This window comes from Indicator indicator, chromosome 17 (assembly GCF_027791375.1).
Source record: "Indicator indicator isolate 239-I01 chromosome 17, UM_Iind_1.1, whole genome shotgun sequence".
NCBI lineage: Eukaryota > Metazoa > Chordata > Aves > Piciformes > Indicatoridae > Indicator > Indicator indicator.
This window is the reverse complement of record NC_072026.1, coordinates 20,211,375-20,335,061: the sequence shown is the minus strand read 5'-3', so window position 1 is coordinate 20,335,061 and position 123,687 is coordinate 20,211,375. Positions and strand designations below refer to the sequence as shown.

At 45.7% G+C, this 123,687-nt stretch overlaps 5 protein-coding genes across 9 annotated transcripts; all 5 read left to right on the top strand.

The window, feature by feature from the left end:
- Nucleotides 1-3,916: 3,916 nt before the first annotated feature.
- Nucleotides 3,917-10,481, top strand: ITGB1BP2 (integrin subunit beta 1 binding protein 2). Of its 2 annotated transcripts, XM_054388550.1 has the most exons (11): nucleotides 3,917-3,984; nucleotides 4,191-4,240; nucleotides 4,333-4,389; nucleotides 4,949-5,094; nucleotides 5,233-5,345; nucleotides 5,606-5,664; nucleotides 6,535-6,605; nucleotides 6,856-6,958; nucleotides 8,256-8,375; nucleotides 8,831-8,893; nucleotides 10,147-10,481. In XM_054388550.1, the coding sequence occupies exons 1-11, from the start codon at nucleotides 3,921-3,923 to the stop codon at nucleotides 10,393-10,395; spliced, it is 1,095 nt and encodes a 364-aa protein (XP_054244525.1). In that variant the 5' UTR covers nucleotides 3,917-3,920; the 3' UTR covers nucleotides 10,396-10,481. The 2 variants fall into 2 exon arrangements, with proteins under 2 accessions (XP_054244525.1, XP_054244526.1); XM_054388551.1 differs by lacking the exon at nucleotides 8,256-8,375.
- A 4,176-nt stretch (nucleotides 10,482-14,657) lies between these two features.
- On the top strand, nucleotides 14,658-21,296 carry RHOG (ras homolog family member G). 2 transcript variants are annotated; one of them, XM_054388799.1, is made up of 2 exons: nucleotides 14,658-14,669; nucleotides 20,516-21,296. In XM_054388799.1, the coding sequence occupies exons 1-2, from the start codon at nucleotides 14,658-14,660 to the stop codon at nucleotides 21,083-21,085; spliced, it is 582 nt and encodes a 193-aa protein (XP_054244774.1). In that variant the 3' UTR covers nucleotides 21,086-21,296. The 2 variants fall into 2 exon arrangements, with proteins under 2 accessions (XP_054244774.1, XP_054244773.1); XM_054388798.1 differs by lacking the exon at nucleotides 14,658-14,669 and adding an exon at nucleotides 19,432-19,553 and having other exon boundaries at nucleotides 20,491-21,296.
- Nucleotides 21,297-25,393: 4,097 nt separating this feature from the next.
- On the top strand, nucleotides 25,394-59,286 carry TAF1 (TATA-box binding protein associated factor 1). The gene is given in 38 exon segments (XM_054388743.1): nucleotides 25,394-25,519; nucleotides 25,718-25,835; nucleotides 26,386-26,502; nucleotides 27,403-27,522; nucleotides 27,959-28,200; nucleotides 31,438-31,656; nucleotides 32,065-32,313; nucleotides 32,488-32,665; nucleotides 34,834-35,025; nucleotides 36,062-36,189; nucleotides 36,331-36,438; nucleotides 37,229-37,402; nucleotides 37,492-37,665; nucleotides 37,749-37,853; nucleotides 39,212-39,412; nucleotides 41,004-41,145; nucleotides 42,174-42,304; nucleotides 42,797-42,877; nucleotides 43,257-43,406; nucleotides 43,568-43,687; nucleotides 43,841-44,016; nucleotides 44,679-44,866; nucleotides 46,174-46,387; nucleotides 46,637-46,802; nucleotides 46,966-47,177; nucleotides 47,418-47,526; nucleotides 47,716-47,814; nucleotides 48,477-48,654; nucleotides 50,066-50,133; nucleotides 50,529-50,651; nucleotides 51,531-51,623; nucleotides 51,699-51,783; nucleotides 52,293-52,360; nucleotides 52,435-52,551; nucleotides 54,017-54,142; nucleotides 56,151-56,301; nucleotides 56,958-57,135; nucleotides 58,160-59,286. Coding segments are annotated over 38 exon segments (5,643 nt in total). The 3' UTR covers nucleotides 58,377-59,286.
- Nucleotides 59,287-61,161: 1,875 nt separating this feature from the next.
- OGT (O-linked N-acetylglucosamine (GlcNAc) transferase) lies at nucleotides 61,162-86,116 on the top strand. 3 transcript variants are annotated; one of them, XM_054388765.1, is made up of 22 exons: nucleotides 61,162-61,366; nucleotides 64,917-65,067; nucleotides 66,122-66,365; nucleotides 67,767-67,835; nucleotides 70,725-70,841; nucleotides 72,245-72,324; nucleotides 73,605-73,800; nucleotides 74,017-74,157; nucleotides 74,364-74,464; nucleotides 74,635-74,788; nucleotides 74,886-74,987; nucleotides 75,241-75,420; nucleotides 76,604-76,762; nucleotides 78,195-78,284; nucleotides 79,906-80,031; nucleotides 80,725-80,895; nucleotides 80,994-81,110; nucleotides 81,187-81,354; nucleotides 83,114-83,266; nucleotides 83,968-84,220; nucleotides 84,396-84,519; nucleotides 85,106-86,116. In XM_054388765.1, the coding sequence occupies exons 1-22, from the start codon at nucleotides 61,330-61,332 to the stop codon at nucleotides 85,278-85,280; spliced, it is 3,108 nt and encodes a 1,035-aa protein (XP_054244740.1). In that variant the 5' UTR covers nucleotides 61,162-61,329; the 3' UTR covers nucleotides 85,281-86,116. The 3 variants fall into 3 exon arrangements, with proteins under 3 accessions (XP_054244740.1, XP_054244739.1, XP_054244741.1); XM_054388764.1 differs by having other exon boundaries at nucleotides 64,887-65,067; XM_054388766.1 differs by lacking the exons at nucleotides 61,162-61,366; nucleotides 64,917-65,067; nucleotides 66,122-66,365; nucleotides 67,767-67,835 and adding an exon at nucleotides 69,226-69,578.
- Nucleotides 86,117-86,756: 640 nt separating this feature from the next.
- Nucleotides 86,757-108,561, top strand: GCNA (germ cell nuclear acidic peptidase). Its single transcript, XM_054388576.1, has 7 exons — nucleotides 86,757-87,082; nucleotides 94,089-94,162; nucleotides 94,383-94,436; nucleotides 102,040-102,146; nucleotides 103,828-103,966; nucleotides 106,335-106,539; nucleotides 108,309-108,561. The coding sequence occupies exons 1-7, from the start codon at nucleotides 86,757-86,759 to the stop codon at nucleotides 108,559-108,561; spliced, it is 1,158 nt and encodes a 385-aa protein (XP_054244551.1).
- The last annotated feature ends 15,126 nt before the right edge of the window (nucleotides 108,562-123,687 follow it).

The window sequence follows — 123,687 nt, the reverse complement described above, 5'->3', positions numbered from 1 at the left end:
TAGCCAGCATGCAGAAGGGAATGCTGCATGGTGGGCTTGTTTACACTTGCCCCTGCTCAAGAACACATTAAGTTGGGTTTGAGTATAATTTGGTCCTTTTTTCCCTACCTTCTTCATGTTCTGTTAAGCTTTATTTTTAATTCTCAACCCATTCCTTGCAAACTCTTTGAGAGGTGTGGGTTACAACTGCCCCTGCTTGGCCACCTTGCGAGGTGGCTCCTGCCTTACTTGCATCTCCCCGCCCCAGAAGCAGGCTGGACTCAGCAATGGAGTCCTGTGGCACAACTGCAGGCAGGAGCTTCAGCTTCAGAGCAGATGCTGTGTGATGGGTGTACAGTCCAGCATGCTCTTTGCCATCACCTGAACCTCGTCTTCTCTTACTCACCATTTTTAAAGCAGCAGCTGTAGCAGGGCTGATGGCTCACTCAGTGGTTTCCCTGGAACTCCTCTCTGTTTCATGGTGGGTGTCATGCCTGTCTCCCAGGCTGCACTTCATCGCCTTGTCCTCCACGGACAGCCTCCTCGTGGGCCAGGAGCAGTGGACACCCCAACTGACTATATGTCTGTGGTGGTAGGCCATGACACATGGCCCAAATCCAGACAGGCCTTAAGATGTCTAGACAGATGTCTCCCCTCCTTCCCGCCACAAAAACAGGGCAACACAGGAAAAGGAACAAAGGGGACAGGACCTTGCCTGTCTGGTAAACAAGATGCCCATCTGGGTCAGAGCACGTAAGCTGCCCCAGATACGAGGTCCTGGCCTCTGCCTTTTATGGTCATAACCCAGCAGAATGCTTTTCTATTGGGCAGCTACCTGTTAGCTTTAGTGCCCATTGGACCAAGTGACCTCTGGCATTTTGTGTATATACAAGTGGCTACAGAACCTGGGGGCTTGCTCAGATCCACCTTGCTCAGATCCACGTTGCTCACATCCGCCTCACTCAAATCTGCCGTGCTCGCAGATCTGCCTTGCTCAAGCCCTGCTCACATCTGCTGAAGCCTCTCCTCACTTCAAGCCTTGTCTTCTCCAGTGTCCTGCCTTGCTTCCAGTGTCTGGTCCAGAGCCCTGGGATAAAGCCTTAGCCTCCAACTGGATTACAAACTGACAGTTTCTGGAGCCTGTCAGTAGAGCGAGCACACTAGGGACCATCTCCAAATTCCCACTCTAATCCTCATGAGTAAGCCCTGGCCTGCTCATATTTTCCTAAGGGTTATTGGTTGGCCCTTGGTTTATAAGTGGGTGAAGCTATTTGTGTCATAGCTTTTTCCAGTCTCTGAACTCTCTAAATCGTGTCAAAATTGCCATTAAGCATCCTGGAAGAATTCACGACTGAATAGAACCTGTAAATAATTCTATTAGTTTTGTACATACTTTTGGGGTGGGGTTTCTGGGAAAATAAAAATAACTACATTTTATAATTCCTGCCTCGTTAATTTAACCCAAAACTAATACAATGTCACTGTCCTGTGTCCCAGGAGGTTCTGTCTTCCAAGCCACCTTGTTCTCTGCAGACATTTGCAGCAGTGCTGCAAAGGTGGGAGTGCAGAGCTGTGCTGCTGCATGCTCTCGGCTGCCTGCTGCTGCTCTTTAGGTACTGAGAGGGATCTGCTCAGCTGCAGTCCCCCTCAGCTACCTGCTGGTCCCTCTGGGATCAGTCCCAGTATAGGGGTCAGTGTGTCAGTGTGAGCTGAAATTCCGGCCCCACCGACAATAACCAGGCTAGCTCAGTCTGGAAGCAAATGAAAGCTGTATTTACAAAGCAGAATCTACAATCTACGATGAAATGCAATGAATATGAACAAATATACAAAATTCACAACATTTACAAATATATGCAATCAACAGAAAAGCACAACCAAGCTCCCTTCGCTTTCCCCCAAAGGGGACCCTTCCCAAAGGGGCCTCTCTCTCTCCCAGCTCTCTTCCCCCCCAGACCCCCCTGGACAAAAAGCAGAGTTAGTTAAGCAGAAAGTTGTTAACTTAGCTGCCAAGGTCAGTGTGTGTTATCTTCAGCCAGAAGAGAAGAAGAAACAGCAGCCAGACAGCCCAGCAACTGCCCCCACTGCAGAACGCAGAATGTGCAGAGTGCCCACTTTGTTTTGGGTAATAGTTCTTAAACATTTCTATCTATCCAATGGAAGTGTTTAGAACAATCAGTATTTTGCTTTCTTACACCCAATAGTGACTTATTTACACTCTTTCGCTTTCTCTGTTTGAACTTTGCAAAGAAAAATTAAGAAAGACAGTTTCAAACCATCACAGTCAGCCACAGCACCCTTTTGGTGTTTCCTCCGAGGCGTGTGAGGTAACCTGAGCTCCAGCTGCTCGGCTGGTGTGGATGGTGATAGCTGCATCTTTGCTGACAGTTTATGCAAAGGACAAGGAGATCTGAAACCATGTAGCACTGCTCAGCCCCTGGGACCATAAATGCTTCTGACACAGGGCTCTGCCCAGCTTTCCAGGTCCCAGGTAATCCCTCCAGCCTAAGCAGAAGCTCTGAATGCCAGCAGTGTTTTTTTTTTTTACCCACCTTTGGGATCATTGGGTCATTTATTAAGTCTTGAGGCACTGAAGTCCTTCAATAGAGGTATCAGCTTGAAACCAAGTGCCTCATGCTGGTGTGACAGTTCCCTCGTGCTCTCATGTTTTCCTCCTAGCTTGTGGCTTGAATGTAGGGATATACACAGGCTGCCCAGGTCCAAGGAGGCCTAGTGGTGATACATGTCCTTCCCTCCTTAGCATCATCTTTGCTAAGGAGATGACAAGGAAAAGCCCAGCACTGCTGGCTGGGGTGTCTCAAGGTGTGGTGGATGTTAGAAATGAGTTGAAAGTGGAGCAGGAGGGCAGAGCGAAATAGTCAAGAGTCATCTCCCTGGTGAGCTCCAGGATTCTGGCAAGGGTTCATCCTCACTCTGGACTTTGGAGATCCCCTTGGGTGGTAGCAGATCTCACAGGCTGCTGTAGGGTGTTAAACCAGCTTAAATGTTGTGGGACAAAGATGGGGTTACATCATCTATGGCACACTCCGTGGGTTTCCCTCCTGAGCACACTCCCTGGGCAGCTGCTGCCTGCAGGACCTGCCCTTTGGATTGTCTGGTAGTGCCAGCCAGGGTCTGAGCAGAAAGGCTTTTCAAAAGCTGTGTGCTCTGGCAGGTTGGGGCAGCACCCAGGAAACAGCTGTCTCTGCAAACAGGAACAGAAAGAGAATAATCCTTGCGTTAGCTGCCTGTAAGAACTAAGCAAAACCTCTGACCTCAAGAAAGCTTCCTGTTTCCAGAAGAAAACCCCTGGGTTCCAGAATGGGAGTTCAAGCAAATCCCTCCTGGTTACAAGAGGGACCATTTGACATTTTATGCTCTTCTGGCTCCACACACTGCTTCGCTCCCTGTGCCTCTGGGCGATAGTTGTGCCTTTTGGGGCTGGGGGAGGTCAGCACAGGTTTTGCCCTGGAACTCTGGGAAGTGTCTTCCCTTCTTATATAGGAAACTTTCATCTGCTTTTATAAATGCTGCAGGAGCTGAGAACAGTTGTTCCAGAGGAGCTGCAGGGTGTCCCAAGCCAAGCCTGAGCACTGGGGCGGCACCAATGCCTCCATGCTGGGTGCTGGTGGGATGGCAGGCACTGTGAGGCCCTCTGCTCACCCCAGGTGTGGAGCCACCCTGCAGTGCCCATTCCCTCTGCCAGGAGCAGGGGTAGGGCAGAAATGCCTCTGGAGATAACGTGGGTACTGGGTCCCAGCTGCTGTATCCATCTTTAGCCTGCTCTCCAATTACAGCCTCCGGCTGCCTCCAAAAATAGGCAAAGCCACCGTCGGCGCCAGGGCTGGACGGGAAGCAGCGGCAGCGGCGGCGGCGATCCCGGGCAGGGGCGATGGGGTTTGGGTGGAAGGGGTGAAGGACGTTGTGAGTGCGCCGGGGCCATGGCGTCGCTGTGCTGCAACAAGGGCTGCGGGCAGAGGTTTGATCCTCAGCACAACACCAAGGGTAAGGGGGCTGCTCCGCCTCGCCCTGGGCTGAGTGAGACCCACGGCACCTCCCCAGCCTGCGGCCTCGGTCGCCACGCTGCAGCCTGAGCTGCCGAGCAGGGCTGAGCCCAGCGCAGGCAGCCTGCACGGCAGCAGCTGGTTTAGGATCTGCCAGGCCTCAGGATTGCTCCTTCTAAAAGGTTCTGCTTCATGTTCCCTCTCCAGATTCCTGCCTGTATCACCCGGGTGTCCCCATCTTTCATGATGCCCTAAAGGTGAGTAGGGCAGGAGCTGGGTCTGCAGAGAGAGACCTTGTGCCCAGCAGGGCTGCCCACAGCTGACCAGTTTGTTATCTGCTGGTGCCCAGGGCTGGTCTTGTTGCAAGAAGCGCACAACAGACTTCTCTGAATTTCTCTCCATCAAGGTGAGTGACTCGCCATTCCAAATGCACCCACTGCTGCTCCGTCCTCTCCTCCTTGCCCCTGTCCTGTCTCATCCCCATCCCTGCCAAGGCTGCCCTTTGGACTGTTGGCACAGGATTTTCTATATGCTTCCAAGAAGCCTGCAAGCAAAGGTGCTGCTCCCAAAGCCTGGGGCCAGGGCTCCCAGAGAATGATATTAGAGGGGGCTGAGGTTCTCCACCAGGATCCTATGGGAAGAACACAAAAGCCCCCAGCATTAGCACAGTTGTGAATATCCGAGTGCAGGGAGTGCAGCAGCAGAGGCCCAGGATGTGAAGAGACTCTTGCTGCCCTTCAGCTGCTGGGCTGGGGTGCAGCAGAGCTGAGACCTCTTTGCCATGGCCCCAGTGAGGCTGTCTTGTCTCTGGAAATCTCTGTAGACACAGCCCCTGCCCTAGTGCAGGGTCAGAGCCCATCCCTGCAGGATATGGAGCCACCAGGGCATGGAAACTCGCAGGGTTTGGAAGCAGCTACCAGATTAGGGAGGGGAAAGCAGGCACCAGGTTTGCCTCTGCTGCTCAGGGATGTACAAAGGGGTTTCATAGCAAGGAGAAGCCTCCTGAGCCTTCCAGCCAAGAGATCGCAGATGAGCAGAAGGCCAAGGCAGTGAAGGAGCTCATAGTCCAAGGACCAAAATCAGCTGAGAAGATGCAGCGGGAAAGACCAAGGTGAGCGGGGCTCAGCTAGCAGTGTCCCCCTGCTGTGCTGCTTCTGCATGCCTCCTGCCCTGATGCTTCCTCAGCAGAGGTAAAGACACCTTAATTGCACCAAAACTCCACTTGGCCTTTGCTGCTGATGTTTCCCAGCTCTGATGAGCCAAGACAGCTGCTGCCAATCAAAGTGTCCAGGTCTCTGGAGCAGGCACTGGAGAAACTGAACCTGTCCTCCAAGGCCGAAGCACCTGAAGGTGGCTGCGCAGGTAGTGAGAGCTGGTGGATGGCAGGGTGGGTTGCACAGGGCCAGTTCAGCTTGGGGTTTGCAGGGCACAGGGCAGGGGGTGCTGCCGGCTCAGCCACCTGCAGACCCAGAGCTGCCACTTGGAGGGGCATTGCAATGGGCTGTGCTGCAGGGCTGTGTGTGCCATGCTGGGGAGCTGGCGGTGGAGCTGCAGGGAGGGATTGGGGCAGGCGCACACAGCACATGCACATGCCCTGGTGTGAGGCTGTGTTGCCTTCCCAGGGGAGGCAGTTGCCCAGGTGAGAGCTGGCACCACCTGCACCAACGCAGCCTGCAAGGCGGTGAGTAACTGGCAGGGTCTCATCTTTGCACTGTCTGCACCACTTGGCTGACGGGGGGGCTCATTTCCCAGCTGCCACCAAGTGTGGAGCAGGGTGCCAGGTGGGGTGAGAGGTAGCAGTGCCCATCAGGTCAATAATGCATGCAGTCCTTGGAGTGGTTGCCTCTGTCATCTCCCAGTCACACTCCTGCAAGAAGCTTCCAGATTCCCGAACTGGGGGTACAGCATTTCCCTGCTGCTCATTGCAATGTACTATAGCACACGTGACAGAGATGGGCATGTGGGTGAAATGCCTATGGAATGATTCCCACTTGCACTGATAGATGCAGGACAACTTTTCTACCTTGCCTCAAGGCCACCTTGTGTAGAGCTATCTGCCTGCCTCCAGGTGTGTGCCTGAGGGAGTAAGCTGCATGAGGGTCAGCAACCTGTGAAAGCAGCAGAGAGGGGAGCAAGTAAGGGAGCAAAAAGTGGATAAGGACATGACTGACATACTCTGGGAAGGAGGGAAAAGGACAGGATGGCTGAACAGCCCTTTGCACCTCAAAGTGAGTTTCTGTGGTGCCCAAACTTGCCTGCTGTCCCAATGCTGCCCAGCCCTGGGCTGGCACCAGGCTGTGTTTCGGAGACTGCATATGGGTCCTGCTGAGGCCAGGTGGGCTGCCCTGATGGCAGGGAGCAAGGACCAGGCTGCTGGCTGGGCATAGTCCCAGAGTAAGTCCTCACAGATGCTGGACCCAGTGGAAGGGTGACATTGGGCATTGTGTTGTCCCTATGAAGGGATGGGCACTGATGGGTGGGTGCCTGGCTGTGCCATGCTGTGCGGCACTGGAGTCACAGCCCAAAGTTTCCTCTGCTGCTTACTCTGCAGATGTACCAGGGCCCTGAGAGCAACATGGAAGTTTGTAATTTCCATCCTGGTGTTCCTGTCTTCCATGAGGGGTAAGGAACAGCCCTTTACTGGGTTGCATACTGACGCTGATGGGGGCTGAAAGTGTTGCATCACAAGGTTGTGTGGCCTCAGCGGCATGGCTGGTGCAGTCATGGGTGACACTCCCCTGGGTGACAGGTGGGCGGGGGGGGGGGGGAGGTGCTGCCTATGAGCCCTTCTTCCCCACCACTTTGAAGCATTCTGTGGTCCCCTCTCCTGCTCCTGTGGGCAGTCTCTGCTCAGGTCACCTGCTCTCCCCAGGATGAAGTACTGGAGCTGCTGTGGAATCAAGACGACAGACTTCAGTGCCTTCCTGGAGCAGCCGGGCTGCAGCAGCGGGACACACTGCTGGAAGGCGAAGGGGGTAAGGGGGCTCTTGGCAGGTGTGACTTGTGTGAGGAAAGTGCCATTACTGGCACCTGAGGAGCACTGCTTCCCTTGCTCTGCATTCATGTGAGTCTGTGCATTTAATTCTCTCAGTTTTCATAACTGCCAACAGACGACTGTGTGGTATTGAACACTTAATCTTCACCCATCTGATGGTTAAAATGCTGCTCCTGCAGCCACAACCTGTGTCAGATGTCACACCCCACGGGCAGGTGTGCAATAGGAAGCAAACGAGGCAAGACCTGTCCCCAGGCATGGCTGCAGGCTCTTACACAGGGGCAGACAGTTGAGCACAGGAAAAAAATGGAGAAAAGGCCCAAAAATTTTGACAGAGGAGTGCAGATAACTCAATTTGGTTTCAATGGAACTTTTGCTCGGCAATTGCTTCCCAGGAGGGCCCTCACCTACACGGAACCATGGTATTGTGGCAGGGCAACGGGGAAGAAATCCCAGTTCCTAATACTGAGTGTGTTTCGTCAGGAAAGCTCTTGGCTGGAAACAGGCTTGAGCTGGCAAAAGTGGCCCAGGATATCCCTGAAAGTGCATCATGGTCCCCTCAATCTGCACTGCTCTGAGCAACCCTCTCTGAGCCCAGACTGTTCTTTGTCCTGGAGCAGAAAACATTTAGTGGATGTAAAGGAGGTTGCAGTGAATGAAGTGTGATGTTGTGATGTAGATACTTTGTGCTCATGCCTGTGCTGGGATTCCTCCTGGGGCATTTTGTTTGGTTGGCAGTACTAAGGGCTGCAGGGGATCTGTCTCCTGCTGTTGCTCTGAAAGGCCTGGTGAGGCCACAGCTGCCTGTAGCACTGATCAGGTGGGAGTCTTGTGGGGGAAAGGTGAAACGTGGCCAGTTGCAGCTCATCTGTCTCCCAAATTTAGCCTGGTGGCATGACCCACATCCAGCAACTGTCCCTGCGCTGCCCTCCAGACCAAGTTTCCAACTGTACCAGTGCCTGTCTGTGAGCTTGGGCACAGCAAGGTGACTCAGGAACAAGAAAGGGATATGTCTGGTCTTAACACGTCTCTAGAGCAATCCCAAGATGCCCCATGTTGCATGAGACAGCCTGGCAGGGGCTGGCCATCTTTGCAGGAACCACTTCCCCTCAAAAACCTGCACAAAAGGCAGAGACTGATCTTGCTTAGCTGATGCCACCCTCCGCTGGCACTCTGAAGAAGATGTGCAAAGCAGCATGCTCAGGCACAGACCTCCCTGCTGTGTGGGGTGTGCTAGGGCTGTATGCAGTGCAGTGATGGGTTCCTCTCCCTGGCAGGACCAGAAGGTGGTGTCATGCCGGCAGGACTGGCACCAAACTAGCAGCCAGGTGGTGGTTACTGTCTATGCCAAGAATCCCCTGCCCGCTCTGAGCAGTGTGAAAGCCAACAGCACTGTGGTGAGTGGGGCTGGCAGAGCTGGGCTGGGAGTGCATGCTTCCATGGCACCTGATTTAGAAGAGCCAACAGCCTGGAGATGGCTGAGTGCCTGGCACTCTTTGGTGGCCTGTTTGGTCTGTTGCTGTAGCAGGAGTTGGCACTGCTGACCCACAGTCCCTGGGAGCCTGGCCACTTTGCTGCTGCTGTAGCAGTGTCTGCCTGGCCAGTCTGGTTCAGTGGCTTTCAGCCTCAGCAGGTGTCTTTGCAGGGATTAAATCCCTCAGCTGGTGGCAGAGGCGAACCTGGCATGCTCCAAAGGAGGGAAGGGCTCCCAGGTGCTGAGGGGATCACCAGACTGTTAGTGGAAGCAGGACTTGGGATGCATTACAGTGCTGGAAGATATCTACGCTTCCTGGGGGAAGAGCTCTGGCAGTGCCATGGTACCTGTTCAGGTAATTGTCTGTGGATCTTTCAGCTTGAGGTTCACATCACCTGTGAAGGAAATAAGATTTTCCAGGCAGAACTGGATCTCTGGGGGGTAAGATCCTGTTTACTTCAATCCCTATTCCAGTATGCATGGGGCTGGGCTGCAGCAGTGCAAGGCAGCCTGTGCTCTGGGAGAATCATCTGCAGCCCAAGATACAGGCTCCTGGGAGGGAAAATTGCTCTCTGCATGGTCAGGATTCTCTGACTTTTGGAAAAGCAGCAAATGGTTGTTGCTGCAATTTCTGCACACCACTTCCTGTGCATGGAGCATGAGAAAGACTTTGACAAGATTATTGCATGGGAACACCATGGCCCTCCCAGACGCCATCTTGTCCCTGGCTGGCATGTGTGAAACCCCAGCCACTTCACAGTCCCTGCCTCGCTGTGATTCATTGCCAGCTCTTGAAGCTTTGGGTCCACCATGGCACAGCAGAGAGCTTAGTTTATCTCCAGGGTTCCAGTTTTCTATAGCAGCAAAGGCTGAGGGGAAACTAGGTTTTTATCTGTTGATCCCATAGTGGTAGCATCCCCTGAGAGCCATGCCAGGAGTGTGCCTGGGCTCAGTGCCTATCTAACTGCTCTGTACTATCTGAGGCATCCTAAACTACTCTCTGCCACAGTGCTGACTTGCTCTTGTTGAGGTTGTCTAGGAGCCAGGTCACTCAGCACCATTTAGAGCCACTTCTGCTGGGAAATGCCTTACAGACTGTGAGAGAGCTCTTTCACAGGCTGCTGGTGGCTGGACCAATCAGTCCTGGACTAAAAGCAGAGCTGTATGTCAGTGCCAGCTCTGTAAAGCGTTCTGGGTTTGGTTCTAGACTGCCCCAGGTCCTTGTCCTAGCAGATCCCAGTCTCCCCCTGCAATTCTGCTGTGTCTTCAAGCAGGTAGCAGTGTGAGGGCAGAGACTCGTTGATTTCCCAGCTGCTTGCTGGCTGTGAGGAGCAGTGACCCTCAGCAATTTGCATGTGCATTTCTTGCCTTCTTTTCCCACGTGTCCAGCCTGTGCCTGCAGGTAGCAGAGCGCTGCTCAGCGTGGGCATGCCTGCTTTGGGCAGGGTGCTGTGCCACAGCCCTGCATGTGGATGCACCTAGCTGAACCCTCCAGAACTCTGCACCAGTGCAGCCCTGCTGCTTAGCTGTGATACTGTGAAGCTTATCTGGAACCTGCTCTGCTTCCTGGCACACAAGGGGAGATTTCTCCTCTCTGCTCCTCTGGCAGGGCTCTGCAGTAAGAATGGACATGTGCTACCTGCCGCACTCCCCCTCCTCCCCCCCCAGTTCATTGTACGTTTCCCTCTCTTTAGGTCATCAAAACAGAGAAGAGCTTTGTGAGCATGGTTCCTAGCAAGGTGGAGATCGTGCTTTGCAAAGCCAGCCCTGGCTCATGGGCCAGGCTGGAGCTACTCCAGAACAGGTTGCACTCCTGTGGTAAGCAGAAAGAAGCTACCAATGCAGAAGAGCTCTGGGCAGCACAGGAAGAGGACTCAGATGACAGCTTGAGCTGGTCAGAGGAGGAAGATGAGGAGCTGGAGATGGAAACACCAAGCGGCTGAGAGTCCAGAGGAACAGCCCCAGACCAGAGTGGTATGCAGGCTGCAGCACGCCCTCTTCCCTGGGCAGGAATGGCAAGCAATAAAAACCCAGAGCAAAGCTGATACTCTGAAATTTATGATGGGCGCTTGAGAAATGTCAGTGGGTTGAACCCTGCTGTCTCTCTTGATCCCGGGCAGGACAAGGGGAAGATACCCTTGTATGCACCTCCAGCAGCCTGTCCCCGAGCCCAGGTCTCCTTGAGGCCAGCACATTCTGCCTGACCCTAGGGGGTGCAGAGCCCTGGTGCTGCAGAGGGAGCTGAGCTTAGTCCACCCTCCCATCTCGCTCCCTCCGTGCTGAGCCAGGGGATTTGGGCCCGGGAGCTGCTAAGAGAGGTGACAGCTGTAGGCGTGAGGGAAATGGCCGCGCCGCCTGCAGCGCCAGCAGGAACCTGAAACTGCCTGGGTGCAAGAGGCCGATACCCATCGATGAGCCGCGGGGGATCCCCGAGAGCAGTGTGGCTGTGGGATCCTCTCAGCGCTGGGAAGGTGGGCGGAGGGCGACACGCGCCGTTGCCAATGCGCTAAAACGTTCGGATATTGGACCCCGGCATGCGGAGGAGGCACGGCCTGGACCCTATCTCCGTCCCGCCGACCTCTGCGCTGGGAAGGGTCACGCAGCCCCCCGTGGGCCGACCGTGGGTGGCACGGCAGAGGGCGCGTGCGCGCTGCGCGTGCGCGCGGCGACAGGAGAGGCAGTGGCGGGGTGCGGCCAAGCGCGGGCATCGCTGCAGGCTCCGCTGCCGCCGCCACGGGAGTAGCGGCCGCCGGCGGCGCGGGAGGTGAGTGCGGCGCTGGAGGGCGGTGTCCCGGGCTCCCCGCGGGCGGTGGTGCGGCCCATGGCGTGTCCTGAGGGGCCGTAATGTAAGCGGAGGTGCGGGGGCCGGGGGCGCGGCCTGCGCGGGCTCCGGGCACCCCGCGTATCTATGGGGGCTTCACAGCGTTGCTGCCGGGCGGAGGCTCGGGTCCGGCGTCGCTCTGTGGAAGAAGATCCTCCGCCTCCGGCCACCCTCCCTGTGAGTGGGGCGGCGGCCCGGGGCCGGTGCCGGCCTTGGCAGTTTCAGCAGCCGCGGCTTCCTTCCCGCGGGGGCTGTTCGCGCGCTGCTCTCGGCTTCTCGGCAGCTGCTCCGCGGAGGAAGCAGCCCGGCTCCGGAGGAGGAGAGGACGCGCTCGGTAGACGCGCGGTGATCCGCGCCCAGCCGCAGTGTTTCCGAGTTTCCGGAGGCTGCGGGAGGTGGCCTGTGGGTCCCGCTTCTGCGCTCAGCAGGCTTTGTGGAGCGGGATGTGCGCCTCGAGGGGAACGAGGATGTTGGAGGCATAGGGGAAAGGGAATGTGTTGAAGCAAGCTTGTCTCTGTTGCCATTCCTCGCTCGGCGGTGGGCAGGGAGCTGGAATTGCCCCCGTAGACAGGTCCTGCTCCTCCGCAGGGTCTGCGGGTCAGGCTGGGCTGTTCTAAAGTCAGGCTGATACTAACCCATATTAACCGTGGCTCACCGTGACGAATTTAAGGCGACCTCTGTTCCCAGCAGATATAATAAAAGGTCGACATGTGATGAGTTAGCCTTTTCTAAAGGTCTCTCTTCAGTGCTGAGAGTGACTTTTACAAGGATACGTAAGATCTGCTTTTGATCGTTTGCTGTTTGTTCTGCTCTCTAAAACCTACCAAATCGTTGGTTCTGGAAAAGTAGAGCAAGGTAATGACCTAAAATAGGAGTGCTGAGGGACTTCAGAAGTCGCAGGAGTTGTCTCATTCAGCAGCTGCTGTGGAGCTCTTTCATAAGACCAGTTCTCTTCCTGAGTCCTATAAAACATCAATGTTTGTAACATCCTGTCCTGAAGAATTCTTAGCTTAACCTCAAACCTTAAGAAGAAATGCTACCTTTGCTTGTTCTGAAGCTTCTTTAGACTTAATTTGCTGTTTCTGCTCTTTTTTTTTAAGAGCATCTGAGTACTCAATTTCTTTACTCCTTTGCTCTTTATGAACACTTGTGATTCCCATTGTATTTCCTCTAAGTTGTAAAAAAAGTTTTGAAGCCTTTTGTTCTCAAAGTGTCCCCTGTGCTGCCAGCATGTATAAAATACAGAGCAGGAGGCCTCTGCTTGGCCAGTTTTCCAGTGTTCAGCTGCAGACACATTTTCCTATGGGGAACTTATGCTTAGGAGACATTTTTGGCATTTTAGCTTACTATTTCCATAAAGATGATGCTTTAAAATGTATTTAAAAGGTTCTCCTCTACTCTACTCTGCCCTGGTGAGGCCACATGTGGAATATTGTGTCCAGTTCTGCACCCCTCAGTTCAAGAAGGACCTCAGGGAACTGCTTGAAAGTGTCCAGTGCAGAGCCACCAAGATGCTGCAGGCAGTGGAACATCTCCCTGTGAGGCCAGGCTGAGTGAGCTGGAGCTTGGAGCAGAGGAGCCTGAGGGCTGCCGTCATTGCTGGGGATAAAGATGTGCAAGGCAGTGTGGGAAGGATGGAGCCAGGCTCTGCTCAGGGATGGCCAAGGACAGCACAAGGGGCACTGGAGGCAAGCTGGAGCAGAGGAGGTGCCACAGGAACAGGAGAGAAAACTCTCCCTGTGAGGGTGCTGGAGCTGTGGAGCAGGCTGCCCAGAGAGGTTGTGGAGTCTCCTTTTCTGGTGACATTCCAAACCCACCTGGATATGTTCTTGTGTGACCCTGCTCTGGCAGGGGGTTGGACTGGATGAACTTTGGAGGTCCCTTCCAACCCCTAACGTTCTGTGGTTCTGTGATCTTGGGGAACAATGAAATATGTGGTTTGCAATTTGTAGGAGGAAACTGAATGACCAGTTTGATTTACTTATATGATGAAGCTGTGATTTTTTTCTTTTCTTCAGTCCAATGTGTTTTCACACAATTCTGTATAAAATGCCTTTAAAAGAAGTGTTTTGGTGTTTCTGTTGTGGTTTTTTTTTTTAACTTTTTCGTGTTTAACTGTGGAAGACTGAGAGACTTTGCCACTTGTAACTGCCATGCTTGATGCAAATAAGACTTATCAATGTTGCTACACAGTAGCACACAAACCATGGTACAGTATACACTGGGTGCAGGCTTTAACTCCTGTTTAAATTATAACAAAACTATTTAAAGATGCTTTTGAAAACTGCTATTGATTGACCAAATGCCTTTTTTCTTTTTTTTTTTTTTTTTTTTTCCTACCCTCCAGTGAAATTTGGGGGTGGAGGAAGAGAGATCCAAGAGAACAAAAAGCGTGGATATTTTTCTTGAGGCAGAAGCTTAGCCTTTCCTGGTATATACATTGTCCTTCAAATGCAACAGTGACTTTGCTTTGCTACAACTTTCCTTAAAGTGTTCAGAATGCCAATGAATGCCAGGTGATAAAACATGGTAGGAAGACAGGCTGAGTTGTGGGGTTTGGTGTTTTTTTTTTTTTTTTTCATCTCAAATAGGAACCACTGAATTTATCATTCATCCTGTGCTGTGCTTTAATGCTTCTTCACAGCACTTCATGTCTGATGTACTGGGGTTTTGTTGATTTTTTTTTTTTTTTTTTTTTTTTTTTTTAGCTGACTGTAATGAGTAAGGCCTCACCAGAGTCTTTAAAAGGTAGGAAGGACACATGCGGTTCACTTTATGAACTGACTCCCAGGACCTCTACAAATTGCTTGTATCACCCAGGAGGGATGTGGTGGATCTGGGCAAAGAACCTGCAGTCCCTACCCCTAGTCCTACACCTTTACTGCACACACCCTCAAAGCATGCCAAGGTTGCTTGTGTTGAAATAAATTGTGAAGGGTCCTCATCTTGATGAATGCATACTTCTGCTTGTGGTTTCAGGAGGAAATTAAAGTTTAATGCTGTGGAGCTTTTGATTATGGCAGGATAAATGTTGCATTTCGTATATTGGGGATTCAGATATCCACTGAAGTGTTAGAGTTTTTTAAATTATTGTATGGTGATGCAGCTGCCCTTGGTGTACTTGGTTATTTCACGGTTATGCAGCTGTTTCATGAGCTTGATTCTAATGCTTTTTGGAAATGTTTGTTTTCCAATGAACATAATATTGGATGAATAGACTTGAAAGTCATTGATATTTGATTACTTGATATAATTGCTCTTCTATGGAATTTGGAGTAGGAGTCTTTGTAGTAAGATGCACTGAGATTTGTGTGATTGAGGTGCCCAAACACCTCATGCAGACCACTTCATCTTCACTCTGGTTCCCTAAGAAGTGCTAGTGACATGGTAAAGCTTGTATATGTTTCATCTCTGCAAACAAAGAAAAAAAAAATCTTTAAATCGATAAACTAATTTCAGCTTAATTTAACAAGGGTGAAAGTTTTAAAAGGTAATCTGGAAGGTTTTTGGTGGTTTCTTTTATTTCTTGGAAGGGATCTTTTGTGCCATAAAGAAGAAGGTCTTTCTAGTATTCAGACTGAGGGAACCACCAGTGAGAATTCCACTTGTGTGAGACATCAGTAGTATGTGCATGGGAGCTGAACTCCCCAGGCAGAGCCCTGCAGATAGCAAGCTTCCTCCATCCTGCTGTTCATGTGGAGCTCTGTGTGGTGGACTGCACAGTTCCTGCTGTGCTGCTGAACTCTGGCTTGGCTTGGTGGTTTTTTAAAATTTATTTTCTCTTCCTCCCTTCTGCGCCACTCAAACTGTTGCTGTGTTTTATTTCTTTTGCAGGTAAATGGCAAGACAGAAAGCAGTGTGAAAACTGTGAAAGCCACTGAGAAGTCCAAGTAGGTCATTCATAGCTGAAGGGTGTTAGGGATGAGATCTCCTATTTAATTTTTTACTCTTTCTTGGGCTGTATTCTAAAAGTCTGGCACTTGTCTGCTCATTGGCACTTGCCTAAAACAATGGCAAGTAAACAGAGCTGCTCTGGAATAGTAACACAGTCGAGATTAAACTGCTGAGAGCCCTTTTCTCTGCCGTGTCAGCTCTGGTGGCTAAGCTTCTGTCACCCCTTTGCTTGGGGGAGGGTAACAGGGTGTACTTGCACCTGCCTGATCCCCCCAGTGCCTGGCTTCGTGTGTCAGGTGGCCGGAGTGAGCTGCTTCTGACATGTTTTTTGTTACCCAAAGATGAGCAATCAAGTAATTTAGATTTCTGAACTTCTGCTTGCTTCTGATAAGGGTGTATCAAACGTCTGAGCCTGCAGAACAGGGTGGGATTGATCAAAGGGAGTGGTGGCTGAGCATAACAACACACCTCAGTGCAGCTGGCCCCAGCTGAACTCCCAGTATATTTTCTGCACTTTCTTGGCCCAAAAATGGGGCCAAACTGGAAAGAGAAAAAAACTGTGAAAATGAACTTAATGAAGAGCAATATCAAAGCTGAAATCCACCTAATAAAGATGCATCTGTTGTTAATAGAGCAATGGCAGAGATGTAGCCTGCTAAGATGTAGTTTCTTTGCCAGGAATTTGCAGGAGGAATAAAAAGTGTAAATGTAGAAAGCCCCGGAATAATTCAGGTTCACGTTTCTCCTGTTTTCTGCCTTCTCAAGCAATATTAAAGGCAAGATCTAGAAATTTTTTTCCCACAAAATATTTTGATGCAACATGAAGTTATTCTAGCATTTCACTTAGGACAGCTTTGTGGGGAAGGGAGATAGAATCCTCAGCAAATACCCAGCTAGGCTATAGGAGAGCAACCTGTCCATGTCCATAATACAGACAATAATGTGATTAGCTCAGAGCGGGAGCAGCTCTCCAGATGATGTCTCTACACGTCGGTGGAAGTCTTGCACATTCCAAAGCAAGTGCCGATGGTGAGGGCAGACTTCGCAGCATCTCCTGAGAAGGAAACCAGCCCAATCAGGATTGCCAGTTTTCACATCCAAAAGCACTGCTGCACAAGATAGAAATAGTTCTCATCTATGTATTTTTGCACAACGTTTTGTTGTGGGGCAGTTGGGTTGAGTTTCTTTTTAAATTCTTTGCAGGTACTTTCATTATGCTGTAACTTCTAGAACTCTTCATGTTCTTCCACCTTAACTCTAATGAAGGTCTCTGACAGGACTAAGTAACTCATTTTACTCTCACTACTTTGGACTTTCCATTCACTCCTTTCCTTTGCAGAGTAACCTTTAAACTTGGCTTTGAAGCTCACACCCAGCTTTCTGTTTCTGCATTCTAAGCCTGTGAAATGTTGATGTGTTGATCTGCATTTTCCTCTTAGTCAGTTCTTGTTATCTCCTGTGTGTGGATTTTTTTCTCCCTAAAATTTTCCCACAAAATTCTTTTGAAGCTCACCAAAATTCCCCCCCAAACCCCTGATTTTCCTGCTGTTGGTAATATTTGTTGCTAATTGTGTTTTCAGAGTATGTTGGGGTTTTTTTGCCTTTTTATTTGGATTTTTTTCCAGCATATGTTCAAATAACATGCAGTGCGAAGTTCAAGGATGCCTGAGAAATAAAAATAATCTTCCATGCAAATACAACCCCCAGATCCTTGCTATCTTATAGGATTTTTATTGCTATGTAAATTGTTTACAAGACTTGATAAATTCTGCACAAAGTGATATGTGGGTTTAGTAGAAAAGGCCTGACAGGGGTAATCATGTTTGCTTGGATGTGGCTTCAGTTAAAAAGCCTTTGTCTTCCATATGTAAACCTGTAACCCAACTACATCTGCTTGTGCAGTGGAGTGCAGGAGCTTCTTGCTACTCTTCTCTAATTAATTAATCCAAATGTGTTTCAGTACTCAGTCTTGTGTATGCTGCTGCATTTGTTTGGGCTTTTTCTGCGTTCCATACACCACATGCGGTCCTTTCACCTCAGACAGCCCTCTCTGAAAGAGCCCTGCAGAGAAGCATACTAGAAAGCCTGCAAGCTCTTTCATTGTGTTTGTGTAGTTCATAAGCTCATGCTCTGGCATGTTTGTGTGGAGTTATTGCCTGCTTGAAATGTTACTCTTCTGAAATCCAAAACTCAGGTAATTGAAGATATTAGCGCTGTGACAGAGTGCTGTGGATAGCAGTGCCTGGTGTTTGCAGGTAGGGATGGAATTCTGGGATACCTGTGAAAAGGTCCAGACAGGAATGTAGGTTTTAATCTGTGTTTTGATGAGAGCTGTTGCTGAATCTTTGCAATTTATTTTTTTCAGAAATTAGGAACTGGGCATGTAACAGGATTTGTGTATCTCATTCTTCATGAGAATTGTGTTGTTGCAGTTGAGGTTTTCTTGCCTGTATTCAAATGAATTAGTTCTGTCATCTCTGTGATATCACTCGTTAACTAATCAAAATAATGATCTGTTTCATAGTTCATTTGGAAAACACCTTTTGCTCTGGAATTGTTGGTTACCACTGAAGTTTCTGGCACAGCATCTTCTGATACTGTAGTAGTTTGAAGTAAATGCAAAATAAGCTTTAAAGCTTGCTCTCTGTACTGCAGTCAGTGACAGTCTGGCAGCAACAGCAGTGTCTTGTGTTTGCCCCTGTGATGCTACCTTGGGCTTGGCTGTGCCAGCAGAGTTGATTGTGGTACAACTTAGCAAGCTGGATGAAACAGCTCCTCACTCTTTCTCAGTGTGTGGTCACTGCTGAGGAGGTAGCACGATATCTGGGAAGGTGGGACACAGGATTTGGAAACCTCAGGAGGCTGCTGGAGAGCATGGCAGTGTCTTAGAGCAGGTGGTGATCTGCCCCAGAGGGAGAGCAGCAGAAGGGATTAGGGTTGTTGCATCTTCAGTTAGAAGGTATGGTATTGAAATTCATCTGCTCTCCTGTCACTCTTCACTTGCAGCACTTAGGCCCCTTGTGGTCAGAAATACTATGGTTGTGTTTTATGTTCAACCCCTACTAATTATAAAATGCTAAAAAGGTTTAATTTGTAATGTTTTAAGTAATTTTGTATGAAAAGAGATTTCAACTTTGGGTTTCCAAAATTGAAGAAATATTTCTAAGTCTCTATCTTGGTATTTTGACAGAACTTTTTTTTCTTTTAATTCTCTAGCCCTGTTAAATTAAAATCTTGGGGCAGCTGTTCTGGGATATCTGCAGTCCTGCTGTCAGCTCTTGCTTCTCAGTGCTGTTCTTCACTTCACCAGTTACCTTTACAATGTGCAGCTGCAGCCACATCTCTCTTCACATTTGACTGCAGTATGAGGAAAATCACATGTATTTTTTTTTTTCCAAAGCTCAAAAAGTCTTTTCCAGATTTCATTTCAGGTGATTCACCTTGTTTTAGAAATGTTATTTCTGCAATTTAAAAAAAGATAAACTACTTCTGCATCTTCTTCCTGCTTCTTTCCTCCAAATTATTCCCCTTCAATGTCCTGCTGGGCTTTTCTAGAGCATTATTTTTTCACTGCTTCCCACCAGTGATTGGTTTTCAGTGGTATGTGTTCCTACACTGATGCTTCCTCAAGCACTGTATGTTGTAGTGACTGCAGGTGGTATAACTTGAGTTGTGCCAAAGCTTCAGATAGTCAGTTTTCACTTCATGCAGAAGAATTAGGTGCTTCCAGTGGGAAAACAGCAGTATGTGGGTAGGGGTAAATATTATGTCAAATGGAACAAAGCTGAGACTTAAATGGTAATGAGTGCTCAAACAGAGCCTTTTGAAAAGGGCTAGTAGTGATAGCATGAGAGGGAATGGATTGAAACTTGAGCAGGGCAGATTTAGACTGGAGATTCTTTCCAGTGAGGGTGGTCAGACACTGGCACCGGTTGCCCAGGGAGGCTGTGGATGCCTCCTCTCTGGAGGTGTTCAAGGCCAGGCTGGATGAGGCCTTGAGCAACCTGGGCTGGTGGGAGGTGTCCCTGCCCATGGCAGGGGGTTGGAACTGGATGATCTTTAAGGTCCCTTCTAACCTGACCAATTCTGTGAATCTGAATCTTGCAGAGGAAGTTGGAGGGCCTTATAGCTTTATTGAAGTACTTCACTGTTGCTCATTCTCATGTGTTCTCGCTGCTGTTTTGATGGTGTTGGCACTGTGACCTTTTGGAACGTGCAATCTAGTTCCTCCCACTATTTGTTTCTTCTGTTTGAAGCAGTGTATTTGCTGCTGGTTGCAAGTTGCGGATTCCTGATAGTACCCTAAAGGCATTTGGGTGAGAAGGTGGATGGACACAAGTTTCTTCTTGTTCGGGCTGGCAGTGGAAGCTCCAGCGTAAAACAAAGGTACAACAAATAACTGCTTGTAGTTGCTCCATGCTGTTTTCAAAGTGCCTGCTGTGCTGTTGTGATGGAAGTTTAGAATTCATTGAGTTTTTATGTCCATTTGATTATCAAACCCACTCATCCACACATCAGGAAAAGTATAGAGAAGCTTTTAAGTGTCAAATGTAACAATTCCCCAGCCTGCCCTGGAAGGATGCTGGATGGTCTTTTGCAATATCTGTTTTAGTTATGCTTACAGTATATGCTTGCTTTATTGTAGCTCAAGCCTATTAAGGTCTACTTGTTCTGTCACTGATTAGTGAGAATAATCTGTTCTTGGCTTCTGTAGAAAAATTCTTTCTGTATTCTAATCTGGGCACTGTGGCTAGTTATATTGCAAAGGGCAGCTTTTCTTGTGTGTGCTGCTCTCTGTGTGTCCTGTAAATAATGCACTTTCTCAACTCATCTCAAGTAGAGTAGATTACAGTAAACAGCAGCAGTACAGCTCAGCAATGTGGATTTTGGTTTATTATATAATTTTTGGACTTTTTATTGTGGTAAACTTTTTAGGCAATAGGCTCTGTAGAGAAGAAATGTGAATCTTGGAGGATGTGTGTGAACCTCCAACTCACAGTATCTTGTTACTGGCTCTGAGGTTCTATTTGCAGGTACCTCTAAGGACTTATCCCTTTGCCTCTGGGAAGTTGTATGGTAGTAAGGCAAGACTGAGAATTTGGCTGATTTCTACTTACATGGTTGGAAAGTAGCCAGTTGTTACTGAGCTCTCAACTCCTATCTGCATTTCACTATTGTCTTTCTAGCCTGTGAGTTCTTCATAATGGCTTCCTGAGCATGTCTGGCTGTGGTAAGAACTGCTAGCAGTGGTGACACTTGCTGAAGCCTGTGTTTCAGATGGCTGTAACTGCTTGTCCTAACGTTTTTGTTTTGCTTTCTGCAGGACTGTTTCTGGGTAAACAATGCAGACTATCAAGTGCGTAGTTGTTGGAGATGGTGCTGTGGGGAAAACTTGCCTTCTCATCAGCTATACCACCAATGCCTTCCCAGAAGAGTACATCCCTACTGTATTTGACAACTACAGTGCCCAAATGACTGTTGATGGCCGAACAGTTAGCCTGAATCTGTGGGATACTGCGGGCCAGGAGGAGTACGACCGCTTGCGCACGCTCTCCTACCCTCAAACCAATGTCTTCGTCATTTGTTTCTCCATTGGTAGCCCCTCTTCCTATGCAAATGTGAGGCACAAATGGCATCCTGAAGTTTCTCACCATTGTCCAAATGTTCCCATTCTTTTAGTGGGCACCAAGAGAGACTTGAGAAATGACCTGGAAACAGTTAAAAAGTTGAAAGAGCAAAGCTTGGCTCCCACTACCCCCCAGCAGGGGACTTCTCTGGCTAAACAAATTGGAGCAGTCAAATATTTGGAGTGCTCAGCATTGAATCAGGAGGGTGTTCGAGAGGTGTTTGCTGAAGCTGTGCGTGCAGTTCTGTATCCTGTGACAAAGAAGAACACAAGAAAATGTGTCTTACTCTAATTGTCTTGGGTGATGGATGTTCAAAGTTGAATATTGACTAGTGTCTTGGAGGGCTCCTGAATGAGTTAAATTGAAAATTTGCATCTTGCACTAACAGCTCTAAGCAGAAATGGTTTATGCAATGAGTATTCTTGCAGTCTTACTGCTTCAGGGAAACAGAACTTTTTGGGTTTTGTTTTTTTCCTTCCTTTTTTTTTCTTTCCCCAGCTGAGAGGTCAAATATCTACTTTATTTCCTAAGTTCCAGTCTCCAGCTTCTCCAGGGATTGTCCTTATTTCTTGGAGCAAAATAAAACGGACTTCTTTGAAGCCAGACTCCCTTACTAGATAGCCATCAGTTACTAGATTTGCCGAAAAGCACAAATTCTGATAACTTTGCTTTAAGCTTAGCTGCTGCTTTTCCCATCCCTTATTTACTGTCTGTTTTACAAACACAAAAGTGGTTGTCCATTTGTTTTAATTTGCCAATTTAATGCTTGAAAACAATTTGTTTACATGCAAAAATGCGTGAAATATTACTGAGGTTCACCTTAGAGTGAAGTGTGATCATTTATATGAAGAGTTAGCATAAGACATGTTTAATGCAATGAGCAAGACCCAGGGAACACCTACAATAAATTTATTAATGGAAGCAGGACCTAATTCCTCCTAATATAAGGAATTTCGCATAATGATGAATCACTCCAGTGAGTGATTTTTTGAATTGGGGAGGTGGAAGAGTAGTTTAGATGCAAGTCTTCCATAATCTTCTAAACAGAGTTTTTGTTTCACTCTCCAGACAAACTTTGCACCCTGCGAATAAAGTGAACAGTTACCTCCTCGCGCTGACTGAGGTAGTTGGGACAACACTTTGCATACTGAGATTTTTTTCAGTGTGTTCCCCTCTGATGAATCCCAGAGACTTGATAGCAGCCTGTTTGCTCTTGAGTTAACTGTTTGACTGCTTAATGTTCCTGGGGCCACCGAGATTTTTATGTCAAATTCCTTTTGTTGTTTTTCTGAGAGAACACTGACAGAAAATTTGGAGGTTCTATTTATTGTTTCTTTCTGGCAACTCGATGGTTTCAGTTACATTTGCAATGGTTAGACAGTCACTGGATAGGTTTACCAGGGCAGTTTTTTCCTCTCTACTAGGTGATCAGTTATTATAAACTCCTTTTTCACTGAAGTTCTATTTATGTACTTTTTAACTTTCGTTAGCAGCTCCGTGGCAGCTGGCTTTTGTTTTCAGGATGTGCACTGTTCATTATGTGTGATTCTGGGACCAGCTGAAGAGTGGGTGCATGACTCTTCCTTTAGACTTAACCTTGTAGCTTGGTTTTATAAAAGCAGCATGCTTCAAAGATACTTTGTGTGAAACCAATGGTGCTGAACTGAGCTTTGTTGTCTGAAGTTGACAGTGCTGTCTTTGTCCGGATGCAGGCTCAATTGGTAATTCAGAACTTGTTTTCTTGAGTGCAAAACTGCCACTGGTGTATACCCTGGGCAGAAGAAAAGCCTCATTTTAGCAAGATAACAGAAAACGTATAATCAAGGATATTAGGGATTTTGTGTTAATTTGACCTTGCAAAAATACCAGATGCATACAAAGGTTGGTATTTGTGCCCTGACTCCCCTCTGAAGACGTTGGTGCCTTCCTTCACTGATGCGGACATGAACTGCAGTTCTTGCGTATCTGAGGTGTTGTGCTCATGCTGGCAGTGGCTTTAGCAAACTGCCGTCTATGGATGCTGAACTGCAGTTGATCCAGATACCAGTGTATGTGCTAGTGAAGCAGCACAGAGCTCCAGGCAGTGCCTGGCTGCAGGTGACACCAGCATGCCTGCTGTGCACAATGTTTGCAGGAGCCTTCGAGACTGCCTCTTTTTCTTCACCAAGTGCCAATGCCTGCAATGTATTTGCGTCTTTTGCACTCAGAAGAAATGCTGTTCCAGATGTGGCTCCTGCCATGCTGCTCTGCAGGCTTGGCAGGGTGTAGGAGTATTTCATTGAGGTAACCTCTACTTGCCACATTCTGCCTCTAGCGTGGCCTTGACTTGGCAGGAAGCAATTAATTCTGTGCCTTGTAACTCAAGATTATTTTAGGTAAATTTCTGTAATTGAGCAAATAGAATTTATCATGTTTAAAATGTATTTATTTAAGCCAGTGCACACAGGGTTTGCTTAGTGCTGGTCAGGCCTAAATCAACTGTCTAGTTACCCTGGTGCAAGCCCATAACCTTTGCTTCATTCAGAGATGTATTTTAAAAAAGTTTGTAATATGTTTAATCTGCTTTTAAAAATAGACTTTTAATTTCAACAACAGACACCTCTTTTTATTTTTATTTTTTATTTTTTGCTACATGTTTTCAGTTCTGTACTGGAGCTACTACTGTTTTGTAAGGTTCTTACTTTTTTACGTGCTGTTATCTTTTAGTACTGCATCTTTTGTGATTATTCCTAACTGGATAACAATGATTTTTTGGAGATGAAATCCTGTGATCAAGTGTTATTGCACACACACCCTCTTTCCCCCCCCCCCCCCGTTCTCTAGGCTTACAGATCAGTGATAACTGGAAGAGAATTTGGTGAGATAAAATTCAACTACTTAATCAATTTATTTGAACTGATTACATTATTGATTACATTATGTTAGAACACTTTATCCTCATCTAGAGTACTAGATGGATTGCACAACAGTACTGAGGAGAGTAACGTGATAGTAATGAAAATGATCAGAAAGTGAACTTTGAACACCATCAAAACCTTCTTACTGACTTTGGAGTACCTCATTTATAGTCATGTAGATGACTTTTATTTCTGTCACTTCTGTGCCAGGAGCAAAAGTCCTGCCAGCTGGTTTCCTCCAGCCTCTGTTTTTCATGAGAATGAGCGTCAGGAGCACATAGAGCTAATAAGCTTTTCCATTCAGTGATCAGTTTGATCTACCTTTCCCTCTCTAATTCCTGTGCATTCTATTGTAAGTAGTCCAGGTCTACAATCCATTCCATTCCTTCCACTTTTCTTTTTTTTCTGTGGACAGGTAACAAATGTGGACTTCACGCAGTCCCATAGCTGGATTTTTGTCATTTTTTCAGGAGATCAGAAAATTGGGTTAAGCTGTGTGGTTTTCCTGAATTGTGCAAGATTCCTCAGCTTTTTACTGAGTAGAAATGTCTTAATTCACAGAATAGACTCTCTCTGAGGAGGGTCTCTATGAAAAGACACTTCTGAAATACTTGTGGTGGGTTTTTTGGTGGTGGTTGTTTGTGGGGTTTTTTTGTTTGTTTGTTTGTTTTGTTTTGTTAATGTACGGAAGCCATTCACAGAGAGCTGAGCAGCTCAAGAATTCTGTGTTCTGAGGGTGTTAGGAGGCATGCTTAGCTGTGTAAGTCCTTTCTCCAGTTTAGAGCTGTAGCTGTCTCTATGAAATTTAAACTCGAAGAGCCTCACCGTGCTTTGTCTCTTGAGTGCTAAACCTTGCTCTGTAGAAACCTCAGTGCTGCTTTGGCTGATCATGAAGAGTGGATGGACTTCCCGGGGTGGGGGGGCGGTCCTTGCTGCCTTGGTGTGCTGTAAGGATGCCCCTGTCAGCAGTGGGAGCCCAAGACTCTGAAGTGTGGTACTGATACATACACTGGCAACTTGATTTTATACTATTAAAAATTTGTATTACAGCTAACAACTTTAAAGTTTGTTTTTTTTTTTTTTATGCGGAATTGAGTTCTAATAAACCTTTGCTCACTTCTCTGGTTCTCTCCTTACCTCGCCCCCTGTAACACCTGCTCCAGACATGGCTCTTTGTGGCCGGCTGGACCCCGCTGACTTCCCGGTGGCTACCGGTGCCGTGCAGCACCTTGGTGCCAGCGCCTTGATGCCAGCACCCAGCAGCGACCCCATCGCTCACAGTGTGCTGGCTTCCAGCTGCTCTTCAGTTCCCTGCACCTGCTTATAGTCTGAGGGGCTTATTTTGGGCAGGAATCTTCCAGCTGGGAAGTGTGGGTTTGAACGTGGTTTAGCCTAGGACCCTATTTTCCAGCCCAAAGCTGACTGCACTGTTTAGTGGCATTTTACCCACCCTTGTCTAGGATGTCTCAGCTCCCGAGGACAGCTCAGCAGAAGCCGTTTTCCCGTTGTTCTGAAAACAAACTGTTTTCCCAGTTTGTCCTCTTAAAGAACGGCTTAACCCCGAACACGCGGTGTTCCGTGAGGGTGGTAGCGGTTTGTGGGCGAGGGCCGGCGCCTGGCGCTTCCCCGGGACGGGCCTGCGGGGGGCGCTGTTAACGGCCGCTCCCTCGGGCCGCGCATTCGCTTCCGGGGCGGTGGCGCCATGTCGGACTCGGAGAGCGAGGAGGAAGCCGATGGCGGCAGCGCCGAGCCCTTCTCCCTGGCAGGGTTCCTCTTCGGTAACATCAATGAGGCGGGGCAGCTGGAGGGGGACAGCGTCCTCGACAAGGTAGGGCGATGTCGTTCCGGGGAGACGCCTTTTCGGCGCAGCGGCGCGGGCTGAGAGAGGGGAGAATGGAGCCGAGGTTTCGGCGGCGGGGCTCTGTGCGGGCCGGGGAGGAGGTGTCGATGGGCCAGGCTCCACAGCGGGACTGAGCCGGCGGTTACGGGGCCCGGCCCGGCTGGAACGTGGCTCTGGTCTCCCCAGGAATCCAAGAAGCACTTGGCCGGTTTGGGTGTACTGGGGCTGGGCAACCTGATCACCGAGATCACAGCCAGCGAGGAGGACGGCCCGGAGGCCGATGGAGCCCATCTGGACGAGGAAGGTCAGGCACGGGGCTGCCTGCGGTTAAATACCAGAGGGGGCTGCGGCATCGGCGCTCTTTCCGGGGAGGAAGAAATGTACCCAGGTCAAGGAATATCGTGAGGCTATCTGATCAGAGGTCCTCTGGCAAAGGCCTTGTGTTGTCCTTGTCAGAGTGAATCTCCAGTTATCCCCGGGTCACTTTTGCAACTGTTTCTTTAGTCTGTCTTTTCTGCTGTGTTAAAGAAGACTATTTAGTGTGTAATATTATTATGTCTCTTTTTATTTCTGAGCTTGTTGAACAGTTTCACTAAGTAAGTGAAAGGTGTTCCTGCTGCTAAAGTTGGCTAGTTACCAATCTTTGGGGGAAATTCAGAGTTCTTCGAGCTTTTGGTGGAATGAGGGGGGAAAATACTCCGATGGGAGATGTTAATCAGATGTTTTTGTTCATTTAAGAAAAGGAAGTATAGGAGAGGATTCACATGTACATAGTGAAGGTACATAGTGAAGTCTGAAGTCAGTAATGTGTGTTATGATAAAGTCTCGTATGACTGGATTTCTTTTTTCCCTAGGCTGGGTTAAGAGCACAGAAGATGCTGTTGATTATTCAGATATTAATGAAGTGGCAGAAGATGAGAGCCGTAGATACAAGCAGGCAATGGGCAGCCTGCAGCCTGTTCGAAGACCAGGTAGTGTTACAGCTCTAACTGGAAGAGGTATTTTGGGACAGTTGGCCTTGACAGTGTCTTACATGGGTGACACTGTGATTTTTCATTCCTTGCCTCAAGAACTGTAGCCTCTGTGAAACTGCTCGCTGGATGAGGCCACTGCATGATATCTTCCTTTTTCTTAAGGAACTCTACAACAGACAGGAGAAAGCAGGGTCTTCCTTCTGCTCTGTGATCCTCTACAGAGAATACTCAATACCTCATATTTCTTTAACCTGTGTTCTTAGGAAGAGGTCTTATGTAGAAGGCCTTATGCTTCTCAGAGACAGGGTCCTGATTCCTTAGAGGGTTGCTTCAGTCTTAATATTTCTCTCCTGTTTTACCCTTTTTTTCTAAAATGGCTTTCTGCAGAAGGCACTTCAGTTCTTTTGTTGGTTCTTGGGATCTCTGTCTGGCCTAGAACTGATTTTCAAAACCAGAGAGCTGTTCTGTCTCAGCTGTTTCTGTCTCTCATAGTGTAAATGGCAGAAGTTTGCATCTTAAAGCTGCCTTACACTTAACCTTCCTGTTGGTGTATTGTGGTAAGTAGGATGTAAAGGCTTTTAAACCATGTTTTTCGGACTTTTTAAATAGCTCAGCAAATGAACAAGGAGAGGTGATAGTATATTTAGATATGTTCCAAGTGCTTCAGCCATCTTTCTCTCAGTTTGCCTTTTTTCCCTCCTTCCCACTCTTTCTTAAATTTCAGTCTTGCAAATGAGTTTGCAGGAAGCTGAATTTGTAAGAGTTCTGCGAATAGCTACAAAATGAGAATGATGTCCTTACTAAAGTTGGGACAGGTATGAGATAGCATAAACGGAAGGGGTGCCTGATTCCTTTTTCCTGCCTGCTAATGTGCAGTCATGTCTCCTGCCTGGTTAGATGAAGATGAGGATGACTATGATGCCGACTGTGAAGATATTGATTCCAAGCTGATGCCACCGCCACCGCCACCTCCTGTACCTGGAAAGAAAGAAGATGAAAAAGATGCAGCAGCTACTGGTGAGTGAGGACTTCCTTCTGCACTCTGGCCACATGAGTGCCTGCAGGAGGCAAGCACTGCTGTGTAGCAGTTCCTTGTGTCGAGCACCACGCATTGTCAAAATGTGGTCAGCAGACTGCATCTAAAGGTGGGTCTTTGCCCTGTGTGCAATGTTATAGGGTTGTCTGAAATCCAGGATGAAATGTTCTGTTTCCAGTGATTGTTAAAGTACTGACAATGAAACTGCTTTTTTATCTCATCCTCTCAGTTGTGGCTGGGAAATTCATCTGGAACCCTTAGGATAAAATGAAAGGTTAAACCCAAATGGTACTCACTGCACCAGCAGAGGCTTAATTGTTGCATACCTTGGTATAAACAGTAGATATGGCATTGTGGGGTTGTGCTAGGAGTCAGGGAGGAAACCTGTTTGTTTATAAGGTGCTTGTTCTGTTGTAGTATCTGAAGATGGAGACGGTATCATTTTGCCCTCCATCATTGCTCCTTCCTCTGCTGCCTCCGACAAGGTGGATTTCAGCAGCAGCTCTGATTCTGAGTCAGAGATGGGACCTCAAGAAGCCAGGCAGGCAGAATCCAAGGAAGGCAAACTCACACTTCCTCTTGCAGGAATCATGCAGCGAGATGCTACCAAACAGCTGCCATGTGTTACAGAGCTCTTCCCGGAGTTTCGACCAGGCAAGGTATTGTAAAAGCTGTGTGGAAATGACAGAAACTCTATCATGTAAGCCCTCTAAGTATGAATCTTGTAGTGTTAAAGGTATGTAACAAATTAATCACATAGATCTTGCTCACCTCAATACTCTTTTAATTTCTGTGTGCTGCTGTTTCCTGACTGCTTAATGAGTAATATTTTTCTGCCATTTGCAAGAGCCTCCTTAAAAAGCAGCAGCATATAAATCAAGGTGTGAAGTAAAGGTACTGTAAGACTGTGGCACAGGCCTGTTGATTCTTTCCTGAAATAGCAGAGAATACTTTGCCAGGTGATAAAAATCCATGATGCTAATCTGTATTTTGGCTTTCCCGGCAAATGCTTGTTCTAGCTTTCATGGTGTGCTGAACTCGAAGTGTTTTTCCTGAAACAGTTTATGATCTGTATCCTATACTTAAGACTCCCTCAGATGTGCTCTGAGGGTGTGTCAGAAATGGTTGGCTCAGTAACAAACTGGGTGGAAGAATCATTGTTTTTACACTGTGTTCATGAAACCCTCCCAAATAGCAAATGCAGTTAGGATATTTTAGTAATTATTTTGGAAGTTCTAAAGCTTCAAGAGGTGTGGGAAGGGAATGAGAATAAGGATGAACTTATAGTTACCAAACAGGGGGTTGTAAGCCTGGATAGCTTGGTTTTAGTGTGTGTCCATCATAGGCTTTATGTAAGGAGGTGAGTAATTTGCATAATTAAATGTCATGTTTTAATGATTTAGCTAACACCTGTCTGTTAGGAGTCTAGATGAGGCTCTAGCATAGAAGTTTGCCTTCTGGATGCTCTTCTAGCTTTTCCAAATTTGATGTTTCCTGTGTTCCTGTATTTTATATAAGTTGGTGTGTTTGTTTCTTTGGTGCTGAAGATGTAATGTCGGAGACTGGTTCAGTGTTGAGTGTGCCCAGGGGGTGCAGAAGTCAGTGCAAGCTGTTAATGTGAGAACACTTTTCAGAATGAATTCATGAGCACTAGAGCTGAGAGAGCCTGAAGTCATGTCAATTTGGGTAGGAGGAGTAGCTGATGTCTGAGAATGTGCAGCATTTGAGCTAGTCTGGCTCTTGGTGAAGCCTCCTACAATAGCATATGGAGAAGGATGGCTCTGTGGTTTGTTAAACCGTCAGCAGCTTGACTATGAGACCTTGGTCCTTGGTGGCCAAAGAGTTCGGAAGTAATCTGAGGGAACTGTGGAAGAAAGATAAGGTGGATGTGGGCAGAGCAGTCGAATAAACACATCTGTCTTTGGGGCATCATGTAACAGATTAACATTACTAGGATGTCTTTAAAAAAAAAAAAATCTCTGGATCTAATTCCTGCTTCCTAAACCTGTCAGTGAATTTGGGAATAATGTTTTCCATCTTTATAAAGTGCTCTGAAGAAAAAATTATCAGTGCTTAAAACCCAGCAGTCATAATTGTAGGAGAAATAGAAGAGAAAGGTTGGCATTTCCTGAGTGCTGGCTTTGGAGGTGCGCAGTTTGCGTGCAGGGGAGCTGCGTGTGACGGCAGTACCAATGAGTGTGGTATATCTGCCCCAGGGCAGGCTGTTCTTTTCATCTGGTTGCTGAAGACATTTCTGCTTTATATATTTTCTAGCTTTGTCTCTTCTGCTAGTAATTTTATCAATGCTTCCTCAATCTCTGTGTTTTTTTGAAGGTTGTGGATTGTTCCAAATGGAAATTATTTCCATGTGGCATTTTACCACATGCTCAATATGTAAAAGCAACCTTTCTTCCCTCTTTGGAATTTCTTTGTGTCTGAAATTAAGAATAAATCCTTTTGGGAACAAAGGATTCATCAAACAGATGGGTCAGAAGCTTTTAAAGTATAACCAAGAGATGGCTGATTGCATCAAGGATTGGGACTGTAGTACAAGCCCAGCTTCTGAGTTTCAGAGTTCTGTCTTTCAATACTGCTTTTCATGACTGCTTTTCAAACCCTCAGCGAGTTTGTAGATGATACCAAGCTGAGTGTTGCAGTTGATGTAAGAGAGGGATGGGTTGTGATCCAGAGGGACCTGGACAGGCTGGAGAATTGGGTTGAGGAAAATCTCGTCACAGGGTGTTAGGGCTTGGAAGGGATCTCGAGAGATCTTTGAGTCCAACCCCCCCTGCCAGAGCAGGACCATAGACCACAACCTCTCTGGGGAGCCTGTACTGGTGCAATAAAGTTCTTCCTCATGTTGGGGTGGAATTTCCTGTGCTGTAGTTTATATTCATTGCACCTTGTCCTTTCACAGGGCACAGGTGAGCAGATGCTGTCCCTGCCTTCCTGACACCCATCCCTCAGATATTTGTAGACATTGATTAGATTCCTTCTCAGTCTTCTCTTTTCCAGACTAAACACTCCCAAGGCTCTCAAGCCTTTCCCCATAAGGCATGAGGTTCAATAAGGTAAAGTGCAAGGCCCTGCACCTGGGTCAGGGCAACACTTGACATCAGTCCATGCTGGGGGTGATGAGGTTGAAAGCAGCCCTGCAGAGAAGGGCTTGGGTGTGCTCGTGGGGAAGAAGCTGGACAGGAGCCAGGAATGGGCACTGGTAGCACAGAAGGCCAAGGGCAGCCTGGGCTGCATCCAAAGCAGTGTGGCCACAGATAGAGAAAGGGAATCCTGCCCCTCTGCTCTGGGAAGACCTCACCTGCAGTGCTTTGTTCAACTCTGAGATCCCCAATACAAGAGGGACATGGACCTGCTGGAGTGGGTCCAGAGTAGGGCCACAAGGACAATCAGAGGACTGGAGAACCTCTGCTATGGGGAGAGGCTGGGAGAGTTGGGGCTGTTCAGCCTGGAGAAGAGAAAGCTCCAGGCAGACCTTAGAGCTGCATTTCAGTATCTGCAGGGGACCTCCAGGCAGGCTGGGGAGGGACTGTTCAGAAGGGGCTGTGGGGATAGGATGAGGGACAATGGTTTGAACCTGGAGCAGGGCAGATGTAGGTTGGACACCAGGAAGAAGTTGTGCACAGTGAGGGTGGTGAGACACTGGAACAAGCTACCAGGGATGTGGTTGAGGCTCCATCCTCGGAGACATTCAAGCTTAGCCTGGATGTGTCCCTGTGCAGCCTGCTCTAATTGGAGGTGTCCCTGCTGCCTACAGGGGGTTGGACAAGATGACCTTGAAGGGTCCCTTCCAATCTGGTGCCTTCTGTGATTCTGTGAAAGACAGAGAAGCGTCCCACGGTGCTTTTTTTGTTTGACCCTCCTGGTCTCTCCTGGTGTAGGTGCTGCGCTTCCTGCGTCTCTTTGGCCCTGGGAAGAACGTCCCATCTGTGTGGCGCAGTGCCCGGAGGAAGCGCAAGAAGAAGCATCGGGAGCTGGCACAAGAAGTGCAGATACAGGAGGGTGAAGTTGTAGCTGAGAGTGGAATGGAAGGAAAATCTCCTTGGGAATATGAGTTTGCTGCTCCACCCCCTCCCGAGCAGTGTCTGTCCGATGATGAGGTGGGACATCTGAGAGGGTCGCAGCTAGCACTGGGGTAGGAGTGGATTGGACAGCAACTTTTAGAGTAAGGAGCTTTTCCTCCAAGATGAAATAGTAGGCTGGCTTGTGTTCCAGCTGTCCGTCAGGTACTAGGCAATGACTTGCGGGGATTGCTTCTTACTGAGAAGGCTGCATCTGTGGTACAGGACCCCTAGGAGAGCTTATCCTCTTTGTATCAAGAAGAATTCTCTGTGTTGTTGGAAGTCTAATTGCAGAACATTCTTAAGACACCCAGTAAGTACAGAGAAGCACTTCTCAGAAATACTTTCTCCTCCAAATATAAGGTGGGAAGCTTGGAAAGAAGAAGGCTCTTACTGCCGTTTAGCTACACCCTGGGTGTAAACATTCTCTACTTTGCTGTGCTTCAGATCACCATGATGGCACCTGTGGAGTCCAAGTTTTCCCAGTCAGCTGGTGACCCTGATAAAGTGACAGACACAAAGCCCAAGGTGGCAGAATGGCGCTATGGCCCCGCACAGCTCTGGTATGATATGCTGGGCATCCCTGAGGATGGCAGTGGGTTTGATTATGGATTCAAGCTAAAAGAGAAGGAGCAGGAGGTTCAAGGACACAGAGATGAAGGGGTAAGAAAGGAACTGTGGGAAGTGCGGAGATGCGTGTGGCTCTAGATTGTTGCACAGTGAGAGCTCAGTGGTGGGCTGGTGTGTGATTGTACATCGTGCAAAATGAGACTTTTTATTTTCCTCCTTCAGTTTGAAAGTATAAAGTCAGGGCAGGTCTTTTAGACAAGTGTTCTCTCCTCCCAGGATGCAGGGTTGATGGATGAGAAGGATGATCTCCTGGCTGATGAGCATTTCCTTATGGTGACACAGCTGCAATGGGAGGATGACGTTATCTGGAATGGAGAGGATGTCAAGCACAAAGGGACTAAGACACAACGGGCAAGTTTGGCAGGCTGGCTGCCATCCAGCATGACCAGAAATGCCACTGCATACAACGCTCAGCAAGGTAATCAGTGGTCTGATACTAATTGCGCTTGCTGTAGCTGAGCTCTTGTCTCCAGAGCATAGTTCTTCTGCCAGGGAATGTTTTTTGGCAAAATCACAGCTCTGCTCAGAATTCTTTGGTTGACTTTCTTCTTGTCATCATACCAGATCCTAGATCCATCTGCATTAGTATCAAGCAGTGCTACACTTAAGATGTTCTCCCTTTATAGGCCAATGGAATTTTCCTTACATGTTTTTGTTTAATTGGAAGAACCATTTGAAAAATTTCTGAAGTTTCTCCTTAACTAATAATGGTGGTGTGGTTTTTACACAGAGGAAGGGACAATTCTGAGAAGCCTCAGACTTCTCTTCAACACAGATGCATTTTAAATTTAAATTGCTTGTGTAGAAGGAATGTTTATCTTTTCTTGGTTGTATCATACCCTGCTTCTACAAGGAAAGACGAATGGGGGTGTTGGAACTTTACTGGGTTCTAGTGTCAGCCCTTTACTGATGCAGCTGTGAGTACAAGACAAGGAGTTCATCAATTCATAGAATGGTTTGGGTTGGAAGGGACCTTAAAGATCATCCACTTACAACCCTCTGTCATGGGCAGGGACACCTCCCACCAGCCCAGGTTGTTCAAGGCCTCATCCAGCCTGGTCTTGAACACTTCCAGGGAGGGGACATCCACAGCCTCCCTGGGCAACCTGTTCCAGAGTCCTGCCACCCTTACTGGAAATATTTCTCTCTAATCTCCAGTCTAAATCTGCCCTCCTCAAGCTTCAATCCATTCCCTCTCATCCTATCACTACAAGCCCTTGTCAAAAGTCCCTTCCAGGCTTTCTTGTAGCCCCCTCAGGTATTGGAAGGCTGCTCTAAGGTCTTCCTGGAGCCTTCTCTTCTCCAGGTTGAACAGACCCAACTCTCTCAGCCTGTCCCCGTAGGAGAGGTGCTCCAGCATTCTGATCATCTTCATGGCCTCCTCTGGATCCTTTACAACAGCTCCATGTCCCTCTTGTGTTGAGGGCATCAGAGCTGGACACAGTGTTCTAGGTGGCATCTCCCAAGAGCAAACTAGAAAGGAACGATCACCTCCCTTGACCTGCTGGTCACACTTCTTTTGGTGCAGCGCAGGACAAGGTTGTCTTCTGGGCTGTCAGCACAGGGTAGGTGAATTGGGGAGATAGCTATCTAAAAATTTCATTTCAGCACCATTATACCTGAGGTGTCCAGGCCTGGGCTTGCTTTGTGTGAGTCCCATCATAGACTACAGTAAGATGTTAACTTGGTTGGCCTGCTCACATGTGATAGCTCTTAAGCCTTCTAGAAGCATTAACTCAAGTGACATGTGAGCATGGTGAGTTGATCTGCCCTGGGACAAGCTGCCTCCACAGAAGGCTTCCTTGAGATCTGTTTGGCCATCCTTTATGGCAGTTTGCTGTAACAGGAAGCTGCCAGCGGACAGACCAACTGTCAGTGGGAACTGCTCGAGGCCTCTTTTATAGGGACCACACAAAACTGTACCTTAGGCACTGACATGCAGCATGTGCAAAGCAAAGCACAACCATGAGGAGGCAGCAGACCCCAGCAGTGAGCTGTGTGTCAGCAGGTTTTGGTGAGCTTTATCTGCACTAATGACTCTGTGATGGAAGCATTAGGCCTGGCCTGGTTCAGGCTGAAATCACTCTCTGTGCAACCCCCAACTTCTGATCTAAGGCAGCGCAGTGCTCCCTGATCCTTCCCCTCAAGCTGACCTTAGTTCTGCTTTCCTTTTCTCCAGGTTTAAACCGCAGTGGCTCTTTGCTCAACCCACCAATTCCACTAGCACAGAAACCAAATGTGGCAGGAGTCCTGGGTATGGCAAAGGGCAAAGAAAAGCAGCCCCCTGAGCAGCAAGGTAATGGAAATGTCAGTCTTTGGCCTATGAACAGGGGTGTGACACATGTTTCTGTGCAGACTTGTGGTCTGTGTCATAGTAGGGTCCTTGATTGACAATGAGGAGTCTCTAAGTGTTGGTAACATTGACACTTAGGGCTCTCTTTCCTCTTTGCCTCCCAGATGACTTTTCTTTTGCATTTTAGAGTTGCACCTCAGAATGCCCTGAAAGAAGGGGAAGGGTGAGGGAATAAGATGTGGGGATGATCTCTAAAATTGTTTTCTGCCACGGCAGCATGTAACACTCTTAAGGATTCTAACTTACGGTCGTTGCAGTTTCCCTGGATGAAGACAAGCCCTGGTACTCCATTTTCCCAATTGATAATGAGGAGTTAGTGTACGGCCGTTGGGAAGACAACATCATCTGGGATGATCAGGCAATGGAAACCTACTTGGATCCCCCTGTCTTAACACTTGATCCAAATGATGAGAACATAATTCTAGGTATGTTTATGGCATCCAGAAATTTGACTTAAATGGGAATAGACAAGTAGAAACAGAAGCAGGGATTTACAGTCACACTGTGATGGAAATAAATGGACTGGAGAGATTTTTGGTCTTATTTGGACCATGCAAATCATGACTTTCTCTTAGATTTGTGTGGAGCCCGTATGTCATTTAAGGATGGGTGCATCTTGCTGCACTTCTCTGTGGCATGGACTGCATTTCCTTCCTCTGGAACTGGATCACTTCTAAGAATTTCTGTACATCTTTCTGTTTTGCTGTTAGCCAGCAACCTTGAAAGCCACTCTTAATTGGAGCAGGGTTCCAGCAGGGGCAGCCTCACAGTACTGTCTTTCTGAGTGAAATGTGCCACAGAACTGCAGCTGTTTGTGTGAACAGTGATAAAGGTGAACCTGTTATTACTTTATTTAGAGTGACATGTGCATGAGGTTGATGTAGTGTTTACCAGACACATGTCACTAGGCCCTGCTTCTTGGATGAAATCCATGCTACACCAGTTACTAAGTTTTAAAAGTTATACTGTTTGCCTGGAATTTTTGTAGGAATCCCTTTTTGGTTCAGATCCATCTTTGGATCCAGACTTCTTTCATGTTGTATATATGTGGTGAAGAAGGAGAATGATTAATACATGTAGTTGGGTAGCAATATCAGCACTCCTGTGACCTGGACTCAACTCTTTGGAACAGCTTTGGCAGAGCAGATGCTATTTCTTGCACTTTCATTGATCAAATTATTAGTAACCTTTGTGTTGAGCAGTGGATACCCCAAGGAATCCCCAAAATCATCGTTCACCTGCTGCACAAGAAGGCGAGGTAGCGATTTTATCTGTTGTTGAGCTTGTTTCATGTCAACCTGAATGGAGGAAAAAGGAGGAGGAGTGTCGGGGTAGGCCTCTAGAAACTGAACAAAAAAGGGTGCAATATGTAGGCCAAGCTACAGCTCAGGAGGAGGCTGCAGTGCAGGAAAGCAAACCCTATGAGAAGCGCCCCTACAGCATCATTGCTTTTGTGTTCAGAAATTCCTGATGAAAAGGAGGAAATGACTTTGAACTCTCCATCCAAGGAGAACAAGAAAGAATCTTCTATAAAGAAGAGTCGAATCCTGTTGGGAAAAACAGGTGTCATCAAGGAAGAGCCACAGCAGGTGAGCATAAACTTTAGCACCACGCAGGTTGGGAATGATGTGGAATGAGTGATTTATTTATTTATTTATTTATTGGTTGGTTGGTTGATTGATTGATTGATTGATTGATTGACACCTCTCTCATGTTTAAAATTGAATTAGAACATGTCTCAGCCAGAGGTGAAGGATCCCTGGAACCTCTCCAATGATGAGTTTTACTACCCCAAACAGCAGGGACTTCGAGGAACCTTTGGAGGAAACATCATTCAGGTAGTCACAGTAGTGCTGGCCACAGAGTGAGGGATAGAGTATCTCGGCAGGGGTTTTCTAGCTGTGATTTAAAATCTGTACAAAAGCAGTATTTGGATGAGAGCAGGCCAGATAAGTGCTCCTAGGAGAGACTTGTCATGTTAAAATGATTAGAAAGGAGTTTGAACTAATTCATCCTGAATGTCCCTCTAAGGTTTATGTGCTAGATCTTGCTGTATCATACTTGCTATGGTTTTGTTTGGGTTCTCTTTCTCTAGTACTCTTTGTGAAGCAGTAGTGGGAGGGGGAAAAGTGGTGGAGACAGTCAGGAGGTGAGTACTTCGGGTACTAGTGTGTGTTTTAATCTGAACGTTCTGAAAATAATTTAGATAATGATTAATTTGAGCTACTGCTTAGTAGCCCTATGTGAAGATGATATATTTTCTCTTTCAGTGATCTGTTCTAAAACGTACCTGTTTTCAGCCTCTCTCTGTTGTGTGAAGAATGTATGTACTTCTAAATGTACAGGGATAATGGCTTTGCACATTCCTAGTTAATAAAAATATCCTGTCTTTAGGTACTATTTGAAGTAGTCAAATTGAAAGTCCTCTCTGTACAGAAGAAAGATCTGTTTATGTCACTAAGCGCTTTGTGTCAAAAGGCAGCCAAATGAGTTTCCATGGGCCAGTGTTACTGATAGCAGACCTAGAGAAATGTTGCTAGCCTCTATGAGGGTTAGCGGGGTAGGAGGACGATCTCGAGTTTGAGATGATGGGTGTCATTCTTAACAGACATTTTCTCCCTGTTTTAGCACTCAATCCCAGCAGTGGAACTTCGCCAGCCCTTCTTTCCCACCCATATGGGTCCTATGAAGCTCCGACAATTCCATCGTCCCCCCTTGAAGAAATATTCCTTTGGTGCCCTGTCCCAGCCAGGGCCCCATGCTGTGCAACCTCTGCTGAAGCACATAAAGAAGAAAGCCAAGGTGCAGTTCTTGCTCTCTGCTGTGTTTCGTCTTGCCCAGCAGATGTGTTTCTGTGACATGCTGCTAACACTGCGTTTTCCCTGACACAGATGAGAGAGCAGGAGCGTCAGGCTTCTGGTGGGGGTGAGATGTTCTTTATGCGCACACCACAGGACCTAACTGGCAAGGATGGGGATCTCATCCTTGCTGAGTACAGTGAGGAAAATGCCCCTTTAATGATGCAGGTTGGCATGGCAACAAAGATTAAAAATTACTACAAAAGGGTGAGTATGTGTTTTTGCTGTTGGACCCACGTTGTCTTCTGCCTTTTACTGGATGCTCACTGCACCTTCATTGCATGTTGCAGAAACCTGGCAAAGATCCTGGAGCTCCAGACTGTAAATATGGAGAGACTGTTTATTGTCACACTTCTCCTTTTCTGGGTTCTCTGCACCCAGGCCAGTTATTGCAGGTGAGAAAAGCATGTGTAAGAAGATAGAAGAGTTGAATGTAGAATAATAGGCAGAATGTTTCATGCCCTGTTTATTGAATCACAAGTAACACTCAGCTTCCAAAAAGCAGGATTCCAGTGCATTTCCAGTTTAAGTATTTGTTTACTGACAATTTCAGTTCTTGGCTTTTTTAAAAAAGTATTTTTTAATTGTTTTTGTTTTTAATTTTTTAATTGTAATTTAATGAGAGCAATTGCAGGAAGTGCATCTTTGCTGTTTTGCTTTGTGATGGCATTAGAAGTACTCCTAGAGAGGACAGAGTAGAAGGCCAAAGCTGCTTGAATATTGAGGCACTCATAAATGGGTGTTGGAGGGGATAGAAAACATGGATTTATCATGGCCCAGGATGTGTGAGCAAAACCTTATGTGTACTCCATGTGCACTGCTGGTTAGTCTGCTGGGTGCCAGTTGCTGGGCAGCTGTATACCTGCGCTTTTGTGAGCCTTTCTCTGCTGATGAAATATGTAGAGTTGAGATGTGGAAAGGAATTAAATATGTTGCCAGAACCACCTGGTTACAAAATCCGTGAAAAATGTAAATACAGATGGATTTCAGTTAATGCTGACTGCTCTTGCTGCAGCAATAATTCTGTCCATGCTGTACCACAGGAGAAAAGTAAGGTGAAGGCTGATATTGGACATCATCACAGAACTGAGAGTGCTAATTGCTCAAGCCTAAGGAGACTACCTAATGGATAAAACAGGACTTAAAGTGAGGACAGGGCCATCTGAGGGAAAGCTTTGTGATGTGTATGAGGCTAATGTGGGGGAACAGGATTGGGAAAGGCTCGTGGAAGCCCTATGGGTAGAGAAAATTTTCCTCTATAAAAGGTTATTTTTCCAGTTCCATTCTATGTAGTGCCTCCTTGGTGTTAGTTTAAACCTTCCTACCTTTAAATGCTGAACTCTGCTGCTCTTTATCTTCAGGGTTATCTTACAGTTTCCTTTCCTGAGCAAAGTCTTCAGTCGTTGCTTCTGTTGCCTTCTCCATACCCAAACTGACCTGGGCTGGTTTCTGTGATTATATTTTTCTTCTGCTTATGTTCTTTATGTCCCTTTTTAAAGTACCTTTTTCAAGGTCAGTTCAAACAGCCCTTTGAACTCTCTCTGCATTTAATCTGGATTTTCTTACACTTTTGTGCTGCATCCTTGGTTATTCTCTGCATAAACAAGTGATGTCCTGACTGCATATTTATGTCTGTTGTGATATAAGTGATGGTTGGAATTAACTGAGGTTTTATGATCTTTGTTGTAGATTGAGTTACAGAAAATTTGACCAAAACCTGACTTTCAAACTTTGGTTTTGTTTCTTTCATTAGGCATTTGAAAACAACCTGTTTCGGGCCCCAATCTACTTACATAAGATGCCTGAAACGGATTTCCTGATCATCCGGACGCGGCAGGGCTATTATGTTCGGGAGCTAGTGGACATTTTTGTTGTTGGTCAGGAGTGCCCACTTTATGAAGTCCCTGGGCCCAACTCTAAACGAGCCAACACCCACATCAGAGATTTTCTGCAGGTATGTGAGAAAAGACAGTTTGAGGATCTGAGGTGTCTTTGGCCTCATAGAGTTGTGGAATCATCCAGGCCAGTAAGGCCCTCCGAGATCATCCAGTCCAGCCCTTTCACCCACTCCACCAAGTCTGACACTCCAGCATGTACCCAAGCACCAGATCTAGATGGCTTTTAGACATGTCCAGGGATGGCCATTCACCCACCTCCCTGGGCAGCTGTGCCAGTGCCTCACAACCCTTTCTGTGACAAACATTTTCCTAATTTCCAGCCTAAACCTCCCCTGGTGCAGCTTGAGGCTGTTCCCTCTTGTTCAATCATTAGTCACTTGTGAGCAGTGACCAGTGCCTACCTGGTGGACAGCCTTGGTTTGAGAAACCTGCTCTGGCTGCCTTCTCTTTTTCTCTTCTTTTTTGTTTGTTTGTTTTGTTTGTTGTGATGTGAGAGCACTGTAAGAGTTGGGTGTTAACCATGCAGACCATTTTGGTTGTCATTTAACCAATGATTTACAATACGCTGCTTCTGCTTATTTGCACCCATCTGATAAGTATAAGATAGAGGCTTTTTATTAGCTGAAAGAAAATGCTGTAAGGTGATGTGGAAGTAGAAGAAATTGGAATGAACTTTGAACTGATTATGCTGTGTAAAATGAGTTACAGGGGTTTTACTAAGAAACAGTTAAGGGATCTCACCACAGTCCTGTCATATAGCACAGAATTTGAGTTGCTTCAGAAGTCTCTGTTGATTTCCTAGATTTTGAGGCAATTAAGCTTTGGGCCTGTCAGTGACCATTCAAATAAATGTCCCCAGACTGAGATTTTGGAGAAAATTTCTAGCAGTTTACTGTCAGTTTAATTCAAAATTATAACTCAAAAGGTATTTGCAGAGCAAGAAGATCCTTGCTATTCTCAGAGTTCAACTTTCTGTACCCAAGTATGAACATTCCTCAGACAAACTCCAAAGACATTATTTTTTTTCTCCCATCTTGCTCTCAGAAAAGGTTCAACCTCATTAACTACCTGAAGGGAGGTCGGAGTGAGGAGAGGGCACCCTCTTCTCCTTGGCATCAAGCAATAGGACCAGATGAAATGGTTCCAAGCTGCACCAGGGAAGGCTCAGGCTGGATCTCAGGAAATATTTCTGGCCTGGAAGGGATCTCAGACATTAGAACAGGCTGCCCAGGGCAGTGCTGGAGTCACCACCACTGGGGCTGTTTAAGCAGCTATGGACTTAGTGCTTAGGGACATGATTTAGTTTTGACCTTGCAGTGCTGGTTGAGGGTTGGACTGGATGAGCTTGGAGGTCTCTTCCAACTGGAAGTATTCTGTGACTCTGTGAACCTGAAGCAGACACTTGGCTTGGAAAACTGTACTAATTAATTCTGTAAAACCTAATGGGTTTAAGTGGTCTAGTGAAGATGTTCCCTGCCCATGACAGGGAGGTTGGAACTAGATGATCGTTAAGGTCCCGTCTAACCCAAACTATTGTATGAATAAGTCAGAAAACTGAAGTAGTCACTGGAAGCAGCATTGTCTGTGTTGTCTTTGCAAGTCTGTCATTTTCTTCCTTCAGCCATCACAACCGAGTCTATTCTGCAGGTCTTTATTTATCGCCTCTTCTGGAAGAGCAGAGACCGCCCTCGCAGGATCCGCATGGAGGACATCAAGAAGGCCTTTCCCTCGCACTCAGAGAGCAGCATCCGGAAGCGGCTAAAGCTCTGTGCTGATTTCAAACGCACAGGTACTGACAGACTTTCTCTGGAGTTAACCATTCTTTGCTGCTCTTGGAAGTTCAGAGAAGGAGGAAGGAATACCTCCTCCTGATAAACTGTTTATTGAGGTGAGGAAGTGAGAGGTGGATTAAATGCTTTTGGGATGTAGTCTGTACATTGAATGGACGTGAATGTCATAGAATCATGGAATGGCTCTGGTTGGAAGGGACCTCAGATCATCAACTCCCTGCCATTGGGTAGGGATGCCTTTCAGTGAGGCTTGGTTGCTCAAGGCCTCATCCAACTTGGCCTTGAAAATCTCAAGGCAGGAGGTATCCACAACCTCTCTGGGCAACCTATTCTAGAGTCTCACCACCCTCCTGCTGAAGAACTTCTTCCTCAGCTCCAGTCTAACCCTGCTCTCCCTCAGCTTTAAACCATTCCCCCTTGTCCTGTCTTCAGACACCCTTAGGAAAAGTCCCTCTGCAGCTTTCTTGTAGGATCCCTTCAGGTATTGGAAGGCAGCTCTGAGGTCCTATATAATTATATATATATATATATATATATATATATAAGAATTTGCTGATATAGAGTCATAGAATGGTTTGGGTTGGAAGGGACCTCCAAAGCTCATCCAGTCCAACCTCCCTGCAGTCAGCAGGGACATCCTTCACTAGAGCAGGTTGCCCAGAGCCCTGTCAGGCCTTACCTTGAGTATCTCCAAGTTTGGGGCCTCAACTACCTCCCTGGGCAACCTGTTGCAGCACCCATGGTGCAGAACTCGTTCCTAACATCCAATCTTAGTCTGTTCTTTCCTCATTCCAAACCGTTGCTCCTCATCCTATCACTGCAGGCCTTTGCAGACAGTCCCTCTCCAACAGGAGCTGAGTTGGGGGTTGTTGATTCAGACAAGTGCAGAATGAAAAAACCCTGTCACTTGTGCTGCTTTAAGTGCCATGTATTTGTCATTCTCACTTCTTTTGCCAGCAAAGAAAGATTATGGTGGCATCCAATATTTGTAGAAAACTACCTTGTGTTTGATCTGTGCATGTTTCAGGGATGGACTCCAACTGGTGGGTTTTAAAGCCAGACTTCAGACTGCCAACAGAGGAGGAGATCAGAGCAATGGTGTCCCCAGAGCAGTGCTGTGCTTACTACAGCATGATTGCGGCTGAGCAGCGGTTGAAGGTGAATGCTCCCCGTAGGCTGTAGGGCAGGCTTCTGACAAGTAGCACCATGAAGGGTGAGGCTAGGCAGCACCTCTTGCCTCAGGTAACATGGTGAGATTTCTTCTGCATGAAATCTTAAAGAAAGAAACATTATCTTCTTTCCACCTGTTACTTAGATATTGAGTTAGCTGTGCTTAAAGATAGCAAAGGGAAGGTAGGAGAGAGGACTTACGGTTCTGCTTGGAGCTTCATGGCAGCAGGTAATCAGTGTGTGGCTGAGAGAGAGCTAGGTCATTTTGTCAAAGTTAGCTGGAGTGCTTGGCTCTGGAATTTGTCACAGTCCTGCTCAGTCTGATGTCTGTTATACTGTGGGTCACAGTGAATCTTGCAGACACCTCTGTGGAAGTATGCTTGTTCAGCATGACAGCTCTTCACAGGAGATTCTTAATATGCTTCTGGTCTCTCTTCAGTAACCTTTTCATGACCTGAAGTTCTCATTTTCTTTCTGCAGGATGCAGGCTATGGGGAGAAATCCTTCTTTGCACCAGAAGAGGAGAATGAAGAGGATTTCCAGATGAAGATTGATGATGAGGTACTGTCAGAGTGATGGATGAACTTCCTAGTTTATAAATCTGCATGGCAGGAGGAAAATACGGTCTTTATATGTAAAGGACATTTAAAGTAGGGTTCAGCAGATTGAGTGTTGTTGTGACGTTGCTGGTAGTTCTGCTGCCACCCTTATACCTGGTTTTTGGGGATCCTTCTTGCCAGACCCATTAAGGACTAGCATTTTTGCCTTAAATGCCTTTTATGAGTTATCTATCACTTCTTCATTGAGGTTTTATCAGAGAGGCTGAAGGATCAGTCAATTGAAAAGCAATCAGTATGACTGGAAGAATCAAAAGTCAGAAGCTGGAGTTGTCCTGACTGTAGCAGCGTTGGTGAAAGCCTGGTTAATTTCTTGCTGGCAGGTGCGCACAGCTCCATGGAACACCACACGAGCCTTCATTGCTGCTATGAAAGGCAAGTGCCTCCTAGAAGTGACAGGTGTAGCAGATCCTACTGGTTGTGGTGAAGGATTTTCTTACGTGAAGATTCCAAACAAACCAACTCAGCAAAAGGTATAGTTCCCAAGGTTGGGCTGGACATAGAACAGTAACTGGAAAGTCATGTGGGAGAAATTTAGTAAATAGCAGGCATTGGAAAAAGAAAATATCAGAAGACAAGTCTAGGAAAGACTATTGTGTCATGTCTTTAATGGGCCACATCTTCATCTGTACAGGATGATAAAGAACCTCAGCCAGTGAAGAAGACAGTAACTGGGACAGATGCTGATCTGCGCCGCCTATCTCTCAAAAATGCCAAACAGCTTCTGCGTAAATTTGGAGTGCCTGAAGAAGAGGTGAGCAGGAACCTGGAGCAGGTTGCAGAGTCCCCTTCAGTAATGGTGGAAGGGACATATAGGTTTCTGCTCTGACCTGGTGTGGAAATCCACAGTCAGCTACCTCAGCTGCACATCTTTAAAGCTGTTTCTAGTCTGTCTCCCTCTTTGCAGATAAAGAAGCTGTCCCGGTGGGAGGTGATTGATGTGGTGCGGACGATGTCTACTGAGCAGGCACGCTCAGGGGAGGGTCCCATGAGCAAATTCGCTCGTGGCTCTCGGTTTTCTGTAGCAGAACACCAGGAGAGATACAAAGAAGAGTGTCAGCGCATCTTTGATTTACAAAACAAGTAAGTTCTTATCTGATGTTTACAGCCTGGAACTCCACGCTCTCCCCACCTTAAGATTCCAGCCCTATTTAAGCCTGGGGCCCATGGGTAGGCAGTGATACAGATGTGGATTCAACTGCTTGTGCCCACAGAATGCAGGTCTGAGAAAGAAGGCTTTGGCTATTAATACAAACATGGGTGAGCCTTAGTGTCCTGGTGTTGTAGATCTTTTGGAAAATTTGGAATGAGTTGCATGGTCTGCCATGTATAATGGCATGAGGTGTTTCTCTGGCACTTTGTCATCTTCTTGAGTAGCAGCTACCAATTCTGTGCCCTGTTCTTTAGAACTGCCTGAAGAATGCATGTGTTGTCCTTTGTTCTGATCCAAGACCTGAGAGCAGAGAAGGGAGTACAGTACTGTTGATGAAGAAGAGATCAACTTGTTAGACAAGACTGGCTTGGAACTATTAATCTTTTGGACATGAGAGTTATAGGAGGACTCAGAAGGGAATATATTGTGCCTTTTCTTGTCCTAGTAATTTCCAATATTAAAAATGATGCAAAGGTTTGAAAATTACCTTTAAGTTTCTGGGAAGGCAGCAGGCTTGATTTTTTTTTTTTTTTCTTTTGGTGGGGAGAGAAGGACGCAAGGACTAAGACTTTCATGTCATCTCCTGTTCCAGGGTTCTGGAATCCACTGAGATCCTGTCAACAGACACGGATAGCAGCTCAGCTGAAGACAGTGACTTTGAAGAGATGGGAAAGAATATTGAGAACATGTTACAGAACAAGAAAACTAGTTCTCAGCTGTCTCGGGAGAGAGAAGAGCAGGAACGAAAGGAATTGCAAAGGATGCTTCTGGGAGAAGACAGTGGCAATGACAAAGAGAAGGGCAAAAAGGACAGGAGAGACAAAAAGGGGCTGTGTAAGTAACTTCAACCACCAGAATGTACCTGGGAGGGGATGCAGAGCTCTTGTGTGCTGCTGTGTGCCTCTCAGAGAAGAGTGTGTTCCTTAAAAGGAGGAAGGAATCTACATGTGCTGCTTCCTTCTGCTGAACAGTTACTAGCTGAAAATGTGTGTAAGGTGTTTTCCTTGCACCATAGCTTTGCTTATTTGGGCCTATAAACTTACTGGTATTTCTTTAGATATGCTCTTTTGGGTTTGGGTTTGTTGTTTGTTTTTGAGGGGGGATGTTTTTGAGCAGCTTTCTCAAGATGTGTTCACAAATGGTCCCTGCAGCCAGCTTAGGGTGCTCAGACTGCATCTTGTGTTTAAACCCAGCTATGGCTGCGAAACAGGCAGAGAATTTGGGTGGATAACAGTGTCTGCCATACTGTATGCTGTAGCAGTGTGTTTCGGAGGTAGTTGGGCAGGTTCCAGCTCTGGATCCCCTGGACACCTGTTAATTTTCAGTGCATTCCAACAGAGGACTCAACATGTCCCTGGCTGGCAGGTGAAAGCGTTTCACTTGTCAATGAAATTCTGTGTGATGTTGCTTATGACCACCATTGTTAGTTGTTGTATATCTATGAGCAAAGTTGAGCTCTGCTGCATCTGGGTCAGCATTATTGTTGCTGTTGGAAACACAGACTGAGAATAAATCACTAATTAAGAAAAACCCTGGAATAATACAGTAAGGGATAATGAGGAAGATTTGCTCATGATTGTTGCTTTATGAAAATACACCCAATGTTGTTTTAAACAAAATCTCTCAACCAAAATTATAGATGGTGCTGGAAAGCTTTTGTGGTCGTATAAGACACTGGACATAAAAGTCCAGTGGCTGTATCACTAACTGGAGAACTGGATGATTGTTGATTTTTTCGGTTTCTGCCTGATCTCCATCCTTAGGATCAAACCCACTCAAGCTATAAGCAGTGTGCTGGGCCATGCTGCAGTTGCCTGACAGGTTGCACTTAGGCACCTGCAGGCCCATGGTGACTGTGGCTGTTTCTTCTGGCTTTATAATCCATGTGGATAACTCAGTAGTTTAGCCTTGGTTTTAGGCTGATACTGTGTCATGGTAAGAGAACACGAATGAATGAAACCCCCCAGACTTGTACTGCTTAGTTTGGCTGAATGGGGAAGTTTTTAAGCCAAGAATGTTCTGTATTCAAGCAGTGATGTTTCTATAGTGTGGAAAAAGTACAAAGTAAAGCAACCACTCTCCTGCAGCATCAGCCTCTGGCATCTCAGCAAACTCTCACAAAGATGATGACACTGCCTCTGTCACCAGTCTTAATTCCTCTGCCACCGGCCGCCGCCTCAAAATCTACCGCACATTCCGAGACGAGGATGGGAAGGAGTACGTCAGGTGTGAGACTGTCCGCAAGCCGGCTGTCATCGACGCCTACTGCCGCATACGGACCACCAAGGACGAGGAGTTCATGTGAGACCTGTGTGGTGCTTTCCTTTGTCTTTTTTTTTTTTTTTAATCTTTAACTTTACCTGTAGGCAGTATGAAGAAATGTAGAATTTGGTGTGAAAGTCCAGCATAGTTGTGTAGAGAGGGTGTTTGGAGGGTGTTCTGAATGTTGTTCAGTGAGTGAGCTGGCAGAAGAGTACTTGGTGAATCATCAACTCAGCAGAAAAAGACCTGTGTTTTGTTTTGTTTGGCGTCTGTTTTCCGTTTGCCTAGACGGAAGTTTGCTCTGTTTGACGAACAGCACCGTGAGGAGATGCGGAAGGAACGGCGCCGGATCCAAGAACAACTGCGGCGGTTAAAGAGGAACCAAGAGAAGGAGAAACTCAAGGGCCCTCCAGAAAAGAAACCCAAGAAAATGAAAGAGCGTCCAGACTTAAAAGTAAGCACATTCATATGTGAAGTGTGCTAACAGGTCCTGGGAGGGCAGAGGTTTTCTGTTCTAGCAGTGTTCTAGATGTCTGACTAAGGGATTCCACTGATACTTTGCCTCTGAGCTAGGAGCTTCTGTATGGATTCTCATCTATTGTCTTGTATTTTTGCAGCTAAAATGTGGAGCATGTGGTGCAATTGGCCATATGAGGACTAATAAGTTCTGTCCTCTTTACTACCAAACCAATGCCCCACCTTCTAATCCTGTTGCAATGACAGAGGAGCAGGAGGAAGAGCTGGAAAAAACAGTCATTCACAATGACAACGAAGAACTCATCAAAGTAGAAGGAACAAAAATTGTCCTGGGCAAACAACTGATTGAGAGGTATGGGAAAAAGCAGAGATACCAAAGGAAAAAACAAGTTAGAGCTTAGTGGAAAGTACTCAGTATGTGTATTAATCATGAAGGTGAAATGGCAGGGCATTCCACAGACCACTAGTACCAGATTTTGAGTGTGTAGTTGGTATTATGACAGATGGGACCAGCACCAGTTCTGGGGAAAAAAATGGTCTGGATTCACAAAAAGGCTGGAGAACCCATGAACCTTTTTGTTTTTTCCCCTAGTGCGGATGAGGTTCGCAGGAAGTCGCTAGTTCTGAAGTTTCCTAAGCAGCAGCTCCCTCCAAAGAAGAAGAGGCGAGTGGGGACAACTGTTCACTGTGACTACCTGAATGTGAGTGCAGGTGTCCCTGAGCTGATGGCAGCATCCTAGTTCTGTTTGTACCAACTGGCCAGTTGCTTTACTAGTCCTGTGAGTCCTCCATGTGCCCAGGGAATTAATGAGCCAAATTGCTTAGGATTTCTGGGGTAAATATTCTGCATCTTGGAACTGCCTCAATTTTTCTGCTTCTGATTTCTTTAGCGTCCTCATAAATCTATCCATCGGCGGCGAACAGATCCCATGGTGACGTTGTCATCCATCTTAGAGGGCATCATCAATGACATAAGGGATCTTCCTAATGTAAGTGGAAGCTGTGAGACCACAAACATGTCTTAGGTCAAACTAGGTTGTGCATTGTAGACACCAAAATCAGGCCAGTGTTTGCTCAGATGAGTGCTGTGCCAGTTGTCTGCCCTGATGTGGAATACTTTTATGTGTGTCATTGGAGAAAATTTGGTACTTTGCTGTTTCTGAATGAACTTACCAGAAACTTGCAAAATCAAAAGATTAGATGGAAGATTTGATTTAAAATGAGAATTTAAAATTCAGTTTATTGGCTTTTTGCTGCATAACTGCAAAAGTGGCCTTTAATATAAATCCATCTGAAGGGCTGTGGGAGAGGCCTCTGCCCTGCAAGGGATGTGCAGGGGCAGGTGGAAATGGTGGGGACCATGGGCACCTGTGTTGGGCCAGCGCTGGGGCTACGACCAGGGCATCATCCAGGCACCAAATACCATCTGAGAATTGAGAGATATTTCTTCTCCTCATGTTGTTAAGGAACATGTTGTAGAAGAAAGTGATAGCCACTGTGGGACTGAGTTTATCCTGTTCTCCTTGGTGTAGTTAAAGAATTGATCGTGTGAACATTTTCTATGGTAGTGCCTGTTCAGATGCAGAGGTTACAGTGAGGTTAACTGTGCCAGTACTGTGTTAAGCATTTCTTTTCTCTTTTTCATCCTCAGACATACCCCTTCCATACCCCTGTAAATCCCAAAGTTGTCAAAGATTATTACAAGATTATCACTCGGCCCATGGATTTGCAGACCTTGCGTGAAAATGTCCGCAAGCGGCAGTACCCCTCCCGAGAAGAGTTCAGAGAGCATCTGGAGCTCATTGTTAAGAACAGTGCCACATACAATGGTAGGCTGCTTACCATGCAGGGAAGCTTCCTCCACTGATGTGTTGTACATGGATGAGGTGTGGAGCTTTTAGAACTAATGAATGCAGTGGGAGAGCAGATTAAACTCGCTGTCAGATGGCAAACATAAACGGACGTTTCTCCACATATATCTGACAGACCATTAATGAGCTAATTCATAAATGAGAAAGCGGTGGACTCTAGCATTATCAGTAACTAAATGATTGTATTGTAGTACCTGAAATTCAGGGTGTTGGAGCACCCTCTGCAACAAGGACAGGCTGAGGGAACTGGGGTTGTTTAGCCTGGAGAGAGAAGAGAAGGCTCTGGGCAGACCAGTACAAACAGGAATAGTTCGCACCCTTTGAAGTCATTGCCTTGGAGCATGCAGCTTTTAGTACAGTTTGCATATTTTGGTTCTTAGTCGCAATAAATTTTTCCCTATTTGGGAAGGTCAGAAGGATTAAAAAAAAATTAATAAAATAAGTTCTGCAATAGAGCCTGTATCTGCCGGTGAGAAGTGCTGACTGAGCAACTTCAGGTCAGCTCTATTCTGACCACTGCTAGAAAGGTCTTATTCGCAGAATGTCTCAGGTTGGAAGGGACCTCAGAGCTCATCTACTCCAACCTCACTGCTATGCGCAGGGACACCTCTCAACTAGATTCAGCTGCTCAAGGCCTCATCCAACCTGGCCTTGAATAGCCCCTGGGCAAAGGCAGCCACAACCTCCCTGGGCAGCCTGTTCCAGAGTCTCGTCACCCTTATACTGAAGAACGTTTTCCTCGGATCCAGTCTAAACCTCCTTTCCTTCATTAACCCCTTGATAGACAGAAGAATCTCCCAGCTGCCCCTGAGTAACTCTGAGCTGTGCAACATTCAGGGTGACACTGACAGGTTTTGTGCCTTTACTGCTCCCTTTATTATTCTTATGGCTCTTTATATCCTAATAAATGAGATATTTTTCATAGTTCTTCTGCAAATACCTGTGGCTGAAGAATTGTGGGATTATTTTAAGCTGTGATTTTCCAAATATTCCTTAAATGTCCGTTTTACCTTCCTTATCAGTTCTGCTGCGCTGACTGTTTTTAGTCAAGAAAACAAAAATTTCATCACCTCAGCTCCAAATGTTTTGCCAGTAGGGCCAGGCTTCCACAGGCACTGCTGCTTTCCCATAGGGTTTCCCAACCTTGACAGAATGTATACCAGAAGTGTGAGTATTTGCTACAAGTAATCTTATCCCATGTAAAATCCATACTGAACTGTGTGTCTTCAGGATATACTTGAGGATATACTTCCAGCAGTGCTAGAAATAGCATCACTGATGCCTTAGGAGTAAGCAGGAAGCCACACTGCCATGATTTACCTTTTTAATCAGGCTGGAGTATCTGACTAGATTCGTTGCATGTTTGCAGGGCCAAAGCACTCACTGACGCAGATATCTCAGTCCATGCTGGACCTGTGTGATGAAAAGCTAAAAGAGGCAAGTCTTGTGAATGAGCTGTAATCAGAATGGAGGCGGGGAGGGGGGGATGAGCAGTGGTGGTTAAAGAGTCTGAGGATAAAGGGCATAAGTAGACAAAACACAAGGCTTTAAGGGGAGTAGAAGAATAAGGAAACTCCTGCGTACAGCCTGGGTTGTATTTGAATGTTTATGATTTTAAACAGTTCACATTGGAGTCTTTATCAAAAACAGGTGTTCATTTGTCACTCAAGTTACTTTATCATGTATGCAGACTGATAGCTAGGCTATTATTCCCCCTTACACACAATTATCTTCATAAAATGGTGAGTGGGAGTCTCTTTGTGACAGAGTATTCTGATATTAACAGTTACTAATCTTGGGCCAGCCACTGATGTTCCTTGCTTTTCTTGCAGAAAGAAGATAAACTGGCTCGATTAGAAAAAGCAATTAATCCTCTCCTGGATGATGATGATCAAGTAGCATTTTCCTTCATTTTGGATAACATTGTCACTCAAAAGATGATGGCAGTTGCAGATGTATGTAGCTTGAGTAGAGAGTATGTGTGTGACGTGCAGAACATGCTGGTGATGGTGCTGTTATCCCATGGCTGTGTATTTACATTGTGGTTGTTAGTGCACTGCAACAGACAACCCCAAACAAAACAACCTCCCTCTCCCCAGCAAAAACAAACAAACGGCTAAACCCAAGAGCGCTCTGTCACAGAGGTGGGCTGTGATTTTCTTACTGGCATAGACACTCCTGTGCTCATCCCCTTCACTAGCACAAAGGTCCAGAAGGTCCTGCTGATCTCACTCCGGTGTAGTATCTGTGTCAGCCTCCCTTTAGTATGCTTTTTATGAAGCATGGTTACTCCAAAGCATACACTTCTGCACTTGCTTTGATAGCTCTGGAAGCATGCTGGAAAGCTACGGTTCTCAGGTGCAAATGAAGCACAAGCTGGTTTCTAGTTGCTCGGGTTTACCAAGCATTGCAGTAGCCTCTGATCATCTTCCTGGCCTCCTCTGGACCCTTTCCAGCAGTTCAGTGTCCTTGTGCTGGGGGCACCAGAGCATTGCAGGTGAGGTCTCATCAGAGCAGAGCAGAAGCAGAGAATGCCTTCAGTGTCATGTATAGTATTGTATTCAGTGTACTGTGTCTGAATGGGGTAAGGAACAACCTGTCCTGGTTAGACTGAAGAAGAGAGAGCTTAATGTCTCAAAAATCCAAATGGTAGATCTTTTTTTCCATGTCCCTCCTGAAGCTAAAATACTGGATCCAAGATGCCTTGTCACAAATACTCTTACATTTTGAGTATTGGAGAATTGCTTTATGAGATTTGTAGCTCAAACAGTAAAATGTTGTACACAGAAGTTTTCTAAACTTGTGTTTGTTTTTTTATTTTTTGTTCCATTCAGTCTTGGCCATTTCATCATCCAGTTAACAAAAAGTTTGTTCCTGACTACTACAAGGTGATCACTAATCCCATGGATCTGGAGACTATCCGCAAGGTGCGTAGCTTGAACTGAGCAGCCACTTGAGAAATGTTCAGAGTTGATGACTTACTGGCTGACAATCTCTTCCAGAATATCTCCAAACACAAATACCAGAACAGAGAGGCTTTCCTGGATGATGTTAACCTCATCCTTGCCAACAGCATTAAGTACAATGGTAGGTGGTGCAAGTAAGGCTTCAGCTGCCTCCTGTGCTTAAGTGACTGCATTTGTGCTCTTCTGTAGTAATGTCAAAGCCTGAAGTTGTGAATCCTGAACTTGATTATTGCTTTGCTTTTCTTTCCTGTGAAAGAAAAGATGCTTTAAACAGCGACATTTTCATTGTCACATGGTGCTTTATATAACATCTTGTGTAGTTGCATCTGGAGAGGGTTTTCTACTTGTTCAGTACACATCTGTGCTTCACTGATTTGTTTCTGGGAAATTCCTTGAGCCTCACAGGTTACAGCCTTACTGCCTCCTAAATAATGTTTTTAATGCTGGAACAAACTGGCTGCTCTTTGTTAGCTGAATATAAAACCTGCTTTATGTTTCTCCTTAGATTGGAAGGTGTTAGGATTTAGGTGTCTGTGTCATGAGAGCTGTGTAACCAAACCCAGTCTCTGTCTCATCAGCTGGAAGTGAGCAAATGTCAAAATGCATAAAAAGGTTTGTTTCTTACTACAGGGCCAGAGAGTCAGTACACAAAAACAGCCCAGGAGATTGTAAACATCTGTTACCAAACTCTGGCTGAGGTATGTGGACAGCTGTATAGTTTTGTATGTTTCAGTTTTCTGTTCTGCAACTTAGCAAATGTCTCTGTCTGTAGTACGACGAGCACCTCACTCAACTTGAGAGAGACATCTCTACAGCTAAGGAAGCAGCACTGGAGGAGGCAGATCTGGAAAGTCTTGATCCTATGACCCCTGGTCCCTACACTCCACAGGCAAGTGACTAAGCAAAGCTTTCACTTCCTTCTAGTTTCAGTCTTCTGGATGTTTCATCTTGAGGTGCTGTCTGCAGTTTTTTAGTAGAGTCAGGTGATTTGCTAACAGCTGTTTTCTAATGATAAATATGGGAAGTGGTTATAATGCTTCAGAGTGAAGTATCTAAGAAAAAGAAGGTAATTTTCCAAGCAACTTGCAAAACTAGTCTCAAGATGAGTTGTGTACAGTCAGGTAAGAAGGCAATTTTCCAAGCAACTTGCAAAACTGGTCTCAAGATGAGTTGTGTACAGTCAGGTACAACTGAATGTTGGTGGGAAATTGAAATACTCTGCAAGTGTAGCAGTTAGAAACCGTCAGAAGCAAACAATGAGAAGGTGAGGAGAACAAGAAAAAACAGCAATGCTGTAATGCTGAGGAGCCAGAAAGCTGTTTGGTGGAGATACTGTTGAAGAGGCTTATTGCTATGAGCAAAGAAACTGCCTGATGTGGTCAGTGAAGTGTGACTAATATTTATCTCCCCCTAAGAGTCATCAGGACTTAGACTTGGGATATAAAAAGCAAATACAGCAAGTAGAGAGCTGTCTGTGGTTTACATGTCTGTTTACGTTCTTAGTAAGCCTACTTTGCCTAATGTAAATTATATTGTTGCTGCTCTTACACACTTGAAGGATTGTCATGATGTATAAACTGTGTATTTATCAAAGTGCTACTACATTAACTCTTCAGAAGTCAAATGGCATGCAAACTGCAGATTGGCTTTTAGAACACCATATCCACTCCCCCCTCTTTGTTGCCTTTGTCAGCTTTAGGGTATCTTGAGACAGTGATTTACATAGAATTGATTGAAAGTTGAAGCTTTGCTACTTCACATGTGTTAGGCTCTTCCCAGTTCTGATAGCAGCATTTGTGGTTGCAACATCATTTCCAGCTTAGGAATGGAAATTAAAAGGGCGGTGCTGAGTCGAACCAAAGGTTGATATAATCGAATGTTCTGTCTCTGCAGGGACCAGAAGTAAGTGGATGCAAACATACAGTGATCCTTACACTGAAGCCTCTTTGCTTCTGGCAACTGGCTGTTCAGGCACCTTAAACTGGTCTTGCATCTGAACCACAGTATTTATGAGCTGTAGAAAGACTTTATAACTCTGCCTAATCCTTTTTGAGCTCATTTCCAATGTTAGCCTCTGTAGGATTGCACTGCACAGAAATGCTGACTTCTCTTTTCAGATCTGCTCTTTGGCAAACTTCAAACCTGAAGTGATGAGCCACTGAATTTTGCCACATTTGTTCTTTAGGAATCAATAGCTCATTTGGATTAAGCAGTGTTTAATGATGTAAACACCATGGCAAAAAAAAGCATTTTGCATTGAATCCTGAAATCCCAGTCTTGCCTGTCAAGATACTGTTCTAGTCTCAGTTCAGTGCCTGAGAATGCTGTGTCTCCTGTTTCCACATATACTTTAGCCACCTGATTTGTATGACACCAACACTTCCCTCAGTATGTCACATGATGCTTCAATCTATCAAGATGAGAGCAATTTGTCTGCTATGGACACTCCCATCACTACCCCAGAGAAGAGAGGAACTCAGGTCAGAATCCTCCATTTTTTCATGTGGTTGGAGAGTTGAGTTGTATGAGCAAATTACTGACAGGAGGCAATTCTTTGTAGGAAACAGGTGACAAAGATCAGCAAGCTTCAGGAGCAGAGAAGGGAATCCTTTGCAAAAGTTGTGCAATTTCCTTCATTTTGACTGCTCTGAGGAAAAATGGAAAATATCAGGAGCACTGGGAATTAAGGCTGCAAAACAAAGGATAGAGAATCAAAAGCTGCAAAAGAATCTGCCTAAGGCCAGATATTTGTTTGCTTCGTTACTTCTGGGAGTAGAAACCTGGTGACTCATGCTACAAAGCACTAATGTGCAATCCATTGTTGGTTCTGAATAGGGAAATGGTGAAGTATATTCTGCAGATTTGGAAGATCATGGAATCACAGAATGGTAGGGATTAGAAGGGACCTCAAAGGATCATTGAGTCCACCTTGCCTGCCAGAGCAGGATCACCCAGGTCAGGTCACACAGGAACACATCCAGGTGGGTTTGGAATGTCACCAGAGAAGGAGGCTCCACAACCTCTCTGGGCAGCCTGCTCCAGGGCTCCAGCAGCCTCACGGTGACAAAGTTTTCCCTTCTGTTCCCATGGCACCTCCTCTGCTTCAGCTTGCCCCCAGTGCCCCTTGTGCTGTCCTTGGACATCCCTGAGCAGAGCCTGGCTCCTTCCTCCTGACATTGCCCTGCACATCTTTACCAACATGAGTGAAGCCAATATGATAATTAGATTATTTATAGGGTTATCCAGTGACAATTAGAAGTGGTACAAACAATTAGGAAGAGATGGTTTCCACTGGAGGTACCTTGTAGTTGTAAAAGGAAAAAAAAAACAACAAAGTAGAGAGGTTAAAGGTATTAAATCAATATAAATGAAGCTGTTACAGTAACCATGAACTATTTTTTCTTAGTCTTTATTCTGTATTAACAACAACAAAAAATTGTTGGAAGAGAGGGAATAGCAGAAAGAAATGCAGTAATATGACCATGAAAGTTAACTACCAGGAACATGAAGATGAGGAGGGCCATGAGACAGGAAGATCAGTGAGAGCTCTTTCTGAGCAGTCTAGACAAACAGATTGATTATGAATAGTTTTGTGCCTCTCTGTAGCTTTGAGAATGCCTTCTAGATTTAGAAGTTTTCAACTTTGAATTTATAGAGACAAAACCTGTGTGTCTTCTCTACGTTAGACTCATGGTGACTGAGGGAAGAATAGGAGAGGGATGGGCAGAAGATTTGTTGAAAACTGCCTGCTTTTAAAATATTTAGTGCAAATAAGCAGTATCTAGTGGTATTTCCCAGGAATATCCAGGTAAATAGAGAACTCTGCTGCTGTAAGGCTGCAGCCTCCCTTTTCAAGAATGAGCACATCAGATTAAAAGTGTCTGTAGACTGTGTGCTCCCTGATCTTGGAATAACGACAGAAAGAATCCTTGCTCTGATATACAAATATTTCTCTTTTTGTGGTTTCCCCTGTGTACTCCTGCACTCATCTTTCTGGTGCAGATGGCAGTGTAGCCTTTGGTTTATGCCAGTGGTGCCTTGGTGCTGCTGTGTATGGGTGGATACAGCTGTGTACTGCCTGGTGTTTGCTAATGATGGAATTGCTGTTTGTGTTCCCCATTCAGATGCGCCAGGGGCGAGGTAGGCTGGGCGAGGAAGACTCTGACGTAGATATTGAAGGGTTTGATGAGGAGGATGATGGGAAACCTAAGACTCCAGCCCCAGTGAGTGTATTTACAGAAATCACAGTCACAGTTTCCTGTGTCGAGTTGCTTACTTGTGGTAGAAGTCCCCATAGTGTAGGGGTTGTCTGCTCTGTCTGCCACCCTGAAAGACAGCAATAGGCAGACTCAAATGTAGTTGGAAAATGTCACATTACAAAAGGAGTACTTTGGAATGAAGAGTGATAATGAAAGGGCATCTGCTAGAAATGGCAGCAGGGGTTTGTGTGTTGTTTGATCTTCACTAGTCCTGTTCTCTATGACCTAGGAAGTTGAAGATGCAGATGGTGATCTTGCTGATGAAGAAGAGGGATCAGCACAGCAGCCCCAGGCCAGTGTCCTCTATGAAGATTTGCTCATGTCAGATGGAGAGGATGATGATGATGGGAGTGAAGAAGAGGGAGATAATCCTTTCTCATGTAAGTGTCTTTTTTTATTAAAGGTCGAATAAGAACTGTTTGTTCACAAAGCAGCTGATCTGCTCATCTTCCATGACAAAAATGTCCAGTAGAGAGCACAGAGCATAACTAGGATGGTCTGGTAGTCAAAAGAGGAAGAAAGGCCAAAGAGCAAGATGAGAAAGCCAGATGAACATAAACGGAACTGAAAACAGTGTGGAACGGGAGTGATCTAAGTACAAACTTGAAAGAAAGCAGAGTTAACACAAGAACTGGTCAATTTTATTTCAGAAAGTGAAACTGCAAGTGATTCTGAGAAGGTTTGGGCTAGGATGTGCTGTACAGAGCCAGGAATTGGCAGTTTAGTAGAAGCACAACATTTATTTTGATGTGAAATGGTGTATTCAGTGTTACCAAGAACTGGGAGGGGTGTCTGGAGATTCTTAAGATCCTTTCCTTATTTGTCTGCAAAACCTTGCCATGCAGAAAATCTTACAGTGTTTGGTAGTAGTGACTTCTGGAAACGAGTAGGTGGGAAGAAGGGGGAGTTATTCAGAGAAAACGAGCAAATAAGGCCTTTTTCAGGCTCTTGGATGACAGTCAGTATTGCAGCCTGCAAGCAACGGCAGTAGGTCTGTGGCTGGTGATTTGTGACCAGATGTTGGTTTCTTACACAGCTATACAACTGAGTGAGAGTGGCAGTGACTCAGATGTGGAACCCAGTGCAGTGAGACCTAAACAACCTCATATTCTGCAAGAGAACACACGGATGGGCATGGACAATGAAGAAAGCATGATGTCTTATGAAGGGGATGGTGGGGAGACATCCCATGTTATGGAGGACAGCAATATTAGGTAATTAGAGCTGAGAACCTTGGTAAAATAATTCTTCAAAACAAAAGGCCTTCTTTTAATGGATATATGAAGTGTTTATCATAAAAAAAATAAGCTGAAGACTATCTCGTGATTTTTCTTTTATTTTTTCACTGGTTTTGGTGTTGAACCCATAGTTACTGTAATTGCAATTTACTTCTTACTGAGAGAAATTTAGTCTTGCTGTTAGATTTTCAGTAACAAAAGCGTTAGTTAAATGAAAAAGAAAAAAAAAGTTCTTTCTTGTAGGTTAGATTATTTCCTGTACCCAGTGGTTTTTGAAGGCAGGACGAATAAAGACTTGTATAGGTTGTCTCTGAAACCACAAGCATGATTTAGCTGATGGAGTTTTATTTGGGTTTTTCTCTCCAAGAGTAAGAATTTCCTTAGTTAAGTCCAAAAGAATAGGAATATGCACATTCTGTATTTTGGAAGGAGTTCCATTATTATGTAATGGCAAGTACAGCAGTATCACCTTTATTTTTTTCTGTTCATCTGAAAGAATACTGACCTCCTCTCTTTCCTCTGGCCATCCTGCAAGGTATTCGCATTAGATTCTCTGATCTTTTTCTTCTCATGCATTCCAGTCCCTTAATGCTATTACTGACATTTGTCTAATAAATTACTGTACATGTAGCCGTGCAGGGTCAGGCAAATAGTTGGTTCAGGCCAGTACGTTGACAATAGTCAGCAGAAAATGCTGGAGAAGATGCTTAGAATGAGCTGTCACCCTCTTTCAGTCTGCAGCAAAGGTTGTAGATGGAAGTGGTGATCTGTTTTTCCTCCCTATCAGAGTGGGGTGATGATGCTAGCAGACAGTTGCTTCATCAGAACTGTTCCTATGTTTTAAAAAGTTTGCTATAGTTGGAATTGAAGTGCACAGTGGTTCCAGGTGTTCCACAAGGACTTCAAGCCAGAGAACTTACACAGGAGTTAAATCCAAAGTTGTTGGTATCAGTAGCTGATTTGAAATGATGGTATAGTAAGAGTATCTTCTTTCTTCTAGTTATGGCAGCTATGAAGAGCCAGACCCAAAATCCAACACGAGAGATACGAGTTTCAGCAGCATTGGAGGATATGAGATCTCGGAAGAGGAGGAGGAGGAAGAACAGCAGCGTTGTGGACCAAGTGTGTTAAGTCAGGTCCATCTGTCGGAGGATGAGGAAGACAGTGAGGACTTCCATTCCATTGCAGGAGACAGTGACCTGGACTCAGATGAATAAACCTGCTTTTGTGAGGTCGTGATCGTCCTGGGCTGCTCCAAGATCCGTGAACTTCTTTTGTCCTGTTTTGGTATAAGGAGCAGTGTAGTGTGGACTGCTAACAAGAAAGAGTTTAGATTTTGTGTGTTTTCTTTATATATAGTATTTTAATTGGTTGTAAAACATGTTTCGTGACTGAGTAGATGGTGACAAATAAGCTTTAGACAAGCATGTCCTGCTAAGTTTTGGTTTATTGTAGCCTGTACCAGTTCCAGAATCCAGATGAAGATTTTTAAGGTTTGTTCTTCAGTCTATATTTATACACTGATTGCTCTAAATGCTGGCGTGATGGATACAGCACATCTGTCAGGAAAGAAATACTTGCTTGGAACAAAATGTTGATCAACAACTATAAAACGATTTTCACTTCATCAAGAGAAGGTTTCTCTCTGTGACCACTGCAAGAACATGGTGTCTGAAGTTTTACCCTTGACTGGTTTTGATAGTAACTTTGAATACTTAAGTAAACAGCTGCCTATATATATTTTTAAATTGCAATTAGTCCCAGAAATCAGAATTTGGTAATTGGAATCTTCAGGAAGGCTCACTGTTGGAAGGAGATTAATTTTGAGTCCCCTGGCAGGCATGTGCAGACCCTGGGGTTGCAGTTCTGCTGCCTCTATTACTGAAAACAGCTAGTGCCCTCCCCAGCACTGGTTAGAGATTTGTGTTCATGGCTGGGCACACAGGGCATCACTCCAGCTGTGGGAGCTCTTCCAGAGAACATAGGTCAGCATGCCAGGCATAGTCACTAAATGTCTGGCAGTGATTAACATATTCATCATGCTAATGTATGCAAATGTCTCACTCCTACCCTCTGGTGAATTTTGGGGAGGGGGCTTCAAGAAGAATTCCCCTGACTTCCTTCCCTTCTGATGCTCACTCTATTCACTAGTTGATGCCAAGGTTCAAGTATGCTCAGAGAGGTGTGGCCTCATTAGTGAGAGTCTTAATTGTTTAGCGTCTTTCTCATCTTCAGGAAAGCTGCTGACTTCACAGTTTATCACCTTTCTTTTGTAAGGAAAATTGGTCCCTTACTAGAGGTTCATATTCACAACAGAGACAAGAGGAGTCCTGTAAAATTTTATTTGAATAAAAGGAAAGTTCATGGGATACTAATCCCTATAGAATCTCTCAAATTGCTGGAAGGCACAGCTTCCCTTTTATCCTAAAACCCGGATGCAGATTTCCCTCTCCCTTTTCCCATTGGCTGAGGTATTTGGAATTTACAGCCTTCCCGATCCACCTGCTGCATGTCCCCCTTTACCTGTGCCCCCCCTGTGTGATGCATTGTATGAGCATCATTTAAATTGGGCTCTTATCTGGGCACGGAAGTTCTTATCCAGCTGCCTATTAAGCCTGCATGCTGTCCTAACAGTTGAGCAACTCAGGCTGTGTTCAGTTTGTTATCCGGGCAGGACAGTCTCTTGCTGATTTACAGCATGATCCCTGGTGAGACATCAGCAGAGGAGGCTCTTTGTGATTTACATGTAACGGAAATAAAGCTGGACTGTGGATAGTCGTAGTCTGGTCCAGAGTTGCTGGAGAGCAGCCAGGCAGAAAGGGACCTGGGGGTACTGGTTGACAGCTGCTGATCATGAGCCAGCAGTGTGCCCAGGTGGATCAGAAATAGTGTGGCCAGCAGGAGCAGGGAAGTCATTCTGCCCTGTGCTCAGCACTGGTTAGGCCACACTTTGAGTACTGTGCCCAGTTCTGGGCTCCTCAATTTAATAAGGACATTGAGAGACTTGAACGTGTCCAGAGAAGGACAACGAGGCTGGGGAGAGGTCTCATGCACAAACCCTAGGAGGAGAGGTTGAGGGAGCTGGGGTTGTTTAGCCTGGAGGAGGCTCAGGGGAGACCTCATTGCTCTCTACAACTATCTGAAGGAAGGTTGTAGCCAGGTGGTGGTTGGTCTCTTCTCCCAGGCAATCAGCACCAGAACAAGAGAACAGAGTCTTAAGCTGCGCCAGGGGAAGTTTAGGCTTGAGGTAAGGAGAAAGTTCGTTACAGAAAGAGTAATTGGCCATGGAATGTACTGCCCAGGGAGGTGGTGGAGTCACTGTCACTGGAGGTGTTCAAAAAAAGCTTGGATGTGGTACTTGGAGCCATGGTTTAGTTGTCAGGAGGTGTTAGGTGATAGGTTGGACTTGATGATCTTTGAGGTCTTTTCCAACCTGGTTGCTTCTGTGATATCAACTTCCTCTAGCCACCTCTTCATTTCTATAGACACCTTCCACGTCAATCCTATCACCTTCCACGATTCATTAATGATCTCCCCATCTGAGGCCTACAGAGATGGTCTCTTTCTTCATCTGCGTTCTCCGTTAAAGAAACAAAGGCTAATAAAGCAGCCACTTTTACGGAACGGTCTCACCTGAGGCGATGTAAATGAACCTCGAGGAGGTCGGAACCCGCGCTACTTTCACGGCCGCTGGGCGCAGTGCTGTGGCCCCGAGCTTCCGTTCGTTCCCCCAACGGCGCCGCGCCGCTACGACGCGGATGGAGCCACGGGCACCATGAACGGGGAAACCCGAGCTGCACATGCGCAGTACCGCTGCGTTTGTCCCAGCAGGGTCACGCGACGACAAAGATCGATCTGCGCTTGGCGAGCCGCCTCCGTGGGGAGGCCTGGCTCGGCGGAAGGCGATTAGCAGAAGTTCCGGTACGGCTTCTTCCGCCGCACAGTGGCTTCATAAGGGACCGCAAGCTAGCTCCGCCTGCACTACTTGCGGGGGGAGCCAGTTCCGGCAGCAGCCATTCGGCAGTTTGCTGCCACCGCCATTTCGGGAGCCGTTGCCTTAGCGCGCTAGGATTGTGGGCATCTCGGTCCTGCACCAGCCGCTGTGTGGGCCCCTCCGCACCCGCGGTCCATTCGCTGTCTCCGCCAGAGCCTTACTGTCCCGCTTTCCCGATGGCGACCTCCGTGGGGAACGTGGCTGACAGCACAGGTATTGTGGCCTGCCGCGCGGGACGGGCGCGCCAGGGGCCAGCAGCTCCGCGATAGCTGGGCCCTGTCCTCGCTCGGAGCCGTTCGGCTGCCTGTGCCCCCGGGATACGTCTGGCTTGTCCCGCGTACAGCGCTCCCTGTTCGCTGGGCCCGCTCCTGGCGGAACTTTCCAGAAGCGGCGGCCTGGGCAAGGCGGTGGCTCCCGTTACGGCCTTCACTGCCTGCGCCTCGGGGTGGGCTCGGGCCTGTCCCACGGTGGCCTCCCGTCGGCGCTGCCCGGCCGGGGCCGGCGGGCCGGTGCTGAAGGAGCGTGGCGCGATTTGTTTTTAGTTGCACAAGTGCATTTGTGCAGACGACGAACTAGTATAACCTGACTCAGAACCTAGGTTGACTGGTCCAGAATCTCCTGCTACACCCTTTAAGAGCAGGTCTTTTGGAGAGTAAGACAGCGTGTTTTGGCTGAGAAAGAGTCTGTTTTATGTTTAGTTTATAGATCCAGAGCTCGAGGGACAGGCTAGAGAAGAAGACAAATCTATGTTCTCTGTAGAACAAGAAAAAGAGGTATTCTGCTTAATGAAAGGGTGAAAGTACAACACAGCTTTATCCTCCAGAGTTTTGAGGGCTTCTGTAACCAGAGTCACAAAACGGTATGAAAAGCTGAAACGATGTCTGGGGGGAAAAAAAAAGGTTCTGTGGAGAAAGGTGGGGTAGCAGTGCAGAATGTAAAGGGAAATGGTGATACAGAAGTGGAGATGGAGAGCTGCAGTATGGTATTTCGTTGTGTCTCAGCTAGAGCTGCGTATCTAGTGCTGCAGCTTTGATCTGTAGAGGTGAAAATAACGTGTATGCTAGGGGAAGAGTCTGGTGGTCGCCACCCGCACCTCCCAGACAGAAATGAGCCTGGATTTTATTTAAAGTAGGGTTGAGCACGTGTGTATGCTAAGTGCTTAGGATGTTATTCCTGGGGAAGAAAAGTAGCCTCGAGTATGTTAGTGATATTTCGTGATGATTTTTATTTTGCTTGCGTTGTGTGGAAGTCTCAAGAGATGTTGCTGTCATAGCATGCACGAGGCTTTTCCAAGGTTATAGTCAAAGCAGGTAGCACAAGTTAATTTAGGTCCCTAAGTTCATGTATGTCAGACTTTGATAAGGAATTCTTCTGATGAGGACGCTTCACTGTGATTGTTTTCTTTGGAAGTGGATTCAGCTACTGATGGCTGCATCTTTGAATTGTAGAACTTCTTTTCCAGCCAACTTTCTATTGGAATTTTAACTCCTTTTGATTTTTGTGATGTAGCTGTAACCTTTCTGCTTTTCAGTGAACTCAAGGATCGTTGTTAAAATACTCGTTTGGCGGTGGGTGACTGGCTGTTTTATGCTCAGTGGTTTGCTTTGTCTCTTCTGGGAGGCGGTTTGTTTTGTAAGACGACTTGATAAATGAAAGAGTATGTCAGCATATCACCGTTATGTTTGTTGCAAGTTGTTTTTGTTAGCAATTTTTATTCCCAGAAGTTAAATACAGTATTTTTACATACCACCTTCTCTCTTACCCTGAGAACTTCAGTTTCACATTTTGCTTAAATAGGCAAAATGTAGCTTTGAGATAAAGATTGGAAACTTCATGAGAATTTGTCTTAAACTTTCGGCATTGTTATATTCGAAGAAGAACTGACTCAGTTGAGTCCATGAGGCATGCTCCTTCCACTGCACAGTTTCCCTCTCTCTATATTCAGCAGAACTTGAAAGTACACCGACTGCCCGAGGGGGCATACCTGTGAGGCTGCTGACGGCAGGAGGGAGTGAGAAGCAGTGTCTTGGTACTGCAGTACCGCTATTGCTATCAGCACCTTGGGCTTCCAGAAATGGTGCCGTCATTCTCATGCAAAAAACAGCTTTATCTCTTTATCTCCAGTAGTTTTAACCAGCTGGTGCATTCCATTTCTTCCTTAGTCACGGTTTGGAAAGTGTAAAGCCAAGCTTTTAGAAAACAGGAATATAATCTGGATTAAGATAGTTGGCTAGTAATTGGTCAAGTATCTGAACACGAGTAAGCTTTGCTAGTTCGTTTAGAAGTTTTTAGCACTGATAGAGACAATCTAGAAAACCAGATACAGTCAGTGTGTGGTGTTTGCAGTCTTTCCTTCAAAACCTGCTAGTGTTAAAAGGTCAGTTTGAAAACAATTTAAATAATTGACACCCATCTCAATTCTGGAAAATAAACCTTAGGTAACTCTGTACCTGATCTCTTTTTGATTATTTTACTATCTATCTAAAGTTCTCCCATGTGAATTAAAAAGTCTGTGAGTTTTTGCAGTGCCTAACTGCAGAGATAGATGTACTTAGATATTGAGGTGCTTCCTTGCTTTGGGAAGGATGGATCTGCTTCATTTACATTCAGAATTTTAAAACTCTCTAGGTCAGGGTGGGAAGTGTTTCATTAATGGAACTAAGTGACTGCAGGCCACTGGAAATGCTGTACTTCTGGAGGAAAAAAAAAAGAGATACTTGCAGAAATCAAACCTTTCAGTAGTAAGAGTCAGTGGTACGAAGGCAAGATTCAAAGGGAGCACTTCTCTAGGATTCTATGAATGGTTGGGTTTTCCAAGCTGCACTTATCTATATTGTAATACAGAGCTGTGCATTGTAAATTTTATTTACTTTCCACACTTAAGGCTGTTTTGTCTAAAGCAGGTGGTGTTTTATGGGAGTATTTTGTTTTTCCACAGTTGTATCTTAGCTGCTAAAACCTAAAAGTGTTCTGTCACTCCTTTTCCAGCTGAGCCTCCAGAAGCAGTAACTCCTTTCCTGTAACCTGTGGTTCCTTCTGTAGGCCAGTTGCATGATCACTGAAGTGTGCTTCTGTCTCATTGGATGTTGTTTCAAGGCAATTTTTGTTTTTATTAAGGGCATGAAGGATTATAGAGGATGCGAGGAATCTTACACATTGCCTTTGGTGGTTTGTTTGGTTTTGGTTTAGTTTTAAGGGCTTTCGTTACTGGCCCAGCAAAACTTTTTTCTGTTCAAATCCTGTACAGTCTTTGTCTACTGTACTTTGTTTCCCTGTTAAGTTTTTAGAACTTGTTTTTAAAACTGCAAAACGTAAGATTTACAGTCTTGGGAGAGAATGAGGAGAGCAATTTCTGTGTTAGCAGCATTTTTGCTGTTGTGAACCAAAGTGCAATATCATGTCAGGAATATCTTTATATTTTGGGGATAATTGGGAATTATTTACTTAGAAATGCAGTAATTGCAGTCTACATGATTCCTGTTGTTAGCTGTTGAACTCTTGGACTTTTACAGATGGTGTTAGGAGCACCCTAGTAACAGGTTAGGACGTGAAGATAGGAGAGTTCAGACTGCCATGTGCTCTAGTGTTTTACATAATTTCAAACATTTTCATTGTGCAGTTGTGTGCACTTCTTCACATTGTGTTTTTTGGTGTGTTTGTTTTTTTTTTTTTTTTTTGTTCCCATTATCTAACTTTTTGTTTCCCCCCCTTAAATGTTTTGGTGATTCTCCAGAACCAACGAAACGTATGCTTTCCTTCCAAGGGTTAGCGGAGTTGGCTCATCGTGAGTATCAAGCAGGAGACTTCGAAGCAGCAGAGAGACACTGCATGCAACTTTGGAGACAAGAGCCTGATAACACTGGTGTGCTGTTGTTGTTATCATCCATTCATTTCCAGTGTCGCAGATTGGACAGGTAGGAGACTTGAGGTGTTCTGTCGAGATTTCTTTCCAGTTTATGCCTCTAACGGAGCTGAGCATAGTTGACCAAAGTTCTGCTTTAACATGGCCTTTTTTTTTAATTGCTGAATGCAAATGCCATCTGACTCCATGACAGCAGTAAGGACTGGTCAAAACCAATATTCTTCCTTTTAGAATTTTGTTGGAGTAAGAGAAATCCCAATTGGAATCAGTAGCTCTACACTGAGCAACAGCTCTTGCTGTCATTCTCATGCTATGCTGTACATAGTAATATTGGAGTGTCAGCCACACTTGAGTGTGCTGTGGGTGTTTACCTGTGTAAACACAGGCTTTTGTTTATTCCACTTGCAATGTGGAGGTTTGTTGGGTTGTTTGTTTTTTTCCAAGTTTCAAGACTGACTGTTTGCTGTGAAGTGGAATGATCGGTTCAGGATTTTTGTCATCTGAAAGTTGGCTGCATTCTTTCTGATTCCCTATTCCAAATCTTGTTTTCTGTGCCTCAAGCATTTTGAGCTTTACCTGCTTTAGCTGTAGATTTGCATGTGCTGATGAAGGAAGTAAGAACTTCTGATTGCAATTCATTTTATATAGGTTTTTGAATGAATTTGTAATAATGGTTCAGACATGGGGAAAATAAAATGAGGGAGGATGCTGTGGGCATATCCCCATAAGATAAAACAGAATTTTGCATCTAGTATTTCAGCTGTTTCCTGAGGGGAACGTTGCTTAAAGCATACACATGTTAGAAGAGGCTTCAAAGGATTTCTGTTGTGCTTTCTCCAAGTTCAGGCTTGGTGAAGTGATTTGAACCCTACTGATGGTAAATGAGTTGTCTGTCTGCGGTAGAATCTAAAATAGCAACATGTGAGATAATAGTTCAAGCTAGAAGAAACTAAACATACAAGACAGCTCTTGTAAGTCTAGATTTATTGGCTGTATGTTCAGCTCACTTAAGCATGCACATGAAATAACTGGGTAAACAGGCAAACACTCAGCCTCAAGGGTGGGGTGTTTTGGTTTTTTTTCCTGACTTGCCTAACTTTCTTCAGGTCTGCACACTTCAGCACTTTGGCAATTAAACAGAACCCACTGCTGGCCGAAGCCTACTCAAATCTAGGCAATGTGTACAAGGAACGTGGACAGCTGCAAGAAGCAATTGAACATTACAGACACGCGTTGCGCCTCAAACCAGATTTCATTGATGGATATATTAATTTGGCTGCTGCACTGGTAGCTGCAGGTGATATGGAAGGAGCAGTACAGGCATATGTGTCTGCCCTTCAGTACAACCCTGTAAGTAACACTTCATTTTATACAACTCCATACTTTATTACTGTCCCAGGACACAAATGGTTTCAGAGGCTTGAGCAAGTGATAACTCTTCCTTCTAACCTGTACAGCAAAAAGTTAATGACCTTGCACTAAACCATTACATTAAGAACCTTTGGAAGTCACACAAAGTTTTTCTTGCAGTACAGTAAGGTCTACTTGTCATTTGAGATAATAGAAAAACAAGGAATTTTGGTTGGATTTGATTTGTTTTTGATCAAAGTCAGAAGTTTCATGTTTATTTTTGTGTGCTTTAAGACAGTAGTATTACAGTGAGAGAATCACTGCTCAGGCTTGACTGTGAGATGTATAAATTGACTCTTGGAGAGTAGATAAGATGTTTGGATTTTTGATTGTAACCGTTCTGAATCGACGTTTTTAGTAAACAGCCTATCAGATGCCCATTTCTTTTGCATCCTATTCAGATATTTCCTTTAGTACTGCTCAGCTTAATAAAGGTGTCTTGCTGTTTGGTCGTCTGCTTTGTCAAAAATTCAAAGGCGTTGGTCTGGTGTGCCTGTGTTCTTTTCCCTTGGGAAAAGCAAATGCAAACCTAGTCCAGCAGGAGCTCAGTGTCTTGTTTAACTGTGTTCTTCAGCCTATGGGAAGCTTTCTGAATTAGGCTCAGTGATCATAGAATCACAGAATCAACCAGATTGGAAGAGACCTCTCAAGATCATCCAGTCCAACTGATCACCCAGCCCTAAGCAATCAACTAGACCATGGCACTAAGTGACTAGTGGAGTTTGTGCACTGATGAGATACACTGAGGTGGTGTTTTCTTATAGGAGTTCACTTCTGTGCAGGTCAGAAACTTCTTTTGCTAGCACTGACAAAAGTGTCCCCCTTCTTTGATCTGTACTGGTAGATAATACACTTGCAGCCTGTGCTGTGGTTACAAATGAAAGAACAAGAACATGTGGCAGAGCTGCATAAAATGGACAAATCGGTGGGAACAATACAGAGTGATTCTTCTGTGTCTAATCTAGTTAAAAGCTGTGAGAGCAGTGGTGAAGCTTAAGAATACAGATCATGCTTAAAAAAAAAAGTCTTCAAATATGTTTGGCAAAAGAACTTAATGTTCTTGAGGAGGGGCATTTAGTTTTGATTTTTTTTTTTTATTTCTCTATAGTAGGGAACTGTATGAAATACTGCTTTCTACTTTATTGTTGTATTATTACAGTACTAAAACCAGGACGGTTATGCTTTGAATGTAGTGTTAGGTCAAGAAAAAATAATGTGATGTAATTATTAGGAATTTAAAATGAGCTGTAGATGACTGGGGCATTCGTTTCTAAGTTCTCTGTTGAACATCTTTAGGGCATCTGAAGTCGTGAAGCTGATAGTGTGACTTCAATTTTTCAGGACTTGTACTGTGTTCGTAGTGACCTGGGGAACCTGCTCAAAGCCCTGGGTCGCTTGGAAGAAGCCAAGGTAGGTGTTGGGTAGCATACATGTAAACGTCAGTGTTTTGAAAAGTTGAACTTTGCACCAAGTCTTCAAATCTGCGTTGATCTACAGACAGTCTGAGAAACTGCTGAAAACTGAAGGCACTGACACACCCCAGAGTAGTTGCAGGGCAAGATGTGGCATGTCCATGTTTAAAAGTTGGTTTAAGTCAAGAAACGGGACCTTTCCAAGCCTTTCTGCTGAACTAGACTATCTGATACCATTCTGAAGTATCGGGCAGGGGCTCCATCATGCTGTTATCTGGAAATAAGTAAAAGTCCTTCAAACCTGAGGCTTGCCTGCTGGTGCCAAGCAGAGAGCCTGTGGTTAGCTCGAGATCCCTGTACGATGCAGGTGCTATTGAAAACGCTGCTCTTCTAAAGTCCTTTGTGGCTTGTAAGTGGAGAAGAAACTTATCCAAATGTTATCTTGTAAATATTGGCTTTTAAAGACTTTTATTCTTTTAACTTTTCCCTTCCCTTGATAGTGGAAGAAAGGCTAGTAAATGATCGATAGCTGCAGTGTGCGAACCCCCCAATTATCTGTTCTTCATGTCTTCCCTTCCCCTCCCCCAAAATAAAGAAATCAGAAGGACAAAGCTGGTTTGTTTGGGAAATGAACTGATCGAAAGAAAACTTGCTGTAGTGGAAAGGTGGCTTCTAGCAGTCTTATGTTTCCTAAACTGAGAATTCAAGCACCAAGATGAGATTAAAATTCTTGGCATGTTAAAACTCAGATTGCACAAAGAAATTGTCTTGTTACAAGCCACCTTACGCGTCCGCGCTGCAGGGGTGAGGAGTGTGGAGCAGTCAACCCCCTGGGCTCCGTGTGTGTCGCTCCAAGCCCCACGCGCATGCTAACCAGTGGAGTGTATGAGCAGCGTAGCTGTCTGTTTGGCTGCAGCACCATTCGGGGAGGGGCAGTGGGAGCGCAGCTTCAAACTTCATTCTTGTTTGGATTTCTCTTCACAACTTGGATGTGCATGCCATCCTAGGGCAGCCTGATTGATTCGGTCAGATCCAGGTTGAAAATATTTGCAGTATCATTTAGATTTTGAAGTAATTTGGTTCTCAGCCCACCAAGCGGACAGCTAACATGAACTGCACTTCACTGCAGCTTTAGTGTGACTGGTATAGGCCAAGACACTGCGCCTGCCTTAGGTTGCTGACTTCTTTGTTTCAGAGCTCTGGAGACACCTAGTTTGAAAGTGTTATTCTGTTTTGTGAGAACTTAATAAAGGAGGAAAAACGATCTTGAGTAAATTGCAATGTGTTTCTTTGGTTATCAGTCCATTTGAAAGATCAAGCCAGCAGATTCCTTACGGTTTGAACTAAAATTTAATTTCTTTGTAGATCTTTCAGAGCCTTTCTTCCAAAAAAAAAAAAAAAAAAGCCCCTGCTGTATGCAATTGCCCTGATTAACCCTCTCCTGTCTGCATGTCTCCCTTGTTACAGACAGATTGTCCTCATGCGTATGTGTTAAGACATATCCAAAAAATGCAATTGCTTTGTTGAACTCTTACTAATGATCTTGTTTTATTTTCTCTCTTGTTTTTGGTTTTTCACCACTGATATTGTATTTAGAAGGTTTCAGGTGGGTGAAACCTCCTATTCCATGCGTAAGGTGCCTCGCTGAAGGGAGCTCGAGGCCTGGATCTAGGGCAGACACACACCTCCTCCTCCTCTTCCAGCAAGGAACGCACCGAAAAGTCACATGATGAGAAATATGGTAACGGGTTTGTAACTGCCACAGCAAAACCATTTGCCTCCATGCCTGAATCTTCTGTCTTGTGGCTTCAGAAACAGCTTAAAGTATTTAATTACAAGCAAGTAATGTAAGAATGTTTTATACTAGTAGCCACAAATTCTTTCAAAGAAATAAAGTAAAAGTAAATTAATATAAAAAAAAATAATTGGAGATAGTTAATAGTAAAAGCTTCTAACTCTTCTGGTTGTTCATTTTTTCCTTTTTTCTTCTTTGTTTGGATTGCAGCGTTCTGCTCTTCTGATGATGCGCTGTGATCCTGCAGTAGCGCAAAGGCTGCGCAGCGGTAACGCGCATTGCGTGCGAAAACAGCCCTCGTGAACGGTCGGCTAGATGATTAATCTCTGATTGGGGGACTGCCCAAGCTCCAGGCTGTAGCCTTTTGTATGAAACCGGGTTGCAACATGTTTAGAGTCCAGACATCAAACTGAATGCGCAAATTTCTGTATGGGCCTGTCTGGTAGATTAATGATTCTGGTTGGCCGTTCACTGGACCTAGGGGTGATCAGGACATAGCAAAGCAGTTGGCAGCGATAGCGTGGCGCCGTGCTCGTTAGGATGCGCAGCGACTTCTTGCGCTTGCATTACAGGGACCTAAACCTTTGTGCAATCCTGTCATTTGAGGTTTGGGAGCTGCAGATAACTGAAGGTGTTGGAGAAAAAAGATGTGTCACCTGGCTTGACAAGGACAATTCAAACCCAAGAACGGTTTCATGTTTTTCTAATTTTTTTTAAAAGTAATTTCTATCTGCTCTTGAATATTTCAGTTTATAGTCTCATTTTACAGCAAAGTTGGTTTTACCCAGTGATATTTTGGATTTCCTGCACTTTAAGGGGGCGTGATCTCTGTGGTGACCTGGTGTCCAAAGTCATGCTAACTGGTTACCAGCATAACTGAACAATGGTGGGCTTGCACCTGGGTTTTGGTTTGCGCTGGCGCAGGATCAACAACAGTTTGCAGCGCATTAGTTTTGGCGCAAGCTAGCCTATACTGCAGGGTCACTTTTGGCTGGTTAGAGAAGGCATACTAACAATTGTTTTTTCTCATTTTTTTTTTCTTTTTACAAATATACCCCCTCCCTTGTATCTCTCTTCTTTAACTGTTCCAAGGCCTGTTACTTAAAAGCAATTGAGACTCAACCAAACTTTGCAGTGGCTTGGAGTAATCTTGGCTGTGTTTTCAATGCCCAAGGAGAGATTTGGCTTGCAATTCATCACTTCGAAAAGGTAACTAAGCCAGTCAGCTTCACCCCAGGGCTTTATGTGCAGTCCTCTGCTTACAGCTGATAGAAATGTTTTGATCAGCAGAGACTTTCTTGTGCTCCTGGTAGTTAATATTCTACGTTAATCATTTTTTAGCTTTCTGATCTCTCAGACTGCCTGTATGCCACTAGAGAGATGTTTAGAATTGCCCTAGGGACTTCACACACATGTCAAATACAAGAAAGTTCATTAGGTTGTTTTTTAGAGGTCTTTTCTGGAGTTTCTTTTCTTTTAATCGACTTTGATGGGATTAATGATTTTTATGTTTCATGTGCGAGGGAGAGGCAACTTTCTGCTTAAAATAATTTTTCATTGTGATTTTGTTTCAGGTATTACTGTCCTTTGAGTAACTGAGGAGAACAATTTTAAGTGATGCACTAATTCTTCTCCAGGATTATTATTCACCACTGTTGTTTCAGACTTCTCTAGATTGGTGTCATTAACTAGTTGTCTGATACCTTCTAGTTTGTATGTAGTTAGTATCTGAATTCAGTTTGTACTCCTTGCTGAAGTTTTTAAGGTGACCTGAAACGGGATTTAGGATGTGGTGGACAGTTTGAGTTAAGATTTACAAAAATAATTTTAACTACTCACGATTCTGTTTGGATCTGTGCCTCATTACTGATATGAAGTATTTTAGTTTGGAAATAACAGTTTCTATGGGAAAGACTGAAGGAGTGTGGCCTGACAGATACTCATTTGTAGCTTATTACTGCATCTTCATCACCCTTATTGGTTCTTAAGGTTCTTCAGTGTTTTAATAGTTTCGAAGGGAGTGAGAATGTTTTCTTTTAGTTAAATGGTGACTGAACTTTCCCTACATGTTTGCTGTATTTGGTTTTTATCTCTCACTTGTGGAACTGTTTCTGTGGGCTGCTAAAGTTTTAAGCTGCTGTCTTGTTTTACAGTAGGTAAAGCATATGGATCAGCTACTTTAGGATTTTCTCCCCTATAAACAAGTGAAAGGCAGCATAGCATGAGTAGGCAGCAGTGTTAAGTATGATCAGTGTTTAACACTTCATTCTGAAGTGTTTACAAGTGACTAGGTAAGCAAGTGAATACATCTGAGCATAGTGTATGCTGTTCTGCAGATGAGTAACTTTGATGCTCTCTTACTGATTTATATAACTTACATTTTCTTTCCTCATTAGGTTACTGATGTCTTAGATGCTTACAGATTGGGTTGGTCAAATTAAAAAAAAAAAAAAACAAAACCAAAAAACCCAACCAACCATCCACCAAACAACAACAGAAAAAATCCTTCCCCTTCCCCCAACGAAAAAAAAGCCAACAACAAAACAAATAGGGTTCATAGAGAATGTTTTTTGTGTTAATGCTCAAAACTGTTACTTAAAAAATATTTTCAGGCTGTAACACTTGACCCAAATTTTTTGGATGCTTACATCAATCTGGGAAATGTCCTGAAGGAGGCAAGGATATTTGACAGGTAAGCAGATCAGTACTGTCACTTTTTATGTCCTGTCAGGTGTATTAAGATACAGATTGGGTTGCCAGTGTAAAAATCTTTGTGCAGTATAGCAAAGACATCTGCTGGAAGCTAAGTAAGGAAGTGGCTTTAAAATGCTTGTAGATCAGATTGCTGGAATTAAGAAAAAAAAAATCCAGAAAACAACAACAGTAAACTTGAGGAATGTGCTCCTTGATACTACTTTGTTCTAATGAATAAAATGTTGAAAGTGAGACTTTCTGAAGGTATTGATGAAAATATGTTTGAAAATAAGGCTGGAGAGAATGAAGGTAAGATGTAGAAGAAAGTCATGAACCCTTGAGTGATGGAATGAGCTAAGCACCTTACTGTGTGTTTGCTATTTGTTATGTGTTGTCATCATGTTACTTCATGGGGTTGCAGTACTTCTCTCTTGCTGAACTAACTTTGAGACTTCTGATACATGAATCTATTTCTGGAAGAAGATCCAGGCTGTGGTGTTTATAAGCAGTGTACCATGTTGCATCTGTTAATTATAATTTCTGGTGGCTCTAGTTTGTGGCTCCAAGTTTAATGATGGTTTGCAGGGAACAGGTTAATTAACTGCTTGCATTGTGCACAGTGATTCATGCTTTAGCCATGGATCAATGGGCTGAACAGAGGTTAGATTTTTACACCACTTCTTTGAGAGTTTACTCGCTGTGCATACTGTTGTCATTGGTCTGGAAATCCGGTTTGAATACCTGAGTCATGTAGAATGCTGTAGGAGCATAGAATGAGAGAGCTCATTGTTGGACAGTGCAGTTTGAAGAGTGAAGCATTATATATTTTTAGGTTAGAATAAAGACATGCAATACTATGATACTGTTTGTGTTTTTGCAATTGGATAATTAAACTGGAAAAACGTGGAGCAAAGGTCTTGTGCTTATCCTAGTGATGAAGAATGTTTAAAAAATAGTTGAAAGCTTCTCTTTTTCTCTAGACTTACAGCAGTGGGTGGGAGGAAAACATTGCTGTTTTACTAAGTATTTCTTGTCTGATAGTCATTACAGAATTCAGCATAACTTTAAAATAATGCAGATGAAAATGCTTCATCCCTTGACTGGGCTTTCAATTCAGACAGTGCTCTTTTGTGTTCTCTGGAACGTCTTACAGGACAGATACCTCTGTGTTTTAATACATATTACTTGGTCTGTTTTTTAATGTAGGATCTTTTATGAGCAAGGTAAATGTAATTGCTGCCTTGTGGATGATCGTTTACTTTCTTTGTCTTGTTACAGAGCCGTAGCAGCTTACCTACGAGCCTTGAGTTTGAGTCCCAATCATGCAGTTGTGCATGGCAACCTTGCCTGTGTCTATTACGAGCAAGGACTGATAGACCTAGCAATAGACACCTACAGGAGGGCTATTGAACTGCAACCCCACTTCCCGGATGCCTACTGTAACTTGGCCAACGCCTTGAAGGAGAAAGGCAGTGTAAGGAGTGCTTTCCTTCTGAACATGTTTAAAAGGACAGTGAATGGTCATTTTAGACAGCAGGTGATGCCAGCTTTATGAAGATGGCATGTTAGTCTTAGTCACAAGGAAGTGTAATTTAGGGCGGTCTGCTTAACGTAATAGTATAGTGACTTCTTATAAACAGTACTGTTACAAGAAATATTCCCATATTAGCAGTATTCCTCTTTTTCCAAGGTGGTAGAAGCAGAAGAATGCTACAACACAGCTCTTCGACTTTGTCCCACTCATGCAGACTCTCTCAACAACCTAGCAAACATCAAGCGGGAGCAGGGGAACATTGAAGAAGCCGTCCGCCTGTATCGGAAGGCTCTTGAGGTATGGTTGGCTGTGGAGAGGGAGAGCTGGGGAGTTCATGTTGGGAGTGTGCGCTGTGCCAGGGAGGTTTTTTCTCTTTGGGTGTAAGTGCAGGAACATCTACTTGGAGAGTTGAGTCTTGTTAAAAGAAAAGTAATAAATGCACAAGTGTTTTTGTGATGCAGTCTACTTGGGGCATTTGAGAGACAGGTGCTACTTCGTTTCAGGTGTTCCCAGAGTTTGCTGCTGCCCATTCCAATTTAGCAAGTGTTCTGCAGCAGCAAGGGAAATTGCAGGAAGCTCTGATGCATTACAAAGAGGCTATCAGGTAAATGAACATGCCCTGTAATAATCCCAGCATTTTGTAATGGGAGGGTGGCCTACATTTGTTCAGAATGTTAATTCAGATAGCTGCTTTGCAAACCAGGAAGTCTGGTATGGGTATGATTTCTCATTGGAGGGAAGAACTTTCTGACTAATGTTGCCTGTATTTCTTAGAATCAGCCCCACATTTGCAGATGCTTATTCCAATATGGGAAATACTTTGAAGGAGATGCAGGATGTTCAAGGAGCTCTGCAGTGCTACACCCGTGCCATTCAGATAAACCCAGCTTTTGCTGATGCACACAGCAACCTGGCCTCTATTCACAAGGTAGCACATGCGAGTAACTGACTCAGTGTGGTGGGGCACCATGAGTACTTGCCCTGAGTATGTTTTTATCTGCTGACACACTTCCGTGTCTTTGCAGGATTCAGGGAATATACCAGAAGCCATTGCCTCTTACCGCACTGCTCTGAAACTGAAACCTGATTTCCCAGATGCCTACTGCAACTTGGCCCACTGTTTGCAGGTGAGCGGGAAGATGCTTTGATTTTAACTCTTAAAATCCTCCGAGCTTGATCACCTTAACTGATCACTAATTTGAATGTTAAGGAGCAGGCTTAAGTCTTGAATTGAAAGATAAGGTTATATAGTCATCAGCAGAAATTACTGAAGATCTCACTTCCATTTTTTGGAAGAAACATTGCTCCACTTGTGAAATGTCTGATCCAGATCAAAGGATGCTGCTGACCTAATCCTTGTTTAATTTTATTTTTTTCCAGATTGTCTGTGACTGGACAGACTATGATGAAAGAATGAAGAAGCTGGTTAGCATTGTAGCTGATCAGCTGGAGAAAAACAGGCTGCCTTCTGTCCATCCACATCATAGCATGCTCTATCCCCTTACTCACAGTTTTAGGAAGGCTATTGCAGAGAGGCACGGAAATCTGTGTTTGGACAAGGTGGGACAACTATGGTTCAAGTAGTTTGTGGTTTTGTCTATGCCTACTGAAAATGTACTAGTCAGTAGTTATTGTTAGGCTCTTGTAAGGTTTGCGAGTCTGCCCTGTAGAGAGGACATACTGTTACTTACCTAGTTTTGTGGAGTAGATGCATGGGGCATTTTGGAAAAACAGAGTAAATTATTCTTTCATGACAGTAAAAGAGATCTAGGCGTCTGTGTGATAGTATTTCCCAGAATTGGACCCTTTCCAGCATCTGTAGTGCTTGGAACCTGACCTTGCCACTAGTGAATCCCTTGCTAATGAGCAAGCTCTGTTTGATTCGCTCTGGGGTTTACTAATGCCCTTGCTATAGTGGAGATGTCAGCAGGTGTGACACATTGCAGGAGGAAGTATTTACTTTGATTCTGTGTTGGAGTGCTTTGTTTACAGTAGAGTAGATTCTTCAAAACTAGATTCTCTTGCTATAATTACTTAATTGTGACTGCAGAGCACTTCAAGTTGCCAAGAGTGCAGTTGCAGTTGGTGGTGAATTCTTTAACTAAAATTTGATGCTACTTCTTTTCCTCTTCAGCCAGAGCCCTAGCTGTTTGGTGTTTGTGAATGCTGAGATGGGCTGCTTGAGCACCTTCCAGGTGTAATTGGAAATACGCTGTTAGCCAGTGGATGGTTCTGGTTAGCTAATGGAAAGGGCTCAGAGTTAGCTCGATAGCCTTATAATTCTGTCTCTGGTGACTAGCAGCTGATGTCTGTGGAGGATTGGTGTGCATAAGAACAGAAAGCATGCTGGGGTGCTTCCCAGGATGCTGCTCTGGTCACAAGTGGCCTGTAGTTTGAGAACTTGCTGGTCATAGTGGTGTGTTACTAGTATACTTAATAAACAGGAGCGGAAGGAAATGGTGACACAGCAGAAACACTTGATAGGAGCAGTGATGTCAATTTTTGTCTGGCTGGATATAGGTGCGTGAGGGCTTGTAACAGTTTGTGGACATTGCACCTGGCTCTCATGGAAGGTGTATAATGCAGGTTTGAAACAGCAGGTGCCCATAGACCACTTCCTGGATATGGGCTAAGGCTAATTCTACAAACTCACCTGACTGACTTTTTTTTTTTTCTGTTGCTCCATTCAGCGTTTGGTTTTGATTTCTGAGTTTGTAAGGAGTGGATTATGTTTTCTTGACAGATCAATGTTCTTCATAAGCCACCATATGAGCATCCCAAGGATTTGAAGGCCAGTGAAGGTCGACTTCGTATTGGCTATGTGAGCTCTGATTTTGGAAACCATCCAACCTCACATCTAATGCAGTCAATCCCAGGCATGCATAACCCAGAAAAGTTTGAGGTAAAAACATAAACGGCATTTTTAAAGCTTTAGATAGGTGGCTTTTTGTCTTGGTCCAGGGAAGGTCAAATTTTGGGTTTGAGGCTTTTTGTTTGGTTGGGTTTTGGTTTTTATTAATTCATTAGCAGGCTTTTTTAAATGCTTTGAAGAGTTCTCCAGCACTGAGTCATCTTCCTTTACCAGTGTTATCAGTATGAAGTATTATTTGGAAGGTAGGTGAATTAGATATCTGTCCTCATAATTACTGTGGGAAAACTTTTTTCAAGCTTCAGCTGCTGTGGTTTTAGTAGATGTTTCAGCATCAAGTTGTCCCTACCTGCTGACATCTTGATTTACAGATAGGTATCTCTGTTTTGTTCACTCTGCTGTTGTTTTCACACATGCTTTTCTCTGGATACCTTTATCACAAAAATAAGCTTCAGATCGGTCTGGCTGCTGCATTTCACAAGGCAATGATACACTAACTCATTGCAGAGTGAGCATGTACAGTGTAGCAGTAGTGAAGACAGTCAGCTCTGTTGATCTGGGTTGTCATGGTAGGGGACTGAGGCTGTAAATAGCACAGATTCTCAGTTATGTGGCTTGCCCCATGACTGTTTAAATTGCCTTGCTTTTGCACTCCTGTTTTCCAAGATATGAGAGTTTGCATATCTTGGTAAAGGATTTTATGTCTTCCCTTCCTGAAAAAGGTGCTTTATTAAGGTGCTTTTTTTGTTTTGTTTGTTTGGTTTGGGTGGGTTTTTTCTCCTATCTTCTTGCTTCTTCCTGGTCATGAACTCTTTGTAGTCTCTAATCCTCACAGAGAATCTGCATGCTTGAATTGTTAACAGAACCGTGACTATGAAGCAGATTTCTTAAAATGAAGCAGATCAGTGCTCTGAGTACAGTGTGGGGAGAGTGTACCATTTAACCTTGAATCGGCTCAAGGCAAAGGGCAGGCTTCCTTGTTCTAGATTTAGAAAGCTCTACAGAGCTTAACTAAGTGAAAGCTATCTGGTCTGCTAAAACCACGCTTTTGTCCTGCAGGATAATAAATTCTCTGCATATTGGTCCTATCTGTTCTGTATGTGCTAGCTTAGCTACAGATGTCTGTTCTGTAACCTGTCAACTTTCAGTTTCTCAGATACATTTGTAGTTTCTTAATTGGAGGGAACTAGTCACTGTTTTAAAGAATCTAAGAAGCTTCCCTGAGTTTGTCTGTTCAACCCAAGTTATAATTCTGAATCGCACTAATTACAAATTCAGGGTTTTATTTTTATTTCTTCCTCAACTCCTAAATTCCACCCAAATAAAATAAATATTATATCATTTGTATGAAGCTAGGTGTGTTTTGCTCATGTAATTTAAAATTGCAATACCATATGTTTTATAGCAAAACTATTTCATTGTCAAGTTGTTGCAGGTACTAAATGCTTGATGCCCCATGTTGCAGGTATTCTGCTATGCCCTGAGTCCTGATGATGGTACAAACTTCCGTGTGAAAGTGATGGCTGAAGCAAATAATTTCGTTGACTTATCTCAGGTGAGCTTTTTTGGTGCAGTGACTTCTTAGCAAACTTAAATGAAGAAAGGGATCAGCCTCTCGTTTGAGGGTTTTAGTTATAATAATTTCTTGATTTAGGCTGATGTTAGTCTTGAAAATTGTGGGGTTTGTAGGTACATTTCGGTTAGGCCTTACCTGTGTGAACCTTTCATGCAGGAAGGCTGCTCTGCAGCTGGCCTGACCTATGTCAGGTTAGGTGACAAATAAAATTTGCATGTTTTGTGTTGTTCAGAGCCTGCTCTCGTATGTAAAAATGCTAAGCTGATGTCAGCAGAGCTGTTCTTTGAGATGGATTTTGCAAAGCTGATCTTCTGAAAGGTTCTTTTAGAATAGTGAGCTTCAGTTACAGTTGGGGAAGGCCATCCATCCCCTGCTTTTGCAGTTGTGCATTTAGAATGCTGTGAGCAGTACATAGTAAAACAGGACAGTGGTTTCATAACTGTTGTTGCACTCAGCTATGTAGGACAAATTCTTTCTTTTGCCCAGGTTTGATAGAATGAATTTTCTGATTTTGTAATTTCTGAGGCATCAAGCTTGTATCTTTGGGTGATAGTACAAATCTTGAGAGATTTGTATAGAAGGAGCAAACAGGTAGAAACAGTATGCTGTGATTTATTGCATTAGCAGTGAAACTAAGATGGGAACGAGGTCGTTATCTGCTTGGAGATAAAACTGCTTATGTGCATGTGTTTACCCTGCTATGAAGTGTGAACTAGACTTCCCTTTTTTACTAAAGTGATGAACTTCCATGGTGCAGATTAATTGCAGAATAAGTCAGCTGTAGTAGTAGATGTGAAGAGTTAATTGGCTTACTCTTGATCTTAGTTTGAAGTAATTTCTCTGTACTGTCCTAATGTTAGTTTAGGAGTCCCCTGTGTGCCTTACAGGAGCTGTTGTCATTAATTAGCCTCACAGGAGTGATGCTGGTGGTGCTGTTACGATTCGTGTAGCCTCAGTTTCTAGCCTTTGTTTTTTTGTTTTATTGCTACTGAACTTGAGACATCTATGAAATGCTTTCTTGTAACTAGTTGTCAGTAATGAGAGCAGTAATTAGCTCCAGGAGGAGTGTAACACTGTTGAAAATTGTTTAGCTTTTGTCATTAGACAGGAGAAGACACATTGTAATTACTGGGACTTTGCTGTTCTTGAAAGTCACTAATGCCTCATGTGAAGGTCTGCTCTTTGAATTTGATTTAACCAAGAGCTGAAGCAGTTTGTGTTGCTTGAAGTTTCTTCTGTCATGTTAGTCATACTTTTCTGCATGAAGTGCTGAACTTAGCAGTGTTAGGTACTGCTTTGGCACATTCAAATCAGAGTAGTAACCTTGAAGTACCACAGATACAATCTTTTGTCAGCAGCTGCTTCAGCCATGTCCACCAAACATGTTTGTCCTGGCTTTAACAGAGGTTTTGTTCATTGAGTGATACTGACTTAAACCTCTGTAAAACCAGCAGTGGTAATGTAATTGAAGTCTCACCTGAATTAAATTACACATTTGTACGTTGGTACACTGACTAACTACAGGTACTAGTAAAAGACTGGAAAAAAAAAAAAACCAACAAAAAAACTCCACTTTCCTCTCTGTTTATTTGCTGTTCAGATACCATGCAATGGCAAAGCAGCAGACCGCATCCATCAGGATGGGATACACATCCTCATTAACATGAATGGTTACACCAAAGGAGCCAGAAATGAATTATTTGCCCTGAGACCAGCACCCCTCCAGGTAACTAAAGATAGAGGCTACTGTATTTCCAAAAAACTGCATGTGAATGTGAAGTTTCTTTTGCTCTTCTGGTGGAGTTGAAGGAACATTGGAGTCTTACGCTGATCAGTAAGCAAGAGACCTGTTAGGGCTTAGTGCGTATGAGACACACAGGATCCTTCTTTCGAGCAGTGCTGAGCTTTTGTGCTTTATGGGCAGTGTCTGTCCTGAAAGACAACTCCTTAATTCTCTGAGGTTCCTGAACACCTCTGCTTTCTTGTATTGGTGAAACAAAGGGTATTTGAAGCAGTTGTGGAAACGAATTCTTCTGGTTTAAGTTCTTGAAGCTTGGTGAAACTCTGTTAAAGGAATTCAGAACTAGAGTTGTGTTTTTTGACTAAATTTTGGAAATGCCTATGGAACAAGAATTGGAGAAACCTGAATCAGACTCACTGCAGGATACAGAAATCTCAGCTCAGAAGCTGTCATCAGTGATGGCTGTAACTGCGTGTAGTTGGATACTTTGGCCTTTTGCTTGAGGGATCAATTTATAAAGATCCTTGAACCTGGTCAGTAGTGACTGTTTGGGGTTAGATAAAAACCAAGAAGGAACTCAAATCTGTAGGTGGAAAAACATAGCTTAAAATATGTTGTTTAACTTACTTTATTTTTGCCATGCACCTGGGACTAGAGTCTTGCTTTCTTGTTTTTCAGGCAATGTGGCTAGGGTATCCTGGAACCAGTGGGGCATTGTTCATGGATTATATCATCACAGATAAAGAAACTTCCCCAGTTGAGGTGGCTGAGCAGTATTCAGAGAAATTAGCTTACATGCCAAACACTTTCTTCATTGGAGACCATGCAAACATGTTTCCCCACCTGAAGGTATGTGGGAGGGTAGGGCGAGAGAAGGAGGTGTTCTATGAAGTGGCACTGAGTATAGCCAGGGATCTTGTAACTTTTATAAAACTTCTTTTTAACAGAAAAAAGCAGTCATTGATTTCAAGTCCAATGGACATATTTATGATAACAGAATTGTTCTGAATGGCATTGACTTGAAGGCTTTCCTTGACAGCCTCCCTGATGTCAAGATCGTTAAGGTAAGAGCTGCTCTTTGGTGTGCGTGGTCCCGGGGCTTGCAACCTGTGCCCTGTCTGATGCTGTGATTTATTGCAGATGAAGTGTCCTGACACCTGTGAGAATGCAGATGGTAATGCTGCTCTCAGCATGCCAGTCATCCCCATGAACACCATTGCAGAAGCTGTCATAGAGATGATCAATCGTGGGCAAATCCAGATAACAATCAATGGATTCAACATCAGTAATGGATTAGCAACTACTCAGGTGAGGCACTTCAAGATGCTGTTCTCTCTTTTTTTTTCTTTTTGTTGCTGTATGTTTTCGTATGACAATGAGGAAAAGCCTCTAAGCAGATGTCTGCCTTCTGTCATGTTGGGTTGTTTAGTTCTCATTCTGAAGCAGACTTGCGGATATGTTACAAGCCACAGATACTGGAAGATAACCTTCTCCTATCAGGAGGTTTCTAAAGTCCAAAGAAATTGAATCTTGTTGCATAAATATGATACTTGGTTGTTCAGAATTTGAAGGCAAGGTTTGCTCATTGCCTGCAGGGCATCTGTGAGCTGTTCTACAGATTCATGGATTGCATCAGATTGGAAGGAACCTCGATGGTCATCTTGTCCAAACCCTCTGCAGTCTGCAGGAACACCTCCAACTGTGTGTGGGGCCACATAGAGTCTGATCTTTAATCTCTCCAAGGATGGGGCTTCAACCACATCCCTGGGCAACCTGTTCTAGTGTTTTACCACCCTCATTGTGCAGAACTTCCTCCTGATGTCCAAGTGAAATCTCCTTTACTCCAGTTTCAAACCATTGCCCCTCATCCACTTACCACAGGCCCTTCTGAAGAGCCCTTGCCCAGCCTTCCTGTAGGTTGCCTTCAGATACCGAAACGTTGCTTTAAGTAGTCTCCCCAGAACCTTCTCTTTTCCAGGCTGAACAGTCCTAATTCTTTCAGCCTGTCCCCACAGGAGGAGTGCTTCAGCCCTCTAATCATCTTTGTGGCCTCCTGGACTCACTCCAGCAGGTCTGTGTCCCTATTGTGTTAGGGGCCCCAGAACTGGCAGAGCACAGGGGCAGAATGCCCTCTCTCCGTATGGGTCTGGCTGTGGTGCTTTTGATGCAGCCCATGCTTCTGTGCTGCCAGTGCCCATTGCTGGCACCTGTCCAGCTTCTCCCCCACAAGCACCCCCAACTCTTTTTCTGCAGGGTTGCTCTCAATCTCATCACCTCACAAGCTGGATTGATACTGAGGGTTGCGCTGAACCAGGTGTGGATGTGGGCCCTTGCACTTTGCCTGTTACCCAGTTTCACTTGCGTTAAAAAAAAAAAAAAAAGGATAATACAGGCAGAGTTATTCTACTGTCTCTCAAAAATGTTTATTTATCTCCTTACCTCTTTGTGAACTGTTCATTATACCACCACTTTTTGAAAGTTAAGAATTCTTTAGTTTGATTTTCAGCATTTTCCCTTATTTCCTTCTCAGCTGGTTCCTTACAGGCTTTCAATTACATGGTAGTCTCTATCTTTAGTCTTGACTACCTCCTCTGTGCTTACTGCCTTTTAGCATTAGCTGCCCATGCTCCCCTCTACCCCTCCACCCCTCCACAAAAAAACTCCAGAACAACACACATCCCAAACCACACACACACACACAAAAAAAAAACCCTTTTTTTCTGAATACCTCTTTTATTCTTCCTGAAGTCTTCCTTTCAGTTTTGGTGTCAAAGAAATTAATTGACTTCAAGGATGGGGGGGAGTCCACATGTAGCACCTCTTTATGTGATTCTTCTTCCCAATATTCCAGTTACTTGGAAGTTCAGGGAGATCCACAACCACATATCAGTTCAGCTCTTGTTTTGGTTGTGAGTAGACCGCTTTGTGTAATAAAACCAAAAATGTGCTCTCAGTAATTGAAGGTGTTAAAAGATGTTGCAGTGTGCCTCAGGATGGTTCTGCAGGGCATTTTCTTGGTTGCTGCAGTTTCAGTGTTACCTGAGCTGCCTTTTTTTTTACTGTTTAGATTAACAACAAAGCAGCAACTGGTGAAGAAGTCCCACGAACTATAATTGTTACTACACGTTCTCAGTACGGCTTACCAGAGGATGCTGTTGTGTACTGTAACTTCAATCAGCTATATAAGATTGATCCCTCCACTTTGCAGATGTGGGCTAATGTGAGTATCTGTGTGTCACATGAAGAATAAGGTCAGACTTCTGGCATGTAAGTGAAACTTAGCAGAAACTTCAAGCAAGTTAAAACTGTGCCTATTCTTCTGGGAAACACTGATCCTGAGCTGTGTGAATCCTTACCATGCTTGTGTTGCAGGACTTGGTGTTAATAGAATGTAGAAGTTTTTAGATCGATTTCAAATCAATCTGTTTCTAGCCAGTGAAAAGTCATGTCTTGGACAGCTTAAGTATGTTGATGTCTTCCCTAGTCTGCACAATAAAGTCATAACTGGCCTTGGGAATTGATATGTCTACATATCAATGATGTAGACAGTGAATGTCTACATCAAGGACCAGTTTATAGTTTATTGCTGATTGTCACATGAGGGGTTGTTTTTTTTAAATATTCCGTAGTATGGGCCCATAAATGAGACGCTAAGATCTTGGAATTGCGCTCTCAACTTCTGCTCTATGAGCTGTTGCTCAGAGTTGCTGTCTCTTTCAGCGGGATTACATATGCAATCCTAGTTATTCCACTCAAAAGGGTGATTTTTTTTTTTTTTTCTGTCTTGCTCCATAACTTAGAAGATTGAAGTATTGAATGCTTATGCTTTCTGCTTCATTTTGGTATGTGGTAATTTTTTTGTTAGGAATAGGAAGTGTTTCTGACAGAACTTTCTATATTTGCTTCTTTTTTTGGTAACAGATTCTAAAAAGAGTTCCCAACAGTGTGCTGTGGCTGCTGCGCTTCCCAGCTGTAGGAGAACCCAATATTCAGCAATATGCTCAAAACCTGGGTCTTGCCCAAAACAGAATCATCTTTTCTCCTGTTGCACCCAAAGAAGAACATGTGAGAAGAGGGCAATTGGCTGATGTTTGTCTAGACACTCCGCTTTGCAATGGGCACACAACTGGGATGGATGTACTTTGGGCTGGGACTCCAATGGTCACTATGCCAGGTAATGCAGTGGGGAACCTACACAGAACAGATGGGTGTGAATACAGTTATTTTTTTTTAATTACAAACAGCAAGCCCAACAAACTGTCTTCTGTAGAGGCAGAAGGGAAATACATGATTCTCTGCCATGGGTTACTTAATCATCTTACTCTTGCTCTCAATTCATTTCTCTACAGGCGAGACCCTTGCGTCACGAGTTGCTGCCTCACAACTCACTTGCCTGGGTTGTCTTGAGCTCATTGCAAAAAGCAGACAGGAGTATGAGGATATTGCTGTGAAACTGGGAACTGATCTGGAATAGTAAGCAAACTTTTCTGTGTAATGTGGTAACAGAGAGAACATCAGGTGCTGTGTTTAGGTGCAGTGCTGAGACTTGCAGTAGTTTTAATCTTGCAGGTGCTCCAGTATCTAAAATAGCTGGGCAGTCTTTGTCAGGAGGTTTGTCTTGCAGTTAACTGATCTGCTTCTACAGCAAACTTGACAGTACTCCCACTTGGGTAACAGTGATACCTGTTCTGAAGAAATCGGTCATGCACAGGTTCTTACCTGCTAAAGTGCAATATAGTTCACCTTTTGCTGTTCTTAAATTGAAGGTTAAGCAGTTTGTGACTTACTGCAAATTAAAATTGTGCTGTAAAAAGCTACTACAGCACAGATGATGCAACAAGTTATTCATGTCTTAGTTCGTACTTGAGGTGGTCATGCTGGATTGCATCAGAAGTGATGAGGGGATGAAACAGCAATATGAATTTGGTGGAAGGTGAAGGATGGGATGTCTTTGAAATGGTTGTACTGGCAATTCTGGATTTGCTGAAATAAATTTTGGAAGCAAACTGTTTTAGGAATTGTTCGGAACCTCTTCTGACTGATTTAACTCTTTTTGTAGCCTGAAAAAGATCCGTGGCAAAGTCTGGAAGCAGAGAATATCCAGTCCTCTGTTTAACACGAAGCAGTACACGATGGACCTGGAGCGGCTGTACTTGCAGATGTGGGAGCACTATGCTGCTGGCAACAAGCCTGATCACATGATTAAGCCGGTAGAGGCCAGCGAGTCTGCATGAAGTGGGACTGGCTGTGCCCATGCCGAACCCTCCAGCAACTGAGCCTCTCAAACACTTCTGCAAAGATGATGAGCTAAAAACTGTGCATTTCTACTTAATTTGCCTGGTACTGTGGCTGAAGTAACACATGATGGTGATTTAAGCACAGCCAGACGTATTTCTTGCATGATAGGGAAAGACTCAATAGAGCCTGGGATCCTCTGTTCCTTGAGGAATTTGAATTGGATTGAGCCATGTACATGCCAGCCCGTGTGTGTGAGTGACATAGTGGTTGCTGGGGGGAAGTTTGAACTGCCTAACCAATTATGACTTGATGAATTGATTTAATCTTCCCATGAATTTCTCTCATTTTATGTGGCTTGGAACTGGAGCATTTTAACCTTGGATGTTGGGTCCTGCTGTTGGTATATGTGTGGTTGTCCCACGACAAGATTTCCAGCTAGCGAGTGTTGCTCCCTTCATGAATTTCTGAACTGTGGACTGAAAGGGCGTATTTGCTGGTGTAGTCTTTTATAGGTTTTATAAACCACTTGAGCCTATATCAGCCTTTTAATGTTTGACCTCTGTTTTGGAGTTCTCTGTAAACATGTTGGTTTAGATGAGGATCTTGGGTTTTTTTGTTTTTAAGATTCTCCAGTAACTCAGCTGATTGGTTTCATGATGGCAGCTCTTATTCTGTTTGGAAAAAAAAAAGTTTTTGATTTGAAATTAATCCCACAGGTGTTTGAGGTAAACACAAAATGGTGCCAAATCCAGATCTTTAGGGAATGATTGTTCATTATGTATAGAGGGCACAGTCCTAGGTACTGCAGCAAAGACTTTAAAACAAAATAAAGCTTTGGTTTGACAGTTTGATTTGTTTCATGTTTTCTGCTGCCCTTGTGTTGCTGTCACAGTGTTCTCAGCTGCTGGCCTCTCTATCTTCCTTTATGTCATTTTGTTTTAAGGTATTGTAAATCTGGTACGTAGATGTTTTTGTTTCCACTAGATTAGACTGATCAGGCTCTGGGATGTGTGCATGCCCAATTCTGAAGTTTCTTCTGGCCTTCACACTATGTTAATCTCTGTAGCATCTAGAAGATTGTAACCTACATGTGAATTACTCTTTTAACTAAGTGTATACACCATTTCTGGGACCTCCGTGCTTGCTCAAGGACTGTCAACCTTGTTAATGGTACTAGAGGTGTGGATGCTGTGTAGCAGCTAAGTTTTGCATTCTGGTTGTGCTGAGCTTGACGTTTCGGTTGCTGTGGGCTAGCGGCCGGGGCGATCTGCCTGATGAGCCGAGGAGGAAGCGTGGTGGGGTTAACTCCCGCACCCTCCCCATCATCAGTGGATGGTGTCGGGAGCGCGTTGGCCGCGGGCCAGGTTCTGCCGGCCGCACTCGCTGCCGTGCGCAGGCCCGGGGTAGCGCGCATGCGTCCTGGCGCCGTGCCCCGGAAGCGCTGCGGCGGGACGCGGGCGGTTTGAAGCGCGATGGAGGGGGCAGCAGCTCGTCGGGGACCGCCGGCACTTCCCGAGTCCCGGCCGGCTGCTGATGCTCTCTTTCCTCCGCAGCTCGACGAGGCGTGGGGCCGAGCTGCGCCGCCGCCTATGAGCCCGGAGGCTCCCCGAGACGGGGAGGACTTCGCCACCCCTGCCTCCGGTCAAGGCCAGGGCCGGGCACGGAGCGGGGCCGGGACACGTCCCGGCGGCGGTCCCTCGGACTCATGCGGAGGCTCCGGCTCGTCCTGCCGCGCGGCTCGAGGCAGGCGCAGCCCGGGGAATGTGGCCGCGGGGAGCCGAGGCCGGCGGGGCAACAGGTGAGGTGTGGTGCTCGGTGCGGCAGCGGCCCCGTGCCACTCGTCGTGGCGTCCTTCGATATTTGGGTCGGCTGTGTTTGAATACAGGCCGACACTGCGCCGGCGTTTGTGTTGTGGCAATTGTAGGTGTTGGCACGTTTCGGAATGAAGCTTTGTGATCTGAGTAATTTTAATTAAAGATGTTTTCTTCGTATTTTTAAGCAATTGCACGGTGTGTTTTTCAAGTTGATAGCGTTTGCATTTTCTAGAATTTCAAATAATTTAAGCGTACTAAGGCTTGTTGCTATATTTGCAGGGTTAGACCGTGCCTGGACACAGGCTGATTCATATTCAGCTAGCTGGCTGGCAACCAGCGCCTCCAGCTCCTTTTCTGCTGAATCGGCCTCGAACCTAGGCCTCTATCAGCGCATGGGGTTGCACTTAATGCAAGTGCAGGACCCAGCAATATATGTTGAACACATATAACTGTTACAGTTTTTAATAAGCAGATTATAATCTTTATCTTTTAACTAATTTAAGTTGGAGATGTTTAGTGTGTTTTATGGTGTTCAATTCTTGGTGTTTGCTGGCCTTTCAGAGTAGGGAAGATAAGGATCTGTTTGTTTTTTAGCCTCACGTTCCTGATACTATTCCGCATTTCATTTTTTGCAGCTATGTCCTGTACTTCTCTTCCAGCAGTGATGATGAATTTGAAAAGTGTAAGTAACAGCACGAGTTTGTTTTCTGAAGGAGTAAAAAAATGATAGGTTTCTGTCTATGTCAGTGAAGTAGTTTTTACACATGGTTTTTTTTTTTTGGTCCCCTTGCACTTTGCTGCAAAGTGAAGCTCTCTTCTGGCAGGGCAGTATTGATAGGTGTATGTTACAGTAAGCCTGCATGAATTTCTTGTCTCCATCTTGCCTTGCATTCAACAAATCCAAGTGCCGGGTGCTGCACTTTGGCCACAACAACCCCATGCAGAGCTACAGGCTGGGGTCAGAGTGGCTGGAGAGCAGTCAGGTGGAAAGGGACCTGGGGGTACTGGTTGACAGCCACCTGAACATGAGCCAGCAGTGTGCCCAGGTGGCCAAGAGAGCCAATGGCATCCTGGCCTGCATCAGGAATAGTGTGGCCAGCAGGAGCAGGGAGGTCATTGTACCCCTGTACACAGCACTGGTTAGGCCACACCTTAAGTACTGTGTCCAGTTCTGGGCCCCTCAGTTTAGGAAAGATGTTGAATTGCTGGAGCATGTCCAGAGAAGGGCAATGAGGCTGGTGAGAGGCCTTGAGCACAAGCCCTATGAGGAGAGGCTGAGGGAGCTGGGACTGTTTAGCCTGGAGAAGAGGAGGCTCAGGGGTGACCTCATTGCTGTCTACAACTACCTGAAGGGAGGTTGTAGCCAGGAGGGGGTTGGTCTCTTCTCCCAGGCAACCAGCACCAGAACAAGAGGACACAGTCTCAAGCTGTGCCAGGGGAGGTTTAGGCTCAAGGTGAGGAGAAAGTTCTTCACAGAGAGAGTGGTTGGTCATTGGAATGGGCTGCCCAGGGAGGTGGTGGAGTCACCATCCCTGGAGGTGTTCAAGAGGGGATTGGACGTGGCACTTGGTGCCATGGTTTAGATAGTCATGACAGGTTGGACTCGATGATCTTTGAGGTCTCTTCCAGCCTTCTTGATTCTATGATTATTATTTTCTTGTTGCCTCAGTTTTGTCTGTCACTCACTTGCTTCCTTCTTACTCTGCTGAGCACCTTTGACTAAATGCTTTCTCCAGGCAGTTGCTGTTGCAAACATGTCTAAACTACTTGGAATACTCTCTTGTGTCCCAGCTTTTGTTGCATGAGTCTTAACTGGTCAGAGGGATGCTTTTGGCTTTTCATAGTGGATCAAGGCCTTGGTATGATGGAATTGAATACTGAATTTCTCCTTCTGTCTTTATGTATAGAAGCTGGTGCTCAGGTTTTTCTTTTGAATTGCAGCCATTCCGACTGTCACGCTGTGCTCGGTGGTAGTGTCTGCCCTGCGTGTTTTCCTTGTTGTGAGAGTTCTGTTTAGCTTGTTCCTCAGATGGACTAGATGTGACTCTACACATATCTGGGGGGGTCAGACTGGTGAGTCATTTCAAGGTTTCGAATCTTGCAGTATGTTTCTACTGATGTATTCAGCATTTGAACAGAGGTGATTTAAGCTGTAAGTCAAGTTGCATTTATTTTGCCTTTTGCAAAGTTGAGTTGAATCTGCTGCTGATATTCAATACCATGGTGCTGTCATGCCAGCTTGTTAGTCCCCCTTGTGGGTGTGCCCCCACTTTTAAAGCAGATTTAAAGCACTTTAGAGTTTGTGCTGTGCTCCTGCTCATGCCGTGTGACTGATTCTGAGCATGGCCAAGCCCCTTTCTGCTCACATCTGGTTGAATTAAAATGTGTTCTATGCAGTTCCTGCATTCCTGGGCTTGTAAATCTGAAAAACATTTCAATGCTAACTATACATTAGTTGATTTTTTTTCACTTTCCTGTAATTTTTTTCTAAGTTAAATATTTAGTGGTTTGCTCTGTTTGTTTATTTTCTATTTTTCTTGATTAACTACCTCTAGTTCTGGTATCTGCAGCATAAGAAGGACACAGAGCTGTTGGAGTGAGTCCAGAGGAGGCCACAAAGGTGATCATCCAAGGGCTGGAGCAGCTCTGCTATGAGGCCATGCTGAGGGAGCTGGGAGTGTGCAGCCTGGAGTGGAGAAGACTCCAGGGGGACCTCAGAGCTGCCTTCCAGTGCCTGAAGGGATCCTGCAGGAAGGCTGCAGAGGGACTTTTCCTGAGGATGTCTAGAGACAGGCCAAGGGGGAGTGGCTTGAAGCTGAGGGAGAGCAGGGTTAGACTGGAGCTGAGGAATAAATTCTTCAGTAGGAGGGTGGTGAGACTCTAGAATGGGTTGCCCAGAGTGGTTGTGAATGCCTCTTCCCTGGAGGTGTTCAAGGCCAAGTTTAGATGAGGCCTTGGGCAACCAAGTGTAGTTGAGAGGTGTCCCTGCCTGTGGCAGAAGTGTGTTGGAGAGATGATCTTTAAGGTCCCTTCCAGCGTAAGTTGTCCTGTGATTGTTTTGCCTCTGTCCAGGAGGCTGTTGATGCCAAACTCATGTGTCAGCTCTGTCGTCGAAGGTAGCTGTGAGTAGCTAGTTGGGACTTGGAGTAGAATATTTGCAAAGGTATTCTATTGCCCTGCTATCATTATAGTAGCAGATGTAGGAAAGAGTGAAATGAAAACGTGTGCCAAGAGACAAGAAACAGAGGAGAACTGATTTATGAAGTAGCAAGTCATTCTTCTGTAAGCTTCTGGTTTCCTCTGCCCAGCTCTCAGCCTTATGGGTTTGGTGGTGCTTCCAGGCCTGGGAACACTGTGGTTATGATCATCTGAGAAAGCTTCTGGCTCCTGGCCATTTGTGCTGCAGTCAGTGTCCTGCTGGGTTAGGAGATGGGTGATTTTTTTTTGTTATTTTTTAAACATAAGAAGCTGGGAGGGCTGCAGTCAGCTGAAGCAGCCAGTGGGTGCTGGATCCTGTGCTGGCATCATCCCCACTGTAAAGGGAGGGCTGACTGGGGCAAGCACAGGGGGTGGCTGCGTTTGCTATCACTTGCTTTCTACAGCATCTCAGTAGTGGTAGGGTTACTCCTGATGGTTTGTGCTCTCTGTGCTCTTTTTTAGTCAGCTCTTCTTAACTCATGAGTTTCAGTTTTCCTTCCTGTCCTGCTGGTGAGTGAAGGGGGCACTTGTGTGAGTGCTTGTGGGGCTCAGCAGCTTGCTGAGCCTAAAACTAGGTCAGTGAGCCACCTTGCTGTGGTGCTTGGAAGGCTGCAGATGTTAACTGCTTTAGTAATGAAGATGATGAAGAAGACCGATAGGTGCTAAAATTAAAGTTTGGCTCCAAATATTTTGTAATGGTCAAGATCTTGAGTTCTTCCCCTTCTGTCTTGTGCTCTTCCAAGAGGTCAACACTTGGGCCCACCCTATGCATTTATGCTTTTAGTGTAGCTTTTGGGTATAGCTTAGTTGTTCCTCATGCTACTGGAATCTGCCAATCAGCCATAAAAGCTTTATCAAGAAAACCTACCTTCTGGCTTTGGGCTTTTATGGCATTCTGCTAAAGTTTATAATCCTACTGAATTCATGCATGCAGGTTCAGTCTGTGAGAACAAACATTTCTTGACTCTTCCTTTGGCCCCTTCCCTTCTGAAGAAGGGACAGCTTTCTCTTCTCCCCAGCCTGATTCATGCTTTAATGGAATTTGCCCCCCTTCAACTCTCCTGAATCTTTCATAACAATGGTGTGCAATTTTGAGAGTATTTCTGATAGTCTCTCAAGGGTCCTTACTTCAGGCATGTAGAGTGCTGCTGCCTGAACTGCCTTTTCATGTCTTACAGTCACCACAGTGTTCCTGGAGTGATTAAAGTGTGTTTATTACTGAGCAGTAGTACTAAATTACACACAGAACCACAGAACATTAGGGGTTGGAAGGGATCTTGAATACTTACCCAGTCCAGCTCCCTGCCAAAGCAGGATCACCCAGGGCAGGTCACACAGGAACACATCCAGGTGGGGTTGGAATATCTCCAGAGAAGGAGACTCTACAGCCTCCTCAGGCAGCCTGCTCCAGGGCTCCAGCACCCTCACAGGGACAAAGTTTTCCCTCCTGTTCCCATGGCACCTGCTCTGCTCCACTTTGCCCCCAGTGCCCCTTGCCTGTCCTTGGACATCCCTGAGCCAGAGCCTGGCTCCATCCTCCCCACACTGCCCTGCCCATCTTTATCCCCAGCAACGAGGGCAGCCCTCAGGCTCCTCTGCTCCAAGCCCCAACTGCCTCACCCTGGCCTCACAAAGAGATGTTCCTCTCTCTTAATCATTTTTTGTGCTTCTGTGCTAGCCTCTCTCAAGCAGTTCCCTGAGGTCCTTCTTGAACTGGGCGGCCCAGAACTGGATACAATATTCTAGATGTGGCCTCAGCAGGGCAGAGTAGAGGGAGAGAGAACCTCTCTAACCTACTAATGAATCTTTTTTTTTTTTTTTTTTTTTTCAGTTTTAATCAGAATGAAAACTCCCAAATCTGTTTCTAAAAAAGTGGATACAAGGTGGGTGCTGTAATTGATGACTTTTCTTTATCACCTCTGTTCAGAATACTGGAAAAGGATCAAAAGTTTTGGTGATTCATAGGCAGATAATGGGTGGGAGTGAGTGCAGACTGAAGCCTGTGGCCAACGGTGCTCCCCAGGGAATCAGTACTGGGTCCAGTTTTGTTCAGTATTTTCATCCATGACCTGGACGAGGGGGTTGAGTGGACCCTCAGCAAGCTCACTGCTGATATGAAACTGAGCGGGTGGTGGCTGACACCCCAGCAGGCTGTGCTGCCATCCGGTGTGACCTGGACAGGCTGAGAGCTGGGCAAAGGAGAACCTCATGAAGGTCAGTAAGGACCAGTGCAGAATCCTCCATCTGGGGAGGAACAGCTCTAGGCACTAGTACAGACTGGGGCTTGTCCTGCTGGGAAGCAGCTCCATGGAGAAGGACCTTGGAGTGATGGTGGACAGCAAGTTCTGCATGGGACAGCAATGTGCCCTCGTGGCCAAGAGGGCCAATGGCATCCTGGGGGGCAGCAAGAAAAATATGTCCAGCAGGGGTAGGGAGATTCTCCTCCCCCTCTGCCCTGGTGAGACCACACCTGGAATACTGTGTCCAGTTCTAACTCCCCAGTTCAAGAGAGTCAGGGATCTGCTGGAGAGAGCTACAAGGATAATTGGGTAGCTTGAACATCTCTCCTGTGAGGGAAGACTGAGACCTGGGGCTGTTTAATCTGGAGAGAAGGCTGAGGGGGGGATCTGATCAACGTCTATAAATATCTGAAGGGTGTGTGTCAAGAAGGGGCCAGGCTGTTTTCCACAGAATGTTAGGGATTGGAAAGGACCTCCAGAGATCATCCAGTCCAGCCCCCCTGCCAGAGCAGGGTGTCACCTATACCAGATCACACAGGAAGGCATCCAGACAGGTCTTGAATATCTCTGTAGAGGGAGACTCCACAACCCCACTGGGCAGCCTGTTCCAGGACTCCAGCACCCTCACAGTGACAAAATATTTCCTTCTGTTTCCATGGAACTTCCTATGGCTCAGCTTCCACCACTGCCCCTTGTGCTGGCATTGGGCATATCCCAGTAGAGCCTGGCTCCATCCTCTGGGCACTCACCCTGCACATCTTCATCAACAGCAATGAGGGCAACCCTCAGGCTCCTCTGCTCCAAGCTCAAGAGCCCCAGCTCCCTCAGCCTGGCCTCTCCCTTAATCATTTTTGTGCCTCTGTGCTGGACTCTCTCAAGAAGTTCCCTGAGCGCCTCCTGGAACTGAGAGGCCCAGAACTGCACACAATATTCTAGATGTGGCTTCAGCAGGGCAGAGCAGAGGAGGAGGAGAACCTTTCTTGACCTACTCACCACCCTTCTGATACACCTCAGGATGCCATTGGCCTTCTTGGCCACAAGAGCACATTGCTGGCTCATAGTCAACCTTCCATCCACTTTTTGGTGGTGCCCAGTGATAGGACAAGGAACAACAGGTACAAGCTAGAACACAGGAGGTTCCACCTCAACATGGGAAGAAACATTGGTGTGAGGGTGCTGGAGCCCTGGAGCAGGCTGCCTATGGAGATTGTGGAGTCTTCTCTAGAGATATTCCAAACCCACCTGGATGTGTTCCTGTGTCACCTACTTTGGGTGATCGTGCTCTGGCAGGGAAGTTGGCCTCAGTGATCCCTTGAGGTCCTCTACAACCCCTAACGTTCCATGGCCTGTCATGTGCTCATGCTGTGTTCAGGTCAAATGCAGAGGGGTCTGTTTGGAGGTGTTTGCTCCATTGCTGCTCCTGTCAGTGGACAGAGTTGGCACCATTTGCTGTGAGCTCCTGATAACGTGATCTTGGGTGGCTTGTTTTGGTTTGCCTTTTTAGTAAGACAAACTTACTTTTCATTTTTCCTCATATTTGCTTGTTTTATAGTTTGAAGGACTTCATTGATGACTCAGATGATTTCTTCCTGGACTTCCAAGTGAGAAAGGGCACAACAGAGAGCAGTAAGTAATTACCCAGCAGCAGATATGAAGGAGAGTAGACAGATAGCATTCATTGCTGAGCTCATGCATTTCTGAGAGAGCTTGTTAAACACCAGCTCACCTGATCTCTCCCTTGAGTGTCACAGAGAAGAGGCTTTGCTGTTTCTTCTGGGGGGTACAGAGGAAAGCATGGTCATATTCTGACCAATGCCCCCTTTGAACCATTGCTGTGGGTCTGCAGGTGCAGTTGGCTGTCTACTAGTATTTGAGTCTGCAGAAAGAGTAGCAACTTGTGGTGAGTTAGACTGAGGTGTCAATCTGGGATGATCACTGTGGAGAAAGGATTTGGGATATGTTAAATGGAATTCTCATGGCTGTGCCAGCTCAGCATATGGCCAAAAGACACTGAGCCTCTGCTCAGTGAAGGTGACTGCTCTGAAGAAGGTGACTGTTAAGCTGGATACTTGGGTTTTGATGCAGATGGTGGTGAACAGGCCAGTTTTGTCCGTGGGTTTTGCGGAGCCGCTAGAGGGTCCTTCCATGTGAAGCTTCTTTAGCCAAGGTCTGGAGCGGCACCCTGCCAACCCATGTCTTCAGGAAACCATGCTTGGCTGAGTGGAGGAGCCCTGTTTCCCCTCACGGGATGGAAGGTATCTTGGCTCACAACTGTTTAGAGCCTGGCTGCAGCTGTCTGCCATGTTTCTCGTTGCTGTGAGCAAACTGGGCTTTGCTGGAAGGAGTGAGCAGGGCTCTGGAATTCTTCACACAGCTGTTAGGCCAGTGGTCAGGTGCTAGAATTCTAGTAGGTGAGGTATAATAACGGGTGGTCTCATGTGAACCTGGAGAAGCTCTGAGCCGTGATCAAGAGAGGTGGGACCTCTGGCAGCAGCTGTGAATTTCGACCCTGAAAGGTATGCCAGCTACAGACTGTCAAAAGCTCATGGAATGCTTTCTGGAGGAAAAAAGAGGGAACAAAAGTAAGACTTAAGGTGGAGAGTTGGGCAGGGAGAAATTGAATGAAATTCAACAAGGGCAAGTGCAGAGTCTTGCACCTGGGAAAGAACAACCCCGTGGAGCAGTATAGGTTGGGGACTGACCTGCTGGAGAGCAGTGAAGGGGAAAAGGACCTGGGGGTCCTAGTGGATGGAAGGTTGACTATGAGCCAGCAATGTGCTCTTATGGCCAAGAAGGCCAATGGCATCCTGAGGTGTATCAGAAGGGTGGTGAGTAGGTCAAGAGAGGTTTTCCTCCCCCTCTACTCTGCCCTGCTGAGGCCACATCTAGAATATTGTGTGCAGTTCTGGGCCTCTCAGTTCCAGGAGGAGCTCAGGGAACTTCTTGAGAGAGTCCAGCACAGAGGCACAAAAATGATTAAGGGAGAGGAGCATCTCCCTGTGAGGCCAGGCTGAGGGAGCTGGGGCTCTTGAGCTTGGAGCAGAGGAGCCTGAGGGTGACCTCATTGCTGTTGATGAAGATGTGCAGGGCAGTGTGGGGAGGATGGAGCCAGGCTCTGCTGGGTGATGCCCAATGCCAGCACAAGGGGCAGTGGTGGAAGCTGAGGCATAGGAAGTGCCATGGAAACACTTAATGGTTTTAAAGCTATGCCTTTAATTTTGTTTCACGGAGTTTGAGCAGAAAGGTAAAAGAATGTAAATAAATCACAATTGGGTGTAAGAAAGCAAAACAATGATTATTCTTAACACTTCAATTGGAGAGGTACAAATGTTTAAGAGTCAGTACTCAAAACAAAGTATGGGCAGTCTCAGTCTGTCTGGTGTTTCTCTGCTGGGCACTCTGCGTTTCTCTTCTGGCCTTTTGCTTTTTGAGGATAACACACCTGCATACTGACCTTGAAAAGCTAAGTTTAACAACCTCTCTGCTGCTTGGCTTTCTTCTTTCTGCCAGGGGGGTCTGGGGAAAGAGGCAGGGCCCCTGTGGGGCCAGGGAGCTTTGTTGTGTTTTTTTACTTAATTGTACATATTTGTAAATGTTGTGAAGAGTGTATCTTTGTACATATTCGTTGCATTTAATTATAGATTGTAGTTTTGCTTGTAAATACAGCCTCATTCACTTCCAAACTGAGTTAGCCTGGTTATTGTCAGTGTGGGAGGGATTTTTTCTTAACCCACCACAAAACATGAGGAAACATTTTGTCACTGTGACAGTGACAGAGCCCTGGGGCAGGCTGCTCAGAGAGGTTGTGGAGTCTCCCTCTCCAGAGATATTCAAAAGCCACTTATTCAAAATCCACTTGGATGTGTTCTTGTGTGACCTGCTCTGGGTTACTGCTCTGGCAGGGTGGTTGGACTAGATGAGCTTTCAGGGTTTCTTCCAACCTGTAACATTGTGTGGTTCTGTGAAAAGTGGACCAGAAGAATCATTAAGAAGTCATCACCAATAAATCTGACATGATCCCTTGGTCTTGATAGGTCAGATCTGAGATGTCAGAAGCTTTGCTGGCAAGTGTGTGCCTTGCACTGTGGGCTGTGGTCTGATCAGTTAAGACTGAGCATTTTTTGTCACCCTTCACTTGGTGGTTTATCAAACATGAATAGGAAACAGCCTTACTCTTAGGTAAACTTCACTCTTTTACTGGGAAGAAAAAGGAAGGTACAGAAGGTGGACAGCAAGGACAGGTAAACTGGGAGGCATCCTGAGAAATTGTTCATGAAGCCAGGGATCAGGTCAGGGAAACCAAAGCCGTCTTAGAATTAAGTGTGGCCAGGGACTTCAAGGGCAGTGAGAAAAGCCTGTATAGATATGTCAATAATAACAGGAAGGCTATGGAAAATGTGGGTCCTCTCTGCAGGGAAAAAGGACACCTGATTACCTGGGTGAAGGCAGAGGTACTCAGCTTCACTGCCTCAGGCTTCACTCAGTGCTTCAGCCATACTGCCACAGAAGGCAAAGGCAGGTGCTGTAAGAATGAAGAACTGTCCGCTGCAGGAGAAGACTGAGTTTGAAACCATCTGAGGAGTCTGAGGGTGCACAAGTCCATGGGAGCTGAGGAGAAGCATCTGCAGGTCCAGAGGAGGCCTGTCTGAAGTTGCCAGGTCGCTGTTCAGCACATTTAAGAAATATTCCTGCTGACCCAATAAGAGGCAACGTTACCCCCTTTTATACAAAGGGAAAGAAGGAAGAATTGGGGAACTACAGGCCAGTTTCACCTCTGTGCCCAGCAAGATCATGGAATGGACCCTTCTGGAAGCTATGCTAAGGCACATGGAAAATCAGGGGATGGTTGGTGACAGCTAACCTGGCTTCATGAAGGGCAAGTTGTGCCTGACAAAGCTGTTGGTCTTTTATGATGGGGTCCCAGTGCTGACGGGTAAGGGAAGAGCAACTGATGGAATCTCTCTGGACTTATGCTAAACATTCAGTGCTGTCACGCACGTCGTCTTTGTCCATCAGGACTTATTTCGATGATTGCAGCCAGAGGTTGGGGCTTGAAGTTCAAGCGGAGCTCAGTGATGTTCCTCAGGGATCAGTATCAGGATCAGTGCCTCTAAGTCTCTGTCAGTGCCATGGACAGTGGGGTTGAGTGCTCTCTCAGCATGTTTGCCCTAGATAACAACTGTGTGATGCAGTCAGTGCACTGGAGGGAAGGGATGCTGTCAAGAGGGACCTGGATGAGGTGGGCCTGCGTCCACCTATGAAGTTCAACAAGGCCAAGTGCAAGGTCCTGCACTTGGTCGGGGTAATCCCAAGCACAAATCCAGGCTGGGTGAGGAGTAGCTCAAGAGCAGCTTTAAGGAGAAGAACATGGGGATACTGCTAGAGCCAGCAACATGCACTGAACATCCCAGAAAGCCTGGGCTACATCAAAAGAAGTCTGGCCAGCAGGTCAAGTGAGGTGATTCTCCCCCTGTATTCCACTCTGGTGAGACCCTGGCTAGAGTGTGTGTTCAGCTCTGGAGTCCTCAGTACGAGAAAGATATGAACATGGCCAGAGACATGAAGCTGGTCCAGAGGAGGGTCACAAAAACCATCAGAAGGATGGAACAGATCTCCTGTAAAAAAAGGCTGGGAGAGTTAGGGTGAGAGTTGCATCACACAGCCTGGAAAAGACAAGGCTCCAGAGAGACCTTATTGTGGCCTTTCAGTGCTTAAAGGGGCTTATAAGAAAGCTGGGGACAGACTTTTCAGCAGGGCTGCTGTGGCAGAACAAGGGTTGGTGGTTTGGAACTAGACGAGGGGAGATTTAGACTAAAGGAAGGGTGGTGAGACGCTGGATCGGGTTACCCAGAGAAGTTGTGGATGCCCCCAGCTTGGAAATGTTCAAGACCAGGTCGGATGAGGCTTTGAGCCATCTGTTTGAGTGGGAAGTGTCTCTGTCCATGGCAGGGGGGATGGAACTGGATTATTTTTATGTTTTCTTCCAACCCATTCTGTGATGCTATGAATGCCAGCTCTCTTTTTACCTGTTCTGGACCATTAGGCTCGGTGGTTGATACAGGCACATGGGGTTTAAGCTACTTGTTTTTAAAATACACTTTTCAGTGACTTTCCATTTAGTATGATGGTAAACGACCAGGGTGTGATAACGAAAATGAAAAGTTGCCTTTTTTTCTTCCTCACCTCCACCTTGTGCGTTAAGACAAATGCAAATCTCCTAAATAAAACTGCCAAAGCTTAAAGCTGTTTCTTTTGACCTGCAGCATGGAAGGATCTTCAGACCCCAAAACAGTTGATGACTTCTGGAAAGAAAACCACTTGCTGCCAAGAATTGCAGTATCTAGAGGCTTTGAGTGACACTGAAGATTCTGTCATTGTAGAAAGCTCATGGCCTGGCTACCAAAAAGAGGGGGTAAAAGACTCGAAAGAGAATCAGGGGTACGTGAAGTTCCCACCTCCAGAACATGTAGAAGAGTCAATTTCCAGGGGCAGTCCAGACTTACTCTGGAGAGAGACGGGAGAAAGGAGAAGGAAAGAAAGAAGCTGTGAAAAGAGCACAGAAAGTAAAGTGTCGGCTGTGGCACTGCAACAGAGTGTGAAAGTAGAATCATATAGCTCAGAGGATGAGTTTGAATCATTAATAGAAAGAGTAAGGAAACGAAGTGTACCCCGAAGACCAATCTTAAGCACAAGCAAAGCTGTCTACCAGCCAAGCACAACAGGTAAGCTGTGGTTCTGGATTTGCAGGCTGCATCTCGGGAGCAGTGGTGGTGCTAACTGCCCTATTCCTTACATTTGTGTGGCACGTGCTCTAAAACTGCAACCCAGCATCTTGCAGCTGATTAAATAAAACCAGAAATGGGCACTCTGAAAAGTGCTTGGACTTCTCTTATGGGATCAAGATGGCATTTTTTCACTATTGCTTGTTTTTATCATTCCTGTAATTGTAGGTATTTTTTAGATTTTTTCAAATGGGATGCTGTTAATTTAGTATTTAGCTTTAGAATTGACTTTTATTTCAAATCTAGTTCATCATGAGAATTTCTTAAGTCAGTAGCTGCTTCTCACCTTTGACTGCAGTGAGCTCCAACTGACAGATTGTAAAGTGGGAAACAGGCTGTTGCTGAGTAAGAGAGGGGAAAACAAATGTCTTTTCTAGAAAAATAAACACAGGATGCCTTCCTCACTAACAGGGACTAGCTCTCAGGGCAAGGAGACCTATGGAAGAGGGTGGCTGGCATCATAGAAATGTGTCCTAGAAAACAGCAGTTTATTTTTTTTGGAATATGCCAGTGCAGTCTATAAACATATTGTAGAAGTGAGCTGGCAGCTGCATTGGTTCTCTTTATATGGCTGAAGGAGACAAGGGGCCCAAACAGGGGAGTAGTTACTGAAAAGAATGTCTGCTGCAGCTGCAAACCTTGAGGTGGTCCTTGATTTCTGGTGCAAGAGTCATTTTAGCAGCTCTCTGGAGAGGGGAAATGGACAGCCACATGATCAGAACTTGTCTGTGAAACAACAATGTGACTTAAGGTACAAAACAGAAGGTGAGAAGGACTTTTTTGTTCAAATTGGGCCTCTACATTATGGCTCCAAATGTGCTGCTGATGTATTTTGAATTGGTGAAAGGCCATAAAAATGCCTGAATTGAGATAAAAAACGCTTTTCTCTCCCCTTCTTCCTAGCTGGATGCTTGAAAATGCAGTCTGCCACTCCTTCAGTGTATGGTAATTTCTGTAGTGTGGAACAAGAACTTGCTGTTTCATGAGCTTCACAGATTGTGTGGGGTTGGAAGAGACCCTCAAAGGTCATCTTGTCCAAACCCCCTTCAGGCAGCAGGGACACCTCCAACTAGAGCAGGCTGCCTGGAGACACATCCAGGCTGACCTTGAATGTCTTCAGGGATGGAGCCTCAACCACCTCCCTGGGCAGCCTGTTCGAGTATCTCCCTACCCTCACTGTGCACAACTTCCTCCTGATGTCCAAGCTGAATCTGCCCTGCTCCAGTTTCAAGCCATTGCCCTTCACCCCTCCCCAGCCTTCCTGGAGGTCCCCTCTAGATATTGAAATTCAGCTCTAAGGTCTCCCTGGAGCTTTTTCTTCTCCAGGCTGCACAGCCCCAGCATTTTCAGCTGCACTGAGACCTGCCCAGTGTGTGTGTGTGCCTGCTGCTGTCCAGTGTTTGACTTCTGTCACATCTCTCTGTTACCTGCTTGCTGATGCTTTTGCTCTCACTTGGATGATGTATAATCTTTGGACTCTTTCTGTTGAACTAGAGAACATCAAGCCTCCCTGTGAAGGTGCCCAGCCCTTGAAAGGGGAGGGAGTCATGACACCAAGACCAAACTTCATTTCACTTCAAGAAACACCTTCCAGGATAATGACTTCCGAAAGAATTCCTAGGAATGAGTTGCTCAGTTGCTCACAATCAGCAAAGACTGAGAAAAGGTAAAAGCCATTTCCCCAGCTTTATGATGTTCTAGGACCATGGACTAATTTTTGCTTATGATATTGTGGTTTCTCTGGTACCTTGAAACTTCAGCTACCAGCAGCTGTTAATGGAAATGGCAAAAGTAGCTGGAAATGGCAAAGCTTTCAGTCTTGGGTGTAACAGGGAGAATATAAACTGCTCTCTGCTTAGAGGAACTGATGGTCTGGCAGGTGTCAAGGGTAGCTTACCTTGGTACACCATACTTCTAGTGTGTGCTGGCCTTACAGATTGTATCTCTCCAGCTGCCTTCTTCTGAGCATCTATCCAGATTGACTCAATTCAGTGCCTGTTCATGAGCTTCTGCTGTTTTTTATTTGTATTCTGATAATTTGCAGCATTCCTGTTTTTTTTTTTTGTCTAGATATGATGCAGCTGAAGCTTTTCAGAAGAATGTTGTTTTTTCATTTCTAATAGTTGCTTTTGTTCTGCCTTTAGCCATGGGATGTTTCCTTTATTTGTTTTATGACTGTGTATATCAACACACAACCTTTAAATGCTGTCATCAGAGCTGATGCTTTGTCAGACTGCTGCAGTATTGAAGTGAGCAGTCCTGGTGGAATATCTGCTTCCCTCAAAGGGAGTCATGAGGATTCTCAGAACATCATTGTATTTGTTTCTGAGGAGATGCCTTTATCATAAGTGATTCGTGTTAGGGCTGTTCCTATAATGATCAGTGTTTGGATGTGGTTTGCTGTGTCCCAGTGACCTCAGCCACCCTCTTTTTCTTACTTAGGAGTCCTCCCAGTCTAGTTTTGAGAATTAATGAAATAACCGCAGAACTGTTTCAACAGCTCTGCCCATGCATGTCCCTTGGGGGAAGGCAATATAAGCATACACACTGCACTGGTCTTGTGAGGGCAACCTAATGAAAAGAGGCAGGAGTGGTTTCTGCCAGTGGCAGCGTCCCAGAGATAAAAATAATTATTTTTTATGTGATTGCCCTTCAGTAAACTGCTTTATGGCTTTCCTTGCAGGCTCAGGGTGTGCTCAGTGCCTGGATGTTTCTTGCAAGATCTCTCGAATCCAGATTCTCACTATAGGAAGCATTTCAAGAAGAATAAAGAGGAGCTGGCCCAGAAGCTCTACGATCTGTATAACAACACCATCTTTGAGCAGAAGGTTGGCTTGAAATTAAAACTACAATTCTAAAATGTTGGTTGAGATGTTGCTCCTCCCTTTTGATGTTAGTGCTCTTTTTCCTCTTCATTTAGTAGAAGTTGAGCTTTGTAGCAAAGCCTTGTGCTTGAATTCCAGCCATTTCTGTGACAGGGTTTCAGCTTGGCTTGCTTTCACAGCAGTAATGGAGAACCATCCTGAAGGTGTGGATAGTGTCCAAGAGCCCTTGAGAAGAGAAACTGCTAAATGAGGGGCCTTGGATCCAGTTTCACCTTTGAGGAGGTGACTGATGTTTGTCTTCATGTATTTTCTAGTACTGGTGTGGTTGTTCATGCAGCAGCCTGGAAATGTTTCCTGTCGCTGCCTCTGTGGTAGCAAAGGCAGCTATAGCTTTCTGCTGTTGAAAAAAGCTCAAGGTTGCCCAGCACTGTTGCTCATCCAACTAACCAACTGCAGTATTATTGCAGCCTGTTATCTACTTGTAGAGTAACTTTCTTGCCTGCGGCTGACAGCAGGCAAGTGGCAGGAGTGTGTGCTGAGGATCAGGTAAAATGGGTAAGAGCCCTTCCCTTTGGTGCTAGGGCCTGTTTCCTCATGCTTAGTCCTGCTACATGCAGTCTTCATTCCTGTGGCATGTTCACATCTGCTGTTCTAGAGCAGATTAAAAAGCTGCTTAGGCTTTGAACAAGAGTTTTGAGTGAAGCTGAAGCTGTAAGTTTTCTGTCAAATAGGTTTGGTTTCAAGAGATCTGTTGTCTTGACCTTTACATCTTCCGGAATACTGCAGACAGTCTTCTGGTGAGAAACACCCCTGAAAGGGAGGATGTTGCCCTTGGTAATTTCGATAGATCTTCCTTCAGGAAGGAAAGTGTCTGTGCAGCTGAGAAAGTTGTTGAGCTGACCAAGGACAGACTGAGGTCACAATCTCACATAAAGCTGAGCTGGACAGGCTCGCTGTGGCTGAAAGCAAAATGGTCTTGGCCCCCAGTGCTTCAGCCCTGTACCATGGCACTTATTACTGTGGCACCCATTTATTTAAGCTCATTAACTAATACAGGTGACAGAAAACTATTAGTAAAAGAACAAAGCTAGCCAAGTTAGATACAATGAGGGCTTTTCACATCAGGACCAGCACAGAGGATAAGCTAGGGGTGATTATTCACCCTCTGGCAACGTGAAGATGAATATAATTGAAATGACAAGTTGCAGGTTGAGAATAACTGACGCAGATGGTACTTGGCCTGTAGAAGGGATCAGAGACTATTGTGGATGCTGACAATGCAGATATATTCTTAAATACTCCCCAAAACATTAGAGAACAACTTTGAGGGCTATTTACTGCAAAGCAACCACCTGTGAAGTGGTGCTTTACAAATGGCTAGCAGTTGAAAATGTTAGTTTTGGAGAAGAAATGCTGCTTTATGCCTGACCTGTCCTTGTATTTCCTTTTAAGCAGCCTGTGTTAACCACTGTTAGATGCAGCTGTCTCATCCTACATTATGAAACTACTGATCATGAGAACAAGCAGCTGCGAAGGGCTTGCATTTTAAGTAGCAACAGTGTTAAGGGCACTAACAGAGACACCTTCTACTGGCTTTGCAGTAAATGTAAGGGGAAGCCAAAGGGATAGAAGAAGCTGAAAGAGGTAGGAGAGGGTAGGTGAAATGTACTGTTTTGTTTTTCAGTTACCAGAGAAAATGGCAATAATCTGGAATAAGAAAATGAGGAAAACAGCAGGTTATTGTGTAACTGGTCAGACCAAAAGTCCTGAAGCAAAGCGTTATGCTCGCATAGAACTCTCTGAAAGAGTCTGTGACTCTGCAGGTAGGTAAAAAGAAAGACATTTGTTCTTTGAAGCCTGAGAGATCTGGATCTGGACCCTGCTTTGAAATGTCACATTGCTTTGAATAAAACAATTCATGGTAGCACTTGCCCTCAGAACCCTTCAAAGAGGCCAGGCAAATGTCCAGATTGTGAGAACAGATGGATTCATACCAGCTGCAGGGTTTGTTTGGGTTTTTTAAACACCTATATTAAAGACTCTAGTTCTGTGTGTACTATGATGACAATCTGCAGCCTGACTTCTTCCATCATGGCTAGTGTTTCAAGCTGGAATAAAGACAGGTCAGTGCCAAATGTAGTTCTGTTCTATGGTGGGTACAGTAACTTATTTCTCCTTCCTCCCCCCTCCTAGTTTGGGGAAATGAATGTTGCAGGTACTGTAGGAGAACCAGTTCTGTAATTAATACAGTATTTTGAAGTAAGCTTAATAAATACGAGAGATACAACAGAATACCCTGGGAATCTGCTTTTGAAGGTTTAAGAGTCCATGAGTGCTGGTTAGATTTTGAGAAACACCCTTTAGATGCACAGGAGCAGGCAATTCCATTACGTTGTAAGGCAAGCAAGCAGGGCAGAAGACCAGCTTGGCTGAAAAAGGCACTCCTTGTGGAAAAAGGTGGCACTCCTTGTGGAAAAAGGCGGCACTCCCTGAAGTTGTCAGGGACAAGCTGTATCAGCTGAATGTTCACAAGTACATGGGGCCTGATGGGATTCACCTTAGAGCACTAGCCAGTAATATGACAGCACCCTTCTGCTTCATCTACCAAAAATCTTGGGCAGTCCTTGCTGACTGGAAGCTAGCCCATCTTATTTCAATTCACAAGAAGGGCGTGAGGGAAGACCCAGCAAAGTACAGACCTGTTAGTCCAACCTCAGATCCTGGGGAAATTAGGGAGAAAATCATGCCTGCTGCTATTGAAAGAACAATGCAATCATCAAGCACAGTGTGGAGTCATAAAGGGAAAGTCGTCTTCAACTAATTAGATACCTTTCTGTGATAAGGTCACTCACCTAGTGGGTGAAGGGAAGGCAATGGATGTAGTTTTTCTGGATTTTAGGTTATTTTGGGACTTTTGATACTATCCCTTACAGCATCCTTCTGGACAAGTTGTCCAGCTGTGGCGTGAGCAGGTTCATGGTGTGTTGGATGAAGAACTGGCTGAAGGGCAGAGCTCAAAGGGTTGTGAATTGGGGGTTGTATCTAGCTGGTGACTGGTCACCAGTGGTGTTTCTTAGGGTTCAATTCTAGGGCCAGTCCTGTTCATTGGGCAATGGGGTGGAATTAACAAGTCCACCTGAGATGCAGTAATGCAGTAATGCCTGGGCACTAGTACAAACAAGAGGAGTGCCTGGAGAGCAACCTTGCAGAAAGGGCTGTGGGGGTGCTGCTGAGCAGTAGCATTCTCTGGCAGCCAAGGGGGTAGGCTGCACCCTGGGGTGCATTGAATGCAGCATGAGCAACTGGTCACAAGGGGTGATTACCCTGCTGTATTCAGCACTGGTGCAGCCTCCCTTGGGATACTGCCTGCAGTTCTGGGCCCCACAATTTCAGAAGGTACTGGAGTGCATCCAGAGGAAAGCTGCAAAGCAGGTGAAGGACTTCGATTTGAGTAAAAGGAGGCTGAGGGGTGACCTCATTGTTCTCTTACAGCTTCCTGAGAAGCAGAAGTGATTTAGGGAGGTGCTGAGCTCTTCTTCCTGGTATGCAGTGAACAGGATGTGTGGGAATTGTGCAAAGCTGTTGCCAGAGTAGTTTTAGACTAGACATTAGGAAACATTTCATTACCGAGAGGGTTATCAAACAGTGGCACAGGCTTTCTGGAGAGGTGGTTGATGCCTCATGCCTGTCAGTGTTTAAGAAGCATTCAAACAGTGCCCCTAATAGCATGCTTTAGCTATTGCTTGGGCAGTTGGACTAGATGATTGTTGTAGGTCCCTTCCAACTGAAATATTACAGATGATCATTGTTGGTCCCTTCCGTAGGTCCCTTCCTGCTGAAATAGTCCATTCTAATTGTGGAGAAAAGTTGGTGCTCAGCACTGGTTGTTTCTAGGTGAAAAACTGCCACACAAAGTTACAAAAGCAATCTAAATAAAGGTGGTTGAGGTTTCAACCCCACCCCCAAAAAAACACAACCTGGGGATGACTAGGTGTGCAATAAAGTTGCCAGGACGCAGAATTAGGGCTAATCACAATAACGGAAATGAACTGAGGAAAACTTTGCTTAAGGGCATTTTACCTTATCCAAACATAAGTCCAACGTCCAAAGTAACCCTTTCAGCTGTGCCCAAGGGTGACAGTCCACTTTCCCATAGCTGACTGATCTCCTCTCTCTTTGCCTTACCCCAAGATCGGCTTCGAGACACTCTGGTTCATGAGGCTTGCCACGCAGCCAGCTGGCTGATCAACGGTGTTCGTGATGGCCACGGACCCTTCTGGAAATTCTATGCCCATAAATCAACTGTGATTCATCCTGAACTGCCAGCAGTAACACGATGCCACAGCTATGAGATTAATTACAAATTCACCTATCAATGTGTTCTCTGCAAAGCTATGTGAGTAATGTTTTCATCTTGCACATGACTATGTGTTAACTTTGTCTCTAGCTTGGCAGCCCCTTGTGTCTATAAACCATTGATCTCCTCAACTGCAAAGCAATTGAGATACTTGGAGTTGTCACTTCCCATTACCTGAGCCCACAGAACCTCACTACATGATTCCACGTGTTTGTTTCTAGGTGGTTTCAGTTCCAATTGAGAGGTCAGGCAGAAGTGTCTTCTGAGGACCACTGGTGATGATGGAATGTCTTTGGGAAGCAGTAAGATTGGAATATGTGCCTCAGCTTTGAAAGACATGCCAGGGAGAGGTCATGCGGCTGCTCTCACTTTGCAAAAGTAGCTCAAATTTGGGGTCACCACCTGTTGTAGTTGACATTAAGTAAAATGTGGAGAGCAACAAAATAATGATTGCTATTGGTTTAAAGCCTTGCTAAAAGCTATAGTCAGTTTTCTAGTTAAACTTTGAGGTTGTGTGGCTGTGACATGAAGAAAAGGTGTCTGCAGGTGCGAGCAGCACTGTGATATGGAGGACTGAAGTTGGGACACCGATCCACTGGCAGATTTTTGTCTTGCTTACTGCGTTTGTGAAGTGAGAGCTATGTATGCTGCTGAGATCAAGCAGGACAAATAGTTGCTAGGGTAATTTCCCAGGTTTCTGGCCTTTCATGGATGTTGCCTTTTCTGGAAAACTGTAGCTGAGCACAGGCTTCTGTGTGTCACAGCTTCAGTCTCAGTGGGAGAACTTGGCAGTCTGTGAATTCCATTCTGCAGAGCCTAGGAAAGTGGCTGACAATGGTGGGATCTTTCCCCCCCAAGTGTTTGGGTGTTTTTTTTTTTTTTTTTTTTTTTTAATTTCCCTTGTCCCTTCCCCACTGACTCTAGGGGCTAAATGCAAGTTTAGAAAGCACACAAGTTTAGAAAGCATGCATTTCTCAGGATTGTGTGTTCTGTTTCCAGAAATACTGGAAGGAAACTATTTCACATATGAAAGAACCTTCCTGAAGTGTTTAATATGACTGCAATGCATTAGCTGCAACAAAGCACTTGAGAAGGTTTGATGGTAATGGCTTTGAGGAGAAATTCTAAGGGGCTGCTGGTTATGGAGGTATTTAATTAAAAAATGTGCATAGAATGATCAAGGTTGGAAAAATCTCTAAGATCATCAAGTCCAACCTTCTACCCAACACCTCCATGACCACTAGACCATGTCCCAAAATGCTACATCTACTAGTTGTTTGAATGCTTCCAGGGTTGGCAACTCCACCACTTCCCTGGGTAGCCTGTTCCAATGCCTCATGTTGCACTTTAAGCTGAGAGTAAAAGAGACAGAGGAAGGAACCAAGATGAAAAGGCAATGGAAGAAGTTCTAGAGTAATGTATTTGTTCCACTATGTTATGTTATATATGTTCCACCCCCTGTTCTAAAATGCTAGCTTAGAAAATTTAGATTGGATGTTAGGAACAAATTCTTTAGCATGAGGGTGGTGGAACACTGAAACAGGTTACCCAGGGAGGTGGTTGAGGACCCATCCCTGGAGATCTTCAAGGTGAGGCTGGACAGGGCTCTGGGCAACCTGATCTATTGGAGGATGTCGCTGCAGAGACTGCACAGGGTGACTGGATGCCCTTTGGAGGTCCCTTCCAGCCCAAACCATTCTATGATTCTAAATCTGCCCTAAGCAGCCTGGCAGAAGAGGGAGTAGTTGTTCCACACAAGTGCTGTCTGCAGCAGGTGTGGAAGTAGAGTGCTTGTTTTTCTGTTTCAGGACCGGACGTCATTCCAAGTCTCTGGACACAGAGTGCTTCATGTGTGCCTTCTGTGGGGGGCAGCTGCTCCTGAGTCAGCCCCCTCGGAAGGGTGACACTCCTGCTAGGACACCTCTGACACCCTTTGCCAAGTATGTGAAAGAGAACTATGGATTGGCTAAAAGAGAGCAGCGTGGGCTGAGTCATGGAGAGGTCATGCGAAAGCTCAGTGCTGATTTTGCTTTAAAAACGAAGCTTCAGGATTCCCTCTGATTTCTCACCACACTGCCTTCCCGTGTGGTACTTCAACTGTCTATGTGAACAAGTCTAACAAGTCTAAGCCTGTGTCTGGGGGGATTCCAGATAACTGTAATAATTTAACATTAAATAATTCTAATAAAGATCTCAAGGTCTCTTCTGAAATGGGCAAGAGTAAGAACCAGTGATGATAGAAAGTCCATTGTGATGTGCAAGTTAGGATATCCTCCTTAGACTTCAGGTAAACATCACCCGAGCCTGGGAAGAGGCAGCTTGTTGTGGTTTAGTCCCAGTGAGCAACTGCCCATGTGCCTGCTTGTTCACTCCTCCCTTTTCCCCCAGATCCCTGTGGGATGGGAGGGAGAATTTGGAGAAAAAGGTAAAAGGCTGAAGATAAGGAGAGTTTAACAACAACAACACAGAAAGAGATGAGACAACAATAATAACAAAGCTGCTCCTGAAATAATGTATAAGATGAGTGATGCACCGTGTCCCTGCTGCCCTCAGAATATCACTGCCCCCCTGGGTAGTGCTGAAATGATGGGCCCTTCCCTCCCTCAGCTCCCCCCTTGGATCAGGGGCATGGCATCTGTATGGGATTGAATACCCCATTGGTGAGGTAGTATGGCTGTAGTCTCTGTGAGCTGCTTCTGAAAGTTGTCCCCCTCCTTGTTGCAGTTTAGGCTGGGTGCTTCCTGTTACTGCCACATAAGCTACGCCTCCTGGTGTCCCCAGTGTCCAACCCAATAAGGTGGACACAGAAAACGGTGTGTTTCTACCCATAAATCCTGCGCCCTATAAATCCATCTGCAAAGTCATTCTCTCCCTCTTTCTTTCTCTCTCTGCTCTCGTGGGAGATGCTCCCTATCGGGTAATGGTGGGGGAGTATCTTAAGGCCTCTTAGGCCTGTCTAGGCCTAATGTCAGGAGGAGAAAGGAGGGGGAGGACAGTCTCAGACCTGGCCAGCCTGAGACTAGCAGTGGGGGGGAAGAAAGAGCCCTGGGGGTTTTAGGTATACCCTCAGGAGGGAAGAAGGGAGGGGCTGGAAGCCTTTGGGTGTTGTGTAAGGGACTCTGTATGCTTTGGGTTATCCTTGTCACTATGGTTTGTAGTTTGTTGGTGTTTTTTTTTTTTTTTTTTTGTAGTTTCACCAATTGCTTTTCCATTTAAACTTTCCATTACTCTCCAATCTGTTTGTGTGAGTGTCATTCTTTTATCCCTCTCAGGGCAAGAGAGGATCTGTCTGGCCTCAAACCAGCACACTCTTATTCCAGCCCAGTGTATTATCCATCCTTTTATTCTAAGCCATTTATGTCATGCCCAGACCCTACCCTTTCCAGCTGTTTACTACTACTTTTCCTGTCATGGACACAGATAACATTTCCTTAATCTATGACCTACCTGTTGTTGGGTTAAGATTTGTCCCTCCCCCCAGCAATCTGAGATTCACGTTCCCTGAGAGTTACCTCCAGAATAAATCACCAGACTAGCTCAGGAAGGTTTGGAAGCAAAATGAGGCTGTATTTTCAAAAAAGGTGAATATGTAATTATGTAAGGTGATAAGACATATACAAAATATATTTGGAACTTATCAACAGTACAAGCACCCCTTTGTACAGATCTACACCTCCCTGGGCAGCCCCGAGGGACTGCTAGCAGTCTCCTCCCCTCTCCCTTCCCTGGTACCTTCACAGACACAGTAACAGTCAGTTGAGCCAGCAGAAAGTCAAAAGGGAGGTAAGGCAGGGAGCCATGCAAGCACTAGCTGCAGAGAGAGAAGCAGCAAAAAGGGCAGGAGAACATCTGTCTAACCAGGTATCTGGCAAGCAAAGGGGAAGACACAAACTTAGGTATTATTCTGTGTCCAATCCCCAATTTTATTTACCTTAAAGTCTCTGGAAAATTCTTACACTTATTTTGCAATTAGGAACCAGCTCCAATCCGTAACAATCCAACCTTTTTATATCATTGCATTGTTTGCATGAAGTCATCCATCTAATTAAAAAAACACTATCTGTGATGAGTAATAGAAATTCAGGTTTCAGTTCATTCTCCATTCTGGCTATCTCAGATGTGAGTCAATGCAGAGGTTCAGGAAAGTCTGTCTCTCAGCAGATGAGATGAAAACAGGGTTTTTCCAGGTGACTCGGAGTTTGTGCTCGTGTACTGTAGGTTCTTCATCAAGTCTTCTTTTGGGTGCTGTGTTGTATCTGAAAAGAAACTCAAGAAACTCCTAATGCCCAAAGTGTAACACCCACTCTGCTAGTGTGTCCGCTGAGTTAATTTAGTCCATGATTTTGGGGCACCATCTGTAATAACAGTCTTGTTGGTGCAGTGGAGATGGTGGTGGATTGCTTGTGTGCTGCATCCACAGCTTGAGGCTGGTGTGTCTGCTGCAGCCCATGCTCATGATCCATGAGTTTAAGATGCTGATCTTGAGGAAGTTGCTGGCTGCCAGTTGATGAAGCCAGTTCAAGTTCTGTCACCGCTGCCCTCCCTCATCCCTCATTAATTTGAGTGCCTCTTCCTGTAATATCAGTTGTAAGACACACTGCAGCTGTGGTGCTGATGTCACACCATGGCAGAGCCATTTCACAGTGAACATCACATTTAATTCCCTGGCCCTTCTCACCCAAACTTAAATCCTCTTGAAGTGCACGTTGGACCCACCCATCAAGTGCAGCCATATCCTTGAGAAAAAGCAGGCCCACAGATGAGCTTGGCTTTGCCTGAAGCAGACTAAGCTAGACCATTTTCCCTGGCAGATTCTTCACATGCACTGTGGAGACTTTCTCCCCTTCTACAGCAGGTGGTCTTTGGACTGGGCAGGGACAGCTCAACTGGCAGATCCTCTGGTGTTAGCTGACCAGGGGGCTTCATTTTGCTTCCTAATCTGAGCAGGAATAAATCATACAAACAATCGATCCCCACGTTGGGCGCCAAAAATAAAAAGTGTGTCAGTGTGAGCTGAAATTCCCCCCCCACCGACAATAACCAGGCTAGCTCAGTCTGGAAGCAAATGAAAGCTGTATTTACAAGCAGAGTCTAAAATCTACGATGAAATGCAATGAATATGTACAAATATACAAAATTCACAACATTTACAAATATATACAATCAACAGAAAAAGCACAACCGATCTCCCTTTGCTTCCCCCCAAGGGGACCCTCCCAAAGGGGCCTCCCTCTCCCAGGAGCTTCCCCCTCAGACCCCCCTGGACAGAGAAGCAGAGTTAGTTGAGCAGAAAGTTGTTAACTTAGCTGCCAAGGTCAGTGTGTGTTATCTTCAGCCAGAAGAGAAGAAGAAGAAACAGCAGCCAGACAGCCCAGCAACTGCCCCCACTGCCGAACGCAGAATGTGCAGAGTGCCCACTTTGTTTTGGGTAATAGTTCTTAAACATTTCTATCTATCCAATGGAAGTGTTTAGAACAATCGTTATTTTGCTTTCTTACACCCAATAGTGACTTATTTATACTATTTCACTTTCTCTGTTCTGAACTTTGCAAGGAAAAATTAAAAAGACAGTTTCAAACCATCACAGGGAGGTTCCACTCCCAGTTGCTCTCTGTCCTTTTTAAACAGTCCATTGCTCTTCCCAGAGGCTGGTGCGGGATAGGAGGTGTGACACACCCACTTGATGCCGTGCTCCTTGGCCCAGGTGTCTCTGAGGCTGTTTCAACATCTTGTACATCTAAGCCTGAAGTGAATCCCACCTCCTCTTGTCTTTGTCATGGCCATGTAGGTAAAACCACAGAGTACCTTGCAGTATGGATTGGCCATGTAGGTAAAACCACAGAGTACCTTGCAGTATGTATCGTCCATGTTGCCGTGAGCTACTCCTGATAGCTGAGGCATGGGCTCATGCAGATAGGGAGTAGGACATGTCTTCTTTGGACTGCTGAGACTCTTGGGACAGTTCTTCCACAAGTGAGAGGGAAGAGAGAGATTCCTCATATTGCTGGAGCTGGCCAGCCAATTTATCCACCGTTTGTCCTTGGCCTGCTTTCTAGGACACTGCTGCCACGGAGTTGGCCTGATGGTGTGCTCTTGACAGAAACTTCTGCCACATGGCTGGTGTGCATTGGACTCCATCTGGATCTGCAGATCATTCCATATACAAATCACATCCAGCATAGCTACTTCCCTCAGGTACTGGCTATCTCTCTCCATGGTTGTCCACTTGGCTTGTAGCATCTTCCTTGAAGGGGTACCTGTCCTTCTCAGATGGCAGAAATTGCGTCCAGAGGCAGAGGGCTCGTGCCTGTTTCCCAGTTGCCCTGTCAATGCCCCCTTCCCTAGACACGGCCCCAGTTGCTTGGCTTCCCTGGCCTCTAATTGCAAACCACTGGCCCCATTACCCCAGCACTGGAGCAGCCAGGTGCCCGTGTCCTTGCCTGGATGGTGGCTGAAAACCTGTCACTTCTCTCATAGCTCACTCAGGGAGAGACACCAAGTGATTGCTCTGGCTCCTCCTCCTCTTCCCATGCTGGCCCTGGTTCCCCACTGTCCCTTGTGACACAACTGATTTGTGGCTGCATTTCTGCCTGTGCAGGGCTGGCTGCTCCTCTGGTGCATCTGCCATGCCTGGGGCTGGGGCTTGAGTAGCAATGGTGCTTGCTGGTCTGTCTTTGGACTCAGAGAGCTTCTCTGCCCCTTTTCTTCCCTTTTTCTCTTGGGGACACTGGACAGTCATGAGAAGGGCTCAGCAGGCAACCAGGTTGGAAAAGACCTCAAGATCATCAAGTCCAACTGATCACCCAGCTCTAATTAAATCAACCAGACCATGGCACTAAGTGCCTCGTCCAGGCTCTTCTTAAACACCTCCAGGGATGTTGACCCCACCCCCTCCCTGGGCAGCACATTTCAATGGACAGTTTCTCTGGGAAGAATTTCTTTCTAAGATCAAGCCTAAACTTCCTGCTGCACAGCTTGAGACTGTGTCTTCCTGTTCTGTTACTGGTTGCCTGGGAGAAGAGACCAACCCTCACCTCGTTGCAACCTCCCTTCAGGTAGTTGTAGAGAGCAATGAGGTCTCCTCTGAGCCTCCTCTTCTCCAGGCTGAACAGCCCCAGTTGGAGTACAGCCTCTCCTCAGAGGGCTGTACTCCAGACCCCTCCTCAGTCTTGTTGCCCTTCCCTCCAGCATCTTAACATCTTTCTTGAATTGAGGAGCCCAGAACTGGGCACAGTACTCAAGGTGTGGCCTAACCAGTGTTGAGAACAGGGCAGAATGACTTCCCTGCTCCTGCTGGCCACACTATTCCTGATCCAGGCCAGGATGCCATTGGCCTTGGCCACCTAGGCACACTGCTGGCTCATGTTCAGCAGCTGTCAACCAGTACCCCCAGGTCCCTTTCTGCCTGGCTGCTCTCCAGCCACTCTGTCCCCAGCCTGTAGCACTGCATAGGGTTGTTGTGGCCAATGTGAGGAATCCAGCACTCAGACTTGTTAAACCTCATTCCCTTGGACTCTGCCCATCTGTCCAACTGGTCAAGGTCCCTCTGCAGAGCCCTCCTACCCTCTAACAGATCCACTCCTGTTCCCAGCTTGGTGTCATCTGCAAACTTACTGATGACTGACTCAATCACCTCGTCCAGATCATCAATAATGATATTGAACAGGATGGGGCCCAACGCTGATCCCTAGAGGACACCACTAGTGACTGGCTGCCAGTGGCACCATTCACCACCACTCTCTGGGCCCCGGCACATCAGGGTGGTTTCTGTCCCTCAGGAAGTGCCAGGCTGGCAACAGATTTTTCCCAAATATTTTGCTCAGTATTCTGCAGTTCTCCAGGGGTGAAATTCTGAAATGCCACTGTGCTGCTGTCCCACATACCCTGCCACTCCTAACTGCCTTGGGACACATCTCTGGGTGGTATTCTTGGAAAAACTGTGTAACGCTGGACCTAGGACACATTCAGAAGACATATTCACAGTAAGAGCATGACTTGGGCATCCCAAGAATGTTAAAATAGTCTCTAAAGCTTAGAAAGTCTCCCCCATCTCACCCACAGATTGTGTGATGGTGCTGATAACAGTACCACAGAGAAGGCCTACCTTAACCTCACAACCAATGCTGCAATTGTATCATAAGTCAACATTACCCAATATAGCAACATGAGGGTCCTGACATGCGTCCTCAAGGTGATCAATATCACCTGAAGAGTGTATGCAGCAGTCCAGGTGATACCACAGTGTTCCAGTGAGCTCTTTTTTGATGAGGAATTAATTACATGTACCACTGGTGCCGATAGCTACATCTTTAGTATAAAGGTGAACGAGGCTGCACTGGAGTGCTGCAAAGTATGGAAACTGAAAGCAAGGCACAACCCCATAAGCTACCCAGTATCCCAAAATCAGAGGCCGCTCCCAAGCCAAGTGCAGCTAACTTACCCTAAACACCCATGTCCCATGGCTCCTGCCCCCATGCAACATGCTCTATGGGGGGAGCCCCGGTTTTCTTCCTGGTCTTCTTCTCGGGTGTGCTGCCTGCAGCAGTCCCCGATAACAACTTCTCCATCCTTACCACTAATTACACGCCCTATCTACCTACAAAGCCTATATACACCCTTGCACTAAATCTGTAATGTGTTTTTTATGCAGAACTATCTACAGCTATATACACTGAGTCCACAGGCACATGTCCTTGCCAGCTACCCACCCATCAGCAAGCCCTGCACCTCTTTACTACATACACATGGTTCCAGCTACAAGCCCCACTGCAAACTGCATCCCACGGTGCCCCCTGCAAGCAGCCCCCTGCTCACTGGCCCCACACCCCACCAGCTATGAGCTCCCCAGGAGGTCATTAAAACTCACCGAATCCATAGCTCTCCCCTTTACCGGCTACCTATCCACTGGCAAGACTGTGAACCTGGCAAATTCACTGCATCCTGGTGCGTCTAGCAGCCCCCCCCACTCAGAGCCACAAGAACACCTCTCAGGCCACGGCACGTCTTGCAAACAGTCCTGCTGCTTACAAGCCCCGTGAAAGTCAGCAAGTCCGCAGTCCCAGCCAGCCTCCTGCTGGACAGTCCTGCAAACCCTGAAACAATTACACTGGCACCTAGAAATTCCTCATCCCATCCTCATCACCATTAATGTTCCAGGGAGCTGGTTTTTGATAAGGAATTAATTAATTACACGTACCACAGGTGCTGATAGCTACGTCATTATTTAGTATAAAGGTGAACGAGGCTGCGCCAGAGCGCTGTAAAGCACGGACACTGAAAGCAAGGCACAACCCCATAAGTATCCCAAAATCAGAGGCCGATCCCAAGCCAAGTGCAACTAACTTACCCTAAACATCCTCTAAGAAACAAGGCAGTACCGAAGATCACGCAATGGCAGAGCTGAATGTCTCCCATCCAGGCAGGCGTCCCTGCCAGACCAAATCTTGTCTTGTCAGATCAGAGAAGCAGCCGCTTGCCACTAGCGATCCTCAGGGTTTTTTAAGGGTCCTGCATCCTGTGATGTCTGGCCAGGGCATCACAGGAGGCTGGGGCTTGGAGCCAAAGCCCCACCCATATTTCACAATCGTGTTATGTAACTTCTCACCCTATTGCTCATGCGGGCAGTGCGCTCAGGGGGTCGCACGCCCCCTGCCCAGCAATAGCCTTCCTCGTCTTCATCTTCCTCGAGTCCATTAGCAGTCAAACAAGAGCACAAAGGTATTTTTCGGTCAGCCCAAGATGTCAACACATCCAGTTCATTCCCGTCCCCGCTCAGTTCCATAAACAGAAGGGCCTACAGATCCATGTTATCCGTTACTCTTATCATGCACCTGGGAGCTTCTGACCAAACACCAAATATTCCCAGACACCCCCAGACAGCTGGGCACCAACAGCAATTATCCCTGGGCAGGCCTTGGCCGCTAGGGTATTTCTAATCAAACTCCAATTAACTCTCCCCTTCTACACATTGGAACAAAGGGACCAGCAGCATGGCCAGGGGCTGTGCAACTAATACAGAAGAGTGTGTAACAGAAGTGTTTCACCCCACCTCTGTCACAGCTCTTGCCTCAATCCTTTGTGCCCCATATAGGCTGCCGAAAAAGACTCTTGTGGTTTAGGCTCAACTTGCAACTAAACACCACACCCCTGCTTGCTCACTCCCACCCTACCCCAACACTGGTGGGATGGGAAAGAAAGTTGGGAGAAAAATGCAAAAGCCTCATGGTCTGAGATAAGAATTGAACAGAAGAGCACAAAGAGGGCAGGAACATCAGTAACAGCAATGTTGCTGCTGGAAGAATGCATCCAACAAGTAATAGATGACAGCTTGCAGCCTGCTGCCCCCACTGCTCAGCTTATGTGCCCTTCCCCCAGCCAGCTCCTGCCTTATACAATGGGCATGGCTGTTCAGGTAGGACAGTGAGGGACAGGAGTGTCTCCAGAGAAGAGCAGCAACACTGGAGAAGGGCCTGGAGCACCTGGGCTATAAGGAAAGGCTGAAGGAGCTGGGGGTGTTCAGGCTGGAGAAGAGGAGGCTGAGGGAGACCTCATTGCTCTCTACAGCTCCCTGCAGGGAGGTTGCAGTGAGCGGGGAGCAGCCTCTGCTCCTTGTTGGCAAGGGACAGGAGCAGGGTAAATGGTTCCAAGCTGCAGCAGGGCAGGCTCAGGCTGGCATCTGGAAATATTTCTGCCCTGGAAGGGATCTCAGACATTGGAACAGGCTGCCCAGGGCAGTGCTGGAGTCACCATCCCTGGGGTTGTTCCAGCAGCTGTGGGCCTGGTGCTTAGGGACATGGTTTGGTGCTGGCCCTGCAGTACTCGGTCAAGGGTTGGACTGGATGAGCTTGGAGATCTCTTCCAATCAGATCTACTCTATTATTTTGTGATTCTATTTTCAGTAGAAAAAGTCCTTGAGTTAGGAGCATTTTCGTGTTCTAAAGCCCCAAAGCTCTGAAGGGTGATTTAGTTGCTGTTAATTAACAACCCCCTCCTTCTGTGTTGTCCACTGACACTTTGCTGCATGTACTTTGCTAGAGTCCCTTACTGCTGCAGGGTGTCCTTTGTCACCTGTTAATGACAACACTTCTGTGGTTTGGGAAAGTCAGTGCAGCATTAACATGTGGCAGCTGCTGTTCTGCAAACAGCAAAATCTTCTAAGATTAATGCAGAAGGCATGGGATTCTGAAACCTTCCCTAGCTGAAGAGCTGCAGGCTGAGATCTTGTTTATGAAGAACAAGACAAAAACATTGCCTGAGTTCCAACAGCTGCATCCTGCAAAAGCCAGACCTACAGGCCTGTTGTAGAGGATGTTTTTAGCTGTGTATACAGGACTGGCTTCTATTGGTTCCATGGGTTAATGTGCAAGATGAGAAATAATATAACATCAGCAACTTTGGGCAATAAAGCAACTCTGTTGAGCAGCAGCAACAGGGTCTGTGCCTTCATTTGTCACATTAGTGCACCTTAAAACGACCTTTTTTTGCTTCTTGCCCTATCCCTTTTTTTCATTCTCAATATGCAGACATGTTTATAGTCAGGCCCTCAAAATTCAAACTTCTACTTTATCAAGATCTGAAGAAAACAAATTTATTCTTTAAGAGCATCACTTTTCCACAATAGCTTTGAAAAGCTTTGGCCAAGCAGTGCTGAAAGGCTTAACACAGCACCATAAACTATTCCCTGCTGTCCCCAGGGGAACTGAAACTCCCAAAGCCTTAAAAAATGTCCCACACCCCAACAGCCATTGCTGCTCCACTGTGGCCACTTCCTAAGCTCACACACATTGCAGCAATCAATGCAAGACCTGCTTTAAAACCATGGCTTTGCTGTAGTCTTGGAAGATACAGGAGCTGTCAGGGTGCATCACATCAAGAAATCCTTCTCAGCTCATTCTGTGTTATCAGCTTGCCACAGCCAAGGCCTTAGACTAGACACTGTCTAGTCAAGGGCAGCCTAGTCATGATAGCACTTTCTGAACACTTTCTGAACATCTCTGCAGAGGCAGAGATCAAGCAGAAAAACTGGAAGCAAAGTGTTTCCAAAAGTATGGACTCAGCTTTTGTTAGTTCTTGTAGCAAGATGGGTGGTAAATCTGTCCTCTCTGGAGGAGGGGAGAGAGAGATCCCAAAGTTCAAGTCCTTCTCTGAGCAGCCTCCAACATGTGGTGTCAGTCTCCATGAGTTGCAGCAGGCAAAACTTAGGACACAGAGAGAGGGTTCTTTCTGGCCTGCTGCCTCCAGGCTACATGGTGTTCTTTTCTCCTGTGTCTGTCCTTTTCTCTCCTTGTATTTTCTTCTTCTCCTGAGCAGGCATTGCTCAGGTCTTCTATACAGTTTTTTAGTCACAGGTTTTTTTTTTTTAGGTATGTGTCCAGGTATTTTCCCCAGGGGATGCCAGGTGGTGAATCCATTGTCCTTTTCACTGACCTCCCTTTCTGGGGTAGCTGATGGGTAGAGATGGTCTTGTCTGTGCATATTTCAGAGAGTTGTTATCCAGTCTGCCCATTACACATCTCTGTTGTCTGGAAGCAAAGGTGATTTTATCTTTGTTGAGTCACATCAAGAGCAACAAGATTTAGTCTCTTACACACATCCACCAAGGAGGAGGTCTGCTTCCACCAGGTCCTGAGCAGCAGGGGACATGCTGACATCTGCAAAGAGAATGTTCCTTCCCAGGTGTCGTGGAGAGGGGGAAATAGGGATGGAGGATGATGATTATTAATTATGAATTATGAAAAGATGAGTTATGAAATTATTGTTTATTATTAATAATATTCAATTAATTACTTTATATATATTGATTTGGATGCACAGTTGTAATAATATAGACCATAACTGATTTAGTATTTACAATTATACCCAATTATAATATTTACAGTCAATTTCTAATTGGGTATAATTTCTAAAGGGTGCAGTTTTGCCACTTGTCCACTAGATGGAGACTCGACAAAGTGCTTGCAGCTGCTAGCTATGTAAGAGATATTTATAATGCTATCACGAGGCAGGTTAAGCTGGAAATATCACGCGGCTATGCACGGGCACTTTGAATAGAATGTTACTAAATGTTATACACATGAAAGATACATGCAGCGAGACAAATTGCCGGATCACGTGGGCTCGCTGGGTATCTGCTTCTGCCCGAGATTGGCCCCGTTCGGGCGGCGCCTTCTTTCTCCCTCCCAGCTCTGTGGGGGGGGCAAGGTTGGCTTTCTCCTCCCACGGTCTGCGGGAAGGGCAGTTCGCTTCTTTGTCCTCCCGTGGTCTGCGGGGAGGGGTGTGGCTCCCTGACCGGAGGATGGCTCAGGAGGGCCAGGTCTTTTTGGTGCTCGGCCCTATGATCGAGGGCAGTTTTCCTGTAGGCAGGTCTCCGGTGGGGGGTGTGGTGACGCGATGCTTCCTCCCCTCGGCTCGGCTCGAGGTGAGCTGACTGCCGCTTCTCTAGGCGACTGCTTCCATTTAAATTATAATGGTACAGTCATTGCCTTGAGTTCAATGGAGAGGCTAATCTTTGTTCTCTCTTTTCCCTCGGGGAAACCCTGGGTGTTTCGCCCTGATATGGGCTGCAGAGCGGCTACAGAGGGTGGATCCCTTTCACTCCCGCAAGCGGCTGGCCACGCAGGATGCGTTTCTGCTTATTTGGCTGCTTAATTAGCTTGCAGCGTTTCTGGACTGCCGGGCTTGGGCTAGTTCTTCCCCCTTTGGGTTACAGCTTACCCTCTCTGGGGGCTTCCCTCAGTCCTTTTCAACTGGGTCTACGGCACCTCTGGCGATGGGGTCATCCTTTGCGAGTCCTTGATGCACACTCCATGGGCTGGCTTCCATATTCACAGAGGCTTCCAAGTATGCTTGCAAGAAAGGCTTATAGCTTACACAATCGTGAGTTGTATGATGGATGAAAGCAGAAGGAGAGAGCAACGTGGCACCAAAATGGAGCAATATTATAGACACTCGAGGCTGGACTTAGCCAATGGGCACACTTGCCAACAACCTGCTTCCACCTATAGAAAGGTGAAGCTAGAATTATGCCCTTAGATGGACAGAGCATAGGCATCCCATTGAGATGGGTGCCTGCAGTTGTTTGCCCCTTAGGAGACAGGCAGGCACCTGAGCCTTTTGTCTTCCCCTCCTGAAAGGAGGGTGGAAGGGGGGGCTTCCCAGAACATGTTGGGACAAGTTAGCTGGTATCAGGGGGCATAATTCTGGGCATGTGATGCCTTCATGACAGGTGGTCATGGAGGTGAAGATGGTACAACAGGGTCATGCACACCCCTGTGTAACTCTATGAGGCTGTGTATTGCAGCGATGTCCCGGTAACATGGGATGGGGGGGACTGGGCAGGGAATAGGGGCCCCTGAGTTTGCCCTCACCAGGGTGCTGGGGCTGAGGGAGCCTTGTATGCCCAGCTCCAGGGTTATTGCTGTCCTCAATCACTGCAGGTCAACCAGGATTGTTGTCCCCATCCCTGTCCATGCTCACCCAGCCACGTCTAAGCAGGTGGAAAAAAGTTGCTTTACAAGCCGCACAGACACAAAGAAAAGCATTGGGGGCTAACACATCAAGGGAACATCCTAGCACCAAATTTCTTTTGCCAATTAGTGTATTTTGAGGAGAGAGACTAAATGGAGCTTGCAATTCTGGCCTAGCTCTTTCCTGTCACCAGTTACAGCCATGTCTAAGCATGTTGAAAAAAGTTGCTTTACAAGCCGCATAGAGACAAAGAAAAGCATTGGGTGCTAACACATGAAGGGAACCTTCTAGATACAAATTTCTTCTTCCATTTGGTGTATTTTGAGGAGAGAGACTAAATGGAGCTTGCAATTCTGGGTAGCTCTTTCCTGTCACCAATTACAGCCACGATTAAGCATGTTTAAAAAAGTTGCTTTACAAGCCGCACAGAGACAAAGAAAAGCATTGGGGGCTAACACATGAAGGGAACCTCCTAGCACCAAATTTCCTCTTCCATTTGGTGTATTTTGAGGAGAGAGACTAAATGGAGCTTGCAATTGTGGGCTAGCTCTTTCCTGTCACCAGTTACAGCCATGTCTAAGCATGTTTAAAAAAGTTGATTTACAAGCTGCACAGAGAGAAAGAAAAGCATTGGAGGCTAACACATGAAGGGAACCTCCTAGCACCAAATTTGTTTTCCCATTTGCTCACTTTTGAGGAGAGAGACTAAATGGAGCTTGCAATTCTGGGTAGCTCTTTCCTGTCACCAGTTACAGCCATGTCTAAGCATGTTTAAAAAAGTTGCTTTACAAGCCGCACAGAGACAAAGAAAAGCATTGGGGCTAACAGAAGAAGGGAACCTCCTAGCTTCAAATTTCTTTTTCCATTTGCTCTCTTTTGAGGAAAGAGACTCAATGGAGCTTGCAATTCTAGGCTAGCTCTTTCCTGTGACCAGTTACATGCATCTATTTGCTTGTAGAAAAAAGTTGCTTTAAAAGCCTCAAAGAGACAATTAAAAGCATTGGGGGCTAACAGATGAAGGGAACCTCCTAGCACCAAATTTCTTTATCCATTTGCTCTGTTTTGAGTAGAGAAACTAAATGGATCTTACAATTCTGAGCTAGCTCTTTCCTGTCACCACTTACAGCCACGTCTAAGCATGTGGAAATATTTGCCTTACAAGCCACAGAGAGACAAATAAAAGCATTGGGGGCTAACACATGAAGGGAACATCCTAGCACCAAATTTTTTGTTCCATTTGCTCTCTTTTGAGTAGTGAGACTGAATGGAGCTTGCAGTTCTGGGCTAGCTCTTTCCTGTCACCACTTACAGTCATGTCTAAGCATGTGGAAAAAAGTTGCTTTACAAGCCGCACAGAGACAAAGAAAAGCATTGGGGGCTAACAAGGGAAGGGAACCTCCTAGCACCAAATTTCTTTTTCCATTTGCTCTCTTTTGAGGAGAGAGACTAAATGGAGCTTGCAATTCTGGGCTAGCTCTTTCCTGTCACCATTTACATCCATGTCTAAGCATGTTTAAAAAAGTTGCTTTACAAGCCGCACAGAGACAAGCAAAAGCATTGGGGGCTAGGAGATGAAGGGAAATCCATGCATATGGAAGAGGTTCTTCCTCATGAGGGTGGTGGAACTCTGGAATGGGTTGGTCAGGGAGGTGGTGGAGGCCCTACCCTTGAGACATTCTAGTTTGATGGAGCTCTGAGCAATCTGATCTGGTTGGGGAGGGTCCCTGCTTACTGCAGGGGGTTGGGCAAGATAACCTCTGGAGATCCTTTGATTCTGTAGTACTTTATCTCAGGTGGGATGGTAGCAAGCAGGGGATGAAATGCTGCTGTGTTTCAGCATGGTTGGGGATGTGCTTTCGTACTGTAGGGGGCTGGACAAGAGGACCTCTGGAGATCCAAGCCAAACCATTCTGTAATTCTGTGATGCTTTATTACAGGTGGGATGGTAACAAACAGGGGATGAGATGCTGCTGTGTTTCAGCATGGTTGGGGATGTCCCTGCTTACTGCAGAGGGCTGGACAAGATGACCTCTGGAGATCCTTTCAAACGCAAACCTGTGATTCTGTGGTACTTTATCTCAGATGGAATGGTAGCAAGCAGGGAATGAGATGCTGCTGTATTTCAGCATGGTTGGGGATGTCCCTGCTTACTGCAGGGGGTTGGACAAGATGACCTCTGGAGACCCTTTGATTCTGTGGTACTTTATCTCAGGTGGGATGGTAGCAAGCAGGGGATGAGATGTTGCTGTGTTTCAGCATGGTTGGAGATGTCCTTGCTTACTGCAGGGGGCTGGACAAGATGACCTATGGAGACCCAAGCCAAACCATTCTGTGATTCTGTGATGCTTTATCTCAGGTGGGATGGTAACAAGCAGGGAATGAGATGCTGCTGTGCTTCAGCATGGTTGGGGATTTCCCTGCTTACTGCAGGGGGTTTGAACTTTAAAGGTCCCTTCCAACCCAATGCTTTTTATGATTCTAAGATCTTTCTCTTGGGTCTCTTCCAGCTTTGACTTCAAGCCATCTTTAAGTCCCCTATCTTCAGCAGCGCTCAGCAAAGAGTTGAGCTCTCTGATTTTCACATGAGATGACTCCCAGCAAACATGGGAAGAGAACACACCCATGCTCCACTTCTGCTAGCTGCACTTAACCTCTACTCCAAACCCCATCTGACCTGGAAAGGGGAGCAAAGGTCCAGCACAGGCAAAGCTCCTTCACAGC

What these genes read in the sequence shown, in the direction of transcription:
- ITGB1BP2 (XM_054388550.1), top strand. Translation starts at nt 3,921, where the DNA reads ATGGCGTCGCTGTGCTGCAACAAGGGCTGCGGGCAGAGGTTTGATCCT. An exon ending in TCCTCAGCACAACACCAAGG is followed by an intron (nt 3,985 to 4,190) that starts GTAAGGGGGCTG and finishes TTCCCTCTCCAG; the next exon opens with ATTCCTGCCTGTATCACCCG. An exon ending in ACCTGAAGGTGGCTGCGCAG is followed by an intron (nt 5,346 to 5,605) that starts GTAGTGAGAGCT and finishes TTGCCTTCCCAG; the next exon opens with GGGAGGCAGTTGCCCAGGTG.
- OGT (XM_054388764.1), top strand. Translation starts at nt 61,330, where the DNA reads ATGGCGACCTCCGTGGGGAACGTGGCTGACAGCACAG. An exon ending in CCTTGAAGGAGAAAGGCAGT is followed by an intron (nt 73,801 to 74,016) that starts GTAAGGAGTGCT and finishes TCTTTTTCCAAG; the next exon opens with GTGGTAGAAGCAGAAGAATG. An exon ending in ACATGTTTCCCCACCTGAAG is followed by an intron (nt 80,896 to 80,993) that starts GTATGTGGGAGG and finishes TCTTTTTAACAG; the next exon opens with AAAAAAGCAGTCATTGATTT.
- GCNA (XM_054388576.1), top strand. Translation starts at nt 86,757, where the DNA reads ATGGAGGGGGCAGCAGCTCGTCGGGGACCGCCGGCACTTCCCGAGTCC. An exon ending in AAAGGGCACAACAGAGAGCA is followed by an intron (nt 94,163 to 94,382) that starts GTAAGTAATTAC and finishes GTGGGTCTGCAG; the next exon opens with GTGCAGTTGGCTGTCTACTA. An exon ending in TGTGTTCTCTGCAAAGCTAT is followed by an intron (nt 106,540 to 108,308) that starts GTGAGTAATGTT and finishes TTTCTGTTTCAG; the next exon opens with GACCGGACGTCATTCCAAGT.